Source organism: Elephas maximus, chromosome X (genome assembly GCF_024166365.1).
Source record: "Elephas maximus indicus isolate mEleMax1 chromosome X, mEleMax1 primary haplotype, whole genome shotgun sequence".
In the NCBI taxonomy this organism is placed as follows: Eukaryota; Metazoa; Chordata; class Mammalia; order Proboscidea; family Elephantidae; genus Elephas; species Elephas maximus.
Window position 1 is genome coordinate 42,171,107 of NC_064846.1, and position 144,179 is coordinate 42,315,285.

At 37.0% G+C, this 144,179-nt stretch overlaps 1 protein-coding gene and 1 non-coding gene across 3 annotated transcripts; both read left to right on the forward strand.

Moving 5' to 3' along the window:
• The first annotated feature begins 16,434 nt into the window (after positions 1–16,434).
• LRCH2 (leucine rich repeats and calponin homology domain containing 2) lies at positions 16,435–120,001 on the forward strand. 2 transcript variants are annotated; one of them, XM_049872217.1, is made up of 21 exons: positions 16,435–16,780; positions 54,004–54,148; positions 58,014–58,140; positions 65,105–65,210; positions 65,292–65,428; positions 73,277–73,410; positions 77,650–77,737; positions 78,048–78,159; positions 78,376–78,473; positions 78,578–78,636; positions 85,554–85,661; positions 92,004–92,069; positions 105,079–105,127; positions 105,207–105,323; positions 110,267–110,311; positions 113,508–113,579; positions 115,991–116,048; positions 116,958–117,070; positions 117,251–117,388; positions 117,541–117,618; positions 119,699–120,001. In XM_049872217.1, exons 1-21 carry the CDS (start codon positions 16,435–16,437, stop codon positions 119,816–119,818), a joined length of 2,316 nt encoding a protein of 771 aa, XP_049728174.1. In that variant the 3' UTR covers positions 119,819–120,001. The 2 variants fall into 2 exon arrangements, with proteins under 2 accessions (XP_049728174.1, XP_049728175.1); XM_049872218.1 differs by having other exon boundaries at positions 113,508–113,558.
• Positions 113,928–114,056, forward strand: LOC126069770 (small nucleolar RNA SNORA35). The gene has a single exon (XR_007516042.1). It is a non-coding gene; the product is annotated as a small nucleolar RNA SNORA35 (small nucleolar RNA).
• Positions 120,002–144,179: the final 24,178 nt, after the last annotated feature.

The window sequence follows — 144,179 nt, forward strand, 5'->3', positions numbered from 1 at the left end:
ATTACATAAATGCAGCTAATTGAATATTCTTAAATATAGATATAAAAAAGTTAAATGTTCAATTGGCATTAGATATCAATCAAATATCAAGGAAACAAGAACTAGAACTAGTGATATAAAGGAAATAATTGTCCAGTGTGTTTCCATGTCCTGTTGATTCCTTCCATAAAATATCTCTTAAATTTTTCTCCTAAACATTTCCAATACAAGTACTTTAGTCTACCACAAAAGTTAATCTCACCCACTCCAGTTTTCCTGTTTAACACATCGAACGTACTGATGCCAGATCATCTTTGAAAAATTTGCCTAATGAACCCTATCTAATCTCTTTCTGACATCAATACTTTACATAATTCAGTTCCACCCTACCCATCCATACTTACTTTCCATTCTCCGCAACTACCACTCTTGCTGTAGTCAGGCCATGCTGCATACTGTCCCCAAAACTCTAGATGCTCATTTCTTTTTCTTTTCTATTGGGGATTATTTTTTTTGACATCTTAACCCTAATGTCAGCTCTTTGTGGGTGATAGCTGTAACAATTGGATTTAAGTATGCTGAATGTTGCCATCCGAAATTTTTTTAAATTCTTTTTTTAATTGAACTTTAGATGAAGATTCACAGAACAAACTAGTTTCTTATCAGTTAGTACACACATTGTTGTATGGCATTGGTTAACAACCCCATGACATGTCAACACCCGCCCTTCTCAACCCTGGGTTCCCTATTACCGGCTTTCCTGTTCTCTCCTGCCTTCCAGTCCGTGCCCCAGGGCTGGTGTGCCCCTTTAGTCTTGTTTTTTTTCCATGGGTCTTTTCAATCTTTGGCTGAACGGTGAACCTCAGGAGTGGCCTCATTACTGAGCTGAAAGGGGGGTGTCATACTTTCAGGGTTTCTCCAGTCTCTGTCAGGTCAGCAGGTCTGGTCTTCCTTTTTTAATTAGAATTTTGTTCTACATTTTTCTCCAGCTCTGTCCAGGACCCTCTATTGTGATCCCTGTCAAAGCAGTCAGTGGTTGTAGCCGGGCACCATCTCATTGTACTGGAATCAGTCTGGTGGAGGCCGTGGTAGATGTGGTCCATTAGTCCTTTGGACTAATCTTTCCCTTGTATCTTTAGTTTTCTTCGTTCTTCCTTGCTCCCGAAGGGGTGAGACCAGTGGAGTATCTTAGATTGCCACTCACAGGCTTTTAAGGCCCCAGGTGCTATTCACCAAAGTAGAATGTAGAACATTTTCTTTATAAACTATGTTATGCCAGTTGAGCTAAATATTCCCCAAGATCATGATCCCCACAGTCCTCTGCCCAGCAGTTCGGTCCCTCAGGGAGTTTGGATGTGTCTACTGGAAACCCTGGTGGTGTAGTAGTTAAGTGCTTCAGATGCTAACCAAAGGGTCTGCAGTTCGAATCCGCCAGGTGCTCCTTGGAAACTCTATGGGGCAGTTCTACTCTGTCCTGTAGGATCGCTATGAGTCTGAATCAACTCCATGGCATTGGGTTTGGTTTTTTTGGTTTTATGGAGCTACCATGGCCTTGCCTTGTATAGGTTGTGCTGGCTTCCCCAGTATTATGTACTGTCTTACCCTTCACCAAAGTTACTGCTTTTCTATTGTCTATTAAGTGTTTTTCCATCCCCATCCGTCCCCTCCCTCTTAACCATCAAAGATTGTTTCTTTTTGTTTGTAAACCTTTTCATGAGTTTTTACAGTAGTGGTCTTATACAATATTTGTCCTTTTGTGATTGACTTATTTCACTCAGCATAATGTTCTCCAGATGGTTTTAAGGTGGATTTTGTTTTAAGGTCTGTCTTATCTGAGATTAGTATTGCTACTCCTACTCTTTTTTGGTAGTTATTTGCTTGATATATTTTTTCCATCCTTTGATTTTTGATAAACTTACATCTTTGTTTTTAAGGTGTGTCTCTTGTGGACAGCATATTGATGGATCCTGTTTTTTAATCCATTCTGTCGCTCTGTGTCTCTTTATGGGTGCATTTAGACCATTTACATTGAGTGTAATTATTGATAGGTGTGAGTTTATTGCTGTCATTTTGTAGTGCTTTTTTTGTGATGCTGATATTTCCTTTGTTCCTCTTGCTCTCCTGTGCTGAGTAGTTCCTTTTGTTTATGGATTTCTTTTTCATTTCTTTTGTTTTTGTAGATTTTGTTTTTATTGAGACTTTATGTTTTTCTTCTTTATTTTGATGAGTAGGTGTGTTAACTTTCTTTGTGGTTACTTTGAAATCTACTCTTACCTTCCTAGGTTTGAACCAATCTATTATTACTTGGTATCACCTTGCCTTCTTCTCCATTAGAAAGTTCTATACCTATACCATTTATTCCTTCTTTCATTGTTCTGACACTAATGTTATTTACAAATTAGCCTCTCTGGTTCCCTATTGCAATTGTTTTGGTTTTGGATAGTCTTTGGAAAGTTCATTTCCTAGGCTGTTATCTGGCTGGTACAGTCTTGCATCCTAGATTCAGGCTGTGGTCTGATGTTTGTTCTCAGACTGAAGGACTCCCTTTAATAACTTTCGTACGTTTGGTTTGGTTTTAACATATTCCCTTAATTTCTGTTTATCTGGAAATGTCCTAATTTCACTATCATATTTGAATGAAAGTTTTGTGGGATATATTATTCTTGGTTGACAATTTTTTTCTTTCAAGGTTTTATATATGTCACCCCATTGCCTTTTGCCTGCATGGTTTCTCCTCTGTGTGTGACTTTTTTGTTTTTATCGAGCTGCTCGCAGGATTTTTTCTTTGTCTTTGGCTTTAGCGAGTGTGATTATGATATGCCTTGCTGCCTTTCTTTTGGGGTCTAGCCTATATTGGGTTCATTGAGCTTCTTGGATGGTCAGCTTTTCATCATTCATGATATTAGGAAAGTTTTCTGTCAGCAACTCTTCAATGATCCTCTCTGTGTTTTCCTTTTTCTCTCCCTGTTCTTGAGCTCCGATCACGCTCAAATTTTTGCTTTTGATTGTATCCCACATATTTCTCAGGGTTTCTTCATTTTTCCTTGTTCTTTTTTCTGATTTTTCCTAAGAGTTGCAGCCACGCGTTTGTCTTCAATTTCCCTGATTCTGTCTCCCATCATTTCAAACCCGCTCCTCATCCCTTCCATGACACTGTCCATTTCTGAAATCTTGTTGTTTATCTTTTGGATTTCTAATTGTTGTCTTTGTATGATTTATAGTTGTCAATTTATTTTGGCATTTTGTTCTTGTATTACTTTCCTAAATTGTTCCATTTTTCTGTTTGTATTTTTCAGGAATTTGTCTGCCTTTTCTATAAATTTGCCTATTTTTTCCTCGTTTTTGTTTGCTTTTTGCTTCAACTCTTTGATTGCTCTGAGTATTAGAGATGTGGATTCCCTGTCAGGTTGTTCTAGTGCCTTTTCTTCTACTACAAAGTCATCTGGTGTTTTATTCTGGACACTTACTGGAACCATCCTGTCCTTTTTTTTTTTAAAAAAAAATATGTTTTGATATTGTCTGCTGTGTTCAGGACATTCAGTAGTTATTTTCTTTGTTTCTTGATTGTAGATTTGTTTGTTTTGTCCTGCTTCTTTGTTTTATTTGGTTATGTCTGAGCAGACGGGCTGTGCGTTCTTTGTTTTTTGCTCATCTATAGTCATGATACTTTTCACCTCCTTGTTTAATGGGTATGGCCAGTCATTCAGCTATGGTGCAGCAGAGCACACCTAGATGAAGGGGAGGGTCTGGGATGGGTTGTTTGTGGCACATACTAGGGCCGACAAGGTGGGCAGGAATCAGTGTCGGGCAGGTTCCAATAGGCTGTGACTGTGCTGCTCGGGGGTGTGATGTTCAGTGCATGGTGAAGGTAGGCAGGAAAGGGGGGAAGTTGTGATGTGTGGAGCTAATAGGGGTATGGGAAAGAGGAGAGAGAAACAGGAGCCGTAAACGAAGAAAAAAATAAATAAATAAGAGTGCTAAGGGAGCTTACCATTGGAGTGGAGATATGGGAAACTGAGAAATGGAGAAAAGCACAAAGAAAAAAGAAAGAAAAAAATAGCTAGATAAAAATTTGGAAAGAAAATAAGAAAAGAAAAGCCCCCAGGAGTCCCAGCGTCCCATCAGTGGGGCTGCTAAGACCAGGGAAGTGGTTCACAGGCTGCACAGTATAGCCTGGCTTAAGGGGGTATAGATGTCACACAGCACCAGGTATTCAGGAGACAGGAAAAGAAGATAAATGTAGAGAGATGAGAACTGAGAAATAAAGAAAGACAGAAAGGGAAAAAGAGAAAAGAAAGAAAGAAGAAAAGGAAAAAAATGCCCCCAGGGATCCCATCTACGCAGCTGTGCAGATTGGGGGAGTGGCTCCTAAGCCCAGCTAGAAGGGGCTCCTCAGCTGCAAAAAGAAAAAGAAAACAAACAAAACAAAACAGCTAAACAGACAAGGGGGGAAAAAAAAGCCCCAGGGATCCCACCAGCGTGGTGTAGTGGGTTGGGGAAGTGTTTCCCCAGTTGAATGTGGCTTCACAGCCTTTCAAGAAGAAGCAAAGTTGGGACACGGAGCCAGGTGTTCCGGAGAATGGAGGGGGAGGTTGTAGGAGGCACAGAAGAAACCCCAGAAGATGGAAAGAACCAACACCAGCTCAGGGTCCCGGCCAGTGTGGGCAGGGCGAATCCAAGCAGCCTGAGGCCAAAGCAGTTGCCTCCTGGCCAAGAGACTGCGGCTGGCGGCTGGCGGGAAACAGAGGAGGCTGAAGGGGTGGGGGGAGGAGGGGTTAGGAAAGCGTATATCCCTCCTTACCTGGTGCTCTGTCTCCCGCTGGGAACTTCCTGAAGCTGCTTTCCCTACTCCCTGTCAGCTGATCTCTGATGTGGTTGGGGCGAATCCTAGAATCCAAGCGGCCTGGACGCTGCGCTTCCCCGCAGGCCAAGTCACCACAGCCAGTCAGGAAGCCCAGAGGTAGAGCAGTAGGGAGAGAATGGGGGGGAGGGGGGAAGGTGGTGGTGGTGGAAAAGCGTGTATCGCTCATTACTGGGTGCTCTGTCTCCTGCTGGGAGTTTCGTGAAGGTGCTTTCCTTGTTCCCTGTCTGCCATCCCCAACAGGAGTCCAAGATAGCGGATCCGTGCTGCGTTAGGTGAAGGGGCTGTCTGCACGTTCTCTCTCCTCGCCCTCTGTCCTCTTGTCAGTTTCTCATTCCATTCAGTGCTTTACTGAGTTCTTTATCTCTTCATTTGACACTTCACGTTCCAGGAATGACATTTGTCTCTGTTTTACTTAGTTTTTCGGGTCCAAAAAAAAAAAATTGTTTTTTTTTGAAGAGACGGCATAGTGCTTCTGTCTATGGCACCATGTTGGCCTGAAGTCTAGATGCTCTTTTCTTTGTCCCTTCCTAAAGTGTCATGTGCTTTCTGCTCTGTTTGCTCCATCATCCATCAAGGCCCAGATCAAGTTCCAGCCTCTCCATAAAAGACTTCCTTAATTCTTTTTCTTCTCTGGTTTCTTAATCTACTTACAGACTGAATCACATGCTGTTATCATTTAATGATTGAACTATTTAATACACGCAAGTCTAACCTCTTGAACTACATTGTAAACCAACTGAGGAGATAGAATTTAATGTTACCTCAATCATGCCACTTGGTTTTAGGCAATTTTAAGTCTAACATTTTGACTCATTTTGGTCTGATGGATATTTGGACCATGATATATGAACCCTAAGGACGCCTTGACCTCTTGCTTATAAGTACAAACATTTGATTCAGAATTGCATATCACTATTTTTGTTGAGAAAGTATATTAGGAATGAACTCAGTTCACCCAATTTAATTATTTGGTTAATTTTCTATTAAGTGATAGTAAACATTTTAACATTTTCCATATTTTTCATTTTACTGAGTGTTTAATCTTTAACACTCTTCCATGTTAATTTCACAATATTTATTAATTTTAACATTTTTATTGAGGTAGATTGACATACAATAAACTGCACATATTGAAAGTGTACAGTTTGACGAGTTTTGGCATATGTGTATACCCATGAAACCATCACAATTATTAAGACATTGAATATACCCATCACCCCCCAAAATTTCCTCCTGCCTCTTTGTAATCCCTCTCCCTGCCTTCTCATCAATACACGTTCCCCAGGAAACCACTAATCTACTTTCTGTCAGTATATATTAGTTTGCATTTAACAGTTTTATGCAAAAAAAATCTTTTTTATGCAAAAAATTCATACATTCTCACTCAGCATAATTATTTTGAGATTCATCCACATAGTTACACATATCAATAGTCATTCCTCTTATTGATGAAAGTATTTCGATTGTATGGATATACCACAATTTATTTATTCATTTACTTGTTGATGGGTATTTAGGTTGTTTTCAGTTTTTGTCTATTCCAAATAAAGTTGCTATGACCATTCATGTATAAGTCTTTGTATGTACTTACACTCTTAATTCTCTGGGAATGGAACGAATGAATAACATGCTGGGTATATGTTTAACAACTTAAGAAACTGCCATACTGTTTTCCAAAGTAATTTTTACCATTTTACATTCCCAATAGTGGTATATAAGAGTTCCGACTCTCCACATCCTCTTCAACCTTTGGTATAAAGATAAATAGATCGATGAACAGAATAAAGTCCAGAAATAGACCCATACAAATATGAATAACTGATTTTGGACAAAAGTGCAAAGACAAGTCAGTGGAGAAAACATAATAGTTTAAACAAATGGTGCTAGAGCAATTGGATATCCATACGCATAAAAAGATGATCCTCAATCTATATCTTACACCATGTAAGATTTAATGCATCATAGATTAAATGTAAAACCTAAAACCTAAATTAAAACATCGGAGAAAATCTTTGTGACCTTGATTTAGGGAAAAATTTCTTAAACATGACACCAATAGCATGACACTTAAGAGAAAAAAAAATAAATTACACTTCATCAAAATTATAAATCTCTGGTCTTTGAAAGACACAGTTAAGAGAATAAGAAGACAAACCATAGAATTTGAGAAAATATTTGCAAATCCTATATCTGATAAGGACTTGTATCTAGACTTGCAAAGAATTCTCTAAGGTAATAACAGTCATAAACAATACTAACAAGAAAATAAACAACTTATTAAAAAATGAGCAAAAGATTTTAAAACTTCACCAAAGAATATATATGGATGGCCATTAAGCATATGAAAAGATGCTCACCATCATTAGTTATTAAATATGAAAAATAAAACCAGAATGAGATATCACCCCACACCTATTATTAGAATGGCTATAATTAAAAAGATTAACGATATCAAGTAGTTTTGTAGCTAGTCTTGATTTCAAGTAGTGTTAATCTTCTAACTTCGTTCTTGTTTTACCTAGTCTAGAGCCTTTGCATTTCCTTGTGAATTTGAAAATTATTTTGTCGATTTCTCTAAAAATGCCTTCTGTGGTTTTGATTGGAGTTGCATTGCATCTGTAGATTGACTTGGGAAAAACTGACATATAACAGTATTGAGTCTTTCAAACCATGAAGATGATATCTCTCCATTTATTTAATTTCTCTCCACAGTGGTTTGTAGTTTTCAGTATGCAGGTAGTCTTTCACATCTTTGCCAGATTTATCCCCAAGTATTTAATATTTTTTGATGCTATGGTAAAACATAGCTATTTTCATTTCAATTTCTAATTGCCTGCTGCTAGTATATAATATAAAATTGATTTATGTATATTGATTTTGTATGCTGCAACTTGGCTAAACTCAGTTATGTGTTGTAGCTTTTATTTTTTTGTCCATTCCACTGGATTTTCTGCATAGATGATCATGTGTAATCATCAGTGAATAAAGACAGTTTTACCCCTTCTTTCCAATCTGGATACTCTTTATTTCTCTCTCCTTTCCTCTCTTCCTTCCTTTCTTCCTCCTCCTCCACTTCTGTCTCTCTCATTTCCTTTGCCTTCTTACACTGTCTAGAACCTCCAGTAAAATGTTAAGTGAACTGGTGAGAGTGGACATTCTTGTCTGGTTCCAGACCTTAGAGAGAAAGAAGTTGGTCTTTTACCATTGTTAGCTGTAGGTTTTTCATAGATGCTATTGTTTATTGTAGTAGTTCAGAGGAAATAGTGACTTGAATTAAGATTGTAGCAATGGAGAGGATATTAGTAGTCCAACAGTATGGTGCTTTTACGTCTTTAGTTTTGCCAAACTATCAAAAGACTATTGCTTACGACCAGTAGCAGAGGCCATTGGCAGATAAGAAAAGCCAGTTGTAAGCATATTTGATTTTACGTTCCTTAGGAATCTTATTTATTTGTCCTAGGAAAAAAAAAAAAGGATTTACTCTAGTAAAGGTATTTAATCTAAAGGTTTTATTAAACAATAAGATATACAAAGGAGCCCTGATGGCACAGTGGTTAGGAGCTTCGCTGCTAACCAAAAGGTTGGCAGTTCGAATCCACCAGCTGCTCCTTGGAAACCCTCTGTGGCAGTTTTACTCTGTCCTATAGGGTTGCTATGAGTTGGAATCGACTCAGCGGCAACGGGTTTGTTTTGGTTAAGATATATAAAATGGAAGAAGTAATTAAGGAGAACCTTGTTTACTAATTAGCACCTTAGAATTATCTACATCTATTTTTTTTTATTTAATGACTATGATTAGGTGTTTAAATAGAGAGTCCTTTTAAAAGCACAAGAGAGTGGGAAAATATCTTTGTTCACTATGCTAACTACCCCTGTTAGAGCCTGGCACTGTGCAATATGAGGTCACCACAACCAATATATTTTCTCCTACTTTGTGGAATCATACCATAATTGTAGACAAAGTCCTTAAGCAGAAATACCCTCTTGAGGGCTGGCGTTCCCAACTTAAACCTATAATGTAAGTGAAAGTTGAAATTTTTTTTTTAACCAAAACAAAACACACCTAAAATATCCTGCATTACTTGATCATATATTTTCATTGTTAAGGGACAGAGCTTTGAGCCTTCCTTCTGACAAACTATAGATAGGCTATTGTCCATGGCCAAGAATGAACAAGTCTTGTTGCAAAACAGATGGAAAGATTAGATTTTAGGGTCATGTATGACTCTCTTATCATGTTAGAGCTTTAGGTTTGCAGATTCTGCCTTTTAAAACAATTTAAATGTTCCTCAAAAATCTTTGTAATTTGGGTACACCGCCATCAGGTGAAGCCTCAGTCACAGTCCCACAGAGATTTATATGTTAAGTTTATTTGATTAAGAGAGATAAACCAAAAAACTTAAACCTGTAAACCAGTATCTTAGTCATCTAGTGCTGCCATAACAGAAATACCACAAGCGGATGGCTTTAACAAAGAGAAATTTATTTCCTCATTGTAAGTAGGCTGAAAGTCTAAATTCAAGGTGTCACCTCCAGAGGAAGGCTTTCTCTCTCTGTCGGCTCTGTAAGAAGGTCCTTGCCCTCAATCTTCCCATAGTCCAGGAGCTTCTCAGGTGCAGGGACCCCAGGTCCAAAGGACGTGCTCTGTTCCTAGTGCTGCTTTCTTGGTGGTATGAGGTCCCCAACTCTCTGCTTGCTTCCCTTTCCTTTTATCTCTTGAGAGATAAAAGGTGGTACAGGTCCCACCCCAGGGAAACTCCCTTGACCTTGGATCAGGGAGGTGACCTGAGTAAGGGTGGTGTTACAATCCCACCCTAATACTCTCAACATAAAATTACAATCACAAAATGGAGGACAACCGCACAATACTGGGAATCATGGCCGAACCAACTTGATACACACATTTTTTGGGGGACACAATTCAGTCCATGACAACCAGTTACTCTTTACATGAAATAAATGCTGTATATAAAATGATGAAGATTTGGAGCAACTTTTTTTTTCTTAAATAATTTTTATTGTGCTTTAAGTGAAAGTTTACAAATCAAGTCAGTCTCTCTCACAAAAACCCATGTACACCTTGCTACACACTCCCAATTACTCTCTCCCCAATGAAACAGCCTGCTCTCTCCCTTCACTCTCTCTTTTTGTGTCCTTTTCGCCAGCTTCTAACCCCCTCCACCCTCTCATCTCCTCTCCAGGCAGGAGATGCCAACCTAGTCTCAAGTGTCCACCTGATCCAAGAAGCTCACTCCTCACTAGCATCCCTCTCCAACCCCTTGTCCAGTCCAATCCATGTCTGAAGCGTTGGCTTCGGGAATGGTTCCTGTCCTGGGCCAACAGAAGGTCTCGAGGCCACGACCACCGGGGTCCTTCCAGTCTCAGTCAGACCATTAAGTCTGGTCTTATGAGAATTTGAGGTCTGCATCCCACTGTTCTCCTGCTCCCTCAGGGGTTCTCTGTTGTGTTCCCTGTCAGGGCAGTCATGGGCTGTAGCCGGGCACCATGTAGTTCTTCTGGTCTCAGGATGATGGAGTCTCTGGTTCATGTGGCCCTTTCTGTCTCTTGGGCTCGTAATCATCTTGTGTCCTTGGTGTTCTTCATTCTCCTTTGCTCCAGGTGGGTTGAGACCAGTTGATGCATCTTAGATGGCTGCTTGGAGCAACGTTAAAAGTAAAGAAATATAATTAGACTTTGGTAGATGTCCAACTTATTTTATCATCATTTTATTCCAAACTTCATTTTATACACAGATTTTGGTCAAAATGTTTATAACTCATTTTGCTTAAGTAAATGCAGAATCCAAATCCTGGGACCTATATTTTCTTCTGGGGTTTTAATCTAGCTTGATCTCATAATTCCTCTAATACACTTTACTAAACTGCCATTAACTTCTCTTTTTCTCTCGTACAGGTATATCCTGCTTATAGGTAGCAAGAGAGTTGTCTTGGTTTTCTTTATAGGAGTTTGAATTTTGCTTGAAAAGACCCTATTTCTTCTTACTCTCTAATATACTGCAGTAAGTGGAAGATAGTTGTGCAAAACAAGCTTGCCCAAAAGGGCATATGCTGCGTTTCCATGTTTATATATAAAGAGGAAACCTTCCAATACAATCCAAAAAAGACTGAACATCTTCCTCAACCTTATGTTTTCTAATTGGACATAACATGTTTGAATTAATATGTGGTATTTTATTTATATTCTCTTGGCCAAGCTAAACTAGCAAAATGTAGCAATCTGCATCTTTTACATGCTACTCTTATGAGAATGCTCTTCAGATATATATTTTTTCTGACAAATACATTTCGTACACAGGTGTATTTTAAAGAAGGATTTGGAACAGTTACTTAAATGGCTTTCATGATATCAGGCTAACGTACCAGAAACACAGAGGTTAAAATCTGGGATTGAATTAGAGGCAGTAAATAGGAATTGAATTCAGATTACTGGTTCGTAGTGAAAACATAAAGGTTAAGGGAGGCAGAAACTTGGGGTAAGTTAACAAGGATGTAACTCCAACAGCAGCAAAGGGCCTACTGATGCTGACAATACAATAACCCAAAACCAAACCCACTGCCATCTAGTTGATTCTGACTCATAGTGACCTTGTAGTACAGAGTAGAACTGCCCCATAGGGTTTCCAAGGAGCACCTGGTGGATTTGAATTGCCCACCTTTTGGTTAGCAGCCATAGCTCTTAACCAGTGCCCCACCAGGGCTCCTTATAATACAGAAGAATTTAATAATTGCCATCTGATAGTTCACGAATCACCCAGCTCAGTATTTTATTCGCAAAGAGAACCTAGACAAAATGATACTAATGGTAATAAGAATCATCATTTTGATATGCTAGGTACTTTATGTTATTATCTCATTAATCCTAACTACACACTTATGAGACAGCTCTTAATGTTATCATCCCTGGTTTATAGATGAGGAATCTGAGACTTTAAGAGGTCAAGGGATTTATCCAACTTCTCAGATCTTGTGTTAGAGCAGGGTCTCTTACTAAGATAGTCCATAACATTGCTTGGTGACATCAACATTGAAGAGTAGGTATGTATGTTAATAGCTTTTTTTAAGTAACAGTAGTCATTTATACATTTGTTTAAATCCCTTTTGAATTAATATATATTAACTTTGGTGTTGATGAGTTTGTTAGGATTGGTTAAAGCAGTGGCAAAGGGTTATTTGCAACAGCAGAACAAAGGACAGACAGACAGGTGAAGGAGAAATGTACTACACAAAAACCCGTTGCTGTTGAGTTGATTCCAAACTCATAAACCCTATAAATCGTGCTAAAATAGATTAATGTGCAGTTGAGTCCTCTGAAGGCCCCATGCAGGCACAGGGATTTTGGAAGAGACTAAATATCCAACTACTAGACAGAGAAGGGCCTAGTGATTTTCCCCCTCCCCCATGTTCATAATCCTTTTAAGTGTATTTCTCAGGGCCTTCTCCACTTCGGAACTTGTGTTGAGATTGGAGTAGGCAGGACTTTACATCGCTTTTGCCTCTGGAAAATAGTTCAGTGTGGGTAAAATAATACGCTCTGTAGGGTTTCTGATACATTTCTTGATAATACCCAGCATTGTCTTCTTTTTTCTTCTGGATTTAACAATTAACTGAGCTGAGGTTTTTGGTGAATAAACTACAAAGATCTTCATGGTCCTTACCTCGGCCCCAATATTTTTTAAATTTCAAATTATAGTTTGAGCTATTCAGTCCCCAAATGTAATGCCTTGTACAGGATGCTGGGGTAAAAGATACCTCATTTTTGGTTATTTACAGATTGGTAAGAAGGCCATGTAGTCCAGCGCATTGATCTTGGTCTTTTATAGAAGAATCTGGAGCTTTGGAAATTTCACCGTGCCTTTCCTATTGTATATTATTTATAAATGTTGGATAACTACCATTTTGTTTGGAATGGTGATGACTATAAACTGCTGTGGGATTTCAGGAGTCCCCTCTGGAGTTCTTTTGAACAGAAATTACATTTGCAGCCTGCTTGTGCTTTAACAGAGGCTGCATGTGTTGGTCTAAACTCCCCTACTTTCCCTTTGTTTTTTTCTATAATCTTCCCAATATATGCCATTTAGTCCTAGTGATTTACTAATATTCATTTTGTAAATTTGGCTCAGATAATAATGAGTATTGACCATAATTTAACCAATGACCAACATGACCATTTCAGGTATAACTTCAAAGTGGTAATCACTGTAAAATATCCTCTAGTATAAACCAAAGCAAAAAATTCATCAAATAAGTCAGACATCTCTTTGCCCATTACCAATTCATTTACTGAATTTTCTCCTGGCTTCTTCCATTTTGTGTTTTTAAAAAATTATGTGTTTCTTTTTTGAGGCTAGGGGTATAGCGAAGAGATAAAGGTTTGTTGAGCACGTAATGCCGTAGTATTATCTGCATGGAGAGAAGTTGCTGGAATAGAATAATTGCTCAATAAATATTCACATAATGAATGCATGCATACCAGATATTTTGCTTGTCATTTTACATATGTGATCTTATTTATTCTTAAACGATCCTATGTGAGGTGTGTACTATTTTTCCTCATCTATAAAAAGGAAGAATAATACCTATTTTTTAATTGTTGTTGAAAATACGCAGCCAAACATACACCAATTCAACAATCTCTACATGTATAATTCAGTGACGTTGATTACATTCTTTAACCATTCTCACTCTCCTTCTCCGAATTGCTCCCCCCCATGAACATAAACTCACTGCCTCCTAAGATTACTATCTGACCTTTGAGTTGGTGCTGTCAATTTGATCCTAGATAGATTATTCTCTAAAAAAACACAATTCTCAAGGCAAACATTCTTTACTAGTTAAGCAAAACTATTGTTTAGTTTAAAGAAGACTGCAGGAAATATTTTTGGTTAAGATTTAAGGTTTAAAGATGATCTCAGGGCAATAGTTTTGGGAGTTCATCCAGCCTCAATGGCTCCAGAAAGTCTAGATCCCATGAGAATTTGAATTTTTTCTGCATTTTTCCTATTTTAAAGGATCGTTACGATGATTGAATGACTTATATATGCAAAGCAACTGGAACAGTATTTGGCAAATAGTAACCACTAAGTATTATTTTTACAGTGTTATCAGTGAGGAAGCTAAAGCAGTTAATTCACTTTTTCAAGTGTTACACAGTCAGTTAAGGGATTGAAACAAATTTCTAAACTTTGTGATCTTTATTTTAAACCTTTTACTTTCTTTGGACTTGGTGTTTCTGTCCAGGAGCTCTACGAAATGTTATTTTGCCTGATTGTCATTATATCTAGACACTTTGTAGGTTTCCCATTTTTCTTACTTAGATTATCTTTTAATTCTTCGGAAGATTTTTTTTTTCCTTTGTTAGATTTGGTTGTACATGGCCTTTTTCACTTGGTAGGTATGGTGGTCCTCAGCACATATTTTTTTTTTCCTGTAGTCCAATCAACACATTGTTTTCAATAGTTGAAAAACTTCTCATTGTTAATGATTACAATATTTCCTTTCCCAGTCTTTTTCCTAGTGAATGTAGTTTCTCTTCTTGGCCTTCTTAATTTTGGAAGCTCTTAATGAATATTTGATTTGATTTGAGATATAAGAAGGATGATATATAAAGTACAACATTCCTTTCTGGCACCAGTGAGTTTAATTTTTATTTTATTTCATTTTCACTTGTTGCTTCACTGTAGAGAGCCAGATTCTCTGTTCTGTTCCCTCTGTGGGTCATGCAGATAGATAATGTAATTTCTCACAACATAATCATTTAAATTAACCTCTGTGAGACACATGTGTACGAATGTTCATTGCAGCACTACTCACAATAGCCAGAAGGTGGAAACTACTGAAATGTTCATCAGTGGAGGAATGGATAAACAAATTGTGATACATAAATACAATGGAGTATCACTCTGCCATATAGAGAAATGAAGTCCTGATACATGCAATAACGTGGATGAACCTTGAAAACATTATGCTGAGCGAAATAAGTCAATCACAAAAGGACAAATATTGTATGATCTCACTCATATACAATAACAAGAATAGGCACATTATAGAGACCGAAGTTTATTAGTGATTACCAGGGGTGGGAGGGACGGGGAAAAAGGGAGGCACTGTTTAGGACGCAGTGACTTTCTGTTTATGGTGATGGAAAATCTGGCAACACTTATGGATGATGGTTGCACAACATGAGTAATGTAATTGATATCACTAAATTGTACACGTGAGAAATGTTTAATTGGTAAATGTTGCGCTATATATACTTTTACAAAAATAAAATAAATTAACCTCTATAGTCCCGAGCAATTTATATAAGTTGTAATTTTTTCCTGTATTTTTTTCAAAGCAGAGCTAATGCCAGTTAAACTTTAGTCAAGTGGAGATTTCTCTAACAAAAATGAGACTGTTGATATATTGCTCAAATTGAAATAGATGTAAAAGAGACACATAGGACATTCAAATTAATAACAGCATATGCCCAAGCATTCTGATATGTTTCTTCAATAACATTAATGAATATTAGTGAAAAAGATTTGAATAACACCAAGTGGGGATGAGGAGGTTAGGGAAGGGAGAGGTGATCGTAATCTTAATGCTTGGGTGATAAACCTGAATAGGTAGGTTGAGGTCAGACTATAGAGACCTCAAATGCTCAATAAAGGAGTTTGAAATTTCTTCTCTGTGTCCTCTATATTGAAAACGTCTTCGGGTTCTAAGTATAAACTCCTAAAATGCAAGATTGATTAGCTTCATATCCCCAGTGTTAAACCTTACGAATTCTATCCAAAATGAAAACCCGCATTTCAAAGATAAACTTTAAGGCTGTTAGATGATCAAAGAGTTTTCCATCAGCCAATACTGAAATGATGAGAAAAAGGAGGATATATTTGGGAGATCTTGGCACCACTTCAAAGAGTGATAGACCAGAACACAGAGAACTCTTCCAAGTGTTGGAAGGCAGGAGTTTGGCCGAGACCCATACACACTGGAACGTGAGGCGCCCTTGGAAAACATTCTAGAAGTCTCACATTTTGGGATTCTAAGCTATGGCAAAATTCATATATGCCTGAAACTCAATACTGCACCGATTTTCCTTCCCAAATGACTCCCTAGCGTTTATCCTTGTGCTAACACTGGTAAATGATTCGTGAGGCATTTGCAGTAAGCTTGATAGTTCATTTAAATAATATTTCTATATTCTCTGAAACGAATCTCTTTAATCCTCACTCAATATATTTGTATTTATTTTGCAGAACGGGAAAGGTGAAGCAAGTTACAGATTTGGAGACATATCGCCAAGTGACCTATAGTTAAGCTGGTGTTGCTTCGCAAGATTTTGGTACCCAAAGCAGTGGACTCGGGATTTCGCATCCCTCCTCTAATCATACATTTCTTAAAGCCAGCGTTCTACACTTCTGAACAGCATCTCTTCTCGATCCAACACCTCCTCCCTTCTCGCTCCCTCGTTCCTTCCCACCCTCTACCTCGCCCCCTCCCAGCCTGCGCATGCGTCCTAAGCAGCCCCTACACTCGCGGCACAGGCTGCGAGTATTGTCGGGGGCTATTCTCTCTCTCAGGAACATGGCGGCGAGTCAGGGAGGTGGTGGTAACAGTGGGGGCGGCGGTTGTGGGGGAGGTGGAAGTAGCGGTGGCGGTGGTGCGGCTGGAGGGGGCGGCGGCGGCGGCGGCGGCGGCGGCGGCGGCGGCGGGACCCTGGCGGTGCCCATCCCGGTAGCGACCCTTTTCGGTCAGCCGTTCCCCAACGGGCCGCAGTGGAACCCGGGGGGCCTGCAGCCTCAACACACCGTGAGGAGCCTGGACCGGGCCCTGGAGGAGGCGGGCAACTCTGGCATCCTGAGCCTCAGTGGCAGGAAACTCCGAGAGTTCCCGGGCAGCGGCTACGACCTGACGGACACCACCCAAGCAGGTGACAGGACGGGGGGAGGGGAAGCCGGGCGAAGGAGAGAAAGGTGGGGGGAGTGGGTGGCTGCGTGGCTGCGTCGTTGGACTCCGCCGGTCTGGGCGGGTGCGCGGGGGCGGCGAGACTGACAAAGTCGGAGCTGCCAGTTGCTCCTGAATGTGAGGGGCGAGGAAGGGAATAGGGCAGAGGGAAAATGCTAACTGCAGGATGCCTGGAAACTGGCTGAGATGTTAGGGGTGGAAAAGCATTATTGTTGAAGCGAGTTTCCCCAGTAAGGGGGAGGGAGATATTGATACCTGCCTTCGGGCACTTTTTCCAACTCCTGGGTATTCCCCTGTTTACCAGAACAACAACAACAACAACAACAACAACAACAACAACAAAAGACGATACATAAAATCCTAATCTATACATATTCCTTAAAGGCGTACATGCCTACAAGAATGGCATATCCCTTTTCATAGTACAGCAGCGGGATTTTTCTATGTTCTTACTTTCACTGTGTGTTTTTTAAATTGTCCTAAAATAGTCTTGGCTTCTTTATTGTCCTGTATGCCTTTGAAGACTGAGATTTTTCATTTTCCTGGTGTTGAGAAGGTACTCCCGTAGTGGTGGTTAAATTAGTATTTGCTGCACTAGCAAATTAAATCATCAATCACTTACGGGTCTGGTTATTGGGGGAAAGATAATCCTTGTTTTGAGTTATGTTATAATCTTAATTTTTATAACAGAAAAAGCTAAAAACTTAAGGGCATTTTTGGAAAAAAAAAACTCCATTCTTTATAGAGTTGTGGATTAATGGCTCATCATTTTGAATGAGAAATTGGCTATTGTAATGTTCTTCAAATACCCTCTGCTAGTCTTTGTTGTGGTTGCCTTGTTTTTTGTTGTTATGAACACACACTCTTTCTCCTCTGCTTCATAAACCAATGCCGATTATTTTAGCTGTGTTTTTGATTTGATGGAAGGGTTTTATGCTGTTCACAATTTTTAATTTGTAATTCCTGTGTCTGTTTTCATCTGCTTTACTGAAATAAATCATGGAGAAAATTATTTTAATAGATGTAGTAATTACGAAACAATATAGTACGTGAATTCATCCATAATGGGAACTAATAAAATACCTCTTATTTTCAGAATAAGAGATTCTCTGTGTATTCAGTTTCTGGATATTAAATCAAGGTGTGTGGGTTGGAGGACAGTGGAGGAGGAGGAAAACCTAAATTGAACCCCTCTACCCAGTGATTCTCTTAGGGATTATTCTAAGAGCTATGAATGTGCAATTGGTCACTAATTCTGTTTTTTGAGAAGCGTATTGGAGTATCTACTCCTTTACTCTGAACAGATTTCCTAAATAATATGTTCACATATTCATGAATGTATCAGCAACATATTATACTACTTGATAATTTCTTCAAGGGTTTCAAGAAAAATGGTCCTAGATGGCATCATTTATTAAAGGGATATATTGTTTTGCTTATTGTTCTTTATAACCTTTAAAGACTTTTTCTATAGAACAAAGTGTAAGTATCCTAGCTTGCCATCCAGGTCCCTTCACTGTCCAGCTCCAGTTTATTATTGCAGCCTTGTCTCCCCAAATGCTCTTTCATGGAACCCTCTGTTCCAGCTAGGTCAGCTCCCTGCCCCTCAAATATATTTTGTGAATTTCTGTCTCATCTTTGTACAAAGTGATCTGCATGTTTGGAATTTCCTTATTTTCTCCACCTGTTAATTTTGTTCAAGCCCCTACTTCTTCAAGAAGCTGTCTCCCAACGCTTAGTGTACATCGGGCTCCTATTTCTTTGAATTCCCATGTTACTTATTGTCTTTACCACTTACTTAGCAGTGCTGGCTTTATTTTCCTTTTGTATTTGTGTCTTGCTGTTTCTGAGAAGATGGTGAGCCCCTTACTGGCAGGGAATAAAGTCACATACTTGTTCAGTCTCCTCATAATGTATCGTTTATATTGTATTTGATAATATTTTTTATGAATAAGAATATGATGAATTGTGGTTATAACCTTTGGCTTTTAAGCCTTTAGTTGGTTTTCTGAAGAAAGCTTCAGTACAAACCAGAACCATCTTTGTTCTTGGTAAACATTCATCATAACCTTTATCAGTATCTATAAAAACACAGGACTTATTGAAATAACACCACCTCATTTATTTTTTTCAGTTGAATGTATGTTCCTTGTGGGAGCATTTCAGACTCAAATAGCATAAAGCAAATGTTGTGTTGTTCTTTTTGCCCTTTAAAAGAGAACTCTCTGGGTGACTTATTTGGCCATTCATTTTTGACCAAATTCAACCATGAAGTGTTTAGAGTTGATGTTTTCTAAAGATACCAGTATCCATTACATATAAACAGAATGTAGATACACTAGAATTAAAAAAAAAAAGAGCATGTTTGAGATTATATGTATGCATACATATGCATATATATACCAAAAAAACCAAATCCAAACCCACTGACTCATGGTAATCCTATAGGACAGAGTAAAACTGCTCCATAGGACTTTATTCTGTTAAAATCTAGATGAGAAGTGACGAGAATTTTGGCAAGGGTAGTCAAAAGAAGGTTGGATAATAAAGGGAAAATAAATAAATTTCGAAAGAAGGAGAAAGGGCTTTTTGCATTATTTTGCTGTCCCTCACATATGCGTAAGATGAAATAGACTGATGGTTCTCCACCCTGGATGCACATTAAAAACGCATGGAATTTTTCTTTTTTTTAAAAAAACCTATTACTGGGCCTCACCCAAGACCAATTGAATCAGAATCTCTGAGGCCTGGAGACTTGATACCTTAAAAAACAATCTTCCGAGGTGATTCTAGTATGCAGCTAGGGCTGAGAAACCCTAGAATAGTTTGTTTTTTAAGGCACTCAAAAATATTTGTTTGAGGGAATGAGAACATTGATAAAAATCTAGTGACTAATCCAGAGTCACTTGTCAAGAGGGTCAAAACCAAAACCAGGAACTAAGTGTTCAAGTTCTAGCTCAATGTTCTTTTCAGTTGACTTGTGTGAAGCAGGGACTCATTTTGTTTTCATCATGTTGTGTCTACAATGAATAAAAATTTGTTAGGAAGCTATAGTTTCTTCAGTTCCCATGCATAAGTCTGGTTTACATTTAATAGTATTTGACAAATTTGCCTTAATAACTCACTTCTGTGGAGTCAATTCCGACTCATAGCGATCCTGAAGGACGGAGTAGAACTTTACAGAAGCACACTGCCAGATCTTTCTCCCGCGGAGTGGCTGGTGGGTTTGAACCACCGACCTTTTGGTTAGCAGCCGAGCCCTATAACCACAGCGCCACCAATAGTGCTTCCCTCCCAAATATGTGCAGCTGAATCTTGTTTTCTCTGTTAGCTACTCACCTTGCTGTGAGGGAAAATGGGTAGTAGGCAACTGTTGGCAAGGTTTATCTTTGGCACCTTTCTACCTCTCGTTTTGCTACTGGTGTCTGTTTTTCCTCCTCTTCCCATCATGCTGCCCTCATGGTAGCTCCTTCCTTCTTCAGCAACACTAACATTCCTTCACTAGAATGGTGCTTAAAGCTAACTGATTATGGCAGCCCTTCCAGAAATTTTACATTTAAAAGGGGTGTTTGTTAATTTTCTTGACCCTCTAGTTGGTAGTATGTGCTCAGTAACTTTGAGTACATCTGCTTTCACATACTCCTTGACTAAAATTCTCACCCACATAAAGACATAACAGGGATCAGAAAGTTGGTAACCTGTTTCAGGAAGGTAGCTGACTTCTGTTGTAATGGATTGTTTTGAGATGATAAGTAGGTAGACTTGGCAGGACAAAGGAAAATTGACCAGAACTTTTTACTCTGTCTGGATATGCTGATAAATTGTTGACCTTAAAAGGGCTTGAAAATGAATTTAGTGGTTACCCAAATAAATTCTGAACCTTTTCATAATTGAATCTGTGACCAGTGCTACAAATATGTGGATGTGTCTCTCAGCCTCCTTGTAGCTGTTGCCTTTGCTTCTTTACATCTCTTCATGACCAGAAGCAATAGGTCTGTGAAACAGGTTTAGGAATTTGTAAATACATCAGATTGTGCTGTGCCCTGGTTAATCCCATATTTTCCTGTAAACAGGGAGTCGACTCTAGTATTTCCTACATGTGCAGGTTTACCACTTCAATCCTGGGTCATGGTACGTTGTATCAGGTTGTAAAATAGAGCCAGATAAAGGCAACTTCTGATTATGTTACATAAGTGGAAAGCCTCTCAATGCATTCAGTGGAATGAGCTATTTGATTGTGATTTTGTGGCCTGATTGAAACATCAGCCTTACTTTGTGCAATAAATATCTTCCTGAAAAATTAAGTGTGAAGCAATTTTTGATAGTTGAATCACATTTTAATTGTCGTAGTTGAATTTGTATTGGTGAACCTCACAGTGATTTATTCAGGAGGCATTCTTCTATAACACAAATAGTTGCCCCTGAATTTTTTTCTTTTGCAAGTTCAAATTTTAAAATAAAATATTCTTTTAAATTGGAGGGTATGTTCCTCATTAAATAATACCATTTATACAGCTCTTTATGAATTTCTAACTACTTTCATCTATATTATCCTATTGTATCTGAATAATGACTCCGAGAGTTTGGCAGAGTACATAGTAATTTTTGTGGTTGAGAGACCTTAAGTGGTTTGCCCAAAGTTAAATGGCCAGTGTATGGCAAAGTGTGGGTCAGAACCTAGGTTTTCCTACTCTAGTACTATTCCAGTGTCATTTCCACTGTAACACATTTTCTGTTTATTACAAAGCTATTATTAAAATAAACATTATACCATAAATAGGTTATGTTTTTCTGAAAATGCCAATTTAACTTAAGAGGTTATATATTTTTTGTTGATGGTGAGCCTATATTTGCATAACTTGTTTTCATGGCACTCTTTCTGATGGTTTTAAAGTAGATTCATTAAGCAAGCATTTATTGTACTTCAACTTTGGAAACATGATTGTTGCTAAGAGAAAAAAAAGAGAAATGATTCTTGCCCTTGAAGGGTTTCTAAAATAGTTGAATATGTATGGTAATAATGTGTAACAAGTAGAAAATGATTACGTTATAATATATTAACAATGTTCTAAATAGTATACGTCTATAAGATATTTATATAAGTGGTATGGAACTGTGGCATAAAGTTTAATTTTAATTTTCTTATGGCTTAAGTTAGTTTGGGAAAACTTCCTGGAACATGAGGTATTTGCTGAACTTGAGGTGTGGGTTCAGCTTATGATTAGGCAGGAGGAACATTTGCGTAATTTCACGAGAGTAAATGACATGAATAAGAGTTGGGAATTAGTGTGTGTTTGAGGCAGATGTTAACTGAAGGTTTACTCAGTATTTTCTCAGACACGCTGACAGGCTGAAAGGATGGAACCTGTGGAGAGTTCAGTGTTAAAATTAAGTAAGAGGACTAGGGAGTACCTCCATTTGAGGGAAAGGCAGGTAGGATGGTGGTGGGGCAGCTTTTAGCCTTGTAAAGGAGGAGAAACCGGACTTGCTAGGGTGACTGTGAAGGTAGATGTCTAGGGGAATTACGGTCTTAAATTTTGATCTTAATGAACTGAGGCAGTATCATCAAGAAAAGAAAGTTGGTGAGCATAGGAGCCAGATTCTCAACAGAGTAAAAAGTTTTAAGGAATCAATATGGAGCATAAGCCACAGTTTAGAAGTAGGACTATGTGGTAGCAGCTAAATTAGTTGCTTTTGGAAAATATGAGCTTATCATGTTTTAAAAAAAATTCATATACTGCACAACTGGCCTAAGGACCAAAATGATTAATTGGGACCTTTTAGAACTGGAGTTAGTGGCACACTTTGCTTCAAGTTTGAAATGTAAAATTTTAAACTTAGATTATTTTTCATAGAAACTCTGAAGCATTTATTGGGCATCAGAAGCACAAAGGAGGACAAGATTTAAAACCTCATTGGCAACCTTAGAGGTGATGCTAGGGATACTTTTCACAAATAAAACTATTTGAAGACTTACAGCATATTGATTTGCTGGGAGGTGGTATTTGTTTAAATTCCAAGGCACACAGTGGAACTTTACAAAAGGACATATTGTTTTCCTCCCCAGCCTTGCAGCCCACTTTAAGGAATCCTTAAATCCTGGGACGGCCGCCACCCTCCATATTACAGAGGCTGGCTAAACTCATCATGACCTAGAAGGGAAAATCTTTTAGTTTTCTCTTTTTCTCCATACTGTGGGTGTATTCAGGTACTTCTTGAAGCATTGTAATACTCCGATAACCAGTTCCCCGAAAAACTTCAGAAAGGTTTGTCAACTTTAATTTTGTAGGGAAAAAATATACTCCTGAGAACTGCTTAGTGTAATAAGAGCAAACTGTACGAAGTCAGGTTTATACATAATTTAAGTTTGTGTTTAGTCTCAGGGTAAACTAGTGCATATAATCTGCTAAAAGTTTAACTTTTAGTCTTTACGTTTGTTCTGTTTCTAATAAATTATAAATTGATAGCATTCCAATTATAGAATATCAGCTTTCAGTAAAATATAATGGAATGATGGCTATTTTCTAGTTCATGTTTTGATATGGAATCTTTTAAAGAAAGCTTTTTTGAACAAAAATCAGTCCTTTGACTCATTAGTCATTGTTAATTCTTTGTATTCTTTTATAACTTGCGACAGCGATTGTTTTCACTTTATCTTTTTTTTTTTTAAATAATACTTTATTGTGTTTCTGGTGAAATTTTGCATAGTAAATCAGATTCCCATTTGATAATTTCTATACAAATTGTTCAATGATATTAGTTACAATTTTTTGCAATGTGTTAACATCCTCTCTAATTGCGTTCTGATTATTCTGTTTCCATTACTCTGGATTCCCTGCCCCCTTATCTTCTCATCCTTGCTTTTGAGTAATTGTTGACCTTTTGGTTTCATGTAGGTGATTTTTTAATGGAGCACTGTACTCACAGGTAATATCCTTTGTTTTGTGTGCCACTGTTATTTTGCTAAAAGGTGACCTCAGGATAGTTTCAGTTCAAGGTTTAAAGAGTGTCTCAGGGTGATAGCCTCGGGGATCCTCTAGTGAGTCTGACTTTTTAAGATTTTGAGTTCTGCTCCACATTTTTCTCCCGTTCTATCAGGGTCCATATATTGTGTCCCTGATCAGAATGGCTGGTAGTGGTAACCAGGCACTATCTAGTTCTTCTGGCCTCAGGGTAGATGAGGCCATGGCTTATGTAGGCTATTAGCCCTGTAGACTAGTTTCTTCTCTGAGACTTTGGTTTCCCTCTTTCTCTTTTGCTCCTGATGAGCGGAGACTAGTAGTTGTATCTTAGATGGCTGCTTGTAAGCTTTTAAGACCCCAGATGCTATTCACCTCGCTAGGATGCAGAGCATGAACTTTGTGAACTATATTATGCCAATTAACTGAGTTGTCCTGAGACTAAAGTCCTAAGCCTTCAAACCCAGAAAACCAATCTCACAAGGTGTTTGGTTATGTCTGAGAAGTATCTGTGTAGTCTATGAATATATGTGCCTGCACACACATATCTGTACATATAGATACTTCTGTCTGTGCACGCATATGTACATACCTGTACCTACCCAAACACATATATGATTATGCACATACATATGTGACCACACGCTCATTTTTTTGATTATTGTTGGTGTTGCTGCCAAATGATATATGCCAAATTCTTTAGCACAAACATTCTTTTTACCTTGAATGCTTCTTAGTGGCTCGCTACACCCACATTTGGTGCTACATTCCCCATCACCAAAAATAACAAGTGTCTGCGATCTAGAGCATTATTCCCTTTACCCCCCTCCCTGGTAACCAACAGTGAACATTATGCATTGCCTTTTAGTTGAATCTGACTTGTAGTGACCCTGTAGGACAGCGTAGAATTGCCCCAAGAAGGTTTCCAAGGAGCGCCTGGTGGATTCGAACTGCTGACCTTTTGGTTAGCAGCTGTAGTTCTTAACCACTGCATGACCAGGGCTCCAGTGAGTACTGAACATTCCTGAACATTAGTCTCTCTCTCTATATATCTGTTCTTGTCCTCTTATAAAAGTAGGCTCATACAATATTTGTCCTTACATGATTGACTTATTTCACTTAGCATTATGTCCTCTAGGTTCATCCATGTTATGTTTCATGGACTCGTCGGTCTTTATGGTTGCATAGTGTCTTGATTTTATTCTTATATTAATTGCTGCAGTCTTTTTCAGTAGAATTTTATGTATAATATTAGGGATTCAAGATGACAAGAGACAGAAATAAAATAACTTTTTTAGTTTGATTCCAGAACATTTGTGAATTTGGATTTCACACAAAAAATGCCTTTGCTAAATGATCATATCCCCGAGAGACTCTAGCATGAGCAGCCCAGAAGTTTCCTTCATTCAAAAATAATTACAATATGTAAACCCTCAACACTTTGAGTAAATTGGTTCAGGATGTGTGTCCATGTCAAAGAAAAATCAATTACATTTAAAGATGTAAAAATTAGTAAAAATAAATACGTAGAATGAAAAATGGTAAATTGAAAATAGAAAACTGTGTCTTAATCTACCTTAATGAATATGTAAGAATGGATTTGTCACATTGATTTTATGTAAATGGACAAGGTTGCAAAGCCTCTGCCTTCAAGGAATTTATATAAAATAAATACTAACGTACCTGTTATATAGACTAGATCAGTGGACAGTTTCTTCCTCCCAGGGGACATTTGGTACTGTCTGGACACATTTTTGATTGTCACAAGTTTTGGGAGGTGGGTTGTTATTAACATCCAGTGGGTAGAGACCAGGGATACTGCTAAGCATCCTACAATGCACAGGACAGGTAAAGAATTATCTGATCTAAAATCTTAATGAGACTGAGGTTTAGAAACTAGAGTAAGATAAATGTTGTAAGTGATAACAAAGTACTATGTGGGTTCAAAGAGGAAAAGGTGACATCTGATTTGGTTGGTGAAACATCAGAAAGGTCTTCGTAAAGAAGGAGAATGAGCCTTGAAAAGGGATGGGTTATATTTTATAGTTATGAGTAGGAGGAACCTACATAAATACTAGTAAGCCATAGTCCCTTCAAACTCAGTATATTAAATAAATTAACTCTTATTATTGACCATAGGCCACCTGGTTACCCAGACCAGAATCTTGGGAGTCATCCTTGACTCTTCTACTTTCCTCACCCTCTATATCTGTTGGTCATAGCTCTTTGAATAGCTTTCACATCTAATTCCTTCCTTTCCATTCTCACTGCCATTGTTATTGTTTAAGGACCTTCTTTCCTCACGTTTTGACTGGACTCATCAACAGTTTCTTGAATGATCTTCCCGCCTCAAGTTTGCTTCAACTCCAGTTAGTCCCTCACACTGTAGTCCGTAATCTTTCTAACACGCAAATCTGATTGTCACTTGCTGCTAAAGCATGCTTCAAGTCAGTAGTTAGCTCCCTAACAATAAATTTCCAAAGTCCTACTTCCTTTTAGGATTGTTTTAAAAATTAAGAAAGGTAAAAAACATAATATACACACCATGCTTTATGTAGTTTTGTTAATCTTTATGTTACTTAAGATTATATTGATAAGATTTATCTAAGTTATATGAAGCAGTAGTTCATTCTTTTTGAAGGCTGCATTATATTTCATTATGTGAATATGCCATACTTTATCCACTTGCTCACTGATGGCCATTTGGTGGCCAACATTGTGGGTTGTTTCTGCATTTATGCTCTCGTGAATACTGCTGCTATAAACATTGTTATACATGTCTCTTACATACATGCAAAAATTTCTCTTGGGAGTGGAATTGCTGGGCAATACGGTATATGAATGTTCAAACTAAGGAGATAATGCCTAACTGGTAATACAGTTTACATTTCCACCAATAATGTGTAAAGAGATCCTATGAACCCATATTCTCTCCAACACTTAGTATCATCAGATTAAAAAAAAAATTGCCAATTGAGTTTAAAATAATTTCAGTTATGTCTTAATTTGCATTTCCCTGATTGCTAATGATGCTAACTAACATTTCTTCAAGTGGTCTTTTGGCTATATGTGTTTTCCTGTGCTATGAGAAGACTTTTCATGTATTTTGCCCATTTTTCTATTGGTTTTTTTTCTTCTACTCATAAAATTCTATGAGTTAAAAAAAATATTTCTTATACTAATCCTTTGTCAGTTTTGTATATTGCAGATACCTTCTCCTAGTTTATAATTTCTCTTTGAGCTTTATATAAGGCCTTAAAATGTTCTTGGCGGAAAGGCCTGATGATCTACTTTTGAAAAATCAGTCATTGAAAACCGCATGGAGCACAGTTTAACCCTGACACACATGGGGTAGCCATGAGTTAGAATTGACTCGAAGGCAACCAGTTTGCTTTTAAAATGTTCTAAATTTTAATACAGTAGTATTTATCAGTATTTTAGAGTTAATGCATTTTGTGTCTTATGTAAAAGATATTTCCCTATTCCAATATGTAAAATATATTCATTTACTTTTTTTATGACTTAAAATTTTGTTTTTGATGTCTGAAATTCTTAATAAATCTGGAATTTATTTTTATATAAAGGGTGGAACAAATCTAATTACATCTTTTAACATATGGATCATCTGTTTCTGGAACCATCCTGCCTACTTTTTTAACAGTTTACTGAGAGACGCTCCACATACCATTTACCCATTTAAAGTGTAGAGTTCATTGGTTTTTAGTCGTGCAGCCTTCATAACAATCTAGTTTTAGCACATTTTCATCACCCCCGAAAGAAATCCCATGCCCGTTAGCAGCCACTCACTGTTTTCCGCCACCATCATCTAGCCCCAAAACAAACAAAAAACCAAAAAACAAAACTGAAGTATTGCCCTGAAGTTGATTCCAACTCATAGTGACCCTATAGGGCAGAGGAGAGCTGCCCCATAGGATTTCCAAGGAGCTGCTGATGGATTTGAACTGCTGGTCTTTTGGTTAGCAACCAGCCAAGTTCTGAACCACTGCGCCACCAGGGCTCCCATCTAGCTCTAGGCAGTTGCTAATCCAGATTCTGTCTCTAGATTGGCCTATTAAGGACACTTCATATAAATGGAACTATACAAAATGTGGTCTTTTGTGACCATAAAGATTTCAAGGTTTATCTGTGCTGTAACATATAAAACTACTTTATTCCTTTTTATTTCTGAATAATATTCCATCATACATTTTGATATCCATTCATCAGTTGATGGACATTTTTGTTGTTTCCCACATTTTAGCTATTCTGAATAATACTGCTATGAACATTTTTGTACAAGGTTTTGCTTAGACATATGTCTTCATTTCTCTTGGGTATATACATAAAAGTGGAATTGCTTGGTCATATGGTAACTCTGTGTTTAACATTTTGCAGAAATACCGAACTCTTTTCTACAGTTGATGTACCGTTTTACATTCCTGCCGGCAGTGAATTAGAGTTCCAGTTTCTCCGTGTCCTCTCTGACACTTGTTTTTAACTGCCTTTTTGATTTTAACCATACAGTTGGAAACCCTGGTGGCCCAGTGGTTAAGAGCTACGGCTGCTAACCAAAAGGCCAGCAGTTCAGATCTACCAGGTGCTCCTTGGAAACTCCATGGGGCAGCTCTACTCTGTTCTATAGGGTCGCTATGAGTCAGAATCTACTTGACGGCAACAGGTTTGGTTTGGGTTTTTAGTGGGTGTGGAGTGGTATCATTGTGGTTTTGATTTGTATTTTTCTGATCGTTAATAATGTGGAGCATCTTTTCATGTGGAAGTTGGCAACTTCTATGTCTTCTTTGGAGAAATGTCTATTTAAGTCCTTTGCCCATTTTTAAATTGGGTGGTTTCTCTTTTTGTTGTTGAGTTGCAGGAATCCTTTATATATTCTGGATATTAAACCTTTATCAGATGTATAGTTACCAAATATTTCCTCTCATTCTGTAGGTTGTCTCCTTACTTTCTTCATAAAGTCCTTTAGATGCACAAAATATTTAAATTTGATGAAATCCAATTTACTATTTTGTCTTTTGTTGTGTGAGCTTTTGGCGTCATATCGAACAATCCATTTTTAAAAACTAGGTCTTGAAGTTTTACCCCTATGTTTTCTTCTAAGAATTTTATTGTTTTTGCTCATATATTTAGGTCATTGATCCATTTCGAATTAATTTTTGTATATGTGTGAGGTATGGGTCTGTTATGGATTGAATTGTATCCCCCCAAAATATGTGTTACGTGAATCCTAACTTCTATGCCTGTTATAATCCCATTTGGGAGTGGGTTGTCTTTGTTATGTTAGTGGATTAGTGTAGGGTGTGTCTTAAATTAATCTCTTCTGAGATGTAAAAGAGATTAAACAAGCAAGCAAAAGAAGCAGAGATGGAGGAAGAGAGATGCCAAGCCACATGAAGATTTCCCAAGAGCAGAAGCTCAGAAGAGACAAGGAACTTCCTCCAGAGCTGATAAAGAAAGAAAGCCTTCCCTGAGAGCCGGCACCCTGAATTCGGATTTCTAGCCTCATAAACTCTGAGAGAATAAACTTCTGTTTGTTAAAGCCATCCACCTGTGGAATTTCTGTTATAGCAACACTGGATAACTGAGACAGGATCCAGCTTCATTCTCTTGCATGCGAAGATCCAGTTTCTCAGTACTATTTGCTGAAAAGACTGTTCCTCTCATTCATTTGTCTTGGCACCCTTGTTGAAAATCAGTTTTGCATAAATGTAAGGTTTATTTCTGGGCTCTCAGTTCTATTCATTGATCTATATATTTATCCCTATGCCACTACCACACTGTTTACCGTTAGTAAGTTTTGAGATTGAGAAAAGTGAGAGCCCTTTAACTTTGGCCTTCCTTTTAAGAGTGTTTTTGGTTATTCTGGGACCATTGCATTTACATATGAATTTTAGGATGAGCCAGCGATGTCCGTGTTTGCAGAAAAGCAAGCTGGGTTTTGATAGGAATTGTGTTGAATCTGTAGGTCAATTTGGAGAGTATTGACATCTTAGCAATATTAAATCTTCCAAATTCATGAACATGGATTGTATTTTTATTTATTTAGGTGTTTTTAAATTTCAACAGTATTTTGAAGTTTTCCTAAGTTTTTTTTTTAATGTTATTATAAATGGAATTAAAAAAAATTTATTTTTGGATTTTTCATTACTGTTTGTCTTAGTTACCTAATGCTGATATAATACAAATAGCACAAGTGGGTGGCTTTAAAGAACAGAAATTTATTTTCTTATAGTTCCAGGGGCTAATAGTTAAATGTCTTGGCCGTGTTGATTCCTTCCTTGTGGGTAGCCCCAGGCATTCCTTGGCTTCTGCAGGATCCTTGCATGGCGTCTATCTTCCCCTCTGGGTATGTCTCTGTGTTTATTCAGGTCTTTTTATAACTCAGAAGTGACTAGGTGTAGAATCCACCCTACACTGCCATGATCTAATTAACATAACAAAATAAAAACCCTATTTTCAAACAGGATCACATCCACAGGTACAAGGGCCAGGAATTCAACACATATTTTAGGGAGACACAATTCAGTCCATAAAGCTGATATAGAAATAAAATTGATTTTTGAATGTCGATCTTGTATCCTGCACCCTTGCTGAACTCCTTTTTAGTTCTAATAGTTCTTTAGGGGATTCCTTACAATTTTCTGTGTACAAGATCATGTCATCTGTGAATATAGTTTTTACTTCCTCCTTTCCAACTAGATACCTTTTGTTTATTTTTTTCTTACCTAATGCACCTGGCTAGAACCTCTAGTAAAATGTTGAATAGAAATGGTAAGAGTGGACATCATTGTCTTGTTTCTAAACTTGGCGGGGGGGTGTGTTCAGTCTTTTTGCATTAAACATAATGTTGTAGTTGTTAGTTGCTGTTGACTCATGTTGTTAGTTGTCAGCTCCAACTCATGGTGACTCCACGTACAACAGAATGCAGGGTGAAATGTTGCCTGATCCTGTGCCATCTTCACGATAGTTGATACGCTCGAGTCTATTGTTGCAGTCACTGTGTATTTTGAGTGCCTTTTTTCCAACCTACAGACTTCATCTTCCAGCACTACATTGGACAATATTGTATCGTGATCCATAGGTTTTCACTGGCTAATTTTTGAAAGTGGATCACCAGGTCTTTCTTCCTAGCCTGTCTTAGTGTGGAAGCTCTGCTGAAACCTGTCCACCATGGGTGACCCTGCTGGTATTTGAAGTGTTGGTAGCATAGCTTCCAGCATCATAGCAACACATAAGCCCCCACGGTACCGTACACTGACAGATGGGTGGTGGCTTGTTGGCTGAGACAGCTGGTATTGTTAGCTGTGGGTTTTTCATAGATGCCCTTTATCAGGTTGCGGAAGTTTCCTTTTATACCTAGTTGTTGAATAGTTTTATTATGAAAGGGTGTTGGATTTTGACAAATGCTTTTTCTCTCTCTCTTTCATGACTGAGGGTACATATCAATACCATGTACATTTTCCATCTTTGGAGGTTTCCTGGCAGGTGTTAGTACCTCCTCAGTACGTGCTGGCATAGGGCCTGGGGCTTACGTAACCACATAAAAAATCAGGAAGTTGGTCGGCATCACATTTAAGTGTTGAGAGCCATTCGTATGAAGAGATGCATCCTAGAAGAGTGATTTTGTGAAACTTGTGACTTTGGGCTTCTGTACAGTGAGATAAGGCTTGTAAGTACATTTCCTATCTCCTGTGTGCTAATGGGAAGGTACGGTTTCTATAATTTGGTAACATTCAAGGGAATGAGTTATTTCCAGGCGCAAACAGTGTAAGCACACATTCTGGATATATTTTGTGCCCAGTGGTACAGATAAGTGCCATTTTTCACTTTTCGCGTCTCAGCATTCTAAACAGGGAGATAAGCTTGTAAGTTTATTTGCTGTTTCCTATGTGTGTGTTGGAAGGTGCACTCTTCAGGATTAGGTAATATTCAGGTGCGTAAGTTATTTTCAGGCTCAGAAACAGTGGAAGCCTGTGTCCTTGACATATTTCATGCCCTTTGGTACAGATAAGTGCCATTTACAGTGTATGCATGCATTAAATCGTTCTTGAGGTACTGCCGCATTCCACCTATCCGATCTCTGAGTCCACTGGGAGATATGTTTCCTACATAATATTTATAAAAATCCATCATTCATAACAAAAAATTACCAGCACTCAACGATTCAACATGCATTCAATTAGTAAAAAGATATGAAATCACCAAAAAATTACAAACATAAAATAATTCAGTCCGAAAGGGCTACTGAGATGATCGTATGGTTTTTGTACTTTATTGTATTTATTTGGTATATTACATTGTTCTTTGGATGATATACCCACCTTGCCTTCCTGGTCTGCCTACTTCTTCAATTCAGTCTCATTCTGCCTCCAGCCTCCACATGCCTGCCTACCAGACTACATGCTGTTCCTTAAAAATAATATGCTATTCCATGTCTGTGTTTTTTTCCACTGTTGTTAATGTCCTCGTCACTCTTTTCTACCTTGTGAACCCCTACTGATCCTTTACGTCCCAGATGAGGCTTTTTTTTAATCTTTATTATCTTCCCCCTTTCCCCTCATGCTCTGATAGCAGCTGTGATCCTTTATTGCATTTAATGTATTTCCTCCATTGTAGCATGCGCCATCAATTTAATAACTTTTCTGGAAAAAAAATAAACAGTGCTGCAATAAATGCATGCATGGTTTTCAGAATTGTTAGCATTAGAAGAAAATGTGCTTCGTAAAATAAAAGAAATACGTTATTTGTTTACATTTCTCTTTTTATTGTTTTTAGAGTTCCTTGAGTGTAGTGACTTTGTTGCCACTCCAGCAGCTAGTACAATGTGTGATATATAGCAGGTGTTGAGCACATTTCCTTCAATTAAGCATGCTTCTTACCCTGGCTGCCTTTTCAGGTTCCTCCACAATTTGTCTCTTTCCTTTTCCTTTATGTTTTCCACTACTTCTCTTAGGTGTACCCTGTTCTTTGGCCAAATTGAACCTCTTATCATCTTCCTGATTTTTGTTTTTATTACTGTTTGTTATATTATTTTAAAAAATGGAAAAAATTATTAGAAGAAAGATAACATTGCTTCATATGCAGAGATAATGATTATTAAACTTTAAGAGTTTGGTAATTAGCTGTAATCTTATATATCATTATATTGCACCATTGCATGTTTTTGTTTTAGAGCAGTGGCTGCTTTTTAATATTAACGTTAAAAAAAATTTTTTTTTTTATGTAATGTTTATTACATTAAATAATAAGTTTGGCATTGAAAATACTAAGTTATAAAATGTTTGGGGGATTAATATATTTTATTTTAACAAATTTTATCTCATAAGTCATGTATCTATAGCTGAAATCCAGGAATAATTGGGAGATAAATGTACATTTTGTTACTAGGTTTAACAGTTTTTCCAGTAGTGTGGTTCTAAATTGTTTAAATTTGTGTTTCAGAGTGTCTTGCTATGATTTTCTGTTCTTACTTTGGGATATTGTCCTCCATTTGCCACTGGCAAAGTTAAGATCATTAATTTAGTACCTTGGGCTTGCAAAATTTTTCATCTTTAGTAAGATGAGAGCTTAATGGCTCTCACAAACTGTTCTACGTAGAGATCTAAGTGTTAACAGCTTCGTAGTTTTTCCTGAGTTTTCCTTATGGCACTATTCTACCGAAGAAAAACATTTTATAACATGGTTTTAATGGCTGCCTAACAGCCCATTGTGTGGATAATCTATTTAACCATTCCCCTATTGTTAGATACTTAAGTTATTGGGCAATGTCAGTAGGCAGCCGTGGGCAATGTCAGTAGACAGCCGTGGACAATGGTGGCTTGGCTTTACATTGTTTACCCCAAGAGGAATTTAAAATCCTTGAGGGCAGTTAATGTATTCTATTTATAAATTCCTTTTGGTGTTTGGTTCAGTGCTGTGCCTCTAAATAACAGTTGATAGAAAATGCTTGTCAAATTTTTAATCTTTAAAATTGTGGCCTGGTGATCTGCTTCTGTAAAGATTACAGACAAGACAGCTGTGGAGCTCAGTTCTACTCTATAACACAGTTGGGTCGCCATGAGTCGGAATTGACTGGATGGCAGCGTTTGTTTTTTTTTTTTTTAAAACAGTTTATTTTATAGATGGTACCATAATTTACATAACTATTCCCCTATTGTTAGATGTTTAATTTATTCTTTAAAGTCAGTACCCAGCCATGTGCAATTGTGCTTTGGCTTCACATTGTTTCCCCCAAGAGGAATTGAAACTCCTTGAAGGCAGATAATATATTTTGTTTATAAATTCCCTATGGTGTTTGGTTCAATGCTGTGCCTCTTTGTAACAGTTGATAGTAAATGCTTTTCAAATTTGTATACTTAAAATTATAACCACTTGAATATTAAAATGGAAGGGACCTGACATTTTTATATACACTATTCATGTGATTACCCCTGTGCCATGCGTACGGTTAACACACTCAACTGCTGATTGAAAGGTTGGAGGTTCAAGTCTATCGAGACATCTCAAAAGCAAGACTTGGTGATCTGCTTCTGAAAAATCAGCCTTTTAAACCCTTTGAAGCACAGCTCTACCCAGAAACACATGGGTTACCATGAGTTGGAATTACCTTGAGGGCAACAGCTTTTTTTAAAATAAACTGCAGAAAAATGGCTCCACCATCGCTCCCTTTTGACCTTGCACTGTCCACATAGGCCACATAGACTCAACCACAGTCTGTTCCAAGCCTTGGCAGAACACACTGTGATACTCCCTGGCACATGGCAAGATAAGCAGTTTTGTGAGGAGCTGTCACAAGGCCATTTCTTATCCACCTCCTTATCTTTTTTTGTTATTGTTGTCCTTGTTGAGAATATACATATTAGAACATACACACCAATTCAACAATTCCTACATGTATGGTTTGGTTAACATTGATTATATTCTTCGAGTTGTGCAATGATTCTTACCCTCTTTTTCGAGTTGTTCCTCTCCCATTAACATAAACTCACTGCCCCTTAAATTTCCTGTCTAATCTTTCAAATTGCTGTTGTCAGTTTGATCCCACGCAGATAAATCTGCTCAAAGCAGGCATTCTTTGCTAGTTAAGCTGTTATTTGGTTTTAAGAACACTTCAGGGGATATTTTTGGTTTAAGGTTTAAAGATTATCTCAGGGCAATAATTTCAGGGGTTCATCCAGCCTCAGTGGTTCCAGAAAATCTGGATTCCATGAGAATTTGAAATTCTGTTTTACATTTCCCTCTTTTTGATCAGGATTCTTCTATTGAATCTTTGATTAAAATGCTCAGTAGTGTTAGCCAGGTACCTTCCAGTTCCTCTGGTCTCATGGCAAAGGAGGCAGTTGTTTATGGAGGGCCACCTCCTTATCTTGCAGGAGGTTCCCCATTCTGTGGGGGGGCTGCCTAAAGGCCATTTCTCATGTCTTTCCCTGTTCTGGTGAGGCATGAGACATTTCTTTGGGTACAGCTGCTATTATAAAATTCCGTAGCTGTGGTCTACAGTTGGTTCCTCAACAACAGAGTGACCCACTGCTTGTGGCTTCTGTCATTTTGTCCTTCCAGTTTGATTTTGTCCTCTGGGACTAGATACGTGGGGAGGTGATACCATGTGATCATGCTTTCTCTGTGTGTATTGTTGATGAACTGAATCCGTTTCGTCCTGCTGTCTCCTTACTGTCCAAAGTGATGGAAGCCTACCCACCAGCTGCTGTTGTGTAGGGACTGCTTGACCACGGAACATAAACTAACGGGATTTTTTTGGCCTGGTTTATGAAATTTGTCATTACTTTGAAGTTAGTCAATTTACTGTAAAATGCTTTTAATTTCAGCATCCAGTATTTAGTGCTTTGTTGTAAAATAGGTCAAGTAAGGATGGTCCCTGCTCTCTAAATACAGCCTTTTTTTAGGGGCACAATATGATGGCTGTAAAATTAGTCTTAATTTGGATAAACCAAAGGCGGAGCAGATAGTTTTATTGAGCAACACAGCATGCACTTGGGATTTTGGTGCCTTCCCGAAGGACTACTATTGGTTTTGAATCCAAAGCCTACTGGAGTTATTCTAGGGGGTCAGTTTGATGTAGCTGGTTGCCCTACTACATCATACTTCCTTTTTTCATGCGGTACTAAAGTACTGTTGTTGCTGTTGTTACCGGCCATTGAGTCGGGTCTGACTCACAGCGACCCTGTATACAGCAGAACGAAACCGCCTGGTCCCGGGCCATCCTCACAGTTGGCGCTATGCTTGAGCCCATTGTTGCAGCCGATGTGTCAGTCCATCTCATTGAGGGCCTTCCCCTTTTTCACTGACCCTCTGTTTTACCAAGCATGGTGTCCTTCTCCAGAGACAGTTCCCTCCTGATAACATGTCCAAAGTATATGAGACGCAGTCTCGCCATCCTTGCTTCTAAGGAACATTCTGGCTGTACTTTCCGCGAGACAGATTTCTTCCTTCTTTTGGCAGTCCATGGTGTATTCAATGTTCTTAACCAACATCATAATTCAAATACATCGATTCTTTGGTCTTCCTTATTCATCATCCAGCTTTCATATGCATATGAGGCGGTTGAGAATACCATGGCTTGGGTCAGGCACACCTTAATACTCAAAGTGATCTTTCCTTTTTAACATTTTAAAAAGTTCTTTTGCTGCAGATTTGCCTAATACAATATATTGTTTGATTTCCTGGCTGCTGCTTCCATGGGCATTGATTGGACATATAATAGAATGCCAATATAACTTGACAGCACAGGATAGATGTTTGGTAGTGGGCCAAGTTGTGCCCCCACAAAAATAAAATGATTATATATAACACCAATTTACAGTTAGCCTATAACTGCCTTCATATTATCATTTTTATAAATGTGAGTTTTATGGTTAGAATTGAATTTACCTTGTGAAATATAATATCTATAAAATAGTATAATATTGTTGTAGGGGAAAAACATCACAAAGATTAGTAAAGCAAAAAGAAAGTTTTATTCGGCATATATTCAAACAGACAAAAGTGGGAAGTGGACAAGCATGCTGCTAGAGCCATGTCTGCCCGAATCCAAAGAAATATTACAGAACAGACAGAAGTGGGAAAACAGACAAGCTTGCTGCCACAGCCCTGTCTGCCCAAGTCCAAGGAGGGTTACAGAGTCATCAGTATATATTAACATTACAAATGGGCAAAACCTTTGAAAGCTTCACCTTTTCACAGATTGGCTAGAAATCGTCATCTTAAATTTTGAATTCTTTCTTTTTTTTTTTTTTAAGCAAGAACTTTTTATTTATATAATTAACATAATTTCAGCTTTTTGATTTATAATTTAAGATAATGTGACCTATAATGCATGTACTTTGAATTTTTCAAATTTTCATGAACTGCTTTAATATTATAGGAAAGAACAGCCATTACATTTTTTTTTTTAGATGCTGATTAGTATTTATTAAAAAACAAAAATCTTGATATGAACTACAAAGCAGGAAAATGGTATATAATAGGAGGGAGACTGTGAATATCAGAGTTGGCAGAGAGACTGTGGGTAGGCACTACTTTCTCCTCATCTTTTTCTTTTCTTTTAATTAACTTTTATTGAGCTTCAAGTGACCGTTTACAAATCAAGTCAGACTGTCACATATAAGTTTATATACATCTTACTCCATACTCCCACTTGCTCTCCCCCTAATGAGTCAGCCCTTCCAGTCTCTCTTTTCGTGACAATTTTGCCAGTTTCTAACCCCCTCTGCCCTCCCATCTCCCCTCCAGACAGGAGATGCCAACACAGTCTCAAGTGTCCACCTGATACAAATAGCTCACTCTTCATCAGCTTCTCTCTCCTACCCACTCTCCAGTCCCTTTCATGTCTCATGAGTTGTCTTCGGGAATGGTTCCTGTCCTGTGCCAACAGAAGGTTTGGGGACCATGACTGCTGGGATTCCTCTAGTCTCAGTCAGACCATTAAGTCTGGTCTTTTTGTGAGAATTTGGGGTCTGCATCCCACTGATCTCCTGCTCCCTCAGGGGTTCTCTGTTGTGCTCCCTGCCAGGGCAGTCATCGGTTGTAGCCTGAATTGTCTTTCTTAATGATCATTGGTACAGGTTTCAGTAACGACAGTCAGGAGGGACTTCATTGGTCCAACAAATTTCTATTCACTGTATGTTAGTAGAAAAAGATAAGAGTGGAAAGTCTTTTGTGTTCTAGCTTCTGTAAAAGTTTCCCTAAGAGATATTTTCCAAGATTATTCTAGCTATTGTCTTTTTACCTCAGGGCCCAGGTAATGTGTCCTTGTGAGTCCTTGTGAGCCCAGCTCCAGCTGGGTCACATTCTCTATGCTCAACGACAGGGAATAATGACTCCAATATTATTTCCTAAATCAATATTAATTGTGTTTTTCTCATAACAAATGCACTGCTTACTTAATTGTAGAAAATTTGGAAAATAAAAGTATAGAAAACAAAATACAAATCACCCCTCATTCCACCAACTCTGAATAAATATTGTTAACATTTTGGTATATTTGTTTCAACTCCCACACTCATCCCTTCATACATACCTAATAGGTGTGTATATGTTTATGTGTGAGTATATGAAATGTATATTTTTAAAGAACACAAAGTTGGTTCACACTGTGTATATAGGTTTATATTTTAAGGGTTTTAGTTATTTGAGCATGTTTCCAAATTAAGGAATCAAGTCTATAATACTTCTAAAGGCTGCAAGATGTTCTGTTGTAAGGATATATCATATTTTAGTTAGCCTGTACCCTATTGTTGAACATTGAAGTTGTTTCTACTTTTTTACCATTTTAAATAGCCCTGCATTGAATATCAATGTAAATAACTTCGTATGCATCTCTATTTGTTTGGAAAAATGGCTGGTGTTAATCCTTGGATTAATGAGTATGGACATTTTCAAGGACCTTGATTCCTATTGCCAATTTGCTCTGCAGAAAAGTTACCTCATTTTGCATTACCACCAGTGGTATATGGAAGTGCTCAATTTAAAGCAGCCTTGCCAACACTGAGTCCACCACTGCCATTGAGTCGATTCAGTATCTTTAAAAAGCTTTAAATTAAGTGGGAGAATTATGATATCTTATTATTAAAAAAAAAAATCCTTAAAACTGCGCCAATAAGTAACATTATGATAAATGGAGAAAATATTGAAGTTGTCAAGGATTTCATTTTACTTGGATCCACAATCAAGCCAGGATTGGAGGAAGACTAATTAACAAACTGTGTTATGCAGATGACACAACCTTGCTTGCTGAAATGGAAGAGGACTTGAAGCACTTACTAATGAAAATCAAAGACCACAGCCTTTGGTATCGATTGCACCTAAACATAAAGAAAACAAAAATCCTCACAACTGGACCAATGAGCAACATCATGATGAACGGAGAAAAGATTGAAGTTGTCAAGGATTTCATTTTACTTGGATCTACAACCAACAGCCATGGAAGCAGCAGTCAGGAAATCAAGAGACACATTGCATTGGGCAAATCTGCTGCAAAGGACCTCTTTAAAGTGTTGAAGAGCAAAGATTGTCACCTTGAAGACTAAGGTGGGCCTGACCCAAGCCATGGTATTTTCAATTGCATCATATGCATGTGAAAGCCGGACAATGAATAAGGAAGACCGAAGAAGAGTTGACGCCTTTGAATTGTGGTCTTGGCGAAGAATATTGAATATACCATGGAACCCCAGAAGAATGAACAAATCTGTCTTGGAATAAGTACAGCCAGAATGCTCCTTAGAAGCAAGGATGGTGAGACTATGTTTCACATACTTTGGACATGTTGTCAGGAGGGATCAGTCTTTGGAGAAGGACATCATGCTTGGTAAAGTAGAGGGTCAGCAAAAAAAAAGGAAGACCCTTAGTGAGATGGATTGACACGGTGGCTGCAACGATAGCCTCAAGCATAACAATTGTGAGAGGGTGGTGTAGGACCCGGTGATGTTTCCTTCTGTTGTTGTACATAGGGTTGCTGTGAATCAGAAGCCACTTGATGGCACCTCACAACTGCAGCATTTTACTAATTGATAATTCTCATTTTTTAATCTGTGTCCTTGGTCCAGGTTTTATCCATGATTTGTTGGTTTTGATAGACTGAAGTTCTTTTTTTTAAATATAGCTAAATATAGAAATCTTTTCACTTGGCAGTTCTTCTCTTACTTTTATATTTTGAAAATCCTATTCGCTAAAATATTTTTCTAGTGTTTTTATGGCCCATTTTCATATTTATCTTTTTTCTCCATCTGGAATTTTTTTTTAGTAAAGGTGATGAGGATATAACATATTCTTCTGCAAATAAAAAGTTATTCAAGAAACATTTAATAAATAATACAACATGGATTTGAAATGCCAAATTTGCAATGCTAAAATTTTATAGGGGTTGAAACGTAGTGTCATTCTTAACTGTCACTTTGATGTTTGAATGTAATCACACTGATTTGTCAGTATTTCTTGGTGAAACTGAAGAACGTTGTAGTATTTCCTGCAGACAACAATGAATAGAGCTCTTTTTGTTTGTTTGTTTTTAATAAAGCCATGTTCTTACATATGGCTGAATAGTTGCATGACTCACAGTCCTTTTCTCACTGAGCATACATATAATCAGCCTTCTGGTTAGCAGCTGTGGTTTTTTTCTTGCAGTGTCTGTTTTTGTTTGCACCCTTGCTTCTCAAAGTGCCTGTGCTCAAAACGAGTCTTTGATTATTAGTTGCTGCAGGTCAGTGAGGTCTGCTTGTTGTTGTTTCTCATAATTGTTGGCTTTAAAGTATTTTTCTGTAATATCTACTTTACACGTTTTTTTCCCCCCTCGGCTCCACTGTTCTTACGGTTGATATTTTAAATTATTTGGAGTAGCTTAGAAATTCTATGACCTGTATGTCTTATTCATTCAACAAGACTTCAGTGTTACATACAGACTTAACCGTTCATTATCTTGTCCTGAATGACAGCACAACACCCTTCTAGGGAATACCGAATCAAGAAATCACCTGTCTTTGCAGAAGGCATCTGTTGCAAGCAGATGCCACAGCCATGGGGTTGTCATTTCCCATCAGGTTCCAACATCAGAGTCTCTAATACTTCAAAGACACGCTACTTTTTTGCATGGACAGAACAGCTGTGGTGCCTCCTGTTTTCTTAGTGCTTGTGTCTTCTAGTCTTGACAGTCTTTTCATATGGGAAATATTAATATTTGAGGGCCTATTACAGAGTTTAAGTACAGTGACTCTGCTCACATTTGAGAAATTGGCAATTACTAAGGAGCACAGAAAATTTAATTTTGCCATTTTCTTGTTAGAAAGGAAGTTGGCTGATTTTATGCACTTTCCTAAAGGACATATAATTCTGTGTCAAAAGAACTGATTATAATGGTCAAATTTCCATAATTTCCTATTGGTTCTTTTTGAACACTATGCATCTTTATGTACAAGGTGTCTTTTTTTTTTTTTTGCCATTTCTATGGCATATTTCTTTTCGGGAGTTTAGGTTCTTGTAGAATATTGACACATTTCCAGTAACTCTGAGATAGGTATTAATTGATTGGGACATAGTGAGGAATAGTAATTAAGACGTTTTGGCATTGCTTCATGGGTAGCGATCAGTGGAATCAGAAATGCAGTTCAGATCCAGACTAGTGTCCACCTGTTAAAAAACAGTTACCCCACCTTTTTACTCTGTAAGACTTCAGTGAACTTTGAGATATACCCCAAGGCTGATGCACTATTGGCTTAACCACAACAGTTTTTTTTTTAAATCACAATTTTAGTAGAATTAAGTAGGATAATTCTTTTTACATAGTTCTTTCACTGAAGTATTATTATCCATTGTTGCTGTTAGGTGTCACTGAGTCAGTTCCAACTCATAGCAACCCTATGTACAACAGAACGAAACACTGCCTGGTCCTGCGCCATCCTAACTATAGTTGTTACATGCTTGAGCCCATTGTTGCAGCCACTGTGTCAATCCATCTTGTTGAGGGTTGTCCTCTTTTTTGCTCACCCTCTATTATACCAAGCATGATGTCCTTCTCCAGGGACTGTTCCCTCCTGATAACATGTCCTCCTTGCTTCTAAGGACCATTCTGGCTGTACTTCCTCCAAGACAGATTTGTTCTTTCTTTTGGCAATCCATGGCATATTCAAGATTCTTCACCAACACCATAATTTAAAGGCATCAATTCTTCTTTGGTCTTCCTTATTCATTGTCCAGCTTTTGTATGCATATGAGACAACTGAAAACATCATGGCTTGGGCCAGGCGCACTTTGGTCCTCAAGTGACATCTTTCCTTTTTAACATGTTAAAGAGGTCTTTTGCAGCAGATTTGCCCAGTACAATATATCATTTGATTTCTTGACTGCTGATTCCATGGGTGTCGATTGTGAATCCAAGTAAAAGAAATCTTGACAACTTCATTCTTTTTCTCCATTTATCATGATGTTGCTTACTGGTCCAGTTGTGAGGATTTTTGTTTTCTTGATGTTGAGATGTAATCCATACTGAAGGCTGTGGTCTTTGATTTTCAACAGTAAGTGCTTCAAGTCCTCTTCAGTTTCAGCAGGCAAGGTCGTGTCATCTGCATAACGCAGGCTGTTATCTAAGCAGATATTTTTTGATACTGGAGTAGAACAAAGGACTACTTAGGGTTGGTGCTTGTATTAGTTTCCAATGGATGCTGTAACAAATTACTATAAGCTGTTGTTTTTAGGTGCTGTTGAGTTGGTTCCAACTCATAGCGACCCTATAGGACAGAGTAGAACTGCCCCATAGGGTTTCCAAGGAGTGGCTGGTGGATTTCAATTGCTGACCTTTTGTTTAGCAGCTGAGCTCTTAAGCACTACACCCCCAGGGCTCCACCACAAACTGGGTGGCTTAAAAAAATTCTCTCATAATTCTGGAGGCTAGAAGTCAGAAATAAGGTCTTGGCAAGGTTGGTTCCTTCTGGAGGCACTGAAGAAGAATTTATTCTATGCCTCACTCCTAGTTGCTGGTGGTTGACAGCAGTGGTTGGGGTTCCTTGGCTTGTGCCTGCATTGCGCCAATCTCTACCTCCATCATTACATGATCTTCCCTGTGTGACTGTCCTCTTTTGATAAGTACATCAGTAATTGTATATAGGTCCCACCCTAATCCAGCATGACCTCATCTTAACTTATATCTTAGTTATATCTGCAGAGACCCTATTTCCACATAAGGTCACATTCACAGATTTTAGATGGACGTGAATTTTGAGGGGTTGGTATAGTCTGCCCCTACTTGTCTGTCAGTTTGTCGTACTCTGGGGGCTTGCGTGTTGCTGTGATGCTGGAAGCAGTGCCGCCAGTATTCAGACACCAGCAGGGTCGCCCATGGAGGGTGGGTTTCAGCTGAGCTTCCAGACTAAGACAGACTAGGAAGAAGGACCCGGCAGTCTACTTCTGAAAGGAATTAACCAATGAAAACCTTATGAATAGCAGCAGAATATTGTCTGATATAGTGCTGGAAGATGAGCCCCCCAGGTTGGAAGGTACTCAAAAGACGACTGGGGAAGAGCTGCTTCCTCAAAGTAGAATCAACCTTAATAATGTGGATGTAGCCAAGCTTTTTGGACCTTCATTTGCTGATGTGGCATGGCTCAAAATGAGGGGAAACAGCTGCAAATATCCATTAATAATTGGAACATGGAATATATGAAATATGAATCTAGGAAAATTGGAAATTGCCAAAAATGAAATGCAACGCATAAAGATCAATCTCTAGGAGAGCTGAAATGGACTGGCATTGGCCATTTTGAATCGGACAGTCATATGGTCTACTATGCCAGAAATAACGACTTGAAGAGGAATGGTGTTACATTCATCATCAAGGAAAACATTTCAAGATCCATCCTGAAGTACAATGGTGTCAATGATAGGATAATATCCATACACCTACAAGGAAGACCAGGTAATAGACCATTAGTCAAATTTACGCACCAACCACTAAGGCCACAGATGAAGAAATTGAAGATTTTTACCAGCTACTGCATTCTGAAGTTGATCAAACATTCAATTAGGATGCATTGATAATTACTGGTGATTGGAATGCGAAAGTTGGAAACGAAGAAGGATCAGTAGTTGGAAAATATAGCCTTGGGAATAGAAACGATGCCGGAGATTGCATGATAGAATTTTGCAAAACCAACAACTTCTTCATTGCAAATACCTTTTTTCATCAACATAAATGGCGACTATACACATGGACCTCGTCAGATGGAATACACAGGAGTCAAATTGACTACATCTGTGGAAAGAGATGATGGAAAAGGTCGATATTATCAGTCAGAACAAGGCCAGGGGCTGACTGCAGAACAGACCCTCAATTGCTCATATGTGAGTTCAAGTTGAAACTGAAGAAAATTAGAACAAGTCCATGAGAGCCAAAGTATGACCTTGAGTATATCCCACCTGAACTTAGAGACCGTCTAAAGAATAGATTTGACGCATTGAACACTGATGAATGAAGACCAGATGAGTTGTGGAATGACATCAAGGACATCATCCATGAAGAAAGCAAGAGGTCATTAAAAAGGCAAGAAAGAAAGAAAAGACCAAAATGGATGTCAGAAGAGACTCTGAAACTTGCTCTTGAACATCGACTAGCTAAAGCAAAATGAAGAAATGATGAAGTGAACAGAAGATTTCAAAGGGCGGCTTGAGAAAACAAAGTATTATAATGATATGCACAAAGAGCTGGAGATAGAAAACCAAAAGTGAAGAACGTGCTCGGCATTTCTCCAGCAGAAAGAACTGAAGAAAAAATTCAAGCCCCAAGTTGCAACAGTGAAGGATTCCATGGGGAAAATATTAAACAATGCAGGAAGCATCAAAAGAAGATGGAAGGAATACGCAGTCATTATACCAAAATGGAATTGGTCGGCATCTAGCCATTTCAAGAGGTAGCATATGATCAGGAACTGATGGTACTGAAGGAAGAAGTCCTAGCTGCACTGAAGGCATTGGTGAAAAACAAGGCTCCAGGAATTGATGGAATATCAATTGAGATGTTTCAACAAACAGATGCAGCGCCGGAGATCCTCAAATGTCTATGCCAAGAAATTTGGAAGACAGCTTCCTGGCCAACTGACTGGAAGAGATCCGTATTTATGCCTATTCCCAAGAAAGATGACCCAACCGAATGTGGAAATTATTGAACAATATCATTCATATCACATGCAAGTAAAATTTACTATGTCTTACATACTTTGGATGTGTTTTCAGGAGGGATCAGTCCCTGGAGGAGGACATCATGCTTGGTAAAGTACAGGGTCAGTGAAGAAGAGGAAGAACCTCAACGAGATGGATTGACACAGTGCTGCAACAGTGGGCTCAAGCATAACATGATTGTGAGCATGGTGCAGGACCAGGCAGTGTTTCGTTCTGTAGTACATAGGGTAGCTATGAGTCAGAACCGACTCAACGGTACCTAACAACAGCAGCAACGGTGCAATGTGGGCTTTTTTTAAAAAATCTATCCTATCATGTAGTTCCTTGTTCATAGTAAATGCTTAATGCTATTTTGTTGAATGATGAAAGGCTTTGAATTAAGTCAGGATGCCACATTGGAAAATAAGGAGCATGAGGACTAGAAGGCTAGGATCAAGATTTTCCTGCCTCTATTCCAGTGTAAGTGTAGTACCACATAGAATTTGATACTTAAGATACTTAAATATTTCACCTTGCGTTTGTTCTGTGGTTAGGCTGCAACTTGTAAGTCTTGTTTTAAAAGGTATGTACATGGTAGTATTGGGAAGCAGTTCCCCCTGGGCTACAGGATCGATATAAGTCTAAATCGACTCAATGGCAATGGGTTTGGTTTTTTGTCATGTTTCTGCACACCTTGTGAGTGAGGCACTATCTTTTCAAGGTTCTTTGTGTAATGAGTGGAACCCTGGTTGCATAGTGGTTAAGGCTCTCGGCTGATAACCGAAAGGTCGGCAGATCAAACCCACCAGCCACTCCTTGAGAGAAAGATGTGGCAGTCTGCTTCAGTAAAGGTTACAGCCTTGAAATTGCTATGGGGGAATTTTACTCTATCCTATTGGGTTGCATGTGGTGTAGTGGTTAAGAGTTCAGCAGCTATCCAAAAGGTTGGGTTGCATGTGGTGTAGTGGTTAAGAGTTCAGCAGCTATCCAAAAGGTTGGTAGTTCAAATCCACTGGGTGCTCCTTGGAAACCCTATGGGGCAATTCTACTCTGTCCTATAGGGTCGCTATGAGTCAGAATCGACTCGACGGCAACAGGTTTAGTTTGGTTTATTGGGTTGCTATGAGTCAGAATTGACCGGATGGCAGTGGGTTTGCGAGAAACACCCTTCAAAGAAAGGTACAGGTTTGCTTGCAGTCTTGAAAGAGATGGTTTCTCTCTCTTGAACGCAGTCATGCTTACTGTCCAGTGAAATAAAGATAATATCTCTCTCCAGAACATAGGGCAAGTGTGCTTATTGTCCATTACACAAGGTTTTGGTTCCCTAAGATCAGAGTTTCTCTCCCGTAATGGATGCATTTAGGTATCCATCTGGGCCCGTATGTTGTCCCTGTGGGACTTTTTAGGCAAGAGAAATTAATTCAAATATGAGGCTTTTGCTGCTTGCTGTGGTGAGTAATAAAGTCCTTTGTCTCTCACCCAGGAGTCTCTTTTTTTTCTTCTAGCATCCATACAACTGTGTTAGGCTAACTTGTTAGTTTATGAGTAGGGTAAATCTCAGGCCCTTAACAGTTCTTTACAGATATTCAGCACAGTGGCAGTGGCTTCGCCTACTAGATGTTATCATCCTTTTGAAGAAACTTCTTCAATCAATTATCTGTAATTCTTGTTAGAATTAGTTAAAAAATGTTAAAAATTAGTAAGGGTACATCTTTAAAGAGCCAAGAAAGTTATGTGTTGGTTGCATCAAATAAAACAGTTGTGAATTAGTAAAGTAGGAACAGCTGAGGGCTTTAAACACTGCTCTTACCTGGACTTAAGTATCTTATATATATTGTATATACCTAAAGGGTCTGTCTTCTTGAATTTTGCTAGGCAGGCCTGATTTCAAAAAGTATTTTCTTTTGTCAGGCTATGTATCTTGTTTGTTGTTTTGGTTTGTATGGCCACTATCTTAGGCTGGGTTCTCTAGAGAAGCAAAACCAGTAATGCGTATAAATGTATGTAGAGAGATTTATATCAAGGAAACAGCTCATGCAGTTGTAGGGGATGGAACATCCCAAGTCCCTGGATCAGGATAGAGTCCTTTCCCAATTCATGGAGGCGCAGAAGCTGGTGAACCCAAGATGAGCAGGTTGGAGAGCAGGGATCCTGCTCACAGTTTGTGATGGTCGAGGAATCCCCGAGGTCGGCAGGCAGGACCGCAAGGTTTCTCCTGAGTCACTTAGCTGCAGGGGCTGGCGAACCCAAGGTAGCCAGGTCAGGGAGCAGGACTCTTGCTCGTAGGCCATGAATCTCAAGATGGACAGGTAAGCTGCTAGCTCAAGTCCCAAAAACCAGAGAACAAGAGACAGCTGTTGGATCTAGAACAAGCCGACAACTTTAGCAAGGTAAGCAGGAAGGAAGTAGGTGGCGGAAGGCAGAGAGATGAAGGCTGAGGGGGTGGTGAGCTGCCATGGGCCCCACCCCTGCCAGTACCACTCAGCAGATTCCATCGTGGTGGTGATCACATATCAAATTTTGACAGGAAAGTGATCACAACATTGTACAGCTGCCAAAACACTGTGAATTATGGCCCAGCCAAATTGACACACAATCTTAACCATCACAGCCACCATATGAACTCTTTTAAATGTCAGTTTAGATACCTCCTGAAAGAGAAGGGAAGCTTAAGTTGCAGACTTAAGTCTCCGAATGGGTATAAAGATGATGGATACAAGGCTGAGAGAACTGAAGCCCCCTGTGGGCCTTATGATCTTAGAATGAATTGCAAAAGGAGTAAGAAGGTAATTTATCTTTAATTGTAAAGAATAGCTGTGTATTAGCTGGAATAGACTAGGGGTTGTGAAGGGGAGCATTATCAGATAGGTCATCAGATAGGTGTAAGAAAAAAAGATATAGTTAGGTTAAAAGGGGTCTGATTGTAACTAGGAAGTTTTATCATATCATTTTTTCCAAATGATAGTTCATGAATTATATGGAGAAAGTGAAGTTAAATGATATGTAGAATTTTTTAGGGGGGAGGAAGGCATTATACAGTCTATTGAACATTATATCTCTTATTCTCTCAGTTATTCATGCATGAAACTGAGGTCTTCTTGCAAGGCCTTAATCAGGTGCCGCGGATGACCAGATGGGAGCTGTTGGTACAGAAGACATTAATGGCTCTTACTCTTTTCTGAATTGAAAATTGCACTTGAAGTAAGATATTTGTTCTGCTTCCTATTGCAAGAAGCAATTTAGGTTATGTATGAGGTTAGGAGATTCAGAATTTCCCTGACCCTGTTTTGTAGTTCCAGTGGGGCAGAATATTTGGATCCGGGACAGGAGGTCACAATAGCATGTTGAAGGATGGAAAATCACACATAGAACATGGGCTTTGAAGTCACATCTGAGTTTGAACCACAGAGCTGTTAGTCATTGCTAGTTTTGTAACATTGGGCATGTCATTCAATCTGTTTAACTTCATATGTAAAATGAGAAATAGTAGCTACCTCACAAGGTTCTTAGAAGGATTAAAAATAATTTGCAAAATGCCAGGCACTCTTGCTTTAGCAGGTGGTGTGTGTGTGTATATATATGTATTATAGCCACTTCAGGTGCATTTAAATTATTGTTAATGTGAATTTAAAGTTCTGATTTCAAATTATTTCTCCTCTTAAACTCCTCCCTGCCATGTTCCTGTAAGCAGAAAATTCTATGGTGATATTTCTGTTACCAGTGAGGGTGCGTTCTAACAATATGATTCATTATTAGAAATTTTACAACAGGTAAAAATGTGTCAGACTTTCAAATATTATCTGGGAACTTTTTATAAGAGAGACCATGGTAACTTATATTACTAAAAACCACTTAAAAGAAGACTCATGTGTCTTGGTTCAAGTTTTAACTATTTGTGCAAAAAATCACACCCTTTTGTACATTGAATAAAATAGAAACAACATATCCATAGCATAATTTCTGAAAGTCATTTCTTACAGCTTGGCACAAGTGCTTATCAGTGGGCCAGAAATTGCACCGGGCAGCAGATGGGCCTGTCTGTGACTCTTGTGACTGCAGCTTGGGAGGCAGTAAACAGATTTCCAATCTATCTGATTCTTCTCCTCTCTTCTCTAGTTTCTTTGGCCTCTGAAGCTCAAGAATGATGCAGAATATAATTTAGATTAGATTATTCAAGATTATCTATTAATGTCTCCAATATGCCCCCCAGAAGTTTACATGGAGTTTCCTGAAGGAAGGTAGGAAACAGTACACAGCAGCCTGTTTGTGGCTGAGTTACTGCCAATATCGCTTGATATGATTTGTGATGAAAAACAAGACAAAACTAAAGAAAAACAGTTTGGTGGGTATAAAGGTGTTTATCTCCAAAGATACTAATCACCTTACTGCTCAAGAAACAAAATACAATCATTTAATTTTTAAAATGTTTTGTAGTCATTCTGTCATTAATTCTGATAAACTATTTTTTGGAAGTGTACTGGTTTCCTGTGGTTGCTGAAATGAATCACCACAACCTTGGTGGCTTAGAACAACAGAAATTTATTCTCTTACAATTCTGGCGGCCAGGAATCTGATATGAGTTTTACGAGGCTAAAATCAAGGTGTCCGCAGGGCTACACCCCCTCTGGGGGCTCTTCCTTGCCTCTTGGAGCTTCTGGTGGCTGCTGGCATTCCTTGTCTGAGTCACTCATCTTTGCCTCCACCTTCATATCACCTCCTTTGTGTGTCTGTCTGATCTCCCTCTGCCTTCCTTTCATAAAGAATACATGTGATGGTATTTAGGGCACACCAGGATATTACAAAATAATCTCTTCATCTCAAAATCCTTAATTGTATCTGCAAAAATTTTACCGTGTAAGGTAATATTTACAGGTTCAAGAGATTAAACACAAAAAACCCATTGTCGTCGAGTCAGTTCTGACTGATAGCGACCCTATAGGACAGAGTAGAACTGCCCCATAGAGTTTCCAAGGAGTGCCTGGTGGATTCGAACTGCCGACCTTTTGGTTAGCAGCCATAGCGCTTCATCACTATGCCACCAGGGTTTCCTTCAAGAGATTAGGACTTGATATTTTTGAGGGCCACCATTCAGCCCCCTCCAGTAAGAAAAGTAACACATTTTAATCTTCTGTTTTTTTGTGTGTGCAGGAAAGATGAACCGTCCTTGTAATTGTCTTTTCCTAAGTCCTACTTGTTGCATAAGAAGGTTGACTTTGCAGCTTTTGTGAAATGAATTTCCCAATAGTAATAAATTATAGTGTTTTCCCCTCTTTAGATGGAAACATTTTCTTAGCAGAATTGTATTAAAATACCCATTTTGGATGTTTGTTAAGTATTATTAGTCATAGTATTCTCGTCCTACTGCAGATGTTAACTAAATTATTTTTAATGTAATAAAAGCTCCCTTATGACTTAATTGGAGCCCTGGTGGCACAGTGGTTAAGAGCCTGGCTGCTAACTGAAACATTGGCAGTTCAGATCCACCAGCTGCTGCTGGAAATCCTATGGGGCAGTTCTACTCTGTGCTCTAAGGTCGCTATGAGTCAAAATTGACTTGATGACAATGGGTTTGGTTTCCCAGTATGATTTAATTGTATATCACAAGATCAGTTTTTTAAAATCTGAGTTTAAATTTTATTCATTATATCTACATGAAACCTAATCTTACTTTGTTTGAGGGAAAATATGGGATGTTGTTAGCATGAGTTACTTTTATAAATTTAAAGATACTAATCATTTTGTGTTCTTTCTCATCTTTCCATGTATGGTTGTATTTTTCTTTTGGCATTGTTATTCTGTTTACCCAATTCGGAGAATGCTTATACAAATTTAAAATCTGAAACACTAGAACTAGATTTCCTTAGAGGCTTTATAATAGCTTGAGTTTTAATTTTGACTTTATCATGCTTTATTTAACTCCATTAAATTAGGATAATAATTACTGTAAATTTTAAGTGCTGTTTTCTAAATAAATATGACTGATCCAGAAAATAGTTTATGAATACAAATTTAATTAAATTCCCTAAAAGAACTTGTAGTATTACTTGGTAATTTGACTAAAAAAATCTTTTTTTTTTTTTTTTCCTGGAGAGGAAATAACAAAGCATCACACCAAAATATGTAAGTTATTAAAATAGTTTCCTTATTATATAAATGACTTTATTAAGTCATTCTTGTTATTATTGGAGCACCAGTGGCACAGTGGTTAAGAGCTACGGCTGCTAACCAAAGAGCTCAGCGGTTTGAATCCACCAGGCACTCTTTGAAAACCCTATGGGCCAGTTCTACTCTGTCCTGTAGGGTTGGTATGAGTGAGAATTGACTCGATGGCAATGGCTTTGGGGTTTTTTGTTGTTGTTGTTGTTAATACTGATATTTAACCTTTTTCTCCTAACTGCCACTTCTTTGACCACTCCCTTTATTTGGTTACTATTTTTTCTCCTGGCCATTTTAATTCTCTGTTAACTATTCTTTCTCTACTCAGCTTTTAAATTTTGGCCTTCATTATAGCCCATACTTGAACCCTCTTTCTTAACTTTATTCTCTAATCTTAGGTGATCTCCATTTCTATGATTTTATAATACGGACTGTATTCCACATTTACATACCCATCCCAGACCTCACTCCTGAGATCCCAAATCGTCTAATTGCCCATTTAACAATCCCCTTGGGTCTCTTTCAGATGTCTCAATTTGTACAAATACAAAATCAAATGCTTGATTCAAACTTTGGCTTAAAAAAATAAATGCCCTACCATCAACAAAAAAGCCCTGTTCATCCCCGTTCTTTCATTAAATAGCACCATTTTATGCCTGCGTACCATCCTTGATTCTTAACTCTTATTTATCCTGCATAGCCAGTCCCTTGTCAAGCTCTGCCAGTACTAATTCCAATATATATTTCAAATTCTATCCACTTTCTCTTATTCCTATTCTCACACTCTTAATTCAGGCTACCATAATATATCTCTGGGACCACTGTATTTTTTATGGTTACTTAATATTCAGAATAACAAACTGGGCATAATTTTGTTCTTAGGATTTCAAATTAATTGTAAACAGTAATTTTTTAACTCCCAGGATTTTGAAGTTGTAGGAATAAGAGATAAAACCCTAAATGTGAAGGAAACATATCCTGAACTAAAACAGTGACTTCATTTTGTTTTCCCTCAGTAGAACTGTATGATGCTTGGGTGCCCAGAGGAGGTGAGCCAGAATAGTGAGAAACATCTTATTCCAAGTTCAGTTTTAGTTTCTAGTATTCTGGCTATCCTTTTATTAAGTCATCCAGAATCTTATGGTGGCAGGAAGAAGAATCCAGCTTATATGATCATAGCTAATGTTTTCTTTTACCAACTATAAAATTTTACATTAGGTGAGAATTTATATATATATGTGTGTGTACCTGTATATGTATACGTATATATACGTGTGTGTGTGTGTATATATATATATACACACACACACACACATGTTTATTTTAATGTTCTGATTAGGGAATTCAATATATTTGACCAAAGGCCGCATCCCATGGGGTGGGAAGTTGAGCATTAGTGGGAGACTTCTATTAAGCCTGCTGGTGTTCTGGAGGGAATACTGGATGCTAAATAAGATACTAGTATAAAGTATAGTAGGCTAAAACTAGATCATAGATGTTTTCCCTGACAGATTAACATTCTTATGTTTTTAAGCAAATAAGTATAATGAATTAGTATAAACAAAGTATATATCTATGATAAGGTAGCCAATTTAATAATTGTTTAAAGCAGTGGTTCTCAACAGGGTTAGAGAGATTTTGTGGGCCAAGGGACATTTTTGATTGTCACAATTAAGAAGTGGTACTGGCGTCTGTCAGATAGAGGGCAGGGATGCTGCTACACATCTTACAATGCCAGGACAGCTCCATACAATAAAGAATTATCTAGTCTAAAAGCTAAATGATGCTGAGGTTAAGAAACTCTCTTTTAGGGTATGTTTTTTTTTGTCATCCTGCCACATGATTTTCTAAATATTTTTCAGAAATTCATTTAACAACTACAAAGATGCTTTACGGAGGAGTAATCATAATAATCTCATGCTTTTATTTTCTGAAAACTTGAATAGATGTATATTCCTGTGTACTTGGAAGGAAGCAAGGATGATCACCAGGTTTTTGGTTTGAGCAGCTCACTAGGAGAATGTTGGTGACATTGTCCAAGATAGACAACACTGGCGAGAGAAATGGGTGTGTAGAAGATGTTCAGTAAAGATTTTATACTTGTAGAGTTGGAGAGGCTTGAGAGATATCAAGGGAAAGGCTTGAAGGCCAGAAATAGGTGTTTAGAAATATCCTGGATTTGATATTTGTCAGGCGTGGGAGTGGATGAAATCATCCAGTAGAGTGCATATCTTGAGAAGAAAGGAGTACCTTATGTCATGTCACAGCCCTTAGGAACACCAGCATTTGAAACACCAACATTAAAGACACAAGTAGAGGACAATCCAGCCAAGGAGACAGAAGTGGCCAGATAGGTAACAGGACGAAATCCAGAAGTGTAGTCTTCCAAGACAAAGGAAGAGAATGTTTCCAGATGGAAGGAGTGGTTATTGATATGCAGGCTATTGACCTTGGTGGGCATTAGAGTGAATAGAAACTAAATTGCAGTGGGTTGAGAAGTTCATGCTAAATAAGAAATTTAGATGTACGGTGGATAATTCCTTATGTAAATTTGACTGTGATCAGGAAAGATGTGGTATTGGGAGGTTGTGTGTGTGTGTGTGTGTGTGTGTGTGTGTGTGTGTTTATAAAGATCAGAGAGAATTCCTCATTGGTATTTAAAAAAATAATAGATTTGAATTTTACAGATAATTGAAGCACATAAGTAAAAATTACTAATAAACATGCTTTCCATGAGTTTGTTTCCAAATAATATTTATTTTCTTTCAAGGTTCAGGTGGATGATATTTCATAATATTATGTAGTTGCTTAGATTCAGATTCAGCAAGTATAAAAATAATTCTGTTAATTAACATAGACGTAGGTTTATGTTTGACACTCAAACACTATTTTTATTTTTCAGATCTCTCAAGAAATCGTTTTACAGAAATTCCTTCTGATGTCTGGTCGTTCGCACCACTTGAAACATTAAATTTGTATCATAATTGTATCAAAATCATTCCTGAAGCTATTAAAAACCTGCAGATGTTAACATACCTTAACATTAGGTAAGGAAACAGTTTTCTTTGGTAAAATTTTGTTTTTTTATTACAGTTCTAATCATTTTAACTAGATAAAAAATGTGTTCATTTTGGCTAGGTAGCCGACATTTTTAGCCGACATTTATCTCAACAGTATCTTATTTGGATTTTTTATATGTTCATATTAACTTTATGGGGTTTTTTGTCTCGTTCTTCAAAGTAGTTTTTCTCAAACTTTTATGTGCACCTGAAATCACCTGGGGATCTTGTCAAAATGTAGATTTTGATTCAATAGGTCTGGAGTGGGCAGCCTGCCTTTCTAACAGGCCCCTGGGTGATACCCATGCTTGTTGATCCTAAGACCTCACTTTGAGCAGCAAGCCTTTAAACTATAAATATTTTCCTGAAATCATAGCACCACAATACAGATTTAATTGTATGCATCTTCAGTTAAAGTGAAACATAAAGAAACAGTGCTTGAGTTATATTTTTCGTACTTTTGCTACTTCAAGAATGGGTAGATTGACAGGGGAATGTTAAAGAGTTAGGAAGTAGATGACAGTTGTTTTTATTATCATGTGCCAAGCAATGTTCCAAACGATTTACACATACCATCTCATTGAATTCACAACATTTTGTGGTAGGTACTATTATTATTTTTTTTTTTTGCTATTATTACCTCTGCATTATAGATGAGAAAACTGAAGCACCAAGAGATTAAGCAGTTTGCCCAAAGTCATATATATGTGTGTATATACATAAGTATGTATGTATATACGTGTGTGTATATATATATATATATATATATATATATAGCAAGTGGGAACCCTGGTGGCGTAGTGGTTAAGTGCTACAGCTGCTAACCAAGAGGTTGGCAGTTCAAATCCGCCAGGCACTCCTTGGAAACTCTATGGGGCAGTTCTACCCTGACCTATAGGGTCGCCGTGAGTCGGAATCGACTCGACGGCAGTGGGTTTTTTGGTTTTTTATATAGGAAGTGGTGGAGCCAAGATTCAAATCCAAGCAGTTTGGCTTTAGAGCTCTCGTTCTTAACTATTATCCTATATTTATAACAGAACGAATATTCAGTAAGCATAAGAACAAAATTGCCCTGCCAAATGAGGGACATTAAACGGAAACTGATAGGTTGTAACTTGAATTTAGAATTATTTTCTTGTGTGTGTGTGTGTGTTTGTATGTTTGAGTTGGAAGAAGTAATTTCTTCCCCCTAATTAACCAAATTGCTTGTCCGAATTCCCATATAGGAAAGTAATAAGTGTAATTAATATACGTAAATAATAATGCTCCTTTCTCACTATGATATGTTAATTCTTAGATATGTCTCCCCCAGTGGTGTCATCTGCAGTATATACTATTGTAATTGAAAGCACCTTACACCTTAAAACATGTGAGAGAAATTTCCTTCAGCAGGAATTAGTCATTTGGGCTGCTCTTTCCTGTAAATGGGTATGTGGCTCATTGGCCTGGCTCGGGAGAGTATTGAGGCAAGTGAGGTATTTTTAATTTTGTCTTTGTTTTTGTTACATTTTGTTGTTTTATAGAAAAAGTTAGATGGGAAAATCCGATTTGTCAAAAACTGAATTACATTTCTATATTAACATGTAAGGTATTTTTTAGAATAGTTTTACTAAAACTTTCTTTGAAGCTTTCCTGTTTTGATCTCTAAAAGTGGACTTCTGATTTTCATTTCAGTCATAACATTTTGTTAACAAATCATGTTGAAATAACATTTGTTTTAGTGAGTGACTTCTTTTGGCTGTCTCTGAACATGTAGAAAAAAAAGTGGAAATTATTGAGTTATCAGCTATATATGAAGAAGCCAGATTCTAGAGAGAGCTGACATCTTACTCTGTGAACCTGTTTACTAAGGAAAGACGATGAGTCACTTTTTTACTTTTTGGGGGCTGAGGGCAGATTAGAATGAGTTTGTGTGTGCCATTATTTTTCCCATTTAATTATTTTTATTTTAGTGAAAACGTCTTGATAAATCTGTAAGATGCTTTTCAGTCGTTTCTCCCTTCCTGCATGCTCTTTCCTTTTTCAGTAGAATAATCCTCCAGGCCTATGCAGGACACTTGCCTAAGGAGCCCACTTCACCCTGAAAGTATCAAGGGGTTGTGACAGGCCTCTAGCATATTTGACATTCCAGCAGCTTGGCCAGGATTGCTAGTCTAGAGGCATTGCTTTAACAAAAAAAAAAAAAAAAAAGAAGAAGTCAGTTTGTGCCATGTAGAGCCAGCCTGGTATTTGTGGATGTTCTCTGCAGGGATAGAATGGAATGAAGGGCATTGAAGCCTTCCCCCTCTTGGAGAAACACTGGGCTTTTGTTCCTGTGCATTTTGCACAAGATGATGGGCACAGGTCTGTGTCACTTTGAAAAACAGGAAAGATAATAATAGCTCATTGCTTATCAATGCTCGTTGGTATGAAAACACTTTGTATTTACAGTAGTGGGATCATTTGGGGCAGTCTGTGCATTGGCATATGAATTTGACCGTAGTAGTTGAGCGCAAGGGCCCTAGAGCCCGATTTCCTGGGTTTGAATCCTGGCTCTCCGCTTATCAGCTGTGTGACTTTGAGCAGGTTACTTAATCTTTCTGTGGCTGTTTCCTCATCTGTAAAATGGGGTGTCATGATAGTATCTATTTTCATACAGGAGTCCCCGGGTGGTGCAGTGGTTTACGTGCTTGACTGCTAACCGAAAGGCTGTAGGTTTGAGTCCATCCAGAGGTGCCATTGTAAACCCTATGGAGCACAGTTCTTCTCTGACACACATAGGGTTGCCATGAGTTGGGATCAGCTCATTGGCAACTAGTATATCTTCATAAAAAGGATTGTTGTTGTTAGCCACCCTTGAATAAGCCCCCAAATCATGATGACCCCATGTACAATGGATCAAAATGCTGCCCATTCCTGCACCATCCCCATGATTGGTTATGGGCAGACTGTTGTGATGATCCTTAGGGTTTTCGTTGGCTAATTTTTGGAAGTAGACTGCCAGGCCTTTCTTCCTAGTTGGTCTTAGTGTGAAAGTTCCCCTGAAACCTGTTCAGCATCATAGCAACACTACAAGTGTCAACGGTCGGACAGGTGGTGGCTGTGTATGGGTTGAGAAATCTCTGTATGGAAGGTGAGAATTCTACCACTGAACCACCAATGACCTTGTTGTGAGGGTTAGTCGAACTAATTCATGTGAGATGCTCTGGATATGGTCTGGCACATGGTAAGTACTCAATAAATGTTAGTTATTATCTTTAAATGTAAACATGAAGATAGGAATGTTGCATCAACTTAGAGCAGTGATAGAAGTGCTAGTAGGCTTTTCTACCATAAACCATACCAAAAGCAAATGGATTATGGTCACCTCATGCTTCTGAGCACATAATCTTATTTATTCTTTTATAAACGTCAAGGTAGCACATACAGTTTTTTCCTTGGAGACTGTTCCCAGTAAGTGACATGGAAGTATTGAATATAATGAAATTATACCAGAGAGAAAGGCTCTGTCGCTTTCCAGCCCAGAAGAATCACTCTGGATTTTTGAGAACTGGTGGTGTGTCAGATAGTCTCATAGGTAATTAGCACAGGCTTTGCAGTCAGACTTACACTTAAATCTCTGTTGTGCCTGGGCAAATCACCCAGTTTTATCCTTTGTTTTCTTATGTGTATAATGGAGATAATAATACTACGAATGTGAGGATTGAGGTAGCACATGTAAGGAATATAATACCATATCTGAGACAAAGTAAGCACTCATTAAATTATAGTTATTTAGTGAAAACTATTATTTACTTTCCAGACGATTTGGTTTTTTTCAACATAACGTGAGGTTTCAGACATATATTTATAATAAGACTTTTCTTCTTTTCAGTCGAAATCTTTTATCAACACTGCCAAAATACCTGTTTGATCTCCCCCTTAAAGTTTTGGTTGTCAGTAATAATAAACTGGTATCCATTCCAGAAGAAATTGGAAAGTTAAAAGATTTAATGGAATTGGTGAGTAAAATGGTTGTATTAATTGTATATTACATTTTATACTACCTTACATGAAGAATATTACTCCTCTATGGAATTTCATTGTAATTAAAAAAAGTAATAATAACTTGGTATATGTCTAATTTCACATTAGTAAAATTTCGAGATACCATTATTATGTCTCATTTTTTCTCTTGGTCACAAGTAAAGCCTGGTTGTTCCTCAGTCCTAGTGAGGTCAGAAGACTTGCTTACAAGCTGTAAGAAATGCTTTTCAAACTAATAAACATTTGTTTATCCATTTTGTGGACAGGAGAGGTCTTAGGGAGAAAGTGTTTGTTTATTTAAAGGAATTACAGGTCTATTGTGAGAGCCTCACATAAAAGTGGAGTGAAAACGCATAAAGGGAATTAAAAAAGAGTAGAAGCATGGAAAAATAATAAACAAAATAACCTTTACTCCCCTATATCCTCATGGGATTTTGTAACATGTTGAAACCAAGAAAAATGGAGACAGTTGATTGATTGGCAGTAGATTGTAGAAATATAGGAATAATTTAATTACCTTGACCATAACATTAGAGGTATTAAAGGACATCGAACTCTGAGAGAGATGTTAACTGGATTCTCAAAGCACTGAGCTATTTTCACATCTTTGAGTTATCACCAACTTATCCAACCTATCGGAGCCCTGGTAGTGAAGTGGTTAAGCGTTCAGCTGCTAATCAGAAAGTCGGCAGTTCGAATCCACCAGCCACTCCTTGAAAACCCTATGGGGCAGTTTTACGCTGTCCTGTAGTGTCACTATGAGTTGGAATATACCACACTGTTTATTTTTCATTTTCTGATTTATCTTGGATAATACTTTCACAATAAATAGGTATCTTTAAAATATATTAAAAATTTTTTTATTACGGTGAAAATATTCATAACAAAACATACACAGCTCAGCAATTTCTATGTGTACAATTCAGTAACATTGATTACATTCTTCAGGTTGTGCAACAATTCTTGCTATCCTCCAAATTCTTCCAAGGGAGGAGATGAGGGGGAGTTTTTGCTTAGGGAGCATGGCATAGCCCCCTCCCTTCCATCACTAATAATCTTTGGTTTTTATATATTTGCTTATTTCATGTAAGTGAGATCATATATTTGTCCTTTTGCGACTGACTTTTTTCACTCAGCCTAATATTTTCAAGGTTCATCCATGTTGTAGAATGCATCAGGACTTCATTTCTCTTTATGGCTGAATAGTATTTCATTGTGTTTATCCATTCATCTGTTGATGGGCATTTCAGTTGTTTCTACCTTTTGGCTATTGTGAAGAGTGCTGCAGTGAACATTGCTTGCAGGTTTCTGTTTGTGTTCCTGCTTTCACTTCTTCTAGATATGTACTAAGATTGGGATGCCTGGATCATACGGTAATTCTATGTTCAACTTTTTGAGGAACCACCAAGTTGTTTTCTACAGTGGCTGTACCATTTTACATTCCCACCAGCAATGGATGAGGGTTCCAGTTTCTCCACAAATTCGCTAACATCTATTTTCCCCCTCCACATCATTGCCGTTCTAATAGGAGTGAGGTGGTTTCGCATTGTGGTTTTGATTTGCAACTTCTAATGGCTAATGGAGCCCTGGTGGCATAGTGATTAGGAGCTCGGGTACTAACCAAAAGGTCCGCAGTTCAGCCCTCATTTGATTCCGTCCTGTGCAGCTATTTTCAGCAGCTGTAGTGGTTTCTCTCTGTCCTCTTCTCCCACCTAAGTGCATGCCACCACCTCATGGAAGATTTGATGGACATGAACATGAGCCCCCTGAAGCCCCAAAACTATCTTTTCAGATGTAAACTAAAGGCCGACAAAGATTATCACTTTCAGGTAGATAGTGATGAAAATGAGCACCAGTTATCATTAAGAACCATCAGTTTAGGTGCTGGTACAAAGAATGAATTACACGTTATTGAAGCAGAAGCAATGAATTATGAAGGCAGCCCAGTTAAAGTAACACTGGCAACTTTGAAAAGGTCTATACAGCCAATGGTATCCCTTGGGGGCTTTGAAATAACGGCAGTTCAGATCCACCAGCCGCTCCTTGGAAACCCTGTGGGGCAGTTCTGCTGTGTCCTGTAGGGTCGCTATGGGTTGGAATCCACTTGACAGCATTTTTTTTTAAAGGCTAACGAGAGCCCTGGTGCACAGTGGTTAAGAGCTACAGCTGCTAACCAAAAAGTTCGCAGTTTGAATCCACCATACACTCCTTGGAATATGTGTGGGGCAATTCTGCTTTGTCCTATAGGGTCTCTATTAGTCGGAATTGACTTGACGGCAACGGGTTTGGTTTGGGTTTAATAGCTAATGAGGAAATTGGTGGCGCTGTGGTTAAGGTTCTCTTTGCGAAATGTCTCTTCAGATCATCTGCCCATTTTTTGATTGGGTTGTCGTAGAAGTTTATATATATGTGTGTATTTTTTTATATATGTGTGTGTGTATATATATAGGATATTAGACCCTTATTGGATATATGGTTCCTGAATTTTTTTTTCCCTATCTGTAGGTTTTCTTTTCATTTTTTTGATAAAAATATTAAATTTTTACAAGATTTCATTTATCTATTTTGTCTTTTGCTGCTTAAAAGCATTCTTAAGTATGACTTTATTGTCTTGAGAGCCAGAAGTTTTCCTGAGGAATGTATGTATCATTTTCTAATGGGGAATTAATGTGCAAATAAAATGTAATGAACAAATTTTAGGAATGACTTTCTATTCGTTAACAAATACTTGTACAGTTATGCATTAGTAATCATTAAGGAATATCTGTATATGTGCAGTTATAACATAAGGAACCTTTCCTTGAACTTTGCCATAGCATTTTGAGATCATAAGAGATCTTAGAAGTGATTGGATGTAACCCCTTCCTAACATAGGAATCCCTAACACATCTACTTGCATGTTTTCAGTCACGGACAACTCTGTGTGTGTGTGTGAGAGGCAACGCTAATTCTTTTTTGCAAAACTCTGTTTGTTAGTTATCTTTATTACTTTGAACCAAAATACCTCACTTCTATCCAAAGATCCTGGCCCTTCCATGTGAAAAAAAAGATAATGACAACCTCTCTTCCCTTCAGATATTTGTAATCTGTCATGCATCTACAACCTGTTTTTTTTTTCTTCCCAGCTTAAACATCCTTATTACCTTAATTTATTTCTATGACTTTTTATTTAGTTGCTTCTATCCTAAAAATTGGAAACCCTGGGGGCGTAGTGGTTAAGAGCTTGGCTGCCAACCAAAAGGTTGGCAGTTCAAATCTACCAGGTGCTCCTTGGAAACCCTATGGGGTAGTTCTGCTCTGTCCTATAGGGTCGCTATGAGTCGATGGCAATGGGTATCCTAAAAATGTGCCCTTTGTTAAGGTCTCTTTTACCGTTGTACTTGCAGTTGAACAGAAGATTCCAGATGTGATCTAAAAAGTTCATAATAAATGGGGAACCATTACCTTCTTTATCCTGGATGCTTAGTGTTTTTGAAGATTTTATAGATATTATACCTTAAGATTTTGTGGCTCTATGATTTCTTTTTCTTTTCTTTTTTTTTAAATTCAGTTTTTGGCCCCATGTTCTAAATTATATTGAGATAGTTTTTGGATAAATGAAATGTTCATAATATTTAGGGTCTCAAAATTTATTCTAATGTTTTTATTTAACTAGAATATTAAAAAACATTCAATACCATTATTTTACTATGCACTATAAAATTATTATGCTTTAAGCTCTTGAAATTAGTGACAGTGGATGGGTAGGTACCATTAGGATGGCTAATTGACAGCTATAAATCATATAATGAATTTGTGGGTATACCCTGTCATTGAGATATTTTCCCATGACACTCTTCAACAAGAATGTGGCAGCCAATTACCATGCAGTTCTGTCATTAGAAACCTAGGAAAAACTCTCTGGCCTCCAATCCTTAGCAGAATATTTTGTAGAGTGTCTATTGGTGAGTGGGTCAATTTCCTATGACTGCATTTGATACCTTTTGGGAAAAAGTAAATGGCAGTTAATTATCAGATTTCTATGGAAATCTTTAGTATTAGGCATCTTTGGGAAGAAGCAATAGTATTTACTTCAAAGAGCGTTTTTTCATAGTTTTATTATTGATTATTTGGGTAATAGTCTATTTTCAACATAGCAGCTAATGTGATTTTGTTGAAACAAAAGTTATAGCATGTCATTACTCTGTTCAGAAGTCTCTGGTTCCTGCCTTTGTCTCCAAAAAAAAAAAAAAAAAAAAGCCAGTCATCCTACTCTTTCCCCTTAGGCCCTCTTTTCTTACTGGATTTCTTGCTGTTTTCTGTATACACCAGGCATGCACTGCTTAAGGGCTTTTACATTTATTGTTCCTTCTGTCTGGAATACTCCTTTCTTACACATTAGCATGGCTCACACTCTTCAGCTCTCACAACACTGTGCTGAAATATCACCTTCTCCCCAAGATAAATATCACCTCCATCAGACAATAGAAACTGCTGCTGTCCCCCCCCCCGCCGCTGCCACTACATACAGCACTGCCATTTTCCTTTACCCTGCTGTTTTTATTTTTCATAGCACGTATCACCCTCTTGCATGTTATTTAATCTACTCCTTTTTCTAGAATGTAAGCTCTATGAGGAGGGATGAGGACAGGAATTTTTGTTTTGTTCCTTGATGTATCCCCAGTACCAAGAACAGTGCCTAGCAAATAGGATAAATATTTGTTGAATGAAGATACGTTAGATATCCTTTGAAAGAAATATGTAGGATGCATTTTCTACACATTTGTAGCTTTGTTGAATTCTTTCTTACATGGCTTTAATATTCTTTTGAATTTGCTCTTGTTAAAAATAATAAAAACTCACGGAAATTTGAACGTAAGGTTTATTCTGAACTGTTACTGTATATGCATATAGGGAGACCATTTTGATTTCAGAAAAAGCAAATGGCTTCAAGAATATAGGTACAATGAGGCTTATAAAGAAAAAAGGAGAGAGAAATATAGAAAGTCAACTGTTGGCAAATCTTAACGTGATTGATTGAACCCTGCCTTCCCCTTTTTACTGAGACCACACTGATAGGAGGTTATTTCTGGCCTGGCTGCTACTAATTTGACCTTTTTTTGATGGACCCACCTATAGCCAGGAGACATTTTGAAATTTAAATTAGAAGGTAATGGTTTGACAACCATCCTTTTCTAACAGGATAAGACAAATATACATTGCTGTAGAACAGTTTATGGCAGGCATTTGCAGTTTGGGTCAGGCTTTTTATGGTTAATATTTGGTTTCATGAATAAGAAAAACCTTAAAATCAAAGTAAGATGTCTGTTATTAATTTTCCTATTCATAGACCCTTCTTGGTTTTCTTTAACCTTTTTTATTGTTTAACATTTTGTTGTATTTTTGATGAAAATATACACAGCAAAACAGGTTTCCATTCAACAGTTTCTACACATATTGTTCAGTGATATTGGTTACACTGTTCACATTGTGTCAACATTCTCATTATTTTTGTTTTAGTTTCTCCATTCCTGTTAACTTAGTCTCACTGCCCACCAACTTTCTTATCCATGCTTTAGAGTAACTAACTTGTTGACCGCTTGGTCTCATGTAATTTTTTTTACAAAGTGCAGTACTCAAGGGTGACATTCTGTACTTTTTGAGCTAACCTGCTGTCTAGTTAAAAGGTGACTTCAGGGGATAGCTTTGGTTCAACATTTGAAGACTATCTCAGGGCAATAGACTTGGGGGTTCCTCTAGTCTCAGTGGGTCTACTAAGTCTGGAAATTTTGAGAATTTGAAGTCCTTTTCCACATTTTTATCCCTTTGTATCAGGGTCCATCTGTTGTGACCCTGATTAGAATGTTTGGTAGTGGTAGCGGGCACCTTTCTTTACTTTCAATAAAAACTGAATGTATGCTCCACTCCCGTCTCCAAGCTAATATCATTTTCAGTGAAAGCTGGAAATTGAGGCTTTTGCAGTAGAATAAGAATTTAATTTGCAGCGTGTCTAGAATGTCTGCTGTCTGAGATCATGTTGCAAATTTTTTTTCCCTTTTTGTTGATGTGGTTACAGGAAAGGGGGTAGGAGGAGAACATAGTTAACACAAGCTATTCTTTATTCTGGTATTATGGAAGCTTGATATTGTTTACCTTTAAAGCAGGACTTTGCATTTTAACTTAACCCAGAGGGATTTCCCGTTCAGATATCTTAGAATGTCTTTGGGTTTTGATGTAAGCCACAAATCAAATCTTTGAGCTTGTAATCCCTCATATTTTGTATCACTTTGGAGAAGGAAGTTTAGTTAAATCTACCTCTATCATAGTCTTTGGTTCCCCAACTCACATCTGTAAATTCTTGAATTTTTCAGCTTTCTGCCCAATCAGGTCTCTCGAAATAATGATTGTAATTGACAGATTGTCACAGTGATTGATAATTGTTAGCCTTTTATTTAGCTTCTGCATGAAAAGCACCTGGATCATCGCTACTTCTGGTTTTAGTTGGTGAGAGTTGGCCTTTAGTTGAGATTTTTGAGAGGCTAACTTATGTAGTCAATAAGTTATAACCTCAAACTTTTGTATAGAAAAATTTATGTCGACTGTGCTGGGTTGGAAATCCTGGTGGTGTAGTTAAGTGCTACAGCTACTAACCAAGAGGTCAGCAGTTCAAGTCCACCAGGCGCTCCCTGAAAACTCTATGGTCAGTTCTGGTCTGTCTTATAGGGTCACTAGGAGTTGGAATCAACTCGATGGCAGTGGGTTTTGTTTTTTTTTTTGGGGGGTGCTGGGTTACTTCATGATGTAATAGAAATAGAAATCTGCCAGATAATCTATCTTTAGAGAAATGACACTGTAGGTAACTTTTACTAGCTATTAACAATGTGCTTTAATTTAAACATTGGAATATATCCGTATTTCTCAGTTAGTTTGTTATAATTTTTTTTTTCTTGTTTTCCTTAGGATATTAGCTGCAATGAGATTCAGGTCCTTCCCCAACAAATGGGGAAATTACATTCACTTAGAGAGCTAAATATAAGGAGAAATAATCTTCGCGTGTTGCCAGATGGTAAGATGTTTGCTGTTTTTACTGACATGAATAAGAGTGACTATATGAAATTTAATTTAATTATTTTTCTTTTTTCAACAGAATTAGGAGATCTTCCCCTAGTCAAGCTGGATTTCTCTTGTAACAAAGTGACTGAGATTCCAGTTTGTTACAGGAAGTTGCATCATTTACAAGTAATAATTTTGGATAACAATCCATTGCAGGTACCACCGGCACAGGTTTGTAATAAAAATATGATACTTATTTCTTCTTATTTCCATTCATAATTATATCTCTTCGTTACTGGTAAATAAAAAAAAACACCAAGACTAGGAGTTAATTTGTTTTTTAGGTACTATTGTCTAAAGGAGTTTTTCTTAGAAGTGAAATTTTCCCTTTGGTAGGAGTTTTAGCTTAAGATCTATAATAGGATTTGGAAAACACATATTAGCTTTTTGTTTCTGAACTGATAATTCTGATTGTCAGTGTTATTTTAGGCTAGGCAAGGAAGTCTCACTTTTTACCCATCTCCCACTCAAGTATGTATCTATCTGCGTGGAATTTATTATGTGATTGATTGGAGCACATTCTTGGTCCTGATAGATGGAACTATAACAGAAAGGACAAGATACAAAAATAAGTTTTTTTGGTTTAATGAAGGTTAAATCCATGTCTCTGGGTGGCACAAATAATTAAGCGCTGGACTACTAACTGAAAAGTTGGTGCTTCAAACCCACCTAGAGGTGCCTCGGAAGCAAGGCTGGTGATCTGCTTTCAAAAGATCACAGCCTTGAAAACCCTGTAGAGCAGTTCTATTCTGCACACGTGGTGTCACCATGAGTAGGAATTGACAGCAACTAACAGCAAATCCATGCAAAGTCCACTCAAGTGATGGTAAAAGAATAAACTAAGATACAAACCCATAAGGAAAAAAGAATGAGAGAGAAGAGAATAACATGGGAGAGACGTCAGCAGAATTTTGGAAAATGGAAGATAGATGGAATAGTGGTAACCAGGCCATCTGCTTACAATGCACACGAGCGAAATCTAAGCCTACATTTTACTTCTAAGCTATGTGCCATGGCACAGGGGTTATTTATATCCAGAAGAAAAGGTTACCCTTTTCTTCCTGCAAAGTTATAGCCTGCTCATTCTAAAAGAGGTGCTTATTCTGATTCATACAAAGGCTGAATGGGATCCTGTCTTAGGGTCCTCTAGAAAAGCAGAACCAATGACTGACACACACACACACACACATAGGGTAAGAGAGAGATTAAGATTGACATTGATTTACTTCAAGGGATTGGCTCATGCAATTGTGAGGGTTGATAAGTCCAAAATCTGTAGGTCAAGCAGCAGGCTAGAGACTTTTTCAAGCTTGTGTCCCAAAATTTATAGGTCAGGTGACAGAAAGTGTGCTGAGTGGAGAGAGTAAGCTCTGCCAAAATATTTATTTATAGTCTAGGGGCAGAACATAGCCTAAGAAAACTACCTTTTCAGCTGATTGATTGATTATACCACATCACGCCTCACCACGTCATGCCACCCCACCTCACCCCACCACATCACAGAAATACAACTAGTCTAGTATTTGGCAGTACCACTAGGAACATAGCCTAGCCAAGTTGACACAAAAATCTAACCATCACGGATCCTAGTAATAGCTGCCTTAGCAGAATGAGGAAAGTTGACATTTTTATCTGTTGTGGGAGAAAGCAGCAATCAGCAATTCAGTTTACTCTGTCAAACCTGGAAATGGCTTGGGAATTGGAAGGACCGGGTAACACTGAACAGAGGGTTGAGGGGCTGAAAATAGGAAGATTGTCAAATGTTCAAGTATTGTCCAGTAGAACTTTTTGTGGTGCTGGAAATGTTCTCTAATTTGTGCTGTCCGGTATCGTAGCCATTTGCCACATGTGGCAATTGAGTGCTTGAAATATGGCTAGTGCAACTGAGGGAGTAACTGTTTTGTTTTATTTTACTTTGATTAATTTAAATTTAAATAGGTAATATGTGACTAATGGCTACCATATTGGACAGCACAGATCTGAGGAACATTTATATCCTCAGAGCCTCGCCATTACCCGCAGCCAAGTGATTGTCCCTCCCTTGGCTGAGTAGAAGACTGGAATTTACATTAAGGATACGTAGAACCTCCGATTCTCTCTCAGTAGCCAAATTACTGTCCTTCCATGTCTCAGCAGAATACTGGAGTTTACTCTTTACAGCAACCCTCTCCATTAGAACTTTCTGGGGATAATGGAAATATTCTATATCTGCACTGTCCAATTTGCCGGCCACAAGGAGCTATTGAGCACTTGAAAATGGGCAGTATAACAGTAGAATTAGATTTTTTATTTTATTTAGGTTTAGTTAATTTAAGTTTAAATAGCCTCATGTAGCTAGTGGCTACCATATTGGACAGTGCATCTGTACAAATACTGAACTTGAGAGGCTTCATGCACAGGTATTGACAGGAATGAAACTCTATACTGAAAATAGTGAATGCCTGCATACTGAATGTTGATACCTTCCAGTCCACTTTTCCTGCTTGGCTTCTGGAAGGCTTGCAGCCTGTCTTATATATCTCAGGCAAGATATTGTTGGATTTCTCTCTTGGTAAAATAGTTGAACCAGGAGAAAAGGCACACACACACACACGTATTTAGTGGTAAAAAAAAAAAAAAATTTTTTTTTTTATGGAAATGACTAGGCCTTGTCTGATCACTAGTAAGGCCTACTGTCAGTAAATTTCCCCCATACACAGAGCTTCCAGATGGCTTTTTATTGACTCACTCTTGAAAATGAGCAGACAACCAAGAATCACTAGGTATTGCAGAAATAATCTCTAATATGAAACACAAAGACCAAAACATTTAAAGGCTTCTGTTGGAACAAAATGAGTCACATTCATAGCTGTGGTAATCAGAATGACTTCTTATCAGCAGCACTGGAAGCTAGAAGATGTTAAAATGATGCCTTTAAAGACTGAGAGAATATTTCCAACTTTCTACACTCAAAGTATCTGTTAAGTGTGAAGTAGAAAACAAGACAGTTTCAAACATATAAGTTCTCAGAAATATTAAATCCCATGTACCATGTCTTAGGAAGGCAGCAGAGAATGTAGTACATCAAAATGGAATAAACTAAGAGAAAGTCTTAATATCCGCGTTTGACAGATATACATAGGTGTCGAGGGCATTAGAGAGCAACTAGTTGGTTTGGAATAGGGGAGTTTCTCTAAAAATGAAAGAAAGAAACTGATAGATGACTTGATATGTATGGAGAGATGTTTTACAGTTCTTTCAGAAAGTTTGGGAATGAATTAATAATAAGCATATAGAAAATTATGTAAAAGAAAAAAAGGGAGCAGTTAATCACCTTAGTAAAAACAAAAGTACAGAAGAAATGAAATACAATCTTACTATTCTATATGGCTCATCTGTGAATATTTTCTTGGTCATAATGTAAAATACTGGATTTTGATTTAATGAGAAATTGTGACATAGCGATAATAATACTTACTGTGCTCCAGGCACTGTTGACAGCGCTTTACATGTATTAACTCATTTAATCTTTACAGCAACCCTGTAAGATAGGTACTGTCATTATCCTTGGAGACATTGGTGGTTCAGTGGTAGAATTCTTGCCCTTCTATGTGAGAAACCCAGTTCCATTCCCAGCCAGAACATCTCAGGCACAGCTACCACCTATCTGTCAGCGGAGGCTTGTGTGTTGCTATGACAATGAATACGTTTCAGCAGCGCTTCCAGACTAAGATGGATTAGGAAGAAAGGCCTGGAGATCTACTTTCAAAAGTCAGCCAATAAAAATTCTACCAATGACAGTAATGTGATCCGCAACTGATCATGGGGATGATGCAGGGCCGGGTAGCGTTTTGTTCCGTTGTGCATGAGGTCACCATGAGTTGGAGGCAGACACTATGGCAGCTAACAATATTGTTATCCTCATATTACATATGGTGAAGTAGACAAAGAAGTTAAATGACTTGTCCGAAGTCACTCACATGTCTACTGTGTGGTAGAGTCAGGATTCCAACGCAGGCATTCTGAATCCAGAGTCCATGCTCTTTAACCACTATGCTATGATACTGAGAAAAGAAGTGGTGTTTATGTGAGTGGGTGGGTAGTAGGGGTAGGGGTCATAGTGGCAGCAGTGGTGGTATATGATGGTGGTGGTGGTAGTGGTAATGTAAGAAATCTAAGTTCTCATCTCCCTTCATAACATTTCAGTAAATAAGATCTATAATTGAAAAATTAAAAAGCATGTTATTTATAAATATTGGAAATAGTAAAACAAACAGCTATAAGAGTTGAAAGTAGAGATTGGATCTTGGGGATTGAAAGGGATGAAAAGGGGAATTATAGGTTTTTTTGTTATTAGTTTTGTAACCCTGTTTGATTTTTAAAACCATGTAAATGAATTATTATTATGATGTAAATAAAAATTAAATTTACAAAAGAAAATAATTCACCAGCATTTAATTTGGTGGTGATTTTTGTCAGCTGATATTGTTAGGTTGTTGTTAGGCGCCCGACTCAAGGTGACCCCATTCACAATGTAATGAAATGTTGCCTGGTCTTGCACTAAAATGAATTGAATTGTGTCCCCCCAAAATATGTGTCATCTTGGCTGGGCCATGATTACCAGTACTGTGTGGTTGTGCACCATTTTGTGATCTGATGGAATATCCTATGTGTTGTAAATCTTAACCTCTACAATGTTAATGAGGCAGGATTACAGGCAGTTATGTTAATGAGGCAGGACTCAATCTACAGGATTAGCTGTGTCTTGAGTCAATCTCTTTTGACTTGTAAAAGAGAGAATCAAGCAGAAAGGAGAGGGACCTCCTACCACCAAGAAAGAGGAGCCAGTAGTGGAGTATGTCCTTTGGACTTGGGGTCCTCATGCTGAGAATCTCCTAGACACAGGGGAAGGTTGATAAATAGGACCTTCCCCCAAAGCTAACAGAGAGAGAAAGCCTTCCCCTGGACCTGGCACCCTGAATTTGGACTTCTAGCCTCCACGATTGTGAAAAAATAAATTTCTGTTTGTTAAAGCCATTCACTTGTGGTATTTGTGTTACAGCATCACTAGATAACTAAAGTAGAATTTGGTACTGGGAGTGGTGTACAGCTCCAACAGATACCTCCTATGTGGATGTGTTTTGGAATTGAGTAATGGGTAAAGGCTGGAAGAGTTTTCAAGTGCCTAATAGTAAATGCTTAGATCACTTTGAAGAGACTGTTGGTGGAATTATGGACAGCAAAGACAATTCTGGTGAAGGCTCAGAAGAAAGTGGGGAGAGCTGTAACACCAGAGACAGTCCAGACAGCAAGAAGCAACAACAGAGAACCAGGCAGCAGCAGAACCAGGAGACTGGCGTGAGATGGTGCAGGAGCTGCCTCATGGAGCAAGAGAGCTGAGTGCTTTCAGGCAGGAGGCTTCCTGGCATAGTGTTATGCCTCGGAGCACTTATTGATGGAGCTAGGCTTGCAGACCCATGGAGCAAGAGTGCCTTCTTGCCGAGGTTTAGTGGCAGAGTAGGGTGTTCCCAGGCACTTATTGGTAGAGCTAAAGAGCTTTGGAATATTTGCCCAAGCAAGGCAGACAAAGGGCTGGCCTAAGGGGCCCAAGGGGACAAGAGGCCAAGAAACTGGGAAGCAGAAGCTGAACAGACAAGGAGCACAGGAGGCAGAGCTGCCTTGGTCTCAAAGGGTAGGGCCATAACCTCTGGGGTCTCAAAGGCTGAAACGGCGGTCTGCTGGGTCTCAAAGGGTGGAACCATAGCCTCCTAGGTTTCAAAGTGTCAGATCTTCACCAACTCGGTTCCAGAGTGTGGGATTGCCTTTCATGAGTGCCAGTAGGATGGGACCGTATCCACTGCAAAAGCTGAGGGGGTAGGACTGCCTTGCCAAAGGGGCCGAAGAACAGGACCTGCCAGGGCCAAGGGGGTAGGGTTGCCACTTAGTGGGACTAGGATAATAAAATATGGGGCAGCCCAAAGCCAAGGGAGCAGAGTTGCGATCCAGTGGGCCCGGAAGGTGGAGCTGGAGCCCAGAGCCAATGGTCCTGTGCCTAAAATCCGGAGAGTGAGGCCAATACCCAGACTCTGGAGGGCAGGCCATTGCCTAAATGGTCTCAAAGAACGGAGGATTTTTTCAAGACTTGAGAGCTAATATAATATGTTCTGCTGATTTGCTTGGTGCCTGTTATCTCTTCTTTCCCTCCAATTTCTCCCACTTTTAATGGAAAAGTTTAGCTTGTGCCTGTTGTACTTTGTACCATTGTACTTTGGAAGTAGATAACTTGTCTTCTAGATTTCACAGAGGAAGAGGAATTTTTCCCGAGGATGAAATTTGGTCTTGGAGTTGATTTAAGACTTTTGGGATGATATGATGGGGTGAATGTATTTTACATGTGGCAAGGACATGAATTTTTGGGGGCCAAAGTGTAGAATGTTATGGATTGAATCATGTTTCCAAAAAATATGTGTCAACTTGGCTAGGCCATGATTCCCAGTATTGTGTGGTTGCCCACCATTTTGTGATCTGATGTGATTGATTATCCTATGTGTAGTAAATCCTAACCTCTATGATGTTAATGAGGCAGGATTGGAGGCAGTTATATTAATGAGGAAGGACTCAATCTACAGGATTAAGCTGTATCTTGAGTCAGTCTCTTTTGAGTTATAAAAGAGAGAATCAAGCAGAGAGGATAGGGACCTCCTACTACCAAGAAAGCAGAGCAGGAGTATAGCGCATCTTTTGTATATGGGGTCCCTGCACTGAGAAGCTCTTAGACCCAGGGGAAGACTGATGACAAGGACCTTCCCCAAGATCAGAGAGAGAGAAAAAGCCTTCCCCTGGAGCTGGTACCCTGAATTTAGACTTCTAGCCTCATAGGGTGTGAGGGAATAAATTCTGTTTGTTAAAGCCATCCACTTGTGGTATTTCTGTTACAGCAGCACTAGATTAGAAGATACGCACCATCCCCACGATTGCTTGCAGATTGGACTATTGTGACAAAGTTTTATTTAGTTTGGATAGGATACCATTTAGCACATTTTAATTGGTAATTAATGTATTTATACTCTAGTAGCTTGAAGGTTCTTCTTTTCCTTTTAACTGAAATTTTTCAGTGGTCAGATCAGACCTAAGAAACATTATTTTTCACCTGGAATCATAATCGCTTTTTAGTGTAGTTGTGTCTTACTGTTCTCTTTGTTAATAGTAATCAATAAACTCTCTTGAATTTGATTATTTTTGCATATGTTATAAGTTTGTACTGTGAGCCCATAAAACAAAACATTTTAATTAAAAATTTCGAGGAAGATTGATTTCATTATCACTCACATGACTGTAATTAACCTTGATAAAGGTGACTTGCTTTTTCCTTATGTGTCATTTTCCATCTTTATTATACAGAGGAATACTTTCTTTCATGTAGTGTTTTACCTCGCATTATTCCTTTTTTTCTTCACCGGTGAAAATAGTTTGTCAGCATATTGTCCTAGTTGAATCAACCAATATTTTCTTTTATCATTTTATTCTAACTGACGTATGCTCACACCATCCAATAAATTCATTTTTCCTATTTTTACATATTTTGCATTACCCTTCTAATATTTATACCAAATGCTTTAGTGGTTCTGATGAGATTACACTAAAGAATTTCATATATTATTTGTTCTGTTCTCAGCACTACAGTGAGTATTTTCCTTTCAGTGTTCTGTAATAAAGGGAACTTTCTTGATTGTCAAATTTTATGTTGTTTAGTAGTTTGTACAGTTTTCTTTTATCCAGGAAACTTTAGTGAAGTATAGAAAAATTGTTTAACTTATTTTTTCTAATAAGAACAGAGATGGCAATAGAACTTTAGTTGGTATCAGTGTTTTCATATTTTTTTACCTAGTGTCAGATGTATAAACGATTTAAATATGCAAACTAGCAAGACTGTGATGTCGCAACATAATTTCAGATTATTAAAATGTATAAATAATTGGTCGATGGCATTTATATTGAAACTACATAATTAAGTCTGTTTTCTCCATTATTTGTTAACAGATCTGTTTAAAGGGTAAAGTACACATATTTAAGTACTTAAATATCCAAGCATGTTGCAGAATGGATAAGAAACCAGATTCCCTGGATCTTCCATCACTGAGTAAAAGAATGCCCTCCCAGCCTCTCACAGACAGGTAATATAATATTCTCCTAGTTTCATTCGACAATGTTTGGTATCCTCCCTCTATACAAACGGTATTTATTGATTTTGTGTGCACTGGATATATTTTGGTTGACTCGCCCTGTGTTAAAATCAACAATTGACTAAAGCTGAATATCACCATCTCAGAATGGACTTCTGGGATATGAGAATGAATTTAGAGTTTCCTAAGAAAATTAATCATTATTAAAGTTTTAGTACTAAAAAATTTGAACATTTGAAATTGTAGCACAGAAACACCAATTTCTCTGCACTTGACAACTGTTAACTTACCCCTGTCATCACTCTATGTATGGTACATTTGTAGCAACAAGTGGAATTTCACTTTGAACTGAGGAGGTTGGTGAAAGGGCAAGACATTTAGTGGGTACCTTTCTTCATATTCTTTATGTCGGGATCAGAGATGGTTTATCACTGATTTTGGTATTTTTCTTCCTCATGACATTTTAACAAGGTAGATTTAATATTCTCTTTTGAATTCATCTTTTAAAAATATAGATTGGTCTGAAGGATTTTGTGAAAACATAATCGCAGTAGTTAAGAGCTTGACTGCTAACCAAAAGGTGAGAAGTTGGAATCCACCAGGTGCTTCTTGGAAACCCTGTGGGGCAGTTCTACTCTGTCCTATAGGGTCTCTATGAGTTGAAATCGGCTCGATGGCAACGGGTTAGGTTTTGGTTTTGTTTTAATATGGAAAATAACTTAGGAGACAGAGAGACTATACCACTTTCTATTTAAAGATTTGTCACTGCATATATGATTAAATTTAGATTACTTGAAACGGCAGTATAGTAAGTACTATTTTAACAGTGCAAGTTGTTGAATTTCCAAATAGGACATTTCCTTGAATATTTGTATTGCCTACATAGAATTAAATATCTAAACATTAAATTCAGTTTATAAAGCTTATTTTGTTTGGTATTATGAGCAGTAGTAGGCTAAATAATTCTATAAAAATTCTAATTATTATGTATTCTACTATTAGTCTGCTTTATATTATTTAATTGAAATTAATTTGCTTTAGTAATGGCATTCACTGTTCTTTTATTTATTTTACAAATATTAGTTGAATGCCTAGTGTGATAAGTTCTTATGCTTTGTTGAATAGCACATACATCTGCAGGGAAGCAGATGTGTAATGTCAGATCATGCTGAGTGCTATGAAGTGAAGGAATGCATTTCTAGAGGATGCTCAGGGAATGTCTCTTAGGGAAGGTGAAATCTTCAGTCAAGACCTTAAAGTAGAAAAGCCAGCCATGTGAAGAGCCCAGGGGAAGTTCAACTCAAGCAGAAAGAATGACCTATGCAAAGTCCTTAAGGCAGGAAGGAAATTGGCAAGTTCAAGGAACTGAAAAGAGGCCAGCACGGCTGAAGTATAGTAGCTGAGGGGGAGAGTGGTACAAGTTGATTTTGGAGAGATAGTCAAGTCTCAAGTCATATGGGGCTTTGTAGGCTGTGATAAGGAGTTTGAATTTTACTCAAATTGCAGTGGGAAGTCATTGGAAAGTATTAAGCAGGAAAATGACATGATATGATTTATGTTTAAGAAAGCAGTTTTGGCTCTAATAGGGAGAATAGATTGGGAGCAAGCAAAGTAGAAACACAGGGACTAGTTAGGCTACCGTAGCACTGTCAAGAGATCAAGGGGTCTTGAATAGGGTGGTTGCAATGGAGATAAAAGAAGTGGATAGAATTGAGATGTGTTTTTGAAATGGTTTATAACAGTGCTGTCCAATAGAAATATAATGCAAGCCATATATGTAATTTATAATTTTCCAGTAACCTTTAAAAAAGTCAAAAGCAGGTGAAATTAATTTTAATATTTTATTTAGCAAGATACCTAAAATAGCATTTCAACATGAAATTCATATAAATATTAATGAGATATATTACCTTTTTTGCATTAAATCTTCAAACTCCGTTATATATTTTACACTTACAGCACTTCTCAGTTTGGATGAGCACATTTCAAGTGCTTAATAGCCACGTATGGGTAGTGGCTACTGTATAGGACAGAGCTCATGGGTTAGCTGTAGGGGGTGCTAATCTCCCACTCATAGCACATATTGAATGACTTAGAAAATGCTTGTAATTGCTTTCTACTTTGACATCTGGGACTCTTGGCTATATGGTTCTGCCTAAAGTACACTTCTGTGCTTTGTCTATTTTGTAAATTCTTCAGTCTATATAGATAGGCATTATAGTAGTTAAGTATATCAGCTTTTGGAGTCAGATTTGATATGACTTTGATGCCCTTCTCTACCTCTTAGTAACTGTATGTCTTTGTTCATTCTTAATGTCTTGGACCTTCAGTTTTTTGTATATGAAAAGTAAGATAACACGGATGCTGTCAGGATTAAAGAAAATAATGTATGTAGAGTACTTAGAACAATGCCTGACCCATACAGATTGTTCAGATACCTTATTATTACCATTATCATCTATAACAAGTACACAGATAAATTTTAGTACATGGGTGTATTGTTGTTCAGTGGAGTCAGGTGGACTTCAGCTCTAATCGTGATTTAACCTCTAAATTCCTCTGTGGTCTTGTGTAAATTATTTAACATCTCTGAGCCTACATTTTATCTGAAGTGTTATTAACAATATCCTAAACACAGGTTGTTGTGAGAATAATGTTGTTGTGTTTTAGGCAACTAGTTGAATAAATGTTATTCAGCAAATGTTGTACTCTTTCCCTTTGGAATGTTAACTTTTATAAACTTTATCACCTTCATTTGTAAAAAGAAATAATAATGCATACATTGCAGACTGTAAGGAATCTGAATAAAATACAGAGCACATCTAACACAGTGTAGACGCTCAACAAATGCTAGCAGTTATTGCCTCTCTTCATCCTTCAAGACTAAGTTCAAATGCCGCTTTCTTGGGTGAGGCCTTTCCTGACTAACCTTCCCAAGGAGAATTAGTTTATCTCTCTTTTCTCACAGTGCTTTATACAGACCTTTGTCATAACCTTGAAAACATATAAACACACTTGCTTCCCCTTTGGGCTGAGAGCACTTTGAAGGATTTTTTTTTTTAATCTAATCTCATGTCAAGTGTTTACCACAGCACCTGACCCATGGTAGGCATTTCTCTAAGTTTATTGATACAATCCCCAAGAGTAAAAAAGGTAAATTTTTTATAATGAAACCATTTGGGAGAGGAAATACAGCACAGTGAATAAGATTAAGGACTTTAGTATTCAGTAGCCTTGGGATCAGATTTAGACTGCCATTTCTAAGTTGTGTGTTCTTGAATAAGTAGCTCAATGGTTCAACCCCTCTCAGCCTCAGTTTACTCATTAGTAAAATGCCGCTGGCCTCTTAGAGTTTTCACAAGGAATACACAAGGTATTTATCGTTAAAGCACATAGCCCAGTTCCTGGCACATAATAAGCAGGTAATGTAGAGTACATGGTAAATTTGTAAATTAAAGTGAAAAATACATTGCATTCTGGATGGCATACTGTATAATACAGAAATTTGCAAGGATAGCTCTTTCCTCGCATCAAAACAATTGTGCATTCAATGTTTGGCAGACTTTTTTATTTTTTAATTCTTTGTTTTCTTAATTATTAGATGGGCATTATTTATAAAACTAAGGCAGCTTTTTAGAGGTTATGAAAAAGAAACTGTATAAATTAAAGTTAAAAAATATTCCAAAGTGCTGTGATGAAATTTGCCAAATAAGTGAGAAAAAATATGATTTCCAAACAGTCTGCTTTTCTGAATCTTTCAGGAAAAATAATAGGTTATTGTTAATAATTGACACTTTACAACAGAGCACATGGAGGAAAAAAAATAATTGTGTGAGGGACATGTAAAGTGTTTTGTGAAATTTACCCCTTCGTGTACTTGCGGATCTTAGCAGTGGGTGGCACAAATGCTTTACACTGGGCTACTAACCAGAAGGTTGGCAGTTTGAGCTCATCCAGTGGCACCACAGGAAAAAGGCCTGATGATCTGCTTCCATAAAGATTACAGCTAAGAAGACACTATGATGTTCAGTTCTACTCTGTAATGCATGGGGTTGCCATGAGTCAGAATCGGCCCAACTTCAATGGTTATTTATTTATTTATTTTTTGTTCTTAAGTATCTTAGACACCAAAATTATATATTCTATATTATCTAAAGCAGTTTTAGGTCACGTGGGTATTATTACTTTAAGAAAAAATTGTAACTGCCCTTAGAATTTCTGTTTCCATAGTATGGAAGATTTTTATCCAAATAAAAATCATGGTCCTGACTCTGGAATTGGAAGTGATAATGGAGAGAAACGTTTATCTACCACGGAAGTGAGTCTTTTCTATTGCCAATGCATTTCCTTGTGAAATTTTATTCGGGTTTTGAAATAAAGAGATAGACACATGCACATACTTGAGTTTTTATTCTGTTTAAAAATAGCAGCAGTGTATTTTATGACTTCAAATGAGTAAAGGACATGCAGACTTTTTAAGCAGAACAGTAAACTTTGACATTAATTTTTGGTTTCGAAATTGAAGATGTAAAACAGATATTCTGTACTTCACATGTTAAATTAGAGCAACTTCATCCTTACCATATGTTTAAAATGCCTTGTTTGTACTTTATGATTGTTCCTTTCAGCCATCAGATGACGACACGATCAGCCTTCACTCTCAAGTCTCAGAATCAAATAGAGAGCAGACATCAAGACATGACAGTCATTCAATAGGAAGTAAACCTGACTCTCAGAAAGGTAATTCATATGGTGTCTTCGATTTCTATTTCATATACCTAGCTCTCATTAGAAATGGGTTTTTAAATTTTAAAAAATGGGCCTTGAAAAAGGCCTATAGTTATTGTATCTTTAGCCAACTTGTATCAAGAGAATACACTTTTATTCTGACCATTACAGTGTCAGAGCATACAGATTACTATATTTATTTTCTAATAAGTATTAATCTATACTTAGACCAGGAGGTGTATGATTTTATTGACCCCAACACAGAAGATGTAGCAGTTCCTGAACAAGGAGATGCGCATATAGGATCATTTGTATCTTTTTTTAAGGTAAAAACAAAACAAAACAAAAAAACTTTAAATAATTGTATGTTCTCTTTGATCTCACAAAAATGGATCATACAATTTAAAATGAAAACTTTCTCTTTTATAAGGGAAAAGAAAAATGTCCTGAAAAATCTCAGCAAAATGAAGAACTGGGAAATGAAAAAAGGTAAGCACTTAAGAATTCTCAATTTGAAATGTGACATATATACTTGAAATAATTATTTGATATTTCTACTTAAATAAGTATTGAAAGAAAATAATATTTTGTTCATTTACTGCTCCTTTTTTGATAGTTAACTTGTAAATACTTCATCTGTATTCCTCAGTTAAATTGAAAATTATAGTTAGCATTTAAGTTGTGTGGAATATGCACTATTTTCCTCCCTTGAAATGCAACAGTAACGTCTCCTATTTATACAGGCATCGAGGAGGACTGTACATTCATGCACATTACTATTTTTTTAATGAATAGATAGCATTGACATCTTTTTGCCAATAAGGAAACTGAGAACCGGGTTTTCAAATGTCTGAAACTCAGGTCTTCTGATTCTTGGTCTAATACATGTTCTGTTATGCCACTCTGGTTATGATAATCTTTAGTGTACTTACTTTCATAATTTATTAAAAATTATTGTACTTTGGATCTTTTCTATATCATTCATCTTAGGAAATGTTGAACTGTGATCTATCTCATTTTTTCAGTCACTCCTTCAGGTTGCTTCATAGCTGCAAGAAGGGAGGAACATTTGCTGAATACCTACCATGTACCAAGATCTGTGCTAAATACTTTCCTGTGTTTCTCATTTAAAACCCTGCAGGGTAGATACTGTCTCCATTTTTACAGATGAGGAAGATGAAGCTTAGAGACTCTTAAGTTTCTTGCCTAAAACCACATAGCTCTCTCTGATCCTCAAACTCTTCTCTTTTCTCTACACCATGAGTCGGAATCACCCTTGACGACAACTGGTGTTGGTTTTATGTTTCCTCCAAATTATTTCATTGGTAACTTTTTAAGCAGTCATTCATTAACCTCTGGTACCCTATAAGAAGGTACATTGCTTTGTCTTGTATTCTTTCTATTTTATTCTTCTCTTACTTTCTCATCTCATGAAGACTGTTGCATAGACTTGAAAGTCACAAGTGGTATGTAAGATGTAGTATAGATAGACTTGTGGTTTGATACTAAGGTATAAATGTCTTGTTTTTAAATGAAATGCTTAGGGATAAAATTACTGAATTTGGAGAATAACTTATTTTAAAATTTCTTTGTTCTCTTTGAATGACAAAAGTGATATTTTAGTCATTTCTGACAATTTGACAATCTTATTTGAGCTCATTTTGCATTTCATTTATTTAAATATTTTAAATAGATATTTTAAAAATCAAAATGGATAAACCGATGAAGTCAGGGTGGGTCAATAAAATGAGAACTTTTTATAATTTTTTTTTTATATATATAATGCTTTAGATTAAGGCTTACAGGGCAAATTAGTTTCTCATTAAACAGTACATATATTGTTTTGTGACATTGGTTGCCAACCCCACAACATGCCAACATTCTCCCCTGCCCGACCTTGGGTTCCCCAGTACCAGCTTTCCTGTCCCCTCCTGCCTTCTTATTCTTGCCCATGGGCTGGTTTGCCCATTTAGTCTCGTTTTGTTTTATGGGCCTGTCTAATCTTTGGCTGAAGGGTGAACCTCAGGAGTGACTTCAGTACTGAGTTAAAAGGGTGTCCAGGGGCCATATTCTCAGGGTTTCTCCAGTCTCTGTCAGACCAGTAAGTCTGGTCTTTTTTTGTGAGCTAAAATTTTGTTCTACATTTTTCTCCAACTCTGTCCAGGACCCTCTATTGTGATCCCTGTCAGAGTAGTCAGTGGTAGTAGCCGGGCACCATCTAGTTGTGCTGAACTCAGTTTGATGGAGGTTGTGGTAGTTGTGATCTATTAGTCCTTTGGACTAATCTTTCCCTTATATCTTTGATTTTCTTCATTCTTCCTTGCTCCCTACGGGGTGGGACCAGTGGCGTATTTTAGATGGCCACTCACAAGCTTTTAGGATCCCAAATGTTGCTCACCAAAGCTTCATAACATTTTTAATTTATTTACAAAGAGATGCCATATAGAGCTCTGCAATGCTTATGGTAGTCAAGAGTCAGCGATAAGTATTGTTAAATTACTATGACCATTACACATTTCAGAAATTATAGACTAGTAATATGCTTTGCTTTGATAACTGTTAACTATGTTGTTAGTGTGCCACATTTCATATTGAGAGGATAACCCAAAAATAGATATGCGTTTTAATTATTGGACAATTTCCTGTTTATTATTTTAGTGTTTTAAAACTTAATAGGATTTTAGCTTGCACATGGTATTGAATATGATCCTTGAGAAACTAGAAAATGAAGCCCAAAGCTACCAGAAGGAAGGAAATAATAAAGATTAAAGATAAATGAAATTTAGAATAGAAAAACAGTGGAATCAACAAAACCAAAAGTTGGTTATTTGAAAAGATTGACAAAATTGACAAACCTTTAGCTAGAATGACCAAAAAAAAAAAAAAAAAGAGAGAGAGAGAAGGCAATAACTAAAATTAGAAATGAAGGTAGAGATATTACTACTGATCACACAGAGATAAAAAGGATTATAATAGAATACTAGGAACAGTTGTACACCAACAAATTAGATAAAATAGGAAAGTTCTTAGAAACATGCAGAGTACCTAATCGATTCAGGAAGAAATAGAAAATCTCAGCAGACAAATAACAAGTGAAGAGATTGACTCAATAATTAAAAAACCTCCCAACAAAGAATAGTCCAGGACCAGATGGCTTCACTGGTGAATTCTAGAAAACATTCAAAGGAGAATTAACACCAATCCTTCTTGAACTCTTCTGAAAAATACAAGAGGAGGGAACATTTCCCTAACTCATTCTGTGAAGCCAGTATTACCTTGATACTAAAGCTAGATAAAGAAGACTTAGAGACCAATATCCCGTATGAATATAGATGCAGAATTTCTCAACAAAATGCTAGAAAACTGAATCTAATAGCGTATTAAAATCATCACACACCATGATCAAGTGGGATTTACCAGGAATGCAAGGGTAGTTCAGCATAAGAAATTTAGTGTAATACACCACATTAATAGAATGATGAAAAAGAATCACATGATCATCTCAATTGGTGCAGAAAAAGCTTTTCACAGAATCCAGCACTCTTTCATGATGAAAACACTCGGAAAACTAGGAATAGAATGGAAACTCCTCAACATAATAAAGGGAATTTATGAAAAACACACAGCTAACATCATACTCAATGGTGAAAGACTAATATTTTCCCCCTAAGATCAGTAATAAGACAAAGATGCCCATATTTGCCACTGTTATTCAACATTCTACTGGAAATTCTAGCTGGAATAGTTAGTTAAAAAAAAAAGAAAAAGTATCCATATTGGAAAGGAAGAAGTTAAACTATTTATATATATATATATATGTGTGTGTGTGTGTGTGTGTGTGTGTGTGTGTGTGTATGTGTGTATATATCTATATAAAAACCAAACCCATTGCTGTCGAGTCAGTTCCAACTCATAGTGACACTACAGGGTTTCCAAGGAATGGCTGGTAGATTCGAACTGTACACCTTTTAGTTAGCAGCCAACCTCTTAACCACTGTGCCACCAGAGATCCATCCTATATATAGAAAATCCCCCCCAAATCCACAAGCTACTAGAGCTAATAAAAAAATTAACTGAGTCGCAGGGTACAAGATCAACACTCAAAAAATCAGTTGTGTTTCTAGGTATATTTACAACAATGACATAAATAAATAGATGGATAAGATAGATAGCTGCTGAGGCTGCTTATATACAAACGAACAACTTACGGGTTTTGGTTCCTTGGTTTTGAGGTTTAGGGTCATAGTTTCATGAGACATCCCAGTTAATTGGCCTAATAACATGTTCAGTGCTTCTATTCTACCTTCTACTTTGTAGTACCTGCGGTCTTAAAGGCTTTCAAGTGACCATCTAAAGCACAACAGTTTGTCTCTATTCACCTGGAGCAACAGAGGAAGAAGCAGATTCAGGAATAGGAGGAGGAAATGGAATGTGTGACTAATTACCTCCTTGAACAATTGCCCCTTTTGCCATTAAACCAGAAGAACTGGATGGTGCCTGGCTACCACTACCGAACATTTTGATCAAAGATCCTATAGAAGAATACTGATCAGAGGGGGGAGTATTCAGAGCAGAATTTCAAATTCTCCTTGAATCTAGATTTTCTGGAGCCATGGAGGCTGGATGAACCCCTGAAACTGTTGCCCTGAGATAATCTTTAAACCTTAAACCAAAAATATCCCCTGAAGTCTTCTTAAAAAACTAAACAATTGTTTAGCTTAACTAGTAAAGAATATCTGCCTTGAGCATTGTTCTTTCTTATGATCTATCTATATGGGATCAAATTGACAATAGCAACTTGAAAGATTATATATGAAACTTAGGTGGTAGTGAGTTTATGTTAATTGGGGAGGAACCACTCAGAAAAGGAGGATGAGAATGGTTACACAACTCAAAGAATGTAATCAGTGCCACTGAATTTTACCTGTTGAAATTGTTGAATTCGTGTATGTTCTGCTGTGTATATTCTCAACAACAAAAGTGAAATAAATTATAAAAATATGCTAAAAAAAATTAGTTGTGTTTCTAACACCAGCTATGAATGATACGAACAGGTAATAAAGAAAAACAGTTCCATTTACAAGAGCATCTAAGAATGACACAAGAATAAACTTAACCAGGAAGGTGAAAGATTTGTACACTGAAAACTATAAATCATTGCTGAGAGAAATCAAATAAGACCTAAATAAATTGAAAGACATCCAGTGTTCATAGATTGGAAGATTTAATATTGTTAAGATGTCATTTACTGCCCAAAGTGGTCTACATTTTCAACACAATCTCTATCGAAGGAGCCCCAAACAGCCAAAAGAATCTTGAAAAAGAAGAATAAAGTAGGAGGATTCACACTTCCCTATTTTAAAAACTTACTATAGAGCTATGATAATCAAAACCAGCGTGGTTGCAGTGTAAGGATAGATATATGTGTTAGTTGCTGCTGAGTTGGCTCCTACTCATGACAACCTTTATGTATAACAGAACAATATGTTGCCTGGCCCTGTGTCATCTTCTTGATTGTTGATCTGTTTGAATCCGTTTTTGTGGCTATTAAGGATAGACAAGTTGGCCAGTGGAATAGATTTGAGAGTCTAGAAATAAACTTGTGCATGTGTCGCTAATTCATTTTTGATGAAGGATGCCAAGACAGTTCAATGTGAAAAGAATAATCTCTTCAACAAATGGTGCTGGGACAAGTCAATCTTTACATGCCAAAGAATGAAATTGGACCCATACCTGATACCATGTATGAAAATTAACTCAAAATGGATTGATAGCCTAAGTGTAAGAGCTGAAACAGTAACACTCTTAGACAAAAAACATAGGGGTAAAGCTTTAGGTTCTTGCTTTTGGCAATGGATTCTTAGATATGACACTAAGGGCACCAGCAACAAAATAAACAATAGATAAATTGGACTTCATCAAAATTAAAAACTTTTGTGTATCTAAGGGCACTATTAGGAAAGTGAAAAGGCAACCTACAGAATTGTAGAAAATATTTGGAAACCGTGTGTATAAAGAACTCCAACTCAACAGCAAAAAGGCAACCCAATTAAATGAGCAAAGGGTATGAATAAACAGTTCTCCAAAGAAGATATGCAAATGGCCAGCAAGCACATGAAAGGATGCTTAATATCACTAGTCATTGTCATTAAAAAGGGAAATGCAAATCAAAATCACAATGAGATACTACTTCATACCCACTAAAAGTTTCCATAGTCAGTCCCAACTAATGGGAGCCCTGCATGTGTCAGAATAAACAGAGAGTAGTGCTCCATAGGGTTTTTAATGGCTGATTTTTCAGAAGTAGATTGCCAGACCTTTCTTCTAAGGCACCTCTGGGTAGACTTGGATCTCTAACCTTCAGTTAGCAGTCAAGCACATTAAATGTTTTTACCTCCCAGGGACTCCCTTATTACAAAAATGGAAATAAGTATTAGCAAGGATGTGGAGAATATGGGATCATCATCCATTGCTGGTGGGAATGTACAATGATACTAACCCACTGCTGTCGAGTCGATTCCGACTCATAGCAACCCTACAGGACAGGGTAGAACTGCCCCATAGAGTTTCCAAGGAGCGCCTGGCAGATTTGAACTGCCGACCTTTTGGTTAGCAGCCGTAGCACTTAACCACTACGCCACCAGGGTTTCCAAAATGATACTACTGCTGTGGAAAACAATTGTAGTTGTTCCTTAAAAAGTTAAACATAGAATTACCATATGACTTGCCAAATTACACACCTGGATATACACCTGAAAGAATCGAATGCACGGACTCAAACAGATACTTGGACACTAACGTTCATAGCTGCACTATTCACATTTGCCAAAAGGCAGAAACAACCTAAATCACCATCAGCAGATGGATGGCTAAACAAAATGTGGTATATCCATACAATGGAATATTGTTCAGTCAAAAAGAGAAATACATGCTACAACGTGGATGGGAGCACTGGCGGCGTAGTGGTTAAGTGCTGGGCTGCTAACCAAAAGGTTGGCAGTTCAAATCCACCAGCTGCTCACTCCTTGGAAACCCTATGGGGCAGTTCTACTCTGTCCTGCAGGATTGCTATGAATCAAAACTGATTTGACAGCACCTAAACAACTACAACAACAACTACACAACATGGTTGAACCTTGAAAACATTATATTAAGTGAAATAAGCCAGACACAAAGGGACAAATATTGTATAACCCTACTTACATGAAATATCTAGAATAGGCAAGTGCATAGAAACAAAAGTAGATTAGTTGTTATCAAGCTTGGAGGAGGGGAGAATGGGGAGTTAACTGCTTAAAAAAATAAAAAGGAACAAAGTGAAAAAAAAATGGTTTCGAGTTCTGGAAGCCGGCATAAAATATAGCCCGCCTTAATTTTTGGATAACCACATTTATGTCGCCTTTCAGACGTGAGAAAGAACAGCTTCTTGCAGAGGAAGAGGATGATGATTTGAAGGAAGTAACTGATTTGAGGAAAATAGCCGCTCAGTTATTGCAGCAAGAGCAGAAGAACAGGTATTCTTTTCAGTAATGAGATTTACGTAGGCAAATTTTATCATCGTCAAATCCAGTTATTTAAAGATTGTCAAATATATGACGTTTCGAGTAAGCAGCAGGACCCTCTTAAGATCTGTTTCAAGGGACCATTAACCGACAATAAGAAATACTTGGGAGGAAAATGCAAAATTAAATTCACTTAACAGGATATTTTATAAGCATATACTCATCATACTTAATATTCCTTAGGTATCTCTTTTTTATTCTTAAGTATTAACTATGTGTCTGATTGCTGATAATTCTTTTTAGTTTGATAGCAGTAGATCCATTTTAAACAATTTTTTCTAAGTACTTGTCATATGTGTATAGTGTGCTTTTTATCAGTTCCATATTACTTGGGATATTTGTGAACATCTTAGAACCTGTTTGAATTATGTCGTGGTTGTTTAAATCAATGTATTGATTGGAAGGTTAAAGGCTTGCCTTGTTCTATTTCTTAGTCAAACACCATTTCTGTCTCTGGCTAGGCTTTCCCCAAATGTATGTTGTTGACAATGAGAAAGACATTGTGTGAATGAGTATTAAATCAAAGCAAATCCATGTTTAACACAGGAAAAGTTCCATGTGCTGCTGAGGGTGGGATGTTATTGGCATCTTCATGTATTGTGTGTATTGGATTTATAGCTTTTAATTAATAAAGAATATGTCAGATATTTTTTGTTTTGAGAACATTAAGAGAATAGCCTTGGTACATTTAATATGAGTACCTAGTAAGTATTTTATTTCACTTATTCAAAACTCTAGATGTTAATTGGTCATATGATCATGTTTTGGAAAGTTTAAAATTTAAGTATACTGGTATTTGTTTAAATATCATGCGTTTAAAAATAATGACTATTGAAATTTAATGAATGATAAGTGTGTGGTTTTTAGGGGCCACCTCTTAGGGACAATCTGGATAATGGCTAGCACTGTAATAAACTTAATAGCCACTAGGTATTTTTTTGCATTGCTTCTAGATAATAACATTAAAAAACCACATTATGAATTATCACTGATCTTCGTTCCTTGTACATCTAATGTATACCTATCCCCAGTTCACATCTTCCTTCTGCCATAACTTTCTGTCACCATTTTCTTTATTATTTGTCTTCCAGTCTTTTCTGATGATTCATTCCTGATGGACCTTTTGTAATAAACTACTTAAGAAGCTGTGTGTTTTTACCCCTGCAGTATAATTAAAGTGTTGCTAGTCCCCGTGGTTTCAGAGGTTTGATGAAGCAAGCCACCACCTGTCCTGTGGAGCTTAAAAATTAGTTGAGTTTCTATTTCCTCTACTTAGCAGGCAAAAGAATTGTGTTAAACATTACAAGCAGAGAATATTGATTTTATAAGAACTTTGGGTGACAGAAGAGGCAAGATTTTCTAACTTTAAGGATGTATTAGAAGTATGTAACACCCACACAATATCCATTTGTCTCATTGTGCTAAAAATAGCATTTGAGTACATATTTTTAGATTTTAACATTGTCACATAGACACACACACCAAAACCAAACCTGTTGCCATCGAGTCAGTTGCAACTCATAGTGACCCCATAGGACAGAGCAGAACTGCCCCATAGAATTTCCAAGGAGTGCCTGGTGGATTTGAACTGCTGAACTTTTGGTTAGCAACTGTAGCACTTTACCACTATACCACCAGGATTTCCTATTTTTTATATATATATATATACACACACATATATATGTATACATATAATTTGTTTTTTCCATTTTCTCCTATTATCATATTAGTTTTTTATCTATGCCTATGACCTAAACTATTCTTTTTAGCGTAGGTACAACATCCAAAGAATAGCTATCTTTCTATAGGTTTTGTTTTTGTGACAGTTTCGTTATCAGTACAAAATAGTACCTAGCACTGTGCCTTGTATATACCCTGATAACCCGCCCACTGCCATCAAGTCGATTCCGACACATAGCTACCCTATAGGACAGAGTAGAACTGCCCCATAGAGTTTCCAGGGAGCGCCTGGTGGATTCAAACTGCCGACTTCTTGGTTAGCAGCAGTAGCACTTAACCACTACGCCACCATCGGCACTCAGTAATACTGATATTGGTTAACTGATTTCTTTGAACCATTAATTTAGTTAAAAATTATGTTTTCCCTAAATTACATCTGTTATATTTGGAAAAGTAATTTCTGTCTTTCTGTGATATTTCTCTACTTCATCCTCCTGTCAGATGTTGTTGCTGTTAGCTGCCATGGAGTCAGTCCTGACTCAGCGCAGTCCCATGTGTGCCAGAGTAGAAATATGCTCCATAGGGTTTCCAGTGGCTGATTTTTTGAAAGTAGATTGCTAGGCCTTTCTTCTGAGGGGCCTCTGGGTAGACTCAAACTGCCAACGTTTTGGTTAGGAGCCTAGTGCTTAACTGTTTGTGCTACCCAGAGACTCTTTTCAGATGTTAGTGGATACGAACATAAGATCTTTTTAGATTAAATATTAAGATGTGGTGACATTAATGTTTTAATAATTATGTCTAATTTTTGAAAGTGTTGAAAGAGACTTATATTAGCCTAGTCATAAAGTAAGGAGCACGTTATTCTTTTAAATTTTATTATCTTTAGAGAACTTAAATCTCTACCCAGTTCTGTTAATGGCTGAATTTAAATTGAATCTCATATTTTTTTTTTTATGACAAATCCAGTATTCTTTCCATTAAATGATTTTTCCCCCTTTAAATTATGTTACTCTTGCTCAGATCTCTTAGATGTAGATTAATTAAATTTTCTTGTTTACTGTCACAATACTTGAACGAAACCTTAAGGATCTACAGTTAATCTTATAGAGGATATGTCGTACAAAGGATTTGATGGAATTTATACCTTCTACGGTTGTAGATTTTCCATTTCACACTGTATTATTGTGTGTTTAGATTCCAACTTTGTTAATGAAGGATCTGAAACGTTATTTAAAATCACAGGCCTATCAGAAATTGTAACATTTCTTTTTTAGGCTTCAACACAATCAATGTAAATTTTGTTGTTGTTGTTAGTCTTGATTAAAAATAACTTATCTGGGTTAAGATTACTCTTGTATACCAGGGAGTACCATCTAGGCCTCCTACTTTGAGTGTATACTATTTAACTGTCCTTTAGCTAGCTACTAGTGTAAGGTAGACACAAAGTCAACTCTCTGCTCAAAGAAGCCATGTGTGTACTCTAAAACTGGAGGTAATTAAAAAAAAAAAAGCTTCTGTTGAATTCAGTGATGATTTCCTTCTAGCAGCTTTGCCACTTGTTTAGTTCATACTGTTTTTTAGAAATATCTCTAATTTTTTAGGAAGTACTAATACTTGATGGATGAAACTATCCTAGGAAGTTAACAAGAGGACATTGGCAAAGAATTAAACACCAAAAGGGTGTGAGAAGGGACCAGAAAATAAACCATCACATAAATAACTAGTGTTCAAAGTCTGAAGTCTAATTATTTAGAAGACTGACCCTCCTCTAACTGAGATGCATAGATCAAGCTACTTTATATTAACAGTTTTTAAAAAGTAATCTTTATCACTCCTGCTCAAAATTGGATTACTGTTTCTACTTGTGTTTGAGTGTATCGAAGTCCCTCAGTCAGTTACTTTGACTATATTAAATAGTTATTCAGGAAGGCTTAATTTTATCTTCATTATAATTTGGGAAATTAAAAAAGTAGTCTTATAAATCAGTATTTTAAAAATAATGTTGCTCTATACATTACTTAGGCAATTCTTCAAATTTTCATCAACTGTACTCATATGTTAGTATCAGAGAAGGGGCTATCACTCTTTTTCTTATACTGGTATTTTTACTATGCAGCTTAATAAGTAGGTATTTAGCTGATTTCTTAAAATTTGTTTGACTGTCTTAAAGAAAAGATTACATGTGGGCTTTTGCAATAAATAGCTTCAATGACTGGTTGGCATTGCATATTCATTCCTGGTAACTTGGTAGTATTTTCTGTTGTCTTTCCTTTTAATAATTACTTGCTTTTACATGTGCCCTGAAAGTTTTTATTTATCATGGAAAGATGTGCTACTGGGTACTATGTAATATAGCTCAAGAAGAAAAAGTAATGATGAGAAGTTATAATTGAGGTATAATTATGGACCATGGAAAGCAAAATCAGATTTTGAGAAGTTTATTGTTTTGATTTAGAATTAGACATTTTATACAGTACCTGTTTCTTGTGATTTTTACCTGATTATACGAGCATTTCAGTTTGAGGAGCATCGTGTTGACTTCTAGCTCGGTAAAACTATTTAGATAGTTCTCTCAGTCCTTGAAGTCTATCCATTCTTTCTTTTCTGCTTGCTTTACTAATGACTTCCCTGTCCTTTCCCAAAACATTTTCTTACTTCTCCCATCTTTTGGTTTGGTTGATGTACGTGACATGTGAATACAGACGGAGGCCTTTATGTTATAGAGCATCATTCAGTGAAAAACTGTTCCAGAGGACCAGAGCAGCAGGACGTGCATCAAGGTATCTAGAGTTTGTGGAAGCCTTAAGAATTAAGGGGTCAGGTTGATGCAGCTGAACTGTGTAGTCTTTTACTTAAAATATAATACTGGTAACTTGATTTGGGAAATGTGTTCATAATCTAGAATAGTTGTTAGATAAAATAGTATCTCAGAGTAAAACATAAAATATAATATAAATATAACTATTCATAAATATAAATATTCATAGCAAAATTTTACATAGATGAATTTTCACGTACATAAAATGTATTATTTTATCGGTAAGCTAGTCTCAACCTTTTTTTTTCTTTCTGCTCCAGTATGACCTATCCACGTCAGTAATCAACAGTAGTCTGAATGTGGTGGTTGAGGGAGGGAATCAAGTAACTATAGGGAATAGCATGTATAGTTTGATATTCTCTTTCTCTCTCCCCCAATAATTCTGATATTCTCTCTTATGGAAGTATTCACTGCTGCTTCTCATTTTTTTTTAAACATTCTTTTCCCGATAATCTTAGGCATTTCATTATCTTAATTATTTTGCATTTGGAGAGTCAGTGCAGTCTTAGTGTATACAGACAAAGAAGAATAAAGGCGTCATTAATCCTGAAGCTGTTTGATGTAAAGCTACACTGATTTGCATCTGCATTGGATAGTTGTCCTTTGCACCTCACCTAGAGACACCAGGGGAAAAAACAAAAACAAAAAACAAGCCACTGCTGTCACAGTGACCCTGTAGGGCAGAGTAGAACTGCCCCATAGGGTTTCCAAGGCTGTGAATCTTTACGGAAGTAGACTGCCACATCTTTCTCCCAAAGAGCAGCTGGTAGGTTTGAACTGCTGATCTGCTGATCTTTCAGTTAGCAGCTGAGCACTTAACCACGGCACCACCAGGGCTCCAGGGGAAGGTACAGTGAAGTGTAAAGGACAGGTATCCAATGTAGACACAAATCAGTGTAACTTTACACCAGACAATTTCAGGATTGATGACACCGTTATTCTTCTTTGTATGGGCATACGCTAAAATTTATTAGTTGTTTGGTAGTGTTAATTTAAAGTTCTCATATCCTGTATATTCTTTTGATAGTTGGCATCTGAAGATTTTAAATAAAAATGAATACTCTTTATAACACTGAACTTTAAAATTGAAAATCAGTTTACATTTATAATCCATATTAATACTAAATGAAGAACTCTTAAATATGTCAGTTACTTATGTTAAAGAAAAATACTTAATAATTCATTACTTTTGACTTTGAGGTTAATATTTAGAACCATATAAAATGATGAACTAATAGCTCTCTCTTACAGTGGTTCATAGTTCTTTTTTTCGTTTTCTTCAAATATGGTTTCATTTGGTCATTAAAAGTTTGATAAGCTTGAGTTTTTTTTTTTTTAATAATTAAATATTAACACTGGTTTTGCATTTAGAATTAAGGTTTATTATTTGGCTCTTGGTGAAATGATTACATATTAATTCCTTGAAATGTCAGCATACCTCTCATATCATTTATTATAATGGGAAAACTCCGTCAGTCATGGTTGTATGTAAAAAAATCTTTATCTTTTTAATCTTCTGTCTCAACCAAAAGTTAGATATGCACAGGGTAATAGACAATACCCAAACTCTGAGAAAGGGTTTATAAAAGAAGATGTGTGGAAGACTGTTGAGCTTCATTCCTTTTAAAGAGCCAGCGTGCTTATGGGCATCTTATCTAAATAATATTTAAATATTGTTTTCTAGCAAAGATCTTCATGGACCAGATGCAGTTTATTTTGGAGCTATTATATCTCATGTGTTGTAGACATTATTCTCTTTAATATATTTGAAAATTAATGTGTTGATTTACTTCTAGGATTCTTAATCATTCAACTTCTGTCACAAGAAGCAAGCCAAAACAAACTGTGGAAGGCGAAAAGAGGTATAAAAAGTATCTTAGTCCTTATATTTAGTCTTATATGATAAGACTTGATCCTTGATAGTGAAATAAGGGTTTTATTTTATAAATCATGTAAATTTAATACAGCTATAATTTAAAGAGGAAATGTGTTGCAGCACAAGTTAAATTTATTTTTGATATGAACAACACTAAAAATGCTTATTTGATCTTTTTTTGTGCATACCTACATTTTGCCCTGATAATAGGACCATTCATTCATTCAGCAAACATTTATTGCTTTATTGCTTTCCAGGAATAATGTGTTTCTTCATTATCGAATGTGTTCATTCTCTGTGCTATTGTTCACATTTTTATTTCTTTTCAGTTGGGTTTTACTAAATTCTCCTATATGAATACATGGTCTAAGTGCACATATATGAATTCCAAAGTTGAACTAAAAGACCCTGAAGTTTTCTTTTTATTCTTTTTGGTGATTTGAAAATTTGCATCAGGCTTAACCCTTGAGTCACCTCTAGAGGTGTGTAAAGCTCCGAGCTTAGGGCCATGCAGAAGTACATTTTTGTTTAATGCTTGTATGTGTACTGTTCTAAATTCTTTAAATGTATTTGCTCACGTAATCCTCACAATTACCCTATGAAGTTGTTACTGTTGTTATCTCCAGCTTACAGATGAGAAAACTGAGGCACACAAGTTACCATAACTTGCTGAAGGCCACACAGCTTGAAAGTGGTAGAGTCAGGATTCAAACTCAGGTTGTCTGGCTCCAGAACCCCAAGTCTTACCATATGCTAACAACTACACTTTGCACCCTCTAGATCCACATATCCCATTGGGCATCTTCTCCTAGATATTCTACAATCCAATGTAAACTTATTTTTTCCCCAAACATATTTCTTTTCCTTGGAAACCCTATCAGGCAGTTCAGCTGTGTCCTATAGGGTCACTATGAGTTGGAATAGACTCAGTGGCAGTGGGTTTGGTTTTGGTTTTCGTATATATTCTTGGAGTGAATGTGCCACTATTTATATAGTCACCCAAGTCATCAACTTTAGAATCTCCTCTCCCTCATGCACCCCTCCCAATCCAGTCAATTACAAAAAATTATAGCATCTTAACATTTATTGCATCTATTTCAGCCTCTTCATTCCTGTTTCAGTTGTTTTGGTTCGGGTCCCACATTTTTCCACCTGGATTAATTCAATAGTCCTCAAACGTGTCTTCTTTCTTCAGTTTTGCCTACCTTCAAATATGTCTTCTCTAAGAGTGATTTTTTTTTTCTAAGAGTGATTGTTATAAAATGCAAATCTGACGGTGTTTATTATCTTCTGGATGCTCTTTATAACTTTTAGATAAAACTTAAAATGTTTAGCTTAACGCAAAGTTGAAGTGAGTTTCTGTCTACCTCAGGAGCCTCATCTCATGCCATTCCCCCTCTTGGCACCCCTTGTAGGTAGGAACAATACTTCTTTAGTTCAGCATGGTTTTACATCTCTGTTCTACATGCTGGCCTCCCTACTGGGATTGCCCTTCCCTTTTCCTTTCTTTACTTAGTCGTTTCAGAATTCAGTTCAAGCATGAGATGGCCTTTTCATATCCAAGTCTAAGAACTTTCATCTATCTGGAATTTTATTTAATTGGATTTAACCCAGTCTCTGTTTTTGAATGATGATTCTGTTCTCTTACATATTTGTTTTCTTTATTGTTTCTGTTATTTACGTTCCCTCTCAGTTGTTTTCATTTCCCTCTTAAGAATCCTCCCTGGGTACCTAACATTCTCTTGAGAAAGCAACAACTACCCAAACTTCAAAACTCTTATACCCAGTCCTGGCCTTTCCTTCCCAGAACTGTCTTCTACATTACTAATTTTCAAAACATGTACCCAATTCCTTCTTTAAAAACAAAACAAAGAAATTGTTTTATTTTTTTCCTGATTAAAAGAGCAATGTAGTTTTATTGTTGAACAACTGGAAAATTTAGCAAACACAAAGAAGAAACTAAACATTCAAATATCACCCATTATTCCACTCTTCAGAGATGATGAGTCATAGATTTTTGGTATGTTTTCTGTGCATGAAAATTTGCATGTGTATGTGTGCACATACATATGCACTCCAGAAATATATAACTCATTGCCTACTCAACACCTCCACATGAGTGTATAATAGGCATATCAAAGTTAACTTTCCAAAATGAATCTTTTTATCTCCCTCCTTGCATCCTCCAACCTGTTCCTTCTACAGTCTTTGTCATTTCAGAAAATGTCAACTCCTTCCTCTAGTTGCTCAGGTCAAAAAACTCAGAGTCATCCTTAACTTATGGAAACCCTGGTGGCGTACTGGTTAAGTGCTACAGCTGCTAACCAAAGGGTCGGCAGTTCGAATCCACCAGGCTCCTCTTGAAAACTCTGTGGGGCAGTTCTACTCTGTCCTATAGGATCGCTATGAGTCAGAATCGACTCGACGGCACTGGGTTTGGTTTTTTGGTTTATCCTTGTCACTTTCTCTCACACTCCATATCTAATCCATTAGCAGATCTTGTTTGCCTTTAAGATATATCCAGAATTTGATCACCACCTCCACTCCTGCCATTCTAGTCCTAGCCATCTTTTTCTTGTACTACTTTCACAACTTCCTAATGGGTCTCCTTTCTGTCCTTATTTTCCTTTAGTCTATTTTCAGAAAGCATCAGATTGGTATTTTTTTTAAATATCATTTTTTTTTAAAGTCAGATCATGTTATTCCTTTTCAGAATTCTCTAATGAATTCCCATCTCATTTAGAAAAAAGCCACAGTCCTTTAAGGCCCTGTAAGTCTTTATCTGACTTCTTGTTGTCATCCTTTCTTCCTTCTCTCTTCCTAATTAGTTCTCCTTTAGCTATGCTGGCTTCTTTGCTGAATCTCAATAGACCAGGCACTTTCTGTTTTCAAGGCTTTTGCCTCTGCCTGAAATGGTTTTCACCCAGATAACCATATAACATATTCCTTTGCCTTCAGGTTGCTGCTCAAATGTCGCTTAATTAGCAAGGTTTTCCCTGACCAACTTATATAAAAAAGCATGCCTTTCCCACGCCTTTCTCCCTGTTTCCCATACTCTGCTCTATTTTTCTCTGTAGAGGCTCTATTTTTCTCTGTAGAACTTAGCATCATCTGAAATTCTGAATATTTACTACTTTATTTGCTTGTTTTTTGTCATCACCATCCTACCACCCTTGTACAAACTACAATGTAAATTTCATAAGATCAAAACTTTATTTTGTATTCTGCTGTATCCTTCCACCTGACACAATACATGGGACATAGTAGATCCTCAATAAATATCCGTCAAGTTAATGAGTTGGGGAAATAGGTTGAAGTGATGAATGCCAGGACCTGTATTGTGTGCTGGGAGATACAACAGTGATGAAGACAGACGTGGACCCAGCCCTGATGAAGTTAATGATTGGTGTGGTCTTATTATATTGCTGTTTTAGGTGTTTCTTTTTTTTTTTTTTAATACGATTTTGAAATCTGTAAATCCACAACTAGTATGAATGATTCTTTGTTGGGGCATTAGGTAGCACATAGGCTTGTAGGAGACACCTGAAGATTCTGGATACTTAGGTTTTAAGCAAGTAAGCAGTCTTCCTTGAGAAGTCTGGGCAACTTTGTAATAGTAGTGATCTCAGTGAGTTACTGTCCAAGATACCTAGCCACTTCCAGCAATCAGCAGTTGCGATAAACATACTGAGAAATTGAGAAATTAATTGTTTGGCATGATAGGGCATAGTTGAAAGAACATGGTCCTTGAAGTCAGACAGATTTGGGTCAGAGTCCCACCTTTAGCACTTAATAGCAATAAGGATATGGACGACTTTTTTTTTTTTTTTTTAATTTTTATTGAGCTTCAAGTGAACGTTTACAAATCAAGTCAGTCTGTCACATATAAGTTTATATACACCTTACTCCATACTCCCACTTGCCCTCCCCCTAATGAGTCAGCCCTTCCAGTCTCTCCTTTCGTGACAATTTTGCCAGCTTCCAACTCTCTCTATCCTCCCATCCCCCCTCCAGACAGGAGATGCCAACACAGTCTCAAGTGTCCACCTGATGCAAGTAGCTCGCTCTTCATCAGCATCTCTCTCCTACCCACTGTCCAGGCCCTTCCATGTCTGATGAGTTGTCTTTGGGAATGGTTCCTGTCCTGGGCCAACAGAAGGTTTGGGGACCATGACCGCCGGGATTCCTCTAGTCTCAATCAGACCATTAAGTCTGGTCTTCTTGTGAGAATTTGGGGTCTGCATCCCACTGATCTCCTGTTCCCTCAGGGGTTCTCTGTTGTGCTCCCTGTCAGGGCAGTCATCGGCTGTGGCCGGGCACCAGCTAGTTCTTCTGGTCTCAGAATGACGTAAGTCTCTGGTTCATGTGGCCCTTTCTGTCTGTTGGGCTCATAGTTATCGTGTGACCTTGATGTTCTTTATTCTCCTTTGATCCAGGTGGGTTGAGACCAATTGATGCATCCTAGATGGCTGCTTGGTAGCATTTAAGACCCCAGACGCCAGATTTCAAAGTGGGATGCAGAATGTTTTCATAATAGAATTATTTTGCCAATTGTCTTAGAAGTCCCCTTAAACCATAGTCCCCAAACCCCCGCCCTTGCTCCGCTGACCTTTGAAGCATTCAGTTTATCCTGGAAACTTCTTTGCTTTTGGTCTAGTCCAATTGAGCTGACCTTCCATGTATTGAGTATTGTCCTTCCCTTCACCTAAAGTAGTTATTATCTACTAACTAATCAGTAAAAAACTCCTCTCCCACCCTCCCTCTCTCCCCCGCTCGTAACCACGAAAGTATGTGTTCTTCTCAGTTTATACTGTTTCTCAAGATCTTATAATAGTGGTCTTATACAATATTGTCCTTTTGCCTCTGACTAATTTCACTCAGCATAATGCCTTCCAGATTCCTCCATGTTATGAAATGTTTCACAGATTCGTCACTGTTCTTTATCGATGCGTCGTATTCCATTGTGTGAATATACCACAATTTATTTACCCATTCATCCGTTGATGGACACCTTGGTTGCTTCCAGCTTTTTGCTATTTTAAACAGAGCTGCAATAAACATGGGTGTGCATATATCTGTTCGTGTGAAGGCTCTTATTTCTCTAGGGTATATTCCGAGGAGTGGGATTTCTGGGTTGTATGGTAGTTCTATTTCTAACTGTTTAAGATAACGCCAGATGGATTTCCAAAGTGGTTGTACCATTTTACAATCCCACCAGCAGTGTATGAGAGTTCCAATCTCTCCGCAGCCTCTCCAACATTTATTCTTTTGTGTTTTTTGGATTAATGCCAGCCTTGTTGGAGTGAGATGGAATCTCATCGTAGTTTTAATTTGCATTTCTCTAATGGCTAATGATCGAGAGCATTTTCTCATGTATCTGTTAGCTGCCTGAATATCTTCTTTAGTGAAGTGTGTGTTCATATCCTTTGCCTACTTCTTGATTGGGTTGTTTGTCTTTTTGTGGTTGAGTTTTGCCAGAATCATACAGATTTTAGAGATCAGGCACTGGTCGGAGATGTCATAGCTGAAAATCCTTTCCCAATCTGTAGGTGGTCTTTTTACTCTTTTGGTGAAGTCTTTAGATGAGCATAGGTGTTTGATTTTTAGGAGCTCCCAGTTATCTGGTTTCTCTTCATCATTTTTGGTAATGTTTTGTATTCTGTTTATGCCTTGTATTAGGGCTCCTAGGGTTGTCCCTATTTTTTCTTCCATGATCTTTATCGTTTTAGTCTTTATGTTTAGGTCTTTGATCCACTTGGAGTTAGTTTTTGTGCATGGTGTGAGGTATGGGTCCTGTTTCATTTTTTTCCAAATGGATATCCAGTTATGCCAGCACCATTTGTTAAAAAGACTATGTTTTCCCCATTTAACTGACACTGGGCCTTTGTCAAATATTAGCTGCTCATATGTGGATGGATTTATATCTGGGTTCTCAGTTCTGTTCCCCTGGTCTATGTGCCTGTTGTTGTACCAGTACCAGGCTGTTTTGACTACTGTGGCTGTATAATAGCTTCTGAAATCAGGTAGAGTGAGGCCTCCCACTTTCTTCTTCTTTTTCAGTAATGCTTTGCTTATCCAAGGCTTCTTTCCCTTCCATATGAAGTTGGTGATTTGTTTCTCCATCACATTAAAAAATGACATTGGAATTTGGATGGGAAGTGCATTGTATGTATAGATGGCTTTTGATAGAATAGACATTTTTACTATGTTAAGTCTTCCTATCCATGAGCAAGGTATGTTTTTGCACTTAAGTGGGTCCTTTTTAGTTTCTTGTAATAGTACTTTGTAGTTTTCTTTGTATAGGTCTTTTTGGACGACTTTTTAAATCAGCCAGAGTGCCTGACACCTAAATGCTTAGTAAATGTTAGTTGTCTTATTATTTCTTTCAGTTTGCCTTTCTTCTTATAGTGAGATAGAATAGCATAGTGGTTAAGAGTATAGGTTTTTGAGATCATACTGTCTCAGTATGGCTCCTGGAGCTGTCTCTTGAAAAAGTTCAGTAGTTCCTGTTGAGCCTCATTTATCCCATCTGTAAAACATGAACAATAACAGTACCTACCTCAGGGTTGCTGTGAAGATTAAGCAGGCTAATATATATAATATGCTTAGAACAATGCTTAGCAAATAAAAATTGTTTCACAGTTATTATTTGTTGAAGCATTATTTTTGTTAACTTTCTTTTTCTTAATTTTTGTTACACCTGTTACTAATCATTCTACATTTTCCAGTTCTCATCTTTTTTATTCAAAAGAGAAATAGTTCTGTAGGTATTTTTTCTTCATATTAAAAAATGTTACATGGTCTCCTACATTTTCAATGCAGAAAATTATAGAGAAGATAATAATATAAAAAGTACTTGTTTGTATTAGCAAGGATGTGGAGAAATGTTCTACCTGCAACTGTGGTGAGTAGCAACTGGGGCCTTAAAAGCCAGTGAGTGGGCATCTATGATACACCTAGTGGTCCCGTTCCAGCTGGAGCAAAGGAGAATGAAGAAAACCAAAGACACAAGGAAAATATTGTTCCAAAGGACTAAAGAACCACATGAACCACAGCCTCCACACCACAGCCTCCACCAGCCTGAACCCAGAACTAGGTGGTACCCGGTTACCACCACCAACAGCTCTGATGGGGATCACAATAGTGGGTCCTAGGCAGAGCAGGGGAAAAATGTGGAGCAAAATTCATATTCACAAAAAAAGACCAGACTTATTGGTCTGGTGTTGACTGGAGGAACCCTTGAGACTGTGGCCCCTGGATACCCTGCTAACTCAGAACTGAAGCTACTCCAGAAGTCCACCTTTTTAGCCAGATTAGACGGGCCTATAAAACAAACAGTAACACATGTGAGGGACTGCTTCTTAGTTCAATCAAATATACAAGACCATATGGGCAACATTTAGCCAAAAGCAAAGGCAAGAAGTCAGAAAGGGACAGGAAAACTGGATGAATGGACGCTGAGAACCCCAGGGTGGAAAGGGAAAGGGGAAGAGTGGTGACACATTGCGGCGATTGCAACTCATGTCACAAAACAATTTGTGTATAAAATTTTTGAATGAAAAACTAATTTGTGCTGTAAATTTCCACCTAAAACACAATAAAATTAAGAAAATAAGTTAAACATAAAACTACTGTATGATCCTGCAACCCTAATCCTAGCTGTATACTGAAGAGAATTGAAAACAGGGGCACAAACAGACACCTGTACACCAGTGTTAATTGCAGCACTGTTCGTAATAGTGGAGCCCTGGTAGCACAGTGGTTAAGAGCTACAACTGCTAACCAAAAAGTCGGCAGTTCAAGTCTACCAGCCACCGCCTGGAAACCCTATGCGGCATTTCCGCTCTGTCCTATAGGGTCACTATAAGTTGAAATCGACTCAACAGCAGTGAGGGTGGGGGGGTGGTTCATAATAGCTAAAAGGTGGAAACAATTGGAGTGTCCATCAACAGATGAACAGATAAATAAAATGACTATATATATACTATGGAATATCACTCAGCCATAAAGGAAATGAAGTCCTGATACATGCTACGATATGGATGAACCTCGAAACCATTATGCTGAGTAAATAAGTCATTCACAAAAGGACAAATATTGTATGACCCCACTTACATGAAACAGGCAAATGTATAGAGACCAAAGCTTATTAATGGTTATCAGGAGGAGGGAGGGAAAAAAGGGAAGTCATTGATTAGGGGGCACTTATGGAGCCCTGGGGGCCCTGGGGGCTCAGTGGTTAAAGATCTTGGCTGCTAACCAGAAGGTTGGCAGTTTGAATCCACCAGCTGCTCCTCAGAAACCCTGTGGGGCAGTTCCTGTCTGTCCTGTAGGGTCACTATGAGATAGAATCAACTTGACGGCAACAGGTATGAAACCTTGGTGGCACAGTGGTTAAGAGCTTGGCTGCTAACCAAAAGGTCAGCAGTTTGAATCTAGCAGCTGCTCCTTGGAAACCTTGTGGGGCAGTTCTACTCTGTCCTAGAGGATCACTATGAGTAGGAATCAACTCAATGCCAATGGCCAATGGATTTTTTTTTTTTTTTGGTTTGAGTTTCTTTTAATGGTGATGGTGTAATTTGGAAAATGGTAGTGGTAATAGTTGGACAACTTGAAGAATGTAATCAGTGTCACTGAATTGTACATGTAAAAATTGTTGAATTGGCAAATATTTTGTTATATATGTATTTACTACAAACACAGAAAACACACCTGTTTTCAAAATAAATTCTGATTTTTTTTCCCAATGTTGCGTGGACTACATCCACACATGGAAAATCTCACACACACTTTTTTCTTAACAAAAATGAGATCGTACCAGATACACTGTTTAGTAACTTGACTTTTTCACTTAATATATTGTGATGATTTTTACATATCCGGCACAGGACTGGGCAGTGTTTCGTTCGGTTGTACAAAATTTCACTATGAGTCAGAACCAACTCAGTGACACCTTACAACAGTAACTAATTATAAATGTACATTGGGGTGAACTTTCTTATGTGTTCTGTGCATTTGTATTTTTTCTTTAAATGTTTAGGTGTGTTATTGATGGGTTAAACATGAGTACACATTTTAGCTTTATCGATAGACTTTCCATCGAGAAGTTTGTATCAGTTTACATTCTCAAAAGTAATGTGTGCATATCTTTACCTGGCAGTTCAAATCCACCAGCTGTTCCTTGGAAGCCTTATGGGGCTGTTATACTGTGTCTTATAGGGTCGCTATGAGTCAGAATCTATTCAGTGGCAATGGGATTGGTCTTCTTAGTGAATTGACACCTTTGTCATTATGAAATTAAAAAAAAAATCCTTGGTAATATCTTTAGTGGGAAATCTTTCCAATCTTAATAGATTGCAGATACACTATATTAAAATTTCATATTTCCCCATATATACAATTTTTCTACTACTTGAAAGATATACTTTGACAGTACTTTTACTGCAGATCTGCTGGTGTTGAATTCTTTCAGCTTTTTTATGTCAGAAAAAATTTTTATTTTGCTTTCATCTTTGATAGATACCTCTGGTAGTATAAAATTCTGGGTTGATCTTTTTTTGTTTTTCTTATTTTCCTTTTAGTACCTTAAAGAGGTTTCTACTCTGTTCCCTGGATTGAATTGGTTCCTGTGACATGTCTGCTGTCATCCTTGTTTTTGTTCATTTAACTTAATGAGTCTTTTTTCTCTAGCTGCTTTTAAAATTTTCATTAGTGGTTTTTAGTAATTTGATTATGATGTATCTTGGTGTAGTTTGCTTCATGTTTCTTTTCCTTAGAGCTCATTGAGTTTCTTAGATTTGTAGAGGTTTTGTTTTTATGAAATTGGATATTTTGGGACCATTATTTCTTTAAATATTTCCTGTTCCCGACCATTTCTCTCCATGTGGAACTCCAATTATACATATATTGGGCACTCAGAGTTATCCCAGAGATACTGGATGTCTTCTGTTCATTCTTCAATATTTTTTTTCTTTCTGTGTTTGATTTTGGCTAGTTATTTTGCTGTGTCTTTAAGTTCACTAATCATTTCTATGAAATACATAATCTATAGTTATACAGTTCAGTTTATTTTTAAGATGTAGTTTTTACCTCTTAAACTTCGATTTTCATCTTTTATGTCTATCATGTCTCTAAATATGTTTAGTCTTTTTCTTTAGCTTCATCAGCATATGGATTACAGTTATAATAAATGTTTTAATATCCTTGCCTATAAATTTTATTTTTGGTTCATTTTCAATTGATAGATTTTTTTTTTCTCCTCATTATAGGTCAAATTTTCCTGCACGTTTGCTTACCTGGTTCTTTTTGATTGAATGCCAAACGTTGTGAATTTTACCTTCTTGGGTGCTGGATATTTTAGTATTCCTATAGATATGCTTGAGCTTTGTTCTGGGATGTTGTTATGTTAATTGGGAACAATTTGATATTTTCAGGACTCAGTTTTTTGATTTGTTACATGGGACCAGAGTAGTATTTAGCCTAGAACTAAATTTCCCTGCTACTCAGGCAAGACCATTGTTAGTACCGTCTCTGATGCCATGTGACTTATAAAGTTTTCCAGTCTGGCTACTGGGAACTGGTGTTATTCCTGGTCCTCTGTGAATATTGTAATTGCTCCCTTTAATCTTTTCAGTGATTCATTCCTTCACCTAGGGTAGTGTTCTCACACAGGATGTGTGCCTCTGTAGATCTCTTAAGTTCTTTCTCTCTACCAAAAACACCCCACTTCCATCAAGTCAATTCCAAATCATAGTGACCCTATAGGACAGAGTAGAACTGCTCCATAAGGTTTCTATGGATGTAATCTTCATGGAAGCAGACTGCTACATGTTTCTCCTGCAGAGCTGCTGGTGGTTTCAAACTGCTGACCTTTTGATTAGCAGGTGAGTGCTTAAGAACTGCACCACCAGGGATCCCTTTTCTCTGTACAGTGTTCTTTTTTGTTACTCTGCCTTATGAATTCTGTCTACATTTTGCTCCCTGGACTCCCAGCTTTGTCTCCTAAATTCAGGGAGTCTGCTGGACTTACCTTGGTTTTCCTTCCCTGTGCTGAGGCCTGCAAACTCTGTCCATGCTGCAAACTGGCTCAGTCATAGGGTTCATCTTGTTTGTTACTCATTTATAAGGGATAAATGTCCTTTTTTGCCTGAAAGTCAATGTCTTAAAAATTGTCATTTTATGTATTTTGTCTGTTCTTTTATTTATTTCAATCAGGTGGTAAAGCAGGTCACTGTTTTTCTATCTTTGCCAGAAGCAAAGTCCAATTTTCACTTTTTATGTACCCAGATTTGTGAGTTTTGATTCTTCCTTCTTAGGCTCTTTTCACCCCGACATTTTTAAAATTACTGCCTATATTTTTCTAGTACTTATGTGATTTCATTTTTCTTTATATTTAAATCTTTCATTTATTTCTGTATTTGGTATGAGGTAAAGAATCTAGTTATTTTCCTCCCTCACTTTGTTCCTTCCTCTCTTTTTCTTTTTTTCTGTATTTTACAAGAGGCTAACCAGTTGTTTCAACACTATTTGTTAAATACATCATCATTCTCACAATGATTTTTAAATGTCATTTTTATCATATATTAACATAGTTTTGATCCTGCACTCCTCTTCGTTTTGAAAATCTGTAGTTTCAGCAGCTAGTACTGTTTTGTTATTCTGATTTTATATAATATATTTTATTACCTGGTTGGGAAGTCCCTTTATTATGTAAATGTTCTCTTCTTGATCATCCATTGTTCCAAATTAACTTTGAATCTTTTTAAATCAAATTTCTAAAACAAGCCAAAAAATACTTTTTTTGGTTTTTATATTTTAGTTTATTTCACTTATGAATTAATTTGAAGGATAAATTATACCGGTAATATTTAGTCTTTCTTTCCAAGAACTTTCCATTTATTTAAATCCTTCACTAGATATTTTTAGTTTTTCATATAAGTCTTGTACATGTCTTTTTAAATTACTTCCTTGGTATTATATACTTTTCCTTCCTTTTATGAATGAGATTTTTCCTAATATATTTTGTAATATATATATATATATAAATTATTCTCTATATATTTTTAACTGGTAACATTAACTCTGGAGCTCTGGTGGTGCAGTGGTTAAGAGCTACAGCTGCTAATTAGAGAGTCCGCAGCTTGAATTCACCATCCGCTCCTTGGAAACCCTATGGGGCAGTTCTTCTCTGCCCTATAGGGTTGCTATAGCTGGAATCGACTTGATGGCAATGAATGTGGTGTTGGTTTTAACATTACCTTTCTTAATAATGATAATAGAGTTTTTAGGTTTTTTTTTTTTCTCCCTTGGGTAATCATGTGTTTTATAAATTTTGAAAAATTTATATTCTTTCTCTAAATTTTGTTTTCTTTTCTTATTGTATCATGGAGACATTCCACAACAGTCTTGAGTAATAGCAGCTCTAGTGGGTATTTTGTTTATATATTTTTCCAAGTGATCTTTTTGTTCAAATCTTCTACCTCACAATAGGTGCAGTCTGCCTCATCCCAACAAAAAAAGAAAGAAAAACTTTTTCTCTCAGCTCGTCTTATGTCAGAATGAAAGGGTTGAGGATCATAATTAGTAATTCAGTTGGTGAAAAAGAATTACTCCCTTGAGCTCTTTGTACTTTAGTCAAAAGAAATTATTACTTGATTTTCTTTTGTAGGTAATGATTTTTATATAATATTCTGTCTTTTCTATGATTATATGAGTCTAAGTATTACATTTCTTTTGGCCTCTACAAAGTCCTTATAGTAGTTCTGTATATAGAGTTGATATTACATGATGCCATTTTGATGTTTTCTGAGGAACATCAGTTATTGGGAACTTAAATATGCTTTGTCAACTTTAAGTTTTATGTTATTAGTTCAAAACATAGGCTTGGGTAAATTCTTTAGATTCCTGGTAAAAATTGATAACTTTGTAATGTTCATAATCTATACCTAAGGATATTTGTAAAGATTTTAACTTATTAAAGCATCTTAATTTTTTAGTGTCTCAGCAGATGAAGTGAATTCACCATTATCATCCCTCACATGGCAGGTAAAAAGGCAATTAACTTACTATTATATCTATTATTTTGTTCTCATTTATTTAATTAAGAGAAATTGTCTCATTACAGCCCTTAGAAAATCAGAAGGATCAAATAGATGAGCAACAATGGCCAGAATCTCAACCTATAATCTGGCAGAGTGAGGAAAGGAGGCGGAGCAAACAGATTAGAAAAGAATATTTCAAGGTATTTTATTAAATTTTAAATATGTACTTTGTGATTACTGGTTTTGATTTTATCAGTTTTGTGTTAATAAGGTATAGAATATAACTTTCTGATTAAAACGGTAAATATGTTATTTTATCTTGATTTTCTACACTTATGTGGTATAGATGTACATTCAAATTAAATGTACAGAATTGCAGTAAATCAAAATAATTAAGAATGAGTAGATCAATCTGAATTGTGTTACTAAATACTTTGTAAGAGAGATGAATATATTGTACACTGCCAGTTGTACTGATATATAGTAATGTTTTAAAATTGCCCAGAAAATGTCTTTTATTGGACTTTTTAAATAGTTGACACATATTTTCAGTTTGCATTTTATGTAAATACTGTTTAAGTTAATCTAAAAATTCTTGAAAGTGATTTTTTCCTTATGTCCAAATGTTTCCTTTTCTTCCTGCTACCTTAGTAGATATCCTAAAAAAAAAAAAAAAGCTCTTTTATCGTAACTAAAATTTCTGACTCATCTGAAATTAGTGGGGTTTTAATGAAATTTTACTGTGTATACCTTCCTAAATATTGTATTTTTATTTGTTGTGGTTAAGGTTGTTGTCTGGTAGTCTGCTAAATTTGCAGAGTCCAATCATCAGAACCTGGTGTGATCTTCAGTACTTTTCATAACCCATTATTGGTATTTCTGACTGAAATGAGCAGTCAGAACAAGACTCCTTGCTCCATGAATACCAGATTCTGTTGTCTTTATGTACCTTTTCTGTTTCCTAAAGTCTAAATTTATCTAAATACATAGTTCTAGGGTTTTAAAGAATATTTTGTGTACCTGAATTTCAGGTAATTCGAAGTTTAAATTACTAATAAATAGGATTATATGTCCTGTTTGTTTCGTAGAAGTGGATTTCTGTGCACATAGATTTGTTTCCATATATGAAATTGGAACATGTATTTGGAAGTAGCCTATAATGTGACCAAAGCAAAAATATTGTATCTCTTAGTAGGTTTAGGATAATTTTAATCCTTCAACAAATAATTACTGAATTCTTTTAATGAGCCTCGTATTATCTGGTCAATATGAGAGATAGTGAAGAAGTAAGAGATGGGGGAAAAGGGAAGGATATTCTAAGCAGAACCCTAGTCGGTAATGGTAAAAATCTGTTTATCCAAATCCTTTACAGATTTGCAGTTATATTTACAATCTAGCATTTAATGTGAAAGTCTTTCTTTTTTGCTGCGTGAGACCTTAAAGGCACTCTCTAAGAATTTTTAATAGATATTTTTTGATGAATACCTGATGATATGAAGGAAATTTTAGTATTTTTAAGTCATACGAGAAATTTGATATTGTTGTTCATCTTCTTTATCATAGTATAGTAAAACCACACAAATTCTGACTATCAAAAATATTTGCATAGCACTTACTAAGTGCCATGCACCTTTCCTAGAGCTTTACAGATATGAACTCATTTAATCTTCGTAACGACCTCATGAAATAAGCATAGTTACTGTTATTCCTGTTTTACAAATGGGGGAAATTAAGGCACAGAGAGGTTAAGTAGTGTGCTTCAGGTCACATAGCTAATAAGCAGCAGATCCAAAATTTGGACCTAGAACTTGTGATATGCTACCTCTTTAGCCTCGTATTAAAGTAACTTTCAAATAAATACAGTATTATTGTTTTTTAAATATTTATAGTCACCCAAGTGAATTGCTCAAAAAAGTTTTAATAGAGATCTTGGCAAACCTTTAAAAGAAACAATTACTTGGTTGCATAGCATCATTCCTTGATAATAGTGCTTTGTTTTTCTGGCTTAAACACACCTTGTATATTGATGGTTAGGTTATGAAGTTGCCAAGAGATAGAATGAGATAATTGAAGTGTCCATTATATAACCACCATCAACAAATAATAATTTCTTCCTTATTTAACAAAGTAGTTGCAAAGATAAGCTTCAGTCACTGAAGTTGAATATTTTTGGGTGGGAAATGTTTCAAGGAGATATGTAGTTCTCCTCAGTAGTCACAAGATGTCAGTGTTAGGATACTGCAAAATATGTCAACAATTTTTCCCTGAGATTTCAAAAACATTATAAAAGTAAGATACTACACCCTAAATTAAGTCAGTGCTATTATTTAGAACTGACAGTATTTTCATGATTAAAACATCATGGGCCATCCCTTATTTTTGTTTAGTCGCCTGCCACATATTCACTCTCTCTGCTAGCCACATTGAACTTCACTTTGTTTTCTGCACAGGCTATACTTTTTTAATCCTTTGTGCTTCTCCTCTCTGGGAATGCCCATTAGCCATTTTATTCCTAGCAAATTCCTATTAATCATTCAGGATTTAGAGATAGAAGTATATATAGCATAGTAGTTAAGAGCATGGACTTGTAGAATCAAGCCACTTGAGTTCTAATCCTTACTTGGATACCTATTAACTGTGTGACTTTGGCAAGTTGCTTAATCTTGTTGAGCTTATTTTTTATTTTGTCTACAAATGATTCTAGTAGTACACTCCTTCAGAGTTGTTACAATTTTTAAATTATTTAATAATATAAAGTGCTTAGAACAGTGCTTGCCACAAAGTAAGTGCTTAATAAATAGTAGTTTATTATTCACTCAAATATCACTCTTTGATTGAAATAGAATGGAACTAAGAATATGTGACTTTGGTGAGCATCTTGCCTAGGGATGGCAAATAGGTTTCTTCTCACATGCCAACTCCAGTCAGTGGCTATCTGGAACACTGGGTTCAAAGCATATTGAGGCTATGTCTGGGATCAGCTGGAAAAGAGTTCCTTGGTAGATTAATGATAGTCGTTATAATTCACAGGAGAGACAATGGAGGAATGTATTCCTTGTATTTGTAATTCCTAACAAGGCAACCCTTACCCAAAAAACTCACTGCTGTCAAGTCAGTTCTGACTTACAGCGACCCCATAGAGTTTCCAAGGCTGTAAATCTCTACAGAAGCAGACTGCCACATTTTTCTCCTGCGGAACCACTGGTGGTTTCAAACTGCTGACCTTTTGGTTGACGGTCCATTGTTTTAACCACTGCACCACCAGGTGTTCTTCAAGGGAACCCTCATGGGTTGCAAATGTAAGGAATACAGTCCTCTGTTGTCTCTCTTACAAATGATGACCGCTGTCATTAATCTACCAGGGAGCTCTTTCTAGCTGATCCCCGGCATAGCTTCAATAAAGTAGAGTAGAGGGTCAGCAAAAAAGAGGAAGACCTTCAACGAGATGGATTGACACAGTGGCTGCAACAATGGGCTCAAACATAGCAACGATTGTGAGGATGGTGCAGGACCGGGCAGTGTTTTGTTCTGTTGTACATGCAGTTGCTAGGAGTTGGAGCTGACTCAACAGTACTTAGCAACAACAGCAAGGCAACCCTTAGTTTGCGGTTGAGATATCAAGTAGGTTATGTATTTTCATGGTTTACAGAAGATAAAGCTACATAGTAAAAAAAAAAAAAAAAAATTTTTTTTTTTTTTAAGGGGACCATTAAATAGAACCTTGAATGCCAGGCAGAGAAGTTTGGACATAATTTTTAAAAGATAGATTTTTCAATAGGAGAGTCATAAGTTTCAATTGGCCACTGATTTGCAGGATTGCATAGAGTGCGGAGAAATCAGAATAAAGAACTCTAGCAGCTTCATACCGTATTTCCTTTATTCTAAGAAATTTTTTTCTCAGATATTAACATTTTTGATACTAATGTTCTGTGCCTCGGTGTAAAATAGGGATGATAATAGTATTTACTTCATAAGGTTGTTATAAAGATTAAATGAGTTAAAATATGTAAGGTACTTCAATCAGTGCCTGACACATAGTAAACACTATATGGATTGACGCAGTGGGTGCGACAGTGGGCTCAGACATGGCAACAATTGTGAGAATGGCTCAGGATTGGGCAGTGTTTTGTTCTGTTGTGCATGGGATCACTATGACGCAACTGACTTGATGGCACCTAACACAACAACAATGGTATAAGTGTTAGCTATTATCAGTATGAATATTATTGTACAGTCAGTATAAGTATTTAATGCAGTATTTCTTTTTTTCACCTAAAATTAATAGGTTTCATAACAATCTTGGAATAGTTTTTGACATCTTAGATGATGAGAGTATAGACAGGAAAAAAAAAACCAAACCCACTGCCATTGAGTCAGTTCTGACTCATAGTGACCCTATAGGACAGGGTGGAACTGCAGCCCCCTAGGGTTTCCAAGGAGAGCCGGTGGATTTGAACTGCTATCCTTTTGGTTAGCAGCCGAGTTCTTAACTGATGCACAACCAATGCTCCAGAGTATAGTGTTTGACTTGACAGCACTGGGTTAAGATAGTGTGATAATTGTGAGAATTCAGCAGGGGTTCAAACCTGTTTGTCCAGTTAGAACCCCCTGCTGAGAATATGCATTTCTAAAAAGTTCCCTACTGAGATTTTGTATTTCCTCCCCAGATATACTGAATCTGAATATACACTTTAACCAAGATCCTCAGATGATTCTTACATAACTTCCTGGGAACTTGTTAGAAAAGCACATTCTCAGCAGGGGCTCAGAGCCAGAAGGAAACCAGTTCAAAGCCCTGGAATTCAGAAGAAGTGTGAGAGAGATTGCAAAAGAATTGACCTGATGACATAATGGATATACTGAAATAAAGAAAAGGAGAAGCTTAAGACAGCCTGCAGATTTCTAACCTCAATAAATGGGAAATGGGGAGACATGTTACTTAGAATAATATCTTGCACCTAGATAGCACTATACTAATAGTTAGTAGTAGTAGTTCTAGTTAAAATGGTGATTAAATTTTGTTTCCAGCAATTTAATAAAAGTATCAAAATATGAATAAACAGCACATATTTTTTTTATACTTTACTAGTAGAGATTTTATATGTTCAAGGAAAACTAAACATGTGTTTGAAATATTTTTCAGTATAAATCATCAAGGAAGAGTTCAAGTGGCAATGAAAATGATGAGGTGAGAAAAGAGGGTAATGGCAATTACTTGAAATGTTTCCTTTTCATGTGTAACTGAATTAATCAGTACAAAATGCAATCCATATTTCAGTTTCTTTGCCATTTGTTTAATGCATGAGGTTTCTCTAATAAAAACTTTGAGCATCATCATATAATTTTCAATTTAATCATGTCCCTTAAATATGTCCTTAAGAGCAAAATTTTTAATAGTTTTGGAATTTTATTATCATTCATCTTAGTCCTGTAATCCATTAATATGAATTTGTTTTATTTGACCGTCTTTTATCTTCTTGAAGCAACTTGGTGGCCAGCGAGAATTTTTCTAGGAATTTATTAATCTCTTTCCATAAACTCTGTGTACTATTTTAAAATTTAAAGTTAGATTTCTAACTTTTCCTACCACACCATTTCATGCTGCATACTAGCATTTATTGAGATGATAACATTCTTTTCACCATGAATAATTAGATTTATGTATATTTGGTTGGGGGTATTAATTTGATGTTGCGTATTAGGCAGTGCTTCTGAAAACTCCTTTATTTTTAGGACGTGGAATCACACAGGGAATAATAATGAATAGAGCCAAACAATTTCTTCCCCAGCCTAGATGACCATTCTTCTCTCCATGGCCTGTCTAGTAGTACTTACTGGGATAAATAATAGGCAGTTATGCCAACAGTTAACCTTATCTATTCGCTGTTAATATCTATGATTATGCCTGAATGCCATTGTTTTGTGTGGGTACATTTGGTAGTATTTACACATGTAAATGAACATAATCAATTCCCAAATCTCAATTTATCCCTTAATATTGTGTTTTTTGTTTTTTTTTTTATTGTTGTTCCCTAGGGCATGGTCCATTTTATGGCTTCTCGGGTGACTGTATCAGCTCTTCAGGCTTCAAAGAATAACACCTTTGTACTTGCCGATGCCTCTTAAATTAATGCGTATAGTCCAGAATTTTCCCCTGAGCTTCAGACTCTTGTAATCTTGTATCCATTTTCCTACCTGCTTAGAATCTCTTACTGAATATATCCATTGTTGGTATCTAATGGTTGGTGCAGATTCTCAATCTTGCCTGCACATTAAAATTAACTGGTGAGCTTTAAAAAATAGTGTTGCCTGGGTCTCACTCCCAGATATTCTAATTTAATGGCCTGGGCAGCGAAATTTTTAGAAGTTTCCCATGTAAGTTTAATGTGCAGCCAAGGTTGAGAACTACTGAATTAGTGGTATCATCATCCACCATTCCGCTAGAGCAGGGGTTGACAAACTACAGTTCATGGGCCAAGTGTGATCCATCACCTGGGTTTGTAAAGTTTTATTGGAAAGCGGCCACACCCATTTGTCTATGGCTGCTTTTGTGCTGCAGTGGCAGAATTGAGTAGTTGCCACAGTGACCTTTTATCACCCACAAAGCTTAAAATATTTACGGTCTGGCCTTTTACAGAAAAGGTTTGCCAACTTCTGAGCTAGAGGTTCAGCTTGACCTCTCTGCCCTCCCCCACCCCATTCCCATTTTATTACTGTTGGACTCAAAATCTAATAAGTCACCAAAATCTACTGGTAGGTACCGAAATATTTTAAATCCATTCCGCACTTTCATTTCTACTATTTCTGACTGGCACAGACCCTGATCATTTCTTGCCTGACCTACTGCTGTAGCTTCCTTGCTTCTCTCTCTGTCTTCAGTCTATTCTCATTGCAGCCGAAATGATTGTTTCAGAGGACACAGATAAGATCAGGCCATTTCCTTGTTTAGAAACCCTCAGTGTCTCCCCATCACTTAGTGGGTAAATCCTAGATTCTTCTTGATGAAGCCCCTGCGTAACCATATCAGCCTCATCTCACAACTTGACCATCCTTTACAGAAGTGGTCAAAGGTTTTCTGTACTCATCCTTCTGTTTATTGTTTCTATGACTTTGTTCCTGTTGTACTCTCATCTGGGAGTGTAATTCCTTTCCTTTTTCTTCTGGTAAACATTTACTGAACCTTTATTAGTTGACTCAGTTTTTACTTTCTCAGGAAATCATCCTTAATTGCCTTTCTCTACCACCAGCTCCCGTTCCCCTAAGTGCCCCTTATCTGTGCTTGTGATATGCTATGCATAGCTCTATGTCGTACTGAGAATGTTATATTACCTGTATATATGTATCTATTTTCCGTCTAGACTGAGAGATCCTGGGGTGCATATTTTACCAAACTTCAGTACTTTGAATGTCTAGCACAGTGCCTGACATATAATAGCTATTCAATAAACACTTGTTTATTATACATACCATCTTATGTGTATAATTTGTTTTTAATCCATTCATTATACATGGAAAATACCATCTTTCACATTTAACCTTGCGTATACACACATATGGTGTGTGTATTAAAAAATGGTGTGTGTATACGCAAGGTTAAATGATAAGATGTTTGTATTTGGTAGTCAGAACCCGAAACTGAAAAACCCATTGCCATCGAGTCAATTGCGACTCAAAGTGATCCTAAAGGACAGAGTAGAACTGCCCCATAGGGTTTCCAAGGAGCACCTGGTGGATTGGAACTGCCGACCTTTTGGTTAGCAGCCGTAGCTCTTAAGCACTGCGCCACCAGGGTTTCTGTCAGTAGAACAGTCATTTAAAAATCATGGACCATGTAGCATTGTTTTATGCAATGAAATTCTTTGCAATTATATCGAAGCCTATATTAGATACACAGAATTTTCCAGGTGAATTTCTTATTTGCGGTGATGGAGTTTTTGCATGCGTCCATAAACATGTCTCAGATTTTGACACATCATTGCTATTTCTCATCACGATTAATCTAAACCCATGGATCCTTTTTAAAGAAAATTGAAAAAGTTTTTCATTTGTAATATTTAAAAGAAATACATATACGGGAAAATATTTGATGTGAGTAGATCAGCACTTCTCAAACTTTAAAGTACTTAAACCACATGGGGATCTTCTTGAAACACAGATTCTGATTCTGTAGGTCTTGGGTGGGGCCTGAGATTCTGCATTCCTAACAAGTGCTCAGGAAGTGCTGATACCGATGGTTCACAGATCACAGGTTGAGTAGCAAGGTGGTGGTGGTGTATTTCAGATTCTTCCTTGAATAATTGATCAAAACAATTTTCTATTTTCTGTGTTTAAATCATCATTCATATTTTAATTTCATCTTTCATCTTTTTATCTTTATATTTTAGCATGACAGTGATAATGCTAATATGTCACCACAATCTCCAGTATCATCTGAGGTACAAGTTCTGTTTTTATATGTACGTGTATGTGGGTTTCTTCTTCCTTGTCTCCTCTCTAACCTCATCTTTTTTTTGGTTTGTTTTTGTTTTGGACAATGTAATTCATTTACCCATATTTGTAAAATCATGGTATGTTAGTTTGTACAAACCTTCTAGTTTATAAAAATCCTAAGGACACAATCTTTTTGTACAAATATGCATAATAAATACTACTCGTTTCTTTAGGAATTACTCATTAGAAAATGCATATTGATCACAGAAAAAGAGTTCCCTTTATAAAATGCATGTTTTCTGATTCATCCATATTTTGAAATAAATGATAGATTTTAAGAACAACTGTTAAATTTTCATTCAAAAAATGTAATTCAGCATTGTGCAATGGCCTTTGGTTTTTCTTGTAACCAATTCGGCATGAAAGCAATGCGAAAGAAATTTCCTTTTTCCACGAGAAACATCCCTGTGGTGGGTTGTTCCTATCGACAAGAGGGTACACATTTTATGGATTTTTGGCTTTGGGGGGAGCATGGGGAGAAGGTAGTATATGAAAGCTACGTTTTGTGACATCTCAACCAAAAGGTCCAGTGCTTTGAATGGCTAGTAGCTCTAATTTAGTTAACGAACGTACTACTTTACAATAAGAGATAAATTTAAAATATTCTAAACAGTATTGTTACTACTTTAGATTATTTAGTATTCTGAAGTGTATTTGGCATTAGTAAATAAATGATTATGCATTTATTTAGTGAATTCAGGTCTTTGTTTAAATGTTTGGTTGATCAAAATTCGCTTTATAACTTTGGTTAAATAGATAGTATTTGATTATATCTGGGGGTTGCTACTTTTTTAAAAAGCCAGGATTATTTTATATTGTTTTGGGTGAATTGCTTTGGTTAATGTCATTAATAAAACTTTTTAAGTTCTCGTAGAAAATAATTTAAATTAGGATATCCTAAAGATTAATCTGTCACATGCTTTTATAAATCCTTAATTTTACTTTCAGTTATAACAATTATTTATTTGCCTAGTTGCTTTATGATTTAATTATGCTCACAGCTGAGAGTACTAATGCCAGTTTTATTAAGTAAATATTGGTTTTATAATACATTTTGCTTGGCATTTGGCATAAGTGAAATTTTAGTCTAGGAACTGATAATACTTGAACCAAAATAATGAAGACATACCGTGAATCGTGTAGTTGGATAGGGTAGTGAGCATGTGTTTTGGTAGCTGGTCAACTTGAACTGCATATCACATATTAATTAACAGAAGAATCAGAAAATCAACAGAAATTTGATTACTTCAGTTTCATCTGGAAGAGGAAACTGGTAAAAACAATTAGTATGGTGCTTTGCAATTAACAAAGTGCTTGCCTGCACACTTGAACCTAAAACTAGTTCCTCATCATTTTGTAGCTAAAGAGACTGTTAACTTTCCCAAAGACCCTAGTCAGGAAATAGCAGAGAAGTGACTGAAGCCTAACCAAAACCCAAAACCAAACCCATTGCCATCGAGTCAATTTTCGATTCATAGTGACCCTATAGGACAGAGTAGAACTGCCCCATAGGGTTTCCAAGGCTGTAATCTTGATGGAAACAGACTACCACATCTCTCTCTGTGGAGCGGCTGGTGGCTTTGAACCTCTGACCTTTCAGTTAACAGCTAAGCACTTAACCACTGCGGCACCAGAGCTCCTTCAGGCCCTACCTATTTCACAGAGTTGTTGCACAGTTTAAATAAGATGCTCCTGAGATTGCATCATTTTACCACCTTGCTGTTTACAAAGTGCTTTCATTTAGTTTTCTCTTTAAGCTTCGCAACAACCCCATTTTAAAGATGAAAAAAACAGTCACACAGAAATTAAATATTTTGCCCAAGACTTAAACCTAAACTTTGTCTCCAAGTTCAGTTTTTTTTTTTAATATATCACCATTCTTGCCACAGCCCATCATTCAGTGTGAAAACACTTCGAAGCAAAATGCATTCAAATAGAAGAGAATAATTTGTCATCTGTCACTCTGCAGCCTGTGTTACTACTATGAATATGTAGATTTGCCTCAAATTATCCACTAAGTGGCGCATAAATGTTGCTGAATTCATTTTTCATTGAAGCTTACTTAATTTTTTGGGAGACTTCCGTTTGTCTTTCAGAAAAGCGTATTTTATATACTTCAGTAGTCCTTTCTTTTTCATGTTCCTTATACTATGCTCGATGGCAGTGGGTGGGTATACTAAGAGAGACCTGTAGTCAAGTGAATTAACAAATATTTATTGACTATTTAAGATAGAAATGTGTCAGCTTGAATCAAAATGCAAGCTACCTTTTTCTCCTAATCATGGAAATAATAAGTACTTCTCAAAATTGAAGTGAATAAAGAATAACTTCCTTGATTGATTTGAAAATAAAAAGAGATTTTATTTTCTGTTTTTAGGAGTATGACAGAACTGACAGTTTCTCACATGGTCCCTTTGGTTTGAAGCCTAGATCAGGTAAATATATATTCTCTAAATAAAACTTTTTGTTTAGGTAATGAAACCTGTTTCCCAGTTAAATGGGATTGATTTCATAGTTTTAAGTACACAAGGATTCTTTCCCCTCTCGAAAAAAATAATTTTCTCTTAACCCGATTTGTCTTTCCAATTCCCATTCCCCATTTCTTTCTTCCTCTTTACCTTCAAGCTCCTGAAACCTCAGGTTTTTGTTTAGATATACAGCAGTCTTATTTCTACTGTATCGTGACTGCTCTTAGAGTGACCACCCTGCCAGCAGACCAAATACTGTTTGAAATTATAACACTCCATTATATTGTGGTTTTAAAAAGGGATCTTTTTGCATTCGGCGAGCCCAAAGGAAAATGGATCCATGTTACTTGGCAAAGTATTGAATTATAGTTTTTATTCCTGAATAACTGTATTGACCTTCAAGAATAATTTCCTTTTTCTTAGAGAGAGTGGAGGGAAGGAGTGTGCTGTCTCATTAGGGAGAGAGCAATTAGTAGTATATAGCAAGGTGTATATAAATTTTTGTATGAGAGACTGACTTGGTTTGTAAACTTCCGTTTAAAGCACAATAAAAAAAAGAATAATTTCCTTTTTCATTAAAGATAATAAAAGGCTGAGTTATGTTCAATAATCATTTTTAATCTAGGTCATAATTTTCTAATAGTGTATGTTTAAGAACATATATAGGTGGTGGAAACTGTTACGGCTTTTCTTCCCTATTGCTTTCAGTTATTCAGATGAGTTCAAATATATTCTTGTAAAAATATTTTAGAATGCCTCAGTAAGTAATAGTGTTTTATGTAGTTTCTACTGCTTCTTTTTATCGTGCTTCTTTCCCCATTGATGGTTGCTCCATGAGTAGCTTTGTAATAAGTTAGGAAATGTCTGTTTTTATAGCTTTTAGTCGCTCATCCCGCCAGGAATATGGGGCATCAGATCCTGGATTTACAATGAGAAGAAAGATGGAGCATTTACGGGAAGAACGAGAGCAAATACGACAACTTCGAAATGTAAGTCAGTTTGACCTTACCTGTTTGCTTTGCCAGAAATGAGTTTAACTTGGAAAATTAATAAGGTGTATGGGTTTTATTTTCAATGTTCTTTAATATTTTTGGATGATATCCTAGTTAATAATATAAATATACGTGTTTAGATAGAAAATCTGTGATTTATGCCCATTTTCTTTATAGAATCTTGAGTCCAGGTTAAAAGTAATTTTGCCTGATGACATTGGAGCTGCACTGATGGATGGGGTTGTTCTTTGCCATTTAGCCAATCATATAAGGCCACGATCTGTAGCTAGTATTCATGTACCATCACCAGCAGTGGTAAGTTTTCTGTACAATTCATAAGTTTTCTAAAGGAAGATACAGCTTCTTAGAGCTGTTTTTAAATAGTAAACTCAATTAATTCAACTTTTAGTTTCAAATGGTATCTATATATAAATGCCTGAAAATATATTTTTTCCCTTACTTTATAGCCTAAACTGAGCATGGCAAAATGTCGAAGAAATGTAGAAAATTTCCTTGATGCTTGCAAAAAGTTGGGCGTCTCACAGGTAATTGTGATTTATCTCATAAAATGGTCATTAAAATATTAACTTAATGCATGCAAACTGGGATTCTTCTTTTTCACAATAGGAATGGGTAATGTTTTCTGAACATGGAAATGAATACCTTCCCTTGGTACCTTCTACTAAATTCTAGCTTTAACTGCAGTGGCTGTGTAATATTAAGCTGCTTTTATCAAACAGTTATATTTCTTTCTAATCATGCACATGATTGATTAAACATAGCTTAGTGACCATATTACAACTTGGTTCTGATGCCATTGTTACTGTCATTTTTCCTGCTGGATGATATTTCTACTCTTCTGTAAATGCATGAAGAGATTGCGATTGAAAGATTTGTATTCAGTTCAAACAGTGATTTAAACTTTACTTACAATGTCAAAGTGGAAATTTTAGTAACATATTATAATATCTACATGGGACAAACTTAGAAATTTGTAGGAATTGGGTTATGTTTCATGTAATAATTGCAGTACTATAAAATTAAGGATTCAAGCAATATGATAAATGTATAATGAACGTGTGTAATCAAAATATTGCTCTTTTTGAAATCACTATAAACCTAACCTCAACATGTCAGACTATTGAGAGGACACTTAACTGTTAGCAGATTACAGTTAAGTTGTGCTTATTAGGCTCTCTTTTGAAGAGTATAATAATATGGCCTCTAGATTCCACTTTCACCTCTTTCCTCAGTGATTACGTATAATTTATTGTATTGAGAGTCTGATGAATTACTGCGTAATTTTGGAAACTACATGCTGTTCTCTCTCTTCTCTGTGCTTGACAAGAAGAGCCCTGGTGGTGCAATGGTTAAGTGCTTGGCTGCTAATCAAAAGGTTGGCAGTTTGAACCTACCAGCTGCTCTGCGGGTCACCATGAGTCACAATCGGCTCCATGACACACAACAACATGCTTGACAATATGATGTTTTAAAAGTTTAATCCTTAAAAATCGTATGTTCTTTTTTATACTCTTACTCTCTTAGAAAATAGAAGAATGAGGAAGGTTTTTTTGCTATTACCACTTTATATGTTTTCCCATTTTTGTTTTTAGAATTTTGTTTTTAGATTCAGTGTTTTCCAGAATTCAGAACTGGTAAAAGTTAGTCAGTTTTCTCTTATTTAATTTTTTTTTTTGTTCCTTTTAGGATTTTTTTTTCTTTTTTTTAACAGCTTTATTGAGCTATAATTGACACACAATAAAGTGCACATAAAGTGTACAATTTGATATGTTTGGACATACGTATACACCGTGAAATAATCACAGCAGTCAGGATAGTGAACATGTCCATTATCCCTAAAAGTTTCATCCTGTCACATTGTAGTCCTTTCCTCCCCAGGCAATCACTAATCTGTTTCCTGTCATTCTGAATTAGTTTGCATTTTCTAGAGTTTTGTATAAATAGAATCATACAATATATACAATTTTTGTGGCTTCTTTCACTCAGCGTGGTTACTTCAAGAGTCATCCATGTTGTTGCATGTATAAATAGTTTATTCTTATGTATAAATCTGTTAGTTGGTCCATTGACCTGTTTCCATTACTGGGGACTACTTCAGATAAAGCTGCTGTGAACATTTGTGTGCAAGTCTTTGTATGGCTATATATGCTTTTGTTAATCTTGGGTAGATAACTAGCAGCTGAATGGCTGGAATTTACGGTAGATGTATGTTTAACTTTTTTAAGACAGTGTAAAAGTGGTTTCCAAACCGTTGTGCCATTGTACATCTCACCAGCAGTGTAGGAAAGTTCTAGATCCTCCACATCCTCAAGATTTGCTATGGTTAGACGTAAAGTGAGGAGGGGATGGAAGCGGCAGCATTTCGGACAAGGCCAATCTCTATAATCCTTTTCTTAACTTAAACTAAGAATCTAAACACATTTTAAATTAGAATATTTATCAGAGAAAATACAGAATTATGTCATTTTTACTTGAAGTTTTACCAAAACTATATTTTCAAAATCTGGTTCTGACCTATTTATTCATACTGGACTTTTGCTGCATTTAGGTTTTTTACTGTGCAATTGAAAAATGAATGCTCCTGCATCATGTTTTGTTTTTCAGGAAAGACTCTGTTTACCTCATCATATTTTGGAAGAACGAGGTCTGGTGAAAGTTGGTGTCACAGTTCAGGCTCTTCTTGAATTACCTACAACCAAGGCATCTCAGCTATCTACGGCTTGATATAACATTTTAAAATCAAGAGTGTATAGTTTCATTTATCTGAAGTGATTTCAAATATCTCAACTTCATGAATAAGAATGTCCAATCAAAAATAATTTTAAAATCAAGCCATAGGGTATAAACAATTATATGTAAAACATCAAAATTAAACTTTGAATTGCCCCAATTGTTTTTGAGAGGGAAACTGGATTAATTTAATAAGAGTTTTTGATATATTCAAATTCTCTTTTTCTGGAATCAGTTGATAACATTGATTATTTTTTAAAAAGCAGAATGATACTAAATTGAAAAAGTGATTTCAATTTAATAATCATATTAGGTTTACTTTTTCTTTTTTTACATCATACCAGTAAATATCTGGATAAGGAAATACATTTTTTACTGATTTAAATCAATTCTATGTTTGAATTCTTTAATACACTGCTAGTTTAGACACAGTTTCTTCAATCTTTGGTCTTAGTTTTCTAGAAAAAAAAAAGCAGAACTCTGGCTTTATATTAAATTCTTTTAGTATTATAGGTTGGTGCCAAAATCTTTTCAGTTGTACTGTAGATTGTTTACATGTGAAGTGCCTGTGTAACTGATGACTCTTATATAGTCTTAAGCATTTTTGCAATTTCTTTTTCTAAATGTAACTTTAAAATACTTTAGTAGATTTTATAAGGTCAGTAATATGTGAGGAATTAAATATGTCTCACATTGTGACACTTATGGTTTTGTTTTAATTTAGTCCATTGCAATTTTTCTTAAATTGGTTATTTCATGTTGTCAACAAAACAATGTTAATATGCTTTATTTATGCTATTTAATTTTGCAAAATTTAATCTTCTTTTAAAATGTATTATTTGAAGAGTATTTTATTTCTGTATTGAGAACCTTACAGAAAGCAGTAAGGTTTTTGAGAACTAGTGAAGTACTCATTATCAAGGACATTTTGATAAAACTGCCAAAGTCTGGGTTTATATGTTGACTTTCAGGAATGACACAACAGTCCTGTTTTTAGCTACATTCAGAGAGCAGCAATTGAGGAATATGTGTTTATTTCAATTTTGGCCATTTGTGGATCCTGTAAATTTCATGATCCTTAATTAACTTAATGTTGAATTAGACACAGACCATTCTATAAGTATATTCGTAACTACATTATGTTAGGTAAAGTCCTTGTTTTAATTTAGACATGGATAAATTTAAGTTGGTAGTAGTGCTGGAATTTTTCAAAACCATTACTACAATGAATAACTCAGTTTCCTATAGAAGAACCTTAATACTTTTGTAGCCAAACAAGTATCATATCTTAAATATGTGATCATTTGCACTTATTACCTCTTAATATGAATGCAACTTATTAAAATTGTTGACCTGAGTATTTCAAAGGGTATATATAAAAGGCAGAAACTGGTGTGCCAAATGGTATAGTAAGGGTTGGTTTAGGAACAACTCTTACTTTTTTTGGTTAATTGGCATGAAGCCATCTAATTGAATTCTGGCTTTGGAATACAGGAGTGTTCCTTATATTCCCCAAAGGTCAAATTGGAGTTTCTAAAGAATAAAAGCTTCTTATGATTGTAAGGTTTAAAAATTAAATTTTTAGAAATTTGTTAATTTAAATATTTTTAACTAATTGGTTATTTTTAAGTTGGATCTGAGAAAACCTCATTGACATAATCAATATTCCTTGTGAAAACTTGGGTAATATAGGTAAGAAATGGCAACTAAATACTTCAATTAGTTTTTAATGTAGAAACTTGACAGTGTTACAAATAAAGTGACCATTAAAGCTATAGCAATCATTCATCCTGCTTTCATAGTTATACTATAAAAGTCCTCTTGTTAATCAATCTAGATGTTAAATATTTTACAAGTCTTTTATGTCATTGAAATATTGGTGAATTTGTAGGCCATTTCCTTATTGCATTTCAATTAATAGTCAGTTAATTATTACTTTAAGGAGAAAATACACCAGAACCTCACTTGTAGCATTCTTTACTGCAAAACAAATTTTCATTTAAGATGGGTTCATCTGAGATGCATACTGTTGCTGTTTACTTACTATATAGTGCAACATCACCTCTAAGGCAGTTTCACAGCTTAGTCCCCAATGACAATGTTATACCAAGGCTCTGATGTATTTCTTTTAGTAGTTTTTCAGTATAAAGTGTTTTTTGGTTATTTTATATTTACTTCATCAATTATTGAATTAAGAATGATTATCATTACTTGAATTGGATTTGTGATTTATTGAGGGTTGAATAATTGAACTAAAATATTTTATTAGGCCCTAAAATATACAGTAAATAGCTAATTCTGTTAAATTTTATCACTGTATGGCACAAGACAGAATAAGTGATTCTGGATATGTTCGAGTTGAAATAAGGAGTAAAAATGCATTACTGTTTGCTTAATAATTATCTTTACAGAATGCTAGTTTAATGACTTTTCTAACTGAATTTTTTTAAGAATTCAGAAATGTTTGTATTGGTCACAGATCTATCATAATTGATTTTCTGATGCATCTAAAAAGAAATGGAACACTAAATGTATATTACCGATGGAAACTGTGGATAAAATTGAACAAAAAAATTAAAGGGTTTCTTTTCTTCCTCTCCTCTTCCTCTCTCAACATCACACCGTTGGTTCTTTGTTGGTATGTGATAACCAAACCAAACCCACTGCCGTCGAGTCAATTCCGACTCATAGCGACCCTAGAGAACAGAGTAGAATTGCCCCATAGAGTTTCCAAGGAGTGCCTGGCAGATTTGAACTGCTGAACTCTTGGTTAGGAGCTATAGCACTTAACCACTACACCACCAAGGTTTCCACTGGTATGTGATAGCCTGTGTCTATTCCCTATACCAAAGCAAACCCAAACCCATTGCCATCAAGTCGATTCCCACTCATAGCAACCCTATAGGACAGAGTAGATCTGCCCCATAGACTTTTCAAGGAGTACCTGGTGAATTCGAATGCCAACCTTCTGGTTAGCAGCCGTAGCACTTAACCACTATGCTATCAGGGTTTCCATCTGTTCCCTAAAACCAAAACAAAAAAAACAAACTCAGTGTCGTCGAGTTGATTCCGACTCATAGCGACCCTATAAAACAGAATAGAACTTCCCCATAGAGTTTCCATGGAGTGCCTGGCGGATTTGAACTGCCAACCCTTTGGTTAGCAGCTGTAGCACTTAACCACTACGCCACCAGGGTTTCCTAGTGTGGAAAAATAGTCAAATTGCCAGAGAATATTCAAAGTAAGTAGTTTTGAATCCGGTTCTCTTTATACCCTGTTATTTTCAGTAGATAATGCTTCCCCTAAAAACCAGTAATTTCCTAAACCCAAGACTAAACCAAACCCATTGCCATTGAGTCGGTTCCGACTCATAGAGACCCTATAGGAGGTTAGAACTGCCCCATAGGATTTCTTTCCAAGGAGCAGCTGGTACATTCGAACTGCTGACCTTTTGGTCAGCAGCCGAGCTCTTAACCATTGTGCCACCAGGGCTCCAGTAATTTCCTAGGTGTCACGAAATGATGTCACTTGTATATGATGCAAACTATATAAATGTAAGCTAAACCTTACACAAAATACAGGGTAGGATAAGTCAAATGGTGAGTATTTTTTATTGTAGATTTTAGTGCAAGATATTGAATTGACAAGCTTTTTGATAAAGATTTTGGTCATTCATTTTCAAGTCTAATTTTTTAAAAGTCCACATATTTTATTTAGATAGCTATTAATATATTCATGATTGTGATACATCCTAAATGTACAAAGTCATTTAGATAAATGTTAATAAGATAACATTGCTCCCTGTTTGATAGTTAATCACCCTAAAGTATCATATTTAAAGATATACTTAAGTAAGGAAAATACTTGGCATGAATTGTTTGAAAGCTACTTTGTATCACAGAGTTTTGAACTGCCTTTTGGTAATTGTACTAAGCTTGTTCTCCACTTTAGTAATTACCCACAAGTTTGATATTCTGCTTGAAATGGTCTAAGAGTACTCAGGAACCTATCCCAGAGTCCTGAAACTCCCAAGTATTGGGTTCCCTTTGATAAACTACAGTGTATTAGAATAATTTGGAAATTTTCCCATATCTTTTGGAATTGGGAAACATTAAAAGCCATCTGCTTATTAATGTATAAACTTTCCTATTCCTGCATTTTAAAACATGAAAATATCCCTATGCTTATAGTGATTAAATAGCTCCAGTTGTGTGTGTGTATGCGTGTTTTAATGCAAGGCTGCAACTGTTTTGGCAAACCAAAGAGATTTGAGAGTCTTACTGCACTGGAAAACTAGAAGTTAGGAGATTTCTGACATAAGTTGTTTAGGATGGAAATTTGCTGGTTGAATCCTTTGAATGTTACTAGAATGAAGAGAGAAAAGATTCTTCAAAATCTGATAGTTTTTAAATTAAAAAAAGTATTACCTAATATTATCTTGGTTTCTCAAATATGTAATTTTGATTGCCTTATTCAGGTTAGGAAAAAAATTCATGTTTACTCCATTAATAAGTACTTTAGAAATGTTCAAATATCTACCTGAAGGTGAGAAATATATTAGGTATGTACATATGTAAATACATAAACAGAAATTGGTTTTTCAGAGAGCAAATTAAATTTTCTGAAACTTTGTTCAAATATCTCAGTCATTTATAATATAAAGAGATAAAAAGCAATGCTGTATAATTTATAAAGTAGTAGTTAAAATTATATCTTAGGACAGTACTCTCAAACTTTAATATGCATATGTATCACCTGGGGATCTTAATACAAAATATAGATTGATTCAGTGTCCTGCTTTATTAAGGGATTGAGGATTTTCTTCATGGTTTTAAGAAGTGTGCTTTATGCTCTGATTAATAGTATTTTGTATTTTTATTTTCTTTAAAGTATTTTGAGGGGGAGTGGCAGTTCAGTGATAGAATTCTCACCTTCCATGTGGAAGAACTGGGTCCAATTAATACAGGGAAGTTACTAAACAATCACTAAACAAGCAGCATCAACATACAAACTGTGACAACAAGATACCCGGGGGGGCCTGATTTCCGGAGTTATTACATTATATTAATTCAAAAGCCCAGTTTTCAACAAGAAAATTATAACACACAAAGAGACTGCAAAATACAGGCCATACACAGGAAAAAATAGTGAATCGAAACTCCCTGGTGAAGCTCAGATGTTTGCCATACTGGACAAAGACTTTAAATAAGCAATTATAAATAATATGCAAAGAACTAAAGGAAATGATGTCTCAAGAATTAATGGAAAACATAAGATGTCTCACCAAATAGGGGATTATCGTAAGAAAAATTATTTTAAAAAGAAGCAAATAGAAGAATTTCAGTTGAAAATGCAGTCCGCTAGAGGGTCTCAATAGCAGATTAGAGCTGGCAGAAGAAATAATTAGTAAAAAGGAAGGCAGGTCAATTGAGAGTATCCAGCCTAAGGAACAGAAAGTAAAAAGAAAAATGAACAGACTCTCAGAGATCTGTGGGACACCATCAGGGATACCAACTTACACATAAAGAGTGTCCAAGAAGGAAAAGATACAATATTTGAACAAACTAGCAGAAAACTCCCCAAATTTGATAAAAAAGCATCCATCTCCAAATCCAGGATCCTCTAAGCTCCAAGTAGGATAAACTCAAAGAGGTCCACACCTAGATAAATCATAGTCAAACTGTCAAAAGACAAAGAATTTTGAAATCAATAAGTGAAAAATGATTATGTACAAGAGGTCCTCAATAAGATTAACAGATGATTTTTCATCAGAAAGCATGAATGCCAGAAGGCAGTGAGATGGCATATTCAAATTTCTGACGGGAAAATACTGTTAACCAAGAATTCTATAACTGGTAAAACTATTCTTCAAAAATGAATGAGAAATTAAAGTATTCCCAGATTAAAGCAAGCAAACTGAAAATTCATCACGAGCAGACCTGCCCTACAAGAAATAATAAAGAGTCCTTTAACCTGAAATGAAGGGACACTAGACAGCAATTTGAATCCATGTGAGTAAATAAAGAGCACTGGTGAAGGTAACTACATAGGCAAACATAAAGGTCAGTGTATTTGTATTTTTGTAACTTCTTATCCTGTCTGATTTAAAAGACAACTGCATAAAGAAATAATCATAAAACTATGCTGATAGGCTTGTATGGCAGGAATAGTGCAAAGTATGAGAAAGGGAACTGTCATGGGTTGAATTGTGTCCCTCCAAAATATCTGTCAACCGGCTAGGTCATGACTCCCAGTATTGCGTGATTATCCACTGTTTTGTCATCTGGTGTTATTTTCCTTTGTGTTGTAAATCCTATCACTATGATGTTAATGAGATGGATTAAGGAGAGTTAAGTTGATAGGATCTACAAGATTAGATTGTGTCTTAAGCCAATCTCTTTTGAGATATAAAAGAGAAGTGAGCAGAGAGATGTATGGACATCATACCACCAAAAAAGCAGCACTGGGAGCAGAGCACGTCCTTTGGGCCCGGGGTTCCTGCACAGAGAAGCATCTAGTCCAGGGGAAGATTGGTGACAAGGACCTTCCTCCAGAGCCTACAGAGAAAGTCTTTCCCTGGAGCTGATGCCCTGATTTTGGACTTCTAGCCTACTAGACTGTGGGAGAATAAACTTGTGTTTGTTAAAGCCATCCACTTGTGGCATTTCTGTTACAGCAGCACTAGATGACTAAGAGAGGAACAGAACTATATTGGAGCAAAGTTTTTTATACTGTTCAAATTAAGTTGGTATGCATCCACATTAGATTGTTTTAAGGTAAAGTGTTAATTTTAACTCCCAATGCAGCCACTAAGAAAATAAAATAAATGACACCAAAAAACCCCAAACCCATTGCCGTTGAGTCGATTCTGACTCCTAGTGACTCTATAAGACAGAGTAGAACTGTCCCATAAGGTTTCCAAGGAGTGGCTGGTGAATTTGAACTGTCTTCCTTTTGGTTAGCAGCCATAGCTCTTAATCACTGAAACTCCATACTGAAAAACTGCTGAATTGTACACTTTAAAAGGGTGGAATTTATGATGCATGAGTTAAATCTTAATGAAGGTGTTATTTAAGAAGTGATAAAATCTGGAAAAAAGATGCACAAAAAATATAAAATAACTTTAGTCAATGAATGTAAAAGGATTTAATGTTCTGGTTAGATTGTCAGACTGAATTAAAAATGTAAGAGACAAAAATATCCAAGTATTGCTGTTTGAAAGATACACTGAAAGGTTGAAAGTGAAATGGAAAAGTTAACAGGTGTAACGGTTAAGGTTGTGTGTCAACTTGGCTGGGCCATGATTCTCAGTGATTTGTCAGTCGTATGATACTGTGATCACTTCCATGACTAGATTTGATATAATGTGATCACCTCCATGTTGTATCTGCTGTGAGTAGCCAGTTAGTTGAAAGGGATTCTTCTTGAGCATGTGGCCTGCATCAAATATAAGTGGATATTCTGGAAGGCTTGTGGATTTTTGCTCACTCTGGATCCAGCAGCTGGCTCTTGTTCAGACATCTGGTTCTCAGTACTTGAGCTAGTAGCTTACTTGTGGTCTTTCTCACTGATCTTGGGAATTAATCAATCTTTGCAGCCTATGAGCAAGAGCCCTGCTCTCTGACCTGCTGATCTTGGGTTCACCAGCCCCTGTGGCTATGTGAATCCGGAGAAGCCTCTATCCTGATGCATGGACTTGGGACATTTCAACCTCTACAACCACATGAGCCATTTCTTTGATATAAATCTCTATATATACTTATACACTTTACTAATTTTGCTCCTTCAGAGAACCCAGCCTAAGACATTTGGTACCAGGAGTTGTTCTGGAGAAACAAAATTATAAACATGAATTACCTAAATTGGTTCTCAAGTCTGGTCAGTCTTAAAGATGTTTATGACTCTGCTTCCAGTAGTAAAGAGGACACTGCTAATCCATGGGGTGAGGTGACAATACAAATATGCAAAATATCACCACCAATAGATAAAGTATTGGTGAAAGGTAAGGCTCTGGGTGATTGCACATGTGATAGCTTTCTACAGTTTTGTCATAATGAGAAGTATAAGGAAACTGGTTGGTTGGTCCTAGTTTCATTGGACAAACTGGTGAAAGAAAGATATGAGCTCAGGCTTCAGAGTCAAAGCTCAAGTACCACATAAACGACCTCAAAATTTCCACTTGTGCCTTGAAAGAACAGTAGTAACGGAGCTGATGTTGCAGAAAACCAAATCCAGATTCTTAACATAAGAGTGACTGAATTACAATGCCAACTCAACTGCCAATCTTGAGAGGTGTCTGAAGTTAAAGTGAGGGCATTGATTGGGAAGAAACAGGATCCCCAAACTTGGGATAGGGACATATGGGCAGATAATCAGGAAGCTGGAGACACTGAGCCCCTAAATTCCGTTGAATCACTCCTGCCAACAGAACCAGCCTTCTCACTCCCATCTGAAGAGATTACTCCATGTTCGTTTGCTAAACCACCCTCCCCAGTAAAACCATTACTACTCCTCCCCCATCTAATGAGATTAACCCAGCTGCCTCTAAAAAGCCTTTCTGTGAGTCATTGCCTAGGGTATCGCCTAAGGCAGATGCTTTACAAGACAATGCTGAATGTTCTCCAAACATTTCCCCACCATCGATTTTGGCTTCTAGACCTATGACTAGGCTTAAGTCCCAGCAAGTCCCAAAATTTGAAGTACAAAGTGTGACCCAGGAGGAGGTATGCTGCACTCTGAAAGAACTGCTTGACTTTTCTAATATGTACAAACTGAAACCTGGGGAATATGTGTGGAATGGCTATTAAGGGTGTGGAATATTGGTGCAAGGAAGATAAAAATAGATCATTCTGAGTTTTTTGATATGGGCCCACTAAGCACAGATTTTTCATTCAATGTTTCAGCTGGAGAAGTTAGGAAAGGATCTAATAGTTTATTTGGTTGGGTCACTGAAGCAGGGAGTACATGGTGGCCTACACTAAAGGTGAAGTACCAGACCTTCCTTAGTATACTGTAGAAGAACGTATCCAAAGGCTTAGGGAAATTGGCATGCTAGAGTGGATTTTTCAGGTTAGACCCACAGACCCACACATGGAGTACCCAGAGGACACATGTTTTACCACAACAGTGAGGAACAAATTTGGGAAGAGAGCCCTAGCATCCTTGAAAACTGCTGTGATTGCTATTTTATGTAAGTCAGATTTGACAGTGGGAACTGCCCCAACTGGATTAAGATACCTAACTACAATGGGGTTGACTGGACCCCGTGGTGGTAGGGGCCAAGTGTCAGTACTCAATCGACAAAGACAAGGTGGGCATGGTTACCATTATGGACAAAGGAGTCAAAGCAGTGATCAGATAGCCTCACTTATGGCATTGGCTACTTAGTCATGGTGTCCCTAGGAGTGAAATAGGTATGAAACTTACTGAATATTGATCTGTACAAGCAGATCAATTCTAGGACAAGTGAACAGCAATCTAACTTGAATCACCAGAATAGACAGTCATGGTCCCTTAATCAATTCCCAGACGAGCAAGTTTAAGGACCCACAACCCCTTGAATGAAGGGGAGGCTGGGTCCCTTGGAGGAAGGACTCAAATACACTGCCCCAAACTTATACTGTTAATCTTTCTCCCAGCCTTCCCCAAGGGGATCTTCAACCTTTTAAGGGCATGAAAATTATTTTCTTTGCCCCTGTTCACTGGGGCAAAGAAAATAATCAGACTTTTCAGGGATTACTGGGTACTGGTTCTGAATTTACACAAATTCAAGAAGACCCAAAATGTCACTGTGGCCTACCAGTCTGAGTAGCGGCGGGTGGAGGTTATGCATAGGCTCAGCAATATGGACTTCCACCCACCAATGCTGACTTGGCTACAGCCACTGCTGAGTGACCAATTTGCCAGCAGCAGAGAACAACACTGAGTCCCCAGTATAGCACCATCCCTTGTGGTGATCACCCAGAAACCTAGTGGCAATTTGACTACATTGAACCACTTCTGTCATGGAAAGGGCAATGTTTTATTCTTACTGGAACAGACACTTATGCTGGATATGGATTTGCCTTCCCTGAATGCAATGCTTCTGCCAATACTACCATCCGTGGACTTACAGAATGCTTTATCCACCACCATGGCATCCCACACAGCATCACCTTGGATCAAGGGACTCACTTTACAGCAAATGAAGTGTGACAATGGGCCCCTGCTCATGGAATTCACTGGTCTTACCATGTTCCCCATCATCCTGAAGCAGCTGGCTTGATAGAACGATGGAATGGCCTTGTAAAGGCACAATTATGGTGCCAGCGAGGCAGCAATACCTTGCAGCATTGGGCCAATGTGCTCCAGGGGGCTGTACATGCTCTGAACCAGTGCCCAATATATGGTGCTCTTTTTTCTCCCATAGCCAGGATTCATGGTTCTGGGAATCAAGGGGTGCAAATGGGAGTGACACCACTCTCTAGTGACCCGCTCAAAAGATTTTTGCTTCCTGTCCCCATGACCTTATGCTCTATGTGTCTAAAGGTCTTAGTTCCAAAGGGAGGAATGCTCCCACCTGGAGACACATCATTGATTCCATTGAATTGGAAGCTAAGAATGCTACCTGGCCACTTTGGGCTCCTTATGCCTCTGGATCAACAGGCAAAGAAGGAAGTTACCATATTGACTGTTGTGACTGATCCTGATTACTAAGAGGAAATCGGGTTGATATTACATAATACAGGTGAAGAGGATTATGTCTGGAATGCAGGAGATCCCTTTGGGCATCTCTTAGTACTACCATTCCCTGTGATTAAAGTCAATGGAAAGCGACAGCAACCCAATTCTGACATGACTACTAATGACTCAGACCCTTCAGGAATGAAGGTTTGAGTCACCCCACCAGGCAATGAACCATCACCAGCTGAGGCGCTTGCTGAAGGCAAAGGGAATATGGAATGGATGGTGGAAGAAGGTAGATCTAAATACCAATTACAGCCATGTGACCAGTTGCAGAAATGAAGACTGTAATTGTTATGCCTATTTTTGCTTTTTTGTGTGTGCATCAAATATTTTTGTTTCCTTCACTTATAAAATATAAGATGTTGTATATGTGTTCATGGTATCACATTAGGTGCAACTATGACTTTATAATTGTCTATTCAGAGATTATGTATGGTGTAAGGAGATATGTACAGGTGCCAAGTTGACAAGAGGTGGACTGTGGTTAAGGTTGTGTGTCAACTTGGCTGAGCCATGATTCTCAGTGATTTGTCAGTCATATGATGTTGTGAACACTTCCATGATGAGATTTTATATAATGTGATCACCTCCATGATGGGATCTGCTGTAAGTAGACAATCCCTTGAAAGGGAGTTTCCTTGGGTGTGTGACTTGCATCAAATATAAGTGGACATTCTGGTAAGGCTCATGTGCTTTTGCTCACTCTGGATCTTGAAGCTGGCTCCTGTTCATCTGACTTCTGGCTCTTAGTACTTGAACTAGCAGCTTACCTGCGGTCTTGCCTGCTGATCTTGGGATTTTGTCAATTTTTGCAGCCTATGAGCAACAGCCCTGCTCTGTGACCTGCTGATTTTGGGTTCGCCAACCCCTGTGGCTACATGAATGCGGAGAAGCCCTTATCCTGACCCATGGAATTGGGATGTTCCAGCCTCTACAACCGCGTGAGCTATTTCCTTGATGTAAATCTCTATAAATATACACTTTACTGGTTTTGCTTCTCTAGAGAACCCAGCCTAAGACAACAGGAATTTTTTTTTTTTTTTGGTGCAAATATACACAGTGAAACATACACCGCTTTAACAATTTCTACATTAAAAGCAGGCAAATTTTAACAATGAAGAGTTTAGGCTGTTATGTATGAGGCAAATATATAATAAGTATGAAGCATAACCAGAAATAAAGTTAACACATAACAAAAGTTTTAATTCGTCATGAAGGGACAAGCCCAAACTTGTGTGAACCCAATGTCTTAGTCTTAAAATATATACAGCAAAATTTATAGAAAGGAAAAACTGACAAATCAATATATATTTTAACATATCTTTCTCAGTGTTTGATACATCAAGCAATCAAAAAAATCAGTAATGATAAAGACGATTCTGACAGCATGATTATCACATCTGATTAAATAGACTTATGTAGAAAATTCACCAAGCAACTGTTAGTCCAAAAAACATTGGAGTTGAGGGTACTGGCAACAGAGGGTTGAAGGTTTGGAATACAAAATCTAAGTTTGATAGGTGTTATGGATTGAATTGTTTCCCCCAAAATTATGTGTTGTGGATCCTAACCCCTATACCTGTGGTTATTATCCCATTTGGAAATGGGTTTTCTTTGTTATGTTAATGAGGCAGTATTAGCTTAGGCTGTGTCTTAAATCAATCTCTTTTGAGATATAAAAGAGCAGATTAAGTAATCAAGCCAAGGTGGGGGAACATAGATGTCAAGCCACATGAAGATTGTCCAGGAACAGGAGCTCAGAAGAGACAAGGACATTTCTCCAGAGCTGACAGAGAAAGCCTTCCCCTAGAGCTGGCACCCTGAATTTGGACTTCTAGCCTCCTAAACTGTGAGAAAATAAGTTTCTGTTTGTTAAATCCACCCAGTTGTGATATCTCTGTTATAGCAGCACTGGATAACTCTAAGGAAACCCTAGTGGCGTAGTGGTTAAGTGCTATGGCTGCTAACCAAAAGGTCGGCAGTTCAAATACACTAGGCGCTCCTTAGAATAATAAGACAGTAGGAAAGAAAGCAAAGAAAGAAGAAGGTTGATATGGGTAAAGTAGATGAATCTGTGAGCTAGTGTTTGAAAAACTGATGTCTTGAGATTAGCTGAGTGAGAATTCAGAAAATATTGTCAAATGGTATAGTGGCCTAATTTATTTTTTCTGAGGTAATTGTTCTGGGTCCAGAATGTTGCTATGGATGTGGGTGGCTGAAGTGAAGTAGAAGTCATGGGAGAGAAAAGAGATTAAGAAACTTAATCTCTTTAGTCGAAATCTTCATTGAATGAAGGAATATTATCAGAATTGATAGATTTTACAACCAAGGAAGGTGTGGTTAGAGCTGGATGGCATAAACTGAGGTTTTCACAGGCAAGTAGATGTGTAATGATCTGGTAGTAGTAGTATGAAATTAGAATACTGATGTCATCGCCTGACCCAGAGTCAAATTGAATGTGGGAGAAATAGCAGTCTCTACTTGATGGTAAGGCAAAAGAAATGCTCTTGAGATAAAGCTTTTTAAATTCAGAACAGAGAAGAAAGTAATAGTGAAGGAGCTTAAATTGTAGGACAGTTTGTTAAAATGTAATAGAGGTTTTAAAAGGCACAATGGAGAGGTAAGGAATAAAGAGATCAGTGCTTAGTTCAGTTAGGGGAAAAGAAACAATTGTTAGAGAATAGACAACTGAATAAACTTATGTTTTGGGATGTGATTAAGTCCGACAGGGATATATGGATTTATCTGCTTGACAATTACAAGAGAATCCTGGCCTTTCCCTTGTGGATGGCAGCGAGCAGTTAGTTGTAGGTCAATGACACTTTTGAGAGAATTTCAGTCTGGTGGACGTAGGGGAGTGAGTTATTATCTGGCTTGAATTCAAGGGCTCCATCTCACAGCTCTAATGATTCAGAGTAGATATGAAGTTCCCATCGTTGCCCTCTGGTTTTCATTTTATTGACATTTGAAGAGTCCAGGCCAGATGTTGTGCAGAATGTCCCACATTTTGGATTTATTTGAATGCTTCCTTGTGACTGGCTTCAGGTTAAGCATATCTAGCAAGAAGATTATGTGGGTGGTGTGCGCCCTTCCCACAGCATCATATGAGGAGGAACATCATATTAAACTGTTTCAATATGGGTGACAGCAAGCTTCACCACATGGTTAGTGTGGTGACCACCATATCAGTCCGTTGTAAAGTACTTTTTCCCCCTGTGTTCCAGTCCGCCATAGCCTATGCATGAACAGGTTCATTTGGTATAGACCCTGGTGATACATTCTCATCAGGGATATGAGAAGCAGTCAAAAAGACATAACTAGCATTTTTTTTTTAGCATACACACAGAAGTCCTGGTAGTGCAATAGTTAAGCATTTAGCTGCTAACCGAAAGCTTGGCAGCTCAAACCCATGCAAAGGCTCCACAGGAGAAGGACCTAGTGATCTGCACCTGTAAAGATTAGAGCCTAGAAAACCCTATGGGGAAGTTCTACTCTGTCACATAGGGCCGCTATGAGTCGAAATTGACTTGACAGCACCTAACAAAAACAGTATACACGTAAATGTCCCTGTTGTTGTTGTTAGGTGCCATTGAGACAGTTCCAACTGATAGCGATCCTATATACAACAGAATGAAATATTGCCTGGTACCGCGCCATCCTCACTATTGTTGTTATACTTGAGCCCATTGTTGCAGCCACTATGTCAGTCTATCTTGTTAAGGGTCTTCCTCCTCGTTTTTGCTGACCCTCTATTTTATCAAGCATGATGTCCTTCTCCAGGGACTGGTCCCTCTTGATAGCATGTCCAAAATACATGAGTCAAAGTTTTGTCATCCTTGCTTCTAAGAAGCATTCTGGCTGTACTTCTTCCAAAACAGGTTTGTTTCTGGCAGTCCATGGTACATTCAGTATTCTGTGCCAACAGCATAATTCAAAGGCATCAATTCTTCTTCTGTCTTCTTTTTTCATTGTCCAGCTTTTGCATTCATATGAGGCGATTGAAAACATAATGCCTTGGGTTGGGCAAGACTTAGTCCTTAAAGTGACTTCTTTGCTTTTGAACACTTTAAAAGAAGTATTTTGCAGCAGATTTACCCAAAACAATGTGTGATTTGATTTCTTTACTGCTGCCTCTGTGGGCGTTGATTTACAGATCCAAGTAAAATGAAATCCTTGACAACGTCAGTCTTTTCTCTATTTAGCATGATGTTTATTATTGGTCCAGTTGTGAGGATTTTTGTTTTCTTTATGTTAAGGTTTAATCCAAACTGAAGGCTGTAGTCATTGATCTTCATCAATAAGTGCTTCAAGTTATCTTTACTTTCAGCAAGCAAGGTTATGTCATCTGCATATCACAGATTATTTATGAGTCTTCTTCCAATCTTGATGCCCTTCTTTTCATACAGTCCATCTTTTCTGATTATTTGCTTAAGGTACAGACTGTATAATATGGTGAAAGGATACAACCATGATGCACACCTTTCCTAATTTTAAACCACACAGTATCCCCTTGTTCTGTTCAAACCACTGCCTCTTGGTCTATGTACAGTTTCCTCATGAGCACAATTAAGTGTTCTGGAATTCCCGTTCTTTGCAATATTATCCATAATTTCTTATGACCCACACAGTCGAATGCCTTTGCATTGTCAATAAAACACAGGTAAACATCTTTCTGGTATTCTCTGCTTTCAGGCAAGATCCATCTGACATCAGCAATGATCTCCCTCGTTCTACATTCTCTTCTGAATTCAGCTTGAATTTCTGGCAGTTCCCTGTCGATGTACTGACACAACCACTTTTGAAACATCTTCAGCAAAATTTTACTTGTGTGTAGTATATAATAATGATATTGTTCGATAATTTGTGCATTCTGTTGGATCACCATCCTTTGGAATGGCTCCAAATATGGATCTCTTCCAGTAGGTTGGCCAGGTAGCTGTCTTCCAAATTTCTTGGCATAGACCAGTGAGCACTTCCAGCTCTGCATGCATTTGTTGAAACATTTCAATTTGTATTCCATCCATTCCTGGAGCCTTATTTTTCGCCAATGTCTTCAGTGCAGCTTGGACTTCTTCCTTTGGAACCACTGGTTCTTGATCATACACTACCTCTTGAAAAGGATGAATGTCAACCAATTCTTTTGGGTATAGTGACTCTGTGTATTCCTTCCATCTCCTTTTGATGCTTCCTGCATTGCTCAACATTTTGCCCATAGAACCCTTCAATATTGCAACTTGAGGCTTCGATTTTCTGTTCAGTTCTTTTAGGTTGAGAAATGCAGAGTGTGTTCTTCCCTTTTGGTTTTCCAGCTCTAGGTCTTTGCACATTTCATTATACTACTTTACTTTGTCTTCTTGAGCTGCCCTTTGAAATCTTCTGTTCAGCTCTTTTGCTTCATCATTTCTCCCTTTCACTTTAGCTGCTCTGTGTTAAAGAGCAAGTTTCAGAGTCTCTTCTGACATGCATTTTGGTCTTTTCTTTGTTTCCCGTCTTTTTAATGACCACTTGCTTTCTTCATGTACAATATCTTTGATGTCATTTCACAAGTCATCTGGTCTTTTGTCACTAGTGTTTAATGAGTTAAATCTATTCTTGAGATCGTCTCTAAATTCAGGTGTATACTCAAGGTCGTACTTTGTCTCTCCTAGACTTGTTCTTATTTTCTTCAGCTCCAACTTGAATTTACATATGAGCAATTGGTGGTCTGTTCCACAGTCGGCCCCTGGCCTTTTTCTGAATGATGATATTGAGCTTTTCTATTGTCTCTTTCCACAGATGTAATCAATTTGATTCCTGTGCATTCCATCTGGCGAGGTCCATGTGTATAGTTGCTATTTTTGTTAGTGAAAAAATGTACTTGCAATGAAGAAGTCATTGGTCTTGGAAAATTCTGTCATGCGGTCTCCAGCATTGTTTCTATCACCAAGGCCATATTTTCCAACTACTCTTCCTTCTTTTTGTTTCCAACTTTCTCATTCTGATCACCAGTAATCATGAATGCATATTGATTGCATGTTTGACCAATTTTAGGTTGGAGACATTGTTAAAAATCTTCAATTTCCTCATCTTTGGCTTTAGTGGTTGGTATGTAAATATGAATGATAGTTGCATTAACTGGTCTTCCTTTTAGGTGTATGATATTATCCTATCACTGACAGAGTTGTACTTCAGGATAGGTCTTGAAATTTTTTTTTGATGTTGATTACAACACCATTCCACTTCAATTTGTCATTCCCAGCATAGTAGACCATAAGTCTGTGAAATTCAAAATGGCCAGTAGCAGTCCATTTTAGCTCATTAATGCCTAGGATATCAATCTTTATGTGCTCCATTTCATTTTTGGCAACCTTCAATTTTCCTAGATTCATACTTTGTACAGTCCATGTTCTAATTATTAATTGATGTTTTCAGCTGTTTCTTCTCATTCTGAGTCATGTCACATCAGCAAATGAAGGTCCTGAAAACTTGACTCCGCCATATCATTAGGATCGACCCTACTTTGAGGAGGCAGCTCTTCCCCAGTAACCTTTTGAGTGCCTTCCAACCCAAGGGTCTCATCTTCTGGCACTATACCAGACAGTGTTCTGCTGCCATTCATAAGGTTTTCACTGGCTAATTTTTCAGAGCTAGACCTCCAGATCCTTCTTCCTAGTTTGTATTTTAGTCTGGAAGCTCAGCTGAAACCTGTCCACCATGGGTGACACTACTGGTGTTTGAAATACCAGTGGCATAACTTCCCACATCACAAGCATTCCTGGGTGGCACAAACAGTTCAGCACTCAGCTACTAATCACAAAGTTGACAGTTTGAACCTCCCTAGAGGTGCTTGGCAATCTGCTTCTGAGAGGTCACAGCCATGAAAACTCTATGGAATGCAGTTGTACTCTGCAACACGTGGGATCAACATGAGTAGGAATGGACTCAACAGGAAATGGTTACTGGTAACATACACATATAATCCATATATGATGTAAATTGATCAGCATTGTGAGAAGCATTCACTTAAGTGTTCTATAGGAACATACACACAGAGGCGATTATTTTGGTATGCCTAGGGTGTGCTTATTATGGAAGAAATGAAGGAAAAGTGTCATGTATTGAATTGTGACCCCCCAAAAAATGTGTCAACATGGCTAGGTCATGATTCCCAGTATTGTGTGGTTGTCCTCCATTTTTGTAATCCGATGTAATTTTTTTTTAGATGTAATTATCCTCCATTTTATGATGTATGGCAAATTCTAACTTCTATATGTTAATGAGGTATGAGCAATGTGGGGTATATATATATTTTTTGTAATTTTTATTCTGCTTTAAATGAAAGTTTATGAATCAAGTCAGTCTCTCACACAAAAACCCACATACACCTTGCTACACACTCCCAATTACTCTTCCCCTAATGAGACAGCCCGCTCTCCCTCCACTCTCTCTTTTCGTGTCCATTTCACCAGCTTCTAACCCCCTCCACCCTCTCATCTCCCCTCCAGGCAGGAGATGCCAACATAGTCTCAAAGGTCTACCTGCTCCAAGAAGCTCACTCCTCACCAGCATCCCTCTCCAACCCATTTTCCAGTTCAATCCATGTCTAAAGAGTTGGCTTTGGGAATGGTTCCTGTCCTGGGCCAACAGAAGGTCTGGGGGCCATGACCACCAGGGTCCTTCTAGTCTCAGTCAGACCATTAAGTATGGTCTTATGAGAATTTGGGGTCTGGATCCCACTGCTCTCCTGCTCCCTCAGGGGTTCTCTGTTGTGTTCCCTGTCAGGGCAGTCATGGGTTGTATCCGGGCACCATCTAGTTCTTCTGCTCTCAGGATGATGGAGTCTCTGGTTCATGTGGCCCTGTCTGTCTCTTGGGCTCGTAATCACCTTGTGTCCTTGGTGTTCTTCATTCTCCTTTGATCCAGGGGGGTTGAGACCAATTGATGCATCTTACATGGCTGCTTGCTAGCGTTTAAGACCCTAGACGCCACTCTTCAATGTGGGATGCAGAATGTTTTCTTAAGATTTTATTATGCGAATTGACTTAGATGTCCCCTGAAAACATGGTCCCCAGACCCCTGATCCTGCTACACTGGCCTTCAAAGCATTCAGTTAATTCAGGAAGCTTCTTTGCTTTTGGTTTAGTCCAATTGTGCTGACCTCCCCTGTATTGTGTGCTGTCTTTCCCTTCACCTAAAGTAGTTCTTATCTACTATTTAATTAGTGGATGCCCCTCTCCCACCTTCCCTCCCTTCCCCCCTCTCGTAACCATCAAAGAATGTTTTCTTCTGAGTTTAAACTATTTTTGAAGTTCTTATAATAGTAGTATTATGCAATATTTGTCCTTTTGCAACTGACTAATTTCACTCAGCATACTGGCTTCCAGGTTCCTCCATGTTATGAAATGTTTCACAGATTCCTCACTGTTCTTTATCGATGCGTAGTATTCCATCGTGTGAATATACCATAATTTATTTATCCATTCATCCATTGACGGGCACCTTGGTTGCTTCCAACTTTTTGCTATTGTAAACAGTGCTGCAATAAACATGGGTGTGCATATATCTGTTCCCGTAAAGGGTCTTATTTCTCTAGGAGAAATAAGGAGTGGGATTGCTGGATCATATGGTAGTTCTATTTCTAGTTTTTTAAGGAAGGGCCAAATCGATTTCCAAAGTGGTTGTACCATTTGACATCCCCACCAGCAGGTAGAAGTGTTCCAATCTCTCCACAGCCTCTCCAACATTTATTATTTGGTGTTTTTTGGATTAATGCCAGCCTTTTTGGAGTGAGATGAAATCTCATTGTAGTTTTGATCTGCATTTCTCTAATGGCTAATGATCGTGAACATTTCCTCATATATCTGTTAGCTACCTGAATGTCTTCTTTAGTGAAGTGTCTATTCATTTCTTTTGCCCATTTTTTAATTGGGTTATTTGTCTTTTTGCAGTTGAGTTTTTGCAGTATCATGTAGATTTTAGAGATCAGGTGCTGATCAGAAATGTCATAGCTGAAAACTTTTTCCCAGTCTGTAGGTAATCCTTTTACTCTTTTGGTGAAGTCTTTGGATGAGCATAGGTGCTTGATTTTTAGGAGCTTCCAGTTATCTACATTCCTCTACATTTTTCTTCTACATTTTTTATAATGTTTTGTATACTGTTTATGCCATGTATTAGGGCTCCTAACATTGTGCCTACTTTTTCTTCCATGATCTTTATTGTTTTAGATTTTATATTTAGGTCTTTGGTCCATTTTGAGTTAGTTTTTGTGCATGGAGTGAGGTATGGGTCTTGTTTCATTTTTTTTGCAGATGGATATCCAGTTATGCCAGCACCAGTTGTTAAAAAGACTGTCTTTTACCCCATTTAACTGTTTTGGGGTCTTTGTCAAATATCAAGTGCTCCTATGTGGATGGATTTATGTCTGGATTCTCAATTCTGTTCCATTGGTCCATGTATCTGTTGTGGTACCAGTACCAGGCTGTTTTGACTACTGTGGCAGTATAACAGGTTCTAAAATCAGGTAGAGTGAGGCCTCCCACTTTGTTCTTTTTCAGTAACACCTTATTTTTCCGGGGCCTCTTTCCCTTCCATATGAAGTTGGTGATTTGTTTCTCCATCTCCTTAAAGAATGTCTTTGGGATTTGGATCGGAATTGCATTAAATATATAGATTGCTTTTGGTAGAATAGACATTTTTATAATGTTAAGTCTTCCTACCCACGAGCAAGGTATGTTCTTTCATTTACGTAAGTCTCGTTTGGTTTCTTGCAGAAGTGTACTGTAGTTTTCTTTGTATAAGTCTTTTACATCACTGGTAAGATTTATTCCTAAGTATTTATCTTCTTCAGGGTTACTGTAAATGGCATTGATTTGTTGATTTCCTCTTTGATGTTCTTTTTGTTGGTGTAGAGGAATCCAACTGATTTTTGTATGTTTATCTTGTATCCCGATACTCTGCTGAACTCTTCTATTAGTTTCAGTAGTTTTCTGGAGGATTCCTTAGGGTTTTCTGTGTATAGGATCATGTCATCTGCAAATAGAGATAATTTTGCCTCTTCCTTGCCAATCTGGATGCCCTTTATTTCTTTATCTAGCCTAATTGCTCTGGCTAGGACTTCCAGCACAATGTTGAATAAGAGTGGTGATAAAGGGCATCCTTTTCTGGTTCCCCATCTCAGTGGGAATATTTTCAGGCTCTCTCCATTTAGGGTGATGTTGGCTGTTGGCTTTGTATAAATGCCCTTTATTATGTTGAGGAATTTTCCTTCTATTCCTATTTTGCTGAGAATTTTTATCATGAATGAGTTTTGAACTTTGTCAAATGCCTTTTCTGCATCAATTGAGAAAATCATGTGATTCTTGTCTTTTGTTTTATTTATGTGGTGGATTACATTAATTGTTTTTCTAATGTTGAACCATCCCTGCATACCTGGTATGAATCCCACTTGGTAATGATGAATTATTTTTTTGATATGTTGTTGAATTCTGTTGGCTAGAATTTCATTGAGAATTTTTGCATCTACATTCATGATGGATATAGGTCTGTAATTTTCTTTTCTTGTGGTGTCTTTACCTGGTTTTGGTATCAGGGATATCGTGGATTCATAGAATGAGTTTGGTAGTATTCCATCCTTTTCTATGCTCTGAAATACCTTTAGTAGTAGCGGTGTTAACTTCTCTCTGAAAGGTTGGTAGAACTCTGCAGTGAAGCCGTCCGGACCAGGGTTTTTTTTTGTTGGGAGTTTTTTGATTACCTTTTCAATCTCTTCTTTTGTTCTGGGTCTATTTAGTTGTTCTACCTCTGTTTGTGTTAGTTTAGGTAGGTAGTATGTTCCTAGGAATTCATCCATTTCTTCTAGGTTTTCAAATGTGTTAGAGTACAATTTTTCCTAGTAATCTGATATGATTCTTTTAATTTCTGTTGGGTCTGTTGTAATAGTGCCCATCTCATTTCTTATTTGGGTTATTTCCTTCCTCTCCTGTTTTTCTTTTGTCAGTTTGGCCAGTGGTTTATGAATTTTGTTGATTTTTTCAAAAAACCAGCTTTTGGTCTTGTTAATTCTTTCAATTGTTTTTCTGTTTTCTATATCATTTTTTTTTTTTTTTAGTTTAGCTCTAATTTTTATTATTTGTTTTCTTTCGGTGCCTGTGGGTCTCTTTTGTTGCTCTCTTTCTATTAGTTCAAGTTGTAGGGATAATTCTTTGATTTTGGCCCTTTCTTCTTTTTGGATGTGTGAATTTATTGATATAAATTGGTGTCTGAGCACCGCTTTTGCTGTGTGCCAAAGGTTCTGATAAGAAGCGTTTTCATTCTCATTGGATTCTCTGAATTTCTTTATTCCATCCTTAATGTCTTCTATAATCTAGCCTTTTTTGAGCAGGGTATTTTTCAGTTTCCAAGTGTTTGACTTCTTTTCCCTGCTTTTCCTGTTATTGATTTCCACTTTTATGGCCTTATGGTCAGAGAAGATGCTTTGTTATATTTCAATGTTTTGGATTCTGCTAAGGCTTGCTTTATGACCTAATATGTGGTGTATTCTAGAGAATGTTCCATGTGCACTAGAAAAGAAAGTATACTTGGTTGCTGTTGGGTAGACTGTTTTGTATATGTCTATGAGGTCAAGTTGGTTGATTGTGGCATTTAGAACTTCAGTGTCTTTATTGAGCTTCTTTCTGGATGTCCTGTCCTTCACCAAACGTGGTGTGTTGTGGTCTCCTACTATTATTGTGGAGCTATCTATCTCACTTTTCAATGCCGATAGAGTTTGTTTTATGTATCTTGCAGCCCTGTCATTGGGTGCATAAATATTTAATATGGTTATATCTTCTTGGTGTAATGTCCCTTTAATCATTATATAGTGCCCTTCCTTATCCTTTCTGATGGATTTAACCTTCAAGTCTATTTTGTCAGAAATTAATATTGCCACTCCTGCTTTTTTGATTGTTGTTTGCTTGATATTTTTTTTCCATCATTTTAGTTTGTTTGTGTCTCCAAGTCTACGGTTTGTCTCTTGTAGTTAGCATATCATCCATTCTGCCACTCTCTGTCTCTTTATTGGTGCATTTAGTCCATTTACATTAAGGGTAATTATGGATAGGTATGAATTTAGTGCTCTCATTTTGATGTTTTTTTTGTGTGTATGTTGTTGACAGTTTCTTTTTCCCACTTGATTTTGTGCTGAGTAGATTTTCTTTATATATTGTCCTTTCCTCATATTTGTTGTTGTTGATTTTGTTTCTGCTGAGTGTCTATTTTTCCCTTGTATTTTATTTTGATGAGTAGGATAGTTTGTCTCCTTTGTGATTACCTTATTATTTACCCCTATTTTTCTAAATTTAAAAAAAAAAACCTAACTTTTATTTCTTTGTATTGCCGTATCTTCCTCTCCATATGGAAGGTGTATGTTTACATTTCTTTGTCTCTCTTTATTATTTTAATATTGTCTTTTTTTATATAATAACATCACTGTTACCCTGTTTGGGGCATTTTTTTTTTTATAATCTTGCTTTTTTTTTTTTTTTTTTTTTGGATTTCCCTGTCTGGGTTGACTTCTGGTTGCTCTGCCCAGTGTTCTAGTCTTGGGTCGATACCTGATATTATTGATTTTCTGAACAAAGAACTCCCTTTAGTATTTCTTGTAGTTTTGGTTTGGTTTTTACGAATTTCCTAAACTTGTGTTTATCTGAAAATGTCTTAATTTCATGTTCATGTTTAAGAGACAGTTTTGCTGGATATATGATTCTTGGCAGGCAATTTTTTTCCTTCAGTTTTTTAAATATGTTATTCGATTGCCTTCTTGCCTTCATGGTTTCCGCCAAGTAGTCTGAGCTTATTCTTTTTGGCTCTCCTTTGTAGGTGACTTTTCTCTTATTCCCTCGCTGCTCTTAAAATTCTCTGTTTATCTTTGGTTTTGGCAAGTTTGATTATAGTATGCCTTGGTGAGTTTCTTTTAACATCTACCTTATGTCGAGTTCTATGAGCATCTTGGATAGATATCTTCTCATCATTCACAATATCAGGGAAGTTTTCTGCCAACAAATCTTCAACAATTTTCTCTGTATTTTTTTGTTATCCCTCCCTGTTCTGGTACTCCAATCACTCGTAGGTTATTTCTCTGGATAGAGTCCCACATGATTCGTAAGGTTTCTTCATTTTTTTAAATTCTTTTACCTGATTTTTCTTCAAAAATATTAGTGCCAAGTGATTTATCTTCGAGTTCAGAAATTCTAGCTCCTACTTGCTCAATTCTGCCCCTCTGACTTTCTACTGAGTTGTCTAATTGTGTAATTTTATTGTTAATCTTCTGAATTTCTGATTGCTCTGTCTTTGGATTTTTCCAGCTCATTAAACTTTTCATTATGTTCCTGAATAATCTTTCTAATTTCTTCAGTTGCTTTATCTGTGTGTTCCTTGGCTTGTTCTGCGTATTGCCTCATTTCCTTCCTGATGTCTTTAAGGGTTGTATATATTAAACTTTTGTATACTGCATCTGGTAATTCCAGCAATGCAATTTCATCTAGAATATCCCTGGATTCTTTGTTTTGTGAGCTCTCTGAGGTGTTCATGGTCTGTTTCTTTATGTGACTTAATATTGACTGTTGTCTCTGAGCCATCTAGAAGTTTTCGTATTAGTTTATGCTTGCTTACTGTG

What these genes read in the sequence shown, in the direction of transcription:
- LRCH2 (XM_049872217.1), top strand. Translation starts at nt 16,435, where the DNA reads ATGGCGGCGAGTCAGGGAGGTGGTGGTAACAGTGGGGGCGGCGGTTGT. An exon ending in GACGGACACCACCCAAGCAG is followed by an intron (nt 16,781 to 54,003) that starts GTGACAGGACGG and finishes TTTATTTTTCAG; the next exon opens with ATCTCTCAAGAAATCGTTTT. An exon ending in TGGTTTGAAGCCTAGATCAG is followed by an intron (nt 116,049 to 116,957) that starts GTAAATATATAT and finishes CTGTTTTTATAG; the next exon opens with CTTTTAGTCGCTCATCCCGC.